General features: G+C 46.6%; 4 protein-coding genes, 1 long non-coding RNA gene and 1 other non-coding gene across 8 annotated transcripts; 3 read left to right on the forward strand and 3 right to left on the reverse strand.

Annotated features, from left to right (window-relative positions):
- Nucleotides 1-11717: 11717 nt before the first annotated feature.
- On the reverse strand, nucleotides 11718-68028 carry LOC141105005 (uncharacterized). The gene is made up of 12 exons (XM_073594813.1): nucleotides 67914-68028; nucleotides 64345-64454; nucleotides 63871-64217; nucleotides 63678-63754; nucleotides 63449-63584; nucleotides 63245-63339; nucleotides 62928-63155; nucleotides 38552-38764; nucleotides 38256-38459; nucleotides 37965-38100; nucleotides 36629-37631; nucleotides 11718-13731 (listed from the first exon to the last, which is right to left on the reverse strand). The coding sequence occupies exons 3-12, from the start codon at nucleotides 63953-63955 to the stop codon at nucleotides 12915-12917; spliced, it is 2994 nt and encodes a 997-aa protein (XP_073450914.1). The 5' UTR covers nucleotides 63956-64217; nucleotides 64345-64454; nucleotides 67914-68028; the 3' UTR covers nucleotides 11718-12914.
- Nucleotides 18955-22884, reverse strand: LOC141105009 (uncharacterized). Its single transcript, XR_012235512.1, has 3 exons — nucleotides 22791-22884; nucleotides 19359-19474; nucleotides 18955-19085 (listed from the first exon to the last, which is right to left on the reverse strand). It is a non-coding gene; the product is annotated as an uncharacterized lncRNA (long non-coding RNA).
- Nucleotides 50110-50200, forward strand: TRNAY-AUA (transfer RNA tyrosine (anticodon AUA)). Its single transcript is given in 2 exon segments — nucleotides 50110-50146; nucleotides 50165-50200. It is a non-coding gene; the product is annotated as a tRNA-Tyr (tRNA).
- Nucleotides 60179-121692, reverse strand: LOC141104884 (uncharacterized). Its single transcript, XM_073594672.1, has 3 exons — nucleotides 121597-121692; nucleotides 62637-62772; nucleotides 60179-61909 (listed from the first exon to the last, which is right to left on the reverse strand). The coding sequence occupies exons 2-3, from the start codon at nucleotides 62683-62685 to the stop codon at nucleotides 60438-60440; spliced, it is 1521 nt and encodes a 506-aa protein (XP_073450773.1). The 5' UTR covers nucleotides 62686-62772; nucleotides 121597-121692; the 3' UTR covers nucleotides 60179-60437.
- LOC141104812 (uncharacterized) lies at nucleotides 88117-93165 on the forward strand. Of its 2 annotated transcripts, none has more exons than XM_073594577.1 (9): nucleotides 88117-88198; nucleotides 88620-88728; nucleotides 89002-89136; nucleotides 89225-89348; nucleotides 89465-89562; nucleotides 89643-89843; nucleotides 89928-90134; nucleotides 90276-90411; nucleotides 90794-93165. In XM_073594577.1, the coding sequence occupies exons 2-9, from the start codon at nucleotides 88645-88647 to the stop codon at nucleotides 91594-91596; spliced, it is 1788 nt and encodes a 595-aa protein (XP_073450678.1). In that variant the 5' UTR covers nucleotides 88117-88198; nucleotides 88620-88644; the 3' UTR covers nucleotides 91597-93165. The 2 variants fall into 2 exon arrangements, with proteins under 2 accessions (XP_073450678.1, XP_073450679.1); XM_073594578.1 differs by lacking the exon at nucleotides 88117-88198 and adding an exon at nucleotides 88230-88438.
- LOC141104864 (uncharacterized) lies at nucleotides 101348-110602 on the forward strand. Of its 2 annotated transcripts, none has more exons than XM_073594648.1 (6): nucleotides 101348-101419; nucleotides 104887-105101; nucleotides 105813-106373; nucleotides 106451-106657; nucleotides 106813-106948; nucleotides 107671-110602. In XM_073594648.1, the coding sequence occupies exons 4-6, from the start codon at nucleotides 106523-106525 to the stop codon at nucleotides 108708-108710; spliced, it is 1311 nt and encodes a 436-aa protein (XP_073450749.1). In that variant the 5' UTR covers nucleotides 101348-101419; nucleotides 104887-105101; nucleotides 105813-106373; nucleotides 106451-106522; the 3' UTR covers nucleotides 108711-110602. The 2 variants fall into 2 exon arrangements, with proteins under 2 accessions (XP_073450749.1, XP_073450750.1); XM_073594649.1 differs by having other exon boundaries at nucleotides 107719-110602.
- Nucleotides 121693-124799: the final 3107 nt, after the last annotated feature.

Genomic DNA, 124799 nt, shown 5'->3' on the forward strand with positions numbered 1-124799 from the left:
TGGGGTGCTGTGTGTACAATATGGGGGGCTGTGTGTACAATATGGGGTGCTGTGTGTACAATATGAGGTGCTGTGTGTATAATATGGGATGCTGTGTGTACAATATGGGGTGCTGTGTGTATAATATGGGATGCTGTGTGTACAATATGGGGTGCTGTGTGTACAATATGGGGGGCTGTGTGTACAATATGGGGTGCTGTGTGTACAATATGGGGGGCTGTGTGTACAATATGGGGTGCTGTGTGTACAATATGAGGTGCTGTGTGTACAATATGGAGTGCTGTGTGTACAATATGGGGGGCTGTGTGTACAATATGGGGTGCTGTGTGTATAATATGGGGTGCTGTGTGTACAATATGAGGTGCTGTGTGTATAATATGGGATGCTGTGTGTACAATATGGGGTGCTGTGTGTACAATATGGAGTGCTGTGTGTACAATATGAGGTGCTGTGTGTACAATATGGGGTGCTGTGTGTACAATATGGGGGGCTGTGTGTACAATATGGGGGGCTGTGTGTACAATATGGGGTGCTGTGTGTACAATATGGGGGGCTGTGTGTACAATATGGAGTGCTGTGTGTACAATATGGGGTGATGTGTGTACAATATGAGGGGCTGTGTGTACAATATGAGGTGCTGTGTGTACAATATGGGGGGCTGTGTGTACAATATGGGGTGCTGTGTGTACAATATGGGGTGCTGTGTATACAATATGGGGGGCTGTGTGTACAATATGGGGTGCTGTGTATACAATATGAGGTGCTGTGTGTACAATATGGGGTGCTGTGTGTACAATATGGGGGGCTGTGTGTACAATATGGGGTGCTGTGTGTACAATATGGGGTGCTGTGTATACAATATGGGGGGCTGTGTGTACAATATGGGATGCTGTGTGTACAATATGGGGTGCTGTGTGTACAATATGAGGTGCTGTGTGTACAATATGGGGTGCTGTGTGTACAATATGGGGTGCTGTGTGTACAATATGAGGTGCTGTGTGTACAATATGGGGGGCTGTGTGTACAATATGGGGGGCTGTGTGTACAATATGGGGTGCTGTGTGTACAATATGGGGTGCTGTGTGTACAATATGGGGGGCTGTGTGTACAATATGGAGTGCTGTGTGTACAATATGGGGGGCTGTGTGTACAATATGGAGTGCTGTGTGTACAATATGGGGTGATGTGTGTACAATATGGGGGGCTGTGTGTACAATATGGAGTGCTGTGTGTACAATATGGAGTGCTGTGTGTACAATATGAGGTGCTGTGTGTACAATATGAGGTGCTGTGTGTACAATATGGGGTGCTGTGTGTACAATATGGGGTGCTGTGTGTACAATATGGGGGCTGTGTGTACAATATGGGGTGCGGTGTGTACAATATGGGGTGCTGTGTGTACAATATGGGGTGCTGTGTGTACAATATGGGGAGCTGTGTGTACAATATGGGGAGCTGTGTGTACAATATGGGGAGCTGTGTGTACAATATGGGGGCTGTGTGTACAATATGGAGTGCTGTGTGTACAATATGAGGTGCTGTGTGTACAATATGGGGAGCTGTGTGTACAATATGGGGAGCTGTGTGTACAATATGGGGAGCTGTGTGTACAATATGGGGAGCTGTGTGTACAATATGGGGGCTGTGTGTACAATATGGGGGTGCTGTGTGTACAATATGAGGTGCTGTGTGTACAATATGGGGGTGCTGTGTGTACAATATGGGGTGCTGTGTGTACAATATGGAGTGCTGTGTGTACAATATGAGGTGCTGTGTGTACAATATGGGGGTGCTGTGTGTACAATATGGGGTGCTGTGTGTACAATATGGAGTGCTGTGTGTACAATATGAGGTGCTGTGTGTACAATATGGGGTGATGTGTGTACAATATGGGGTGCTGTGTGTACAATATGAGGTGCTGTGTGTACAATATGGGGTGATGTGTGTACAATATGGGGTGCTGTGTGTACAATATGGGGTGCTGTGTGTACAATATGGGGTGCTGTGTGTACAATATGAGGTGCTGTGTGTACAATATGGGGTGCTGTGTGTACAATATGGGGGTGCTGTGTGTACAATATGGGGTGCTGTGTGTACAATATGGGGGGCTGTGTGTACAATATGGGGTGCTGTGTGTACAATATGAGGTGCTGTGTGTACAATATGGGGTGCTGTGTGTACAATATGAGGTGATGTGTGTACAATATGGGGAGCTGTGTGTACAATATGAGGTGCTGTGTGTACAATATGGGGTGCTGTGTGTACAATATGAGGTGATGTGTGTACAATATGGAGTGCTGTGTGTACAATATGGGGTGCTGTGTGTACAATATGGGGAGCTGTGTGTACAATATGAGGTGCTGTGTGTACAATATGAGGTGCTGTGTGTACAATATGGGGTGCTGTGTGTACAATATGGGGAGCTGTGTGTACAATATGAGGTGCTGTGTGTACAATATGGGGAGCTGTGTGTACAATATGAGGTGCTGTGTGTACAATATGAGGTGCTGTGCGTACAATACGGGGTGCTGTGTGTACAATATGGGGTGCTGTGTGTACAATATGGGGTGCTGTGTGTACAATATGGGGGGCTGTGTGTACAATATGGGGTTCTGTGTGTACAATATGAGGTGCTGTGTGTACAATATGGGGTGCTGTGTGTACAATATGGGGGGCTGTGTGTACAATATGAGGTGCTGTGTGTACAATATGGGGTGCTGTGTGTACAATATGGGGTGCTGTGTGTACAATATGGGGTGCTGTGTGTACAATATGGGGTGCTGTGTGTACAATATGGGGTGCTGTGTGTACAATATGGGGTGCTGTGTGTACAATATGGGGTTCTGTGTGTACAATATGAGGGGCTGTGTGTACAATATGGGGTGCTGTGTGTACAATATGGGGTGCTGTGTGTACAATATGGGGTGCTGTGTGTACAATATGGGGTGTTGTGTGTACAATATGGGGTGCTGTGTGTACAATATGGGGGGCTGTGTGTACAATATGGGGGTGCTGTGTGTACAATATGGGGGGCTGTGTGTACAACATGGGGGGCTGTGTGTACAATATGGGGGGCTGTGTGTACAATATGGGGTGCTGTGTGTACATTGAGGAAAAAATGAACGTAAATGATTTTAGCAAATGGCTGCACTATAACAAAGAGTGAAAAATGTAAGGAGGTCTGAATACTTTCCGTCCCCACTGTATGTCATATTCATGTCTGACAAAAATGTATAAAACTGTGAAAGAGGAAATAAAGAGTTCAGAAATTTTTTATTCTGAACTGAGTGTCAGAGCTCGATTACTTCATGGCATGCATGCTTTTTAATTTGATAAAGGGGTAGATATAATAATATCAGACTTTGTTCTGAATCCAAAACATCAGCAGCCGAAACCGACCCGTCCATCGACCCTGGGTGCAGGCGCCGACATCCTTACTAAGGGAAACAGGAAGTGAAGCCTTGTGTCTTCATAGCCTGTTTCCTAATGTGCATGCACGAGTCGTGTGCCGCTTTTTGAATGAACCCGTCATATTCTGGGGGACACACAGGTCCCGGGGGGGGGGGGGGTTTTGGCACCAAAAAAACATTGAGGTGACAAACCTCGCTGCCAGGCCATGGGACAAAAGTCCTGAAGAAAACATACCAAAAAGGTATGAAAAAAGATAAATATCCAAAAACGAGGGGGGTGGAGTGTGCTTTTGTTTCAAACAGAGTCCAATTTTTGCCTGGAACTCCGCTTTAATGCAGAAAGGTCCTTTAGCAGGATGGGATCTAGCTGTTTCAACCAGTTCCCATCCCTTTATATGACCTGTATATTAATAATAAGGAAAGGTCATTTAGCGGGATGGGAACTAGCTCCTTCATAGTGAACCGTCTAGTTCCCATCCCTCTATATGACCTGTATGGTAATAATGAAGAAAATAGGATTTTTGACTTACCGTTAAAACCATTTCTCTGAGTTCATTGACAGGACACAGCGGTTCCTTATTCAGAACCATAGGGTTATACTGCCCCCTACAGGAGTAGGACACTAGGCACAAAAAAAGACTTGGCTATCGCCATAGGCAGTTCTAGGTGATATACACCCCTCTCTCTGCTATAGGCCTTCAGTTTTGTCATAAGCTGTGTCAGAAGCATTAAAAGCCCCATAAAGGGGTGGGTGCTCTGTCTGTCAATGAACTCAGAGAAACGGATTTTACGGTAAGTCAAAAATCCTATTTTTCTCATTCGTTCATTGACAGACACAGCGCTTCCTTATTCAAAACCATAGGGATGTCCCAAAGCAGTGCCAAACATGAGGAGCGGGGCAGCCAACAAAAAAACAGGCCAACCAGACAATCTGGAGCTCAACGAGAACAACTGGAGCCCAACCTGAACAGCAAAAATCCCCTTCATGAGGAAAAAACCTCTAGACTCAGCCTGCAGAACCTTGCGGCTAAAAGAGGCGTCCGCAGATGCCAGCTCATCCACTTTGTAAAATTTTGTGAAAGTGTGCACCGACGACCAGGTGGCCGCCTTGCACACTTGCGTCACTGACGCCTGATGACGGAAGGCCCAGGAGGCACTCAGCGCCCGAGTAGAGTGCGCCTTCGCGGGAAGGGAGGAACCCTACCCCTGACAGAATAGGCCTGAGTCACCGTCTGTCTGATCCATCTAGAAATGGTCACCGAGGAAGCAGACAGCCCCTTCTTTGGCCCGTCCGCGATCACGAACAGGGAGTCTGACCTCTGAAAGGACTCAGTGGCCGCCAAATACGCCTAAACCACATCTAAGGTGTGTATGGCAAATTCCCTCGGATGTTGCGGCCTGGGATATAGGGAAGGCAACACAATGTCTTCATTTAAATGAAAATCAGAAAAAACTTATGGAAGGATAAGGACGAAGAAGCACCTTGTCCTTATGAATCACCAGGTAGGGCGTGCGACGGGATAGCGCCGCCAATTCCGATACCCTGTGAGCAAAGGTGATAGCCACTGAGAAGGCCACCTTCTGTGACAGAGTGAGCTGGGGAATTTCCCGAATATTTTCAAATGGAGGCTTCTGTAGAACGGAAAGCACCAGATTCAAGTCCCATGGTGGCAAGGGAGATCGCACCATTGGAATCACATGTCGCACCCCCCGAAAGAAGGTACGCACCAGGGAATGCGAAGCCAGGGGGCGCTGAAAGAAAACCGCCAAAGCCGACACCTGGCCCTTGATGGTACTCAAGGCCAAGTTATTTTCAACGCCCCTCTGAAGAAAAGTCAAAATCCATGCCACCGAAAAGGAACGTGGGTGAAACCCCGCTGACTCACACCATGAAATGTACGCTTTCTACATCCGATGATATACCTTCCTGGAAGTAAACTTCCTAGCTTTGAGTAGTGTCGGAATCACAGATGCAGGTAAGCCTCTATCCTTCAACAGCAGCCAGGCAGTTAAAGCCAGCGATGGTAAAGCAGGGTGGAAGATTGGCCCTTGGGATAGCAGATCCTCCTCGAGAGGCTGCCGCCAGGGGGCGTCTGCGACCAAACGCACCAGGTCGGCATACCAGGACCGACGAGACCAGTCTGGGGACACTAGAATGACCGGAATTCCTTCGGCCTCGATCCTGCGTAATAGCCGAGGCAGATGCTTGAGGGAAGGAAAGGCGTAGAGCAGACGATACTGGCCCCAGTCCACCAGACCTGGCCACAAACCTCTGTACCTTCCCGTTGACTCGGGATGCCATCAGATCTACCTCTGGAGAGCCCCAATGCAGGCATATCTATTGAAATACCTCCAGGTGAAGGGACCACTCCCCTTGGTCCAACACTTGTCGACTGAGGTAATCCGCCTGCCAGTTTTCCACCCCCGGAATGTGGACGGCGGAGATGGCCAGGACGACACGCTCTGCCCACTGGAGAATGCCTGCTACCTCCAGGCCCGCTAACACACTCCTTGTTCCTCCCTGGTGGTAGACATAGGCCACCGTCATGGCATTGTCCAACGATCCGTATCGGAAGCCCCTGAAGTCGATCCGTCCAATGATCCAGACAGAGTCTGATCACCTGGAGTTCCAAGATGTTGATAGGTAGCCTGGATTCCTTCAGCGTCCAGTGACCCTGAGCCGGGCTCAGGCCCAGGACTCCTACCCACCCGGACAGAATGGCATCGGAGGTGACCACCGTCTAGTACAGAGGGAGAAAGGATTTCTCCTGCCGAAGAGCCGGGGAACGAAGCCACCAGATGAGGGACCCTTTGGTTCCTTGGCTCAGCCAAATCTGACTGTCCAGAGACCCTGGACATTTGTCCCATTTTATGATCTGACAAGACAGATGAAGCAGGGAAAGGCGGGGGACGCATCTTGCTAGTCTGCCGCCCAAGAGCCACCTCCACCCGGGACACAAAGGACTCCATCAACGGATGGCTGGGACCCAGAGGGACCTGCAGCCTCTGATAGGGGGTCAGGTGGGGAAACATGTGCCTGAGACTTCATAGGGGGAGAAGAGACCCCCCACACCAAGAGCGACCACTGCAAACGTACACCCCCCACGCTGGTAGTGGTACCAGAACACCAGGACACTCCACAGCCTGCAGCAGAGAGAGGAAGGGACCCCACCAGACTTACCACCCCACCAGCGTAGCGCTTGCTGCCTCAGGTGTAGACCCGCACACACGTGGCGTCCGAGGAAGAGGAAAACACAGGAGCCAGCGCCGGGTTGAAAGGAGGGGCTTCAAAATGCCGCTGGGCTACACAGTAATGGCCCCCGCCTGAGCACAAAAAACACCAAATCATGGCCGCCGAGCTACACAAACATGGCCGCCAGCCATAAAAATTCAGCAGGCACTAGGGGGAAAAGACGCCGGCCACGGAAAAATGGCCGCAGGACGTGCTACACGAGGCTGACACACAGGAAAGCCCCTGAAAGAGAGAAAGAGAGGATCCGGGCATCGGACCCCTGGGAGCACCCAGTGCCTCCCCCTCCCCCCCGGTAAGCACTGCACCTGGCGGCGTGCACCCCCTGCCCACCAGTACTCAACCCCATCCCCCAGGATCCATCATGGCACCACACTACCTCATATAGAGGAGGGAGGGGGAAAGGGGGGCTACCAGGGGACCTCCAGGGACCATCCACCCCAGGAAGAGAGGGTGCAAGGGCGGAGGGAAACCGAGCAACCCGGGGAGGGGCCCGTGTCCACCGCAAACCTACCAAGGGGAGAGGGGGGGCATTTATTCACCATACCAAGACCAGGCGGGCACCGCTCCAGACAGAACCTCCTCGCCACCGAAGTGGGGGGGCTGTCGGCCATGAGGGACGCTGCGACTCAAGCCGAGACCTGGTCGTATGCGACCTCGCGAGACGTTTAACTCGCAGGGACAGCCCCCGTCCAGTAGGGAGATCAGGCGCTCACTAGCCAGACTGGGGAGATCACTGGATCAAATGTCCAGCCCGTCGCCCAGTCTGGCAGTTGATTGCAGATCTCACCGGAAAAAATCCAGAAAAAACAACAAACAAAAAAATTTAATTTGCCAGGACTAGAGATCTCAGCAGGGAACTAGGTCCTTACTCCTGACTAGGCAGAAAAAAACTGAAGGCCTATAGCAGAGGGGGGGGGGGGGGGGGGGGGGTGTATATCACCTAGGACTGTCTATGGGCGTAGCCAAGTCTTTTTTTCTGCTTAGTGTCCTACTCCTGTAGGGGGCGATATAACCCTATGGTTCTGAATAAGGAAGAGCTGTGTCTGTCAATGCACTAATGAGAAAAGTCATTTAGCGGGATGGGAATTAGCTCCTTCATAGTGAACTGCCTAGTTCCCATCCCTCTATATGACCTGTATGGTAAAAATGAAGAAAGGTCCTTTAGCGGGATGGGAACTAGTTCCTTCATAGTGAACTGCCTAGTTCCTATCCCTCTATATGACCTGTATGGTAAAAATGAAGAAAGGTCCTTTAGCGGGATGGGAACTAGCTCCCTCATAATGAATTGTCTAGTTCCCATCCTTATACATGACCTGACCACTAGGGGGCAAAAAGGTTATTCTGTGGGATGGGATCTAGCCAGTTCACATTGAGCAAGCTACTTCCCATCTCCAGAATTGACTAGGTGAATCTGCAGGATAAGAACTAGTCGCAACCCAACCCTATGTCTCCTCTCTACTTCCCCCTGATTCACCTCTCACCCGGAACTTTCTGTCTGTACCTGACATCACTTCCTGTCACTATCTGACATCACTTCCTGTCTGGGTAGAAGTGAGATTGCCATCTTGTGGAGCTCAGAGCAACTGCTTCCCCAAGACAGGTCTCGTAGTGTGAACACGGCCTTGTGCTGTTTTATGTATGTACTGTACACAGATCCGCCGTAGCATTAAGATCACTTTTTGGTAACGTTAATAACATTAATGACATTATCATTACAATGACATCTGAAAGTGGGTGGGATATATAAGTTAGCAAGTAAACATGTTGTCCATGAAATCAATATGTTAAAAGCCAAAAAAACTCGCCTACAATGGGCACATGAGCATCAATTACCTGGGGAGGAGATGGCATCAGGATGACGTATGGGAAGAAGGCAAGCCGGTGGAGGAAGTGTGATGCCTTGGGCAATGTTCTGCTGGGAAACCTTGGCTCCTACAATTCATGTGGATGTTACTTTGACATGTACCACCTACCTAAACATTGTTGGTGATCAAGTACACCCCTACATAGAAATGATACTCCCTGATGGGAGTGGCTTCTTTCAGCAGGATAATGCATCCTGCCACCCTGCAAAATTGGTTCAAGAATGGTTTGAGGAAAAAAAGAGGTAGAAAGGATCCTGCCCCGAGCAGAACTTCAAAGTACCACCTTGTCCGCTGTTTATATACCAGGCTTGGAAAAATTGACAGGCAGACATCCTCAGCTGGCACTGAACCTGGGTAGAGGTCTCCACAAACAATGTTATTCCAGGACCTGTGTCTCAGGTGGTGGATGCCAGATATGAACCTCATGACCTTCAGCTTCAACAAAAAACCTTGGCAGGTTTGTCTCCAGGTCTTATTATGCCTTTTCTCCCCTAAAATTCCTTCCTCGGTTCCTCTGCAGTATCGATATGGAGGGAACTTTAATGGTCCTGATAACTTTCAACCAGCCAATGCAGATGTGGTACTCTAACCTGATCAGACATCCCATCAGCTCTTTCAGGTTGTCCACATCTTTTGTCTCAAGGTCCATTTTGCCACCTTACTTCACAGTTTCTGGCTTGGCTATTGAAGCCTAAGTTGTGAAAGAAAGAGGCATCTCTGAATTAGAGATTTCCGCAATGCTAAAACGAGATAGCCTAGACCTACCATCACATATGAAAGGCATACTTGGCTTGGTATGAAGCAAGGAAGTTTTACCCAAGGAAATTGTTTATGAGATGAATTCTGGCCTTCATCTGTCATGAACGCTCTGTAATTGGGGGTCGTGGCTTCCTGGTAAATGTTTTTTTCTTTCACATGGACAATGGGATCATCTTTCACTGTGAGACATGGCTATTTGAAGGGCCCTTTTGCTTGATTAGTATCTTCACTGGGATTTGTGGACTGCTCTGTCTCCCGATCACTATTTTGCTGTAAGCGCAGTCTTTTTTTTAATCTATTAATACCTAGGCAATGCAAGACTAATACCACCAACACTATTAAAGAATGGGTTACCAAACATACTCATCTACAACTCATGGAGGAACTGACAGTCCAACTTTGCAAGAAATTTCATCATTATGTATCTACCTGGAGCACTTAGAATCACTGCATGAGAACTGACCACTTCAGAAGTCAGCTATAGTATCCCGGGTCGCTAACTTATGAAATGGCTATGAAGGATCCCCCTCTGAGTGGTTATCCAGCACCCTTCCCTTACACCACTATATAGTCTGTGAAGAGAACAGAGCTGTGGGAGGGACCTAGCAGGCTCCACCCAATACCTGCAGAAAACTACTGGATGGGGCTACAGACTTTTTAGACACAAGGCCTGCAGCAAAAATCAGAAAATAGGACTCTACCTACGAGGCAACACTAAGGCTGGGTTCACATCCAAAACGGATGCGGCTCACAGCAGGGGTCCAGTGCGCCCCTGTTCTCCATCTTAGGGACGAATCAGGGCCAAATGTTTACCTGAATTCGTCCCTGAAACTGAGCCAAAGACGCGCAGGACTCCTGTGCAAGCCGCTCCGCAGCCGCAACAGATATGTGAACTGGCTCCATAGACAGCCGGTCACAATCTCCTGTCATGCGAATTGGATGCGGGGAAACCTGCATCCAATTCGCACTAGTGTGAACCCAGCCTGAAGTTCCATTATAAGAGTAAGAGACTGCAAAGATCAAGAATGTGTTATGCTAAGATCATATACTCTTGGGAGTCCTGTTCATTAAGGAAATTGTGGACCAGCTATAACAGAGATTAAGTGACTTTTAGTGTATTTATTGCATAGAGATGATCTGCAAAATACTACTGGATGGGGCTACAGAATTTTTAGACACAAGGCCTGCAACAAAAAGCAGAAAGGAGGACTCTACCTTGAGACGACACTAAAGCTCCATTATAAGAGTTAGAGAGAGACTGCCAAGATTAAGAATGTGTTGTCCTATAAACATATATTCCTGGGAGTCCTGTTCATTAAGGAAATCGTGGACCAGCTATAACAGAGATTAAGTGACTTTTAGTGTATTTCTATTGCATAGAGATGATCTGCAAAATACTACTGATGGGGTTAGAGAAATTTTAGACACAAGGCCAGCAACAAAAAGCAGAAAGGACTCTTCGTTGAGAGAACACTATAGCTCCATTATAAAAGTAACAGAGAGACTACCAAGATCAAGGACTGTCAGGGCTGGGCTCAGCCCTTCCTTGTCATAGCTGGCCGCTCAGCTGTTGGCTTATTGCCAGCTCCTATCTCTCCACAGGTACTCAGCTGTTGATGATATCCTGCTCGTCACTCCTGCCTACTTAAGCTGTTCAGCCCAGTGGATCTCTGCCTTCGCCTTGGTCAACATCACAGAGACGATCTCTTGCATTCCTGTTTAAAGACTTGCTTTGCTGACATCCCTTCTGGCTCCAGATCCTGCTTGCTGTTTCACTACGTTGATCCCTGACTTCTGGCTTGGCTGACTATGCGTTCCAGTTACTGAACTTTGGCTATGTTTTGACTACGTTTGTTCTTTTTACTTTTATTATTAAACAAGTGTGATTTAATTGTACTTCTGTCTCGACCTGATTTCATGGTTTCTGACAAGGATCAGTTTTCCTGTGATTAATTAATGCTGGGAGTCCTGTTCATTAAGGAAATTGTGGACCAGCTATAACAGAGATTAAATTAATATTATTTTATCCCTATTGCATATATATTATTGTAAATTTTCTTCATCTAGAAAAGGATAGCTAGCCTTTGAAAGTGTGTATGTATGCATATTTATAGTACTCTATATGTCTTGTATAGTTTTTCCTGTGAATGTAAATAGTTTGTATACACAGCGATCTTGTTCAGTAAAAGCGTATTAATATAGTAATGGGTTTGTTTCCTTAGGTTACTGCAAGAACCAGAGAGCTAACATATATAAACAGCAAAATATCTTGTGGTTGGAGATTATGATGGTGTGGTGGAATTTCAAGTGTATGGGTCTTTGATCTTATAATTGAAGCACACTACACATGACCTGCGATTAATGAGAAGGGTGAGGTTTGGCTGTTTCAACAAGTACAAGCTGGTAAAACAAAACTACTAAGACACAAGATTCGGGTTGGATTTGCATGTTTATCAGGTAAATATAAATGTTACATCTCAAAATGTAATGTTTTCTACTTTTAGCCAGCAGATAGAACTCTCCAAGCAAATGAAGCTGCCTGTGCAAGCTGAGGACTACTGCACAGAAATTGTTATGCCGCGTACACACGAGCGGAATGTCCGACAGAAAAAGTCAGACGGAAGTTTTTCATCGTCTATTCCGATCGTGTGTATGCCTCATCTGACTATTTTTTTCGAAAATTCTGATGGACCTAGAAATGGAACATGTTCTAAATATTTCAGACGGAACCAATTCCTATCGGGAAAACCACTCGTCTGTAAGCTGTTCCAACGTACCAAAAACGATGCATGTTCTGAAGCAAGTACGAGACGGAAGCTATTGGCTACTGGTTATTGAACTTCCTTTTTCTAGCCCCGTCGTACGTGTTGTACGTCACCGCGTTCTGGACGGTCGGACTTTGTTGTGACCTTGTTTAGGCAAGACCGCTTGAGCGGAATTCCATCGGAGAAACCTTCGTAGTTTATTCCGATGGAAAAACCGGTCGTGTGTACAGGGCATTAGTCTTGTAATGTAGTCTGATCTCCCCTTTTCTCGCATCCATATCTAGAGTCTCTCCCACCAGGATGTCTTCTTGTGAAGCTTCTGCTGAAGAGCAGGGTAGATCAGACTACACTGCTAGAGGGACTCAACCAGCAGAAATATCTCCTCCTCCCAGAGTAAGCCAGATAGAACTTTATGAGGAAAATAATCCTACCAAAGACTTCAAAGTGTTTCTTCCATGATAAAGATCAGAGGAGCACTCAGCCACGTGTCTTCTGGGGTGTCTATCAAGGCGGGCTTCTTCCCAGTGTGAGATCTCTGATGTACAGCAAAATATTATATATTTTCAGTGCTCAGAACACTAATACACCTCGAAGCTTGTGTGGGTTCTCTGATGTTTGACAAGATTAGACTTCTGTGAAAAACATTTCCTGCACTCAGGGCAGGAATACGGCTTTCCCCATGTGTAGCATATCTGATGTTCAGTAAGATTGGACTTTTATGAAGGGCATTTTCTAAACTCTGAAGCTATGCATCGTCTCAAATGTGTGAAACCTACAGTGTTTGTTAAACTTGTACTTGAGTGAAAAGCTTTCACTCAGGGCAGGAATATGGCTCCCCCCCCCCCCCCAGTGTGTGGGGTCGTTATTGTTTACCAAGGTCTGATTTCTGAGACAAACACTTCCCGCCCTCAGGGCAGGAAAATGCCTTCTCACTCGTGTGAGATCTTTGATGATGTACAAGGCTTGTCTTTTGTGTAAAACATTTACCACACTCATGACAGGAATACGGCTTTTCACCCGTGTGAATTCTCCGATGTATTTTAAGATGGGAATTCTGCGAAAAACATTTCCCGCACTCAGGGCAGGAATACGCCTTCTCACCCGTGTGAGTTCTTTGATGAAGTAGAAGGCTTGCTTTTTGTGTAAAACATTTTCCACACTCAGGACAGCAATATGGCTTTTCACCCGTGTGAATCCTCAGATGGTTGTTAAGATGGTTCTTTTTTGAAAAGCATCTCCCGCATTCAGGGCAGGAATACGGCTTCTCGCCTTTGCGGGATCTTTGATGCATAGCAAGGTCTGATTTCCGCGACAAACATTTCCTGCCCTGAGTACAGGAGTATGCTTTCTCACCCGTGGGAGGTCTTTGATGTTTCACAAGGCCAGATTTTTTTGTAAAACATTTTCCACACTCAGGACAGGAATATGGCTTTTCACCTGTGTGAGACATCCTGTGTGAATTAAGATGGACCTTCTGTGAAAAACATTTCCCGCACTCAGGGCAGGAATACGGCTTCTCACCCGTGTGAGTTTTTTGATGTTTTGCAAGGTTCGATTTTATCGCAAAACATTTCCCACACTCAGGACAGGGGTACGGCTTCTCCCCCGTGTGAGATCTTTGATGTAAAACAAAGTCATATCTCCGTGGAAAACTTTTCCCGCATTCGGGGCAGGCGTATCTCTTCTCACCCGCGTGCAATTTCTGGTGTTCAGAAAGATCAGAACTTTTTCCGTCTTCCTCTATGTGATCTTGTGTGATGTCCTCATCTTCCATTTTCCATCCTGGAGATAAAGTGAGATGATCCTTTGAGGGTTTCTCCATGGCGTGTCCTGGAAAAATATAAAAACACCATCAATAGATATGAGAGGGTTAGTTCACTTCCATCAACATTCCATCTGGATCAGGTAGATATGAGTGAGCAGATGTTCTCTGTGGAGGTCCCAACCAGCTGGGACTCTTCTCCTCTTCAGTCAAAGGGCCTTTAGTCCTATTCCCTATCTCCCCCCTCACCGCCGATTCTCTGTCCTGTGTCTACCGCCTCTCCATCCACCTTTGCTGACATCTGATATGCCCTCCGACAGCCCCCTTTTCCATCTGCTTCATCCTCCCCTACACCGATCCCCCCCCCCCCCAGCACCGATCCCCCGCTTTGCAAACCCCGATCCCCTTGTGGCTACCCTGCAGCTGCCAGCTTCCCTCCTCTGTTCTCCTGACGGCTTTGGGTGCTGCAGGGCAACCACTGACTTGTCCAAATAGATCCCCCCTACGCTGCTCCGACCACCCCCCCCCTTTCAGTGCACCCCACCTAACTGATGGCCGAGCACCCCCTCCCAGCAGTTGCTGCCCAGCTTTCCCTGCTCCCCCTCACACCCGCTGTATTTGCTGCTAGGGCGGGAGTTCAGTGTCAGGATGGAGAGCAGGGAGACTGGTAAACATATGTCCTTCCCTCAATGTATGTAGTCAGTGATCGATATCAATCGCTTCTGTATTCATTCATCATTGAAGCATAGTAAACTGTATTTGTTATCGAGGCGTACTAAACTGAGTTTACTATGCTTTGGTTTGTGAATGAATAGGAGTATCTAGTGGTTCTCCAGCACACTGATTGCCTTTCAGCAATCCACACAACACACCGGCAACAACACCGACAGTCTCTCCCATTTCCTTCCGTTAGCAATAGCAACCACTGCGATATCCATAGGGAAAATCCCGGACGAGCCCCCACTCCTATTCTTTCATCTACAGTGCAGATGAGGCTGCAGAGAAAGGGGTTGACTTCAGTCCCTTTCTCTGTCTCAAGAAAGAGACATTGGGAAGTAAATTTAGCTTGTATTCAGTGTGGCTGCAATTGCTGTGCTGGGTACATTTAGTTGCTCACAGTACTCAGTGCAGCTGTGGGTGTGATTCGTTAGGTCTGCTCAGTGTTTCTGCTGCTGCTGGGTTTGATTTGTTTTCTCTGCTATCCAGAAGGTTGGAGAACTCTCTGGAAGATAGGTGTGAAGCAATGCAAATAGCAGCATGAATATTCATACAGCGCTGGCCAATCCCAGGGAGCTGGGCCCCGATGGCATGTTGGGAGACTGTATATATTACTTTGAACACACTGGGCTCCGGGTCTTTCCCTACAGAGGATTAGTCCAGCCTGGGGGGCTTGCTGCCCTCCAGTGCAAAACGCTGCCATGTGCTTGCTGTTTGTGAGGCCTCGGGTGGGCAACCTGAGGGTCTGGATGCTGGAGCTAAGGACTGGAGAGCTGACTGAGGGGCTGTCTGCTGAAGATCTAGCTGGGTATCGCTGGAGAAAGGTGTTGCTTGGAAGTTGGAAGGAGTCAACCAGCTTTCACTAGACATTTTGTGAGTACAGACTGCTGAGAGATCTTAGAGATTTTGGGCTGCTGCCACCCCTCTTTGTGCTAGAGAGTCAACTGCGTGTTTGCTAAATGGGGACATCGGCTGGTGTCCTGAAGAGCTTAGTTTATCTGAATCCTTGTGAAGGGACTATGCTCTCAATGCTCTAAAGTAAGAAGGTTGCATGCCGCTTTTGACTGCTTCTACTGCAAAGCCAAGTCCAAAGTTGTCTATATGCAAGGACTTCTGCTTCAGCTTTATAGAAAGGAGGTCACTGTCCTCAATCTGTACGTAGTTTCTGTTTTTTGGAGTATCCCATTCAGTTCCCTCAACCCTATCCAAGTTCTCCAAAACTAAAAACGACACAAACAACACCCTTAGACTGGGTATTGAGGAATAGTGTGGCTGAGGGGCAAACCACTGGGGAAGAACCTTTGCAAAATTCCAGCGGCTCCTACAAGAGTAAGCGCTACAAAAAGAAAAAAAAACATAGTGAGGGTAGATTTAGAGATGTGTCTTCTCCCATGCCTCTCAAGCCCGAAGAAGAAACACAGCTCAGCCTAGATTTTTTTGCTCCCCCTCCCCCAACCATAAATCTAAACAAGGTGTAAGGCCTCGTTCACGCAGTCCATACTACAGCTAGGTTGTGTTTAGCTGCAAAGGGATGCACAGGGGGAACATAGCAATCTGATAAACATTTGCGCAAATATCACGGGACCTTAAAAATCAGTAGCATCTTCTTGATATTCTGCTAATCACGTGCTTTTAGAAAATGTATGGTTCGAGGGGTCTTTTACAAACTCTGAAAGCTGAAAGGGAAAAACAAAAGAGCAATGGAAAAATTGCAATCCCCATGCAGGTGGTCCCATTGATGTCAATTGGGACACAGTGGCTGCATGGGAATACACAGGTGCTCATGCACCTCTGTGCAGGCAGTCCCAATGATGTCAATTGGGATGCAGCGGCTGCATGGACACAGCCACTGCTCCAAACTTGGCATCCATGTGGGCGCATGTCCCCAAACACACACGGTCTGCATTTAAGGCCAGTAATTGACACCCGCATGGTTGTCAATTGGGACACACACCTGCATGGGAATGCACAGGTGTTCATCCTCTCATGAGCAGGCAGTCCCAATGATGTCAATTGGGACACAACGGCTGCATGGACACAGCCACTGCTCCAAACTTGGCATCCATGTGGGCGCATGTCCCTGAACTCACACTGTCTGCATTTGGGGCCATACACCTACACCCGCATGGATGTCAGATCTGTCCTTGGAGCCGCTGCATCCCAGTTGACATGAATGGGACCTGTGCATCCCCTATGTGGTTAAACATGGCCCTCTAAGGGCGTACGATTTAGCGCACCCCTATTGAATGAGGCCTTGGTAGGAATTTAGCAGGAATTTTCTAAGTTGTGTTGTGTTTAGGTGTGCAAATAAGGATTTTAGTGTTTTTTTTGTGTAAAAATAGCGATTTGATAAACATTTATCACAAGACCTTAAAAATTAGTATTCTACTGGTCACATGCTTTCATAAAATGTACGGGTTTGGGGGGGGGTCTTTTACAAACTCTGAAAGCTGAAAGGGAAAAAATAAAAAAGCAACGGAAAAATTGCAAAAATGGTGCGGCCACCTGAGATAACAAAAGGGGAGCGCCGGGCCTGGCAGTGAAAGGGGTAATACAGTTTTATGGTAACATTTAGGTATAAGTCTGCTGGAAGAAGAGGGACCAACCTAAGAAAGGCTCAATCTGTATTATCATATCTGTGCTACTGTAACTAGGAGTGACACACAACCTAATACTGCCAGCTGAACCCCAGGACGGGTATCAGTACAGGGAGGGGACATTATCAACCTATTATTGGTTGATATCACTCAGCTCCCTCCCTACTCTGGACCAATCAGTGAGCAGTAAGAGAGCAGAGATAAGAGAAGAATATATTATGGGTCACCTGTGCTGATCTCTGTAGGAGTGTCCTCCTCTATGAATGTCCTTGTCATTCCAGCCTCCTCAGTATATTGCTGATCATCCCTCATATAAGTTTCTTCTGCTTCACACTCAACTTTCATAATCAGATCTTCAACCTAAACCAACAGAATGGCAGAAAATAACATCTGTAACATAGAAGTATTTATGATGTGAGATCACATAGAAAACATCATCTTGTAGAGTCCACACATCATCTCCACATGTCAGAGTGTTCAATCATTTTATGTTCCCGACCCTCAACTCCACCTACCTGATGATGGTGAGGGATGGTGTGATCTTCCTGTGTGGAATCCCGGGAATACAGAGGACGGGGACATCTCTCTGGTGGGTTCCTGGTATTTGGTGGCTCCATCATATCCTTGTGTTCTTCAGAAAACTCCTCCATCACTCCATACTCCTCATCCTCCTCTTTATATTCTTCTTTAACAATATTACAATCCCTGAGGTTTCCACTCTAAATATATAAATACATTTATTGTAACAAACAAGCTTCTGTATAAAATATAACTATCAGTGATTGTTCCTCATCTACCTGATGATGGTGAGGGATGGTGTGACCTTCCTGTGTGGAATCCCGGGAATACAGAGGACGGGGACATCTCTCTGGTGGGTTTATGTAGTTGGATGACTCCTCTATGATGTTCAGGTACAGATCTTTGTGTTCTTTTGAAATCTCTGACTCCTTCAACACCCCTTCCTCATCATCCTCCTCTTTTATCTCTTCTTTAACCTCAACTTTAGAATCTCTCAGTTTTACACTCTGAATATATAATACAAATGGCATTAAATGTAACAATGCAGATAATGTACAGATCCTAATGATACTATTCAGTGATTGTTCCTCATCTACCTGATGATGGTGAGGGATGGTGTGATCTTCCTGTGTAGAATCCCGGGAATACAGAGGACGGGGACATCTCTCTGGTGGGTTCCTGGTATTAAGGGGCTTCATCATATCATTGTGCCCTTCTGAAGGGTCCTCCATCTCCCCATACTCCTCTTCTTTATACTCTTTTTGAATAGAAATATTTATATCCTTGATGTCCTTGTTGTCTTCACCCTAAACCAAGAAAATGATAGAAAATATCTCGTAGGATCTATACATTGTCTCCACGAGTCATTTTCATGTAATAGATGCTCAGTCCCACCTACCTGATCTTCCTGTGTGGAATCCCGGGAATACAGAGGACGGGGACATCTCTCTGGTGGGTTCCCATTACTGGATCCATCTGTAGGAAACACACACACTGACTGAATACATTGTTTCTATGTGTTTATCAGATGATGAGGGATCTAGGTGGAGCCTCCGTACTGCTCTCTCCTTTACAATAAAGTCTCCTCTTACCCGGTGATGTGAGGGGCGGCTGATTGTCCATCATGACGTCCTTGTAGAGATCCTTGTGTCCTTCTAAATACTCCCACTCCTCCATGGAGAAATAGACAGTGACATCCTGACACCTTATAGGAACCTGACACACACAATGATACAGTCACCATCCAGACACATCCCTTGTCTGTTACTGGATAATGTCCCAGAATTCCCAGAATCCTCCTCACCTCTCCTGTCAGCAGCTCCATCATCTTCTTGGTGACTTCTAGAATCTTCTCCATGTTGTGACTCTCAGGTTTTAGGGAGTCAGATGGAGGCACTGTGATGGTCATATGATCACCTGACTTCACAAGAGGAAATCTCTGTATGGAGGAACCAATAGGAATATCATGTTAGAATCCCAGAATCCTCCTCACCTCTCCGGTCAGGTCTGTGTTTTATTACTAGAGATAAGAGTGATGTCATGTGACCTCCCAGAATCCTCCTCACCTCTCCGGTCAGGTCTGTGTTTTATTAATAGAGATAAGAGTGATGTCATGTGACCTCCCAGAATCCTCCTCACCTCTCCGGTCAGGTCTGTGTTTTATTAATAGAGATAAGAGTGATGTCATGTGACCTCCCAGAATCCTCCTCACCTCTCCGGTCAGCAGGTAGATGATCTCCAGGGTGAGGTTTAGTATCCTCTCAGTCATGTGACTCCGGTCCTCCTCCATCCTTATTGGTCATGTGATCTATATAGGATTCCTGTAGACTAATAATTGATAACAGAGAATTATCTGGACTGTACTGGTTGTACAATATTAGGATGGGGGTGTTTGGGGGGATAATATGAGGGTTTCTATCATATAAGAACGGTCCCCCGTGGGATTACACAAAGAAGAACATTAAGTTTAGGGTTTGCTATGGTTTTGGGGTCTGGAAGTCTCTTACCCTTTGGCCGGTCTGATTAGAAATTCCATTTTACATGTAAAATCTATTTTGTGTTGAGTAAAGCTGTCAAAGCTCAATAAGACTCTCTTTAAGTCTTTCAGAAAAAATCAGAAATCAGTTTCTAATAGATTAAATTCACAAACCCTCCTCCATCCCATATTGCTATAAAATTTAGAGCAACCTTTGGGGGTTTGGCAATCTTGCAACGTCAAATTTTATCCAAAGTGTGATTTGCACTTTAACCACTTACGGACCAGCCGCCGTCGTTAGACGTCGGTACTTTGACGTAGAATACCAGCATTATGGCAACAGATAGCTGCCATAACCCCAGTATTTTCTTCAACGGCGGTTGGTGCTCTTTCAGATAAAAAGTAACCCAAAATTATTTTTTTTAAAAGGACAGTGTAAAAATTAAGAAATAAAAAGTAAAATAAATATGAAAAAAAAAAAATAAATAAATTTAAAGCGCCCCGTCCCGCCGAGCTCGCGTGCAGAAGCGAACGCATACGTAAATCGCGCCCGCATATGAAAACGGTGTTCAAACCACATGTGAGGTATCGCCGCGATCGTTAGAGCGGGAGCAATAATTCTAGAAAAAGACCTCCTCTGTAACTCGAAACTGGTAACCTGTAGAAATTTTTAAACGTTGGCTATGGAGATTTTTAAAGGTCAAATTTTGACGCCATTCCACGAGCGGGCGCAATTTTGGAACATGACATGTTGGGTATCAATTTACTCTTCATAACATTATCTTTTGCACTATAAAAAAATTGGCTAACTTTACTGTTGTCTTATTTTTTAGTTTTAAAAAATTTTATTTTTTCCAAAAAAAAAAATTGCGCTTGTAAGATCACTGCGCAAATACGGTGTGACATAAAGTATGGCAACGACCGCCATTTAATTCTCTAGGTGCATTTGAAAAAATATATATAATGTTTGGGGCTTCTCAGTAACTTTCTAGCAAAAAAAAATATTTTAACTTGTAAACAACAAGTTTGAAAAATAGGTTTGGTCCTTAAATGGTTGAACACGGAAATTTATGTAAAGCACAAACAAGACAACATCTAAAAACAGAACTCCTGACTGCAGGTGAACCTCTATTTCCCCATCCAGCTTTTTTCCTCCTAGACTGACTACTACTCTGTCCTCCCTGTAATATGTTCCTCTACCACTCCTTCCACAATAGTGTCTTCTCTCCCCAAATACGCCCCTTCTTAACCAATGGCATCCCAAAGCAACCAATTCACTCCCAGCTTATCTCTCGTCTTGACTACTGCAACTCCCTTACATTGGCCGACCTCTACAGAGACTATCCCCCCTTCAGTCTATCATTAATGCTACCAGACTCATCCACCTTACCAACGGCTCAGTGTCCTCCACCCCTCTCTGCCAATCTCTCCACTGGCCTCCATTCAGTGTCCTCCACCCCTCTCTGCCAATCTCTCCACTGGCCTCCATTCAGTGTCCTCCACCCCTCTCTGCTAATCCCTCCACTGGCCTCCATTCAGTGTCCTCCACCCCTCTCTGCCAATCCCTCCACTGGCCTCCATTCAGTGTCCTCCACCCCTCTCTACCAATCCCTCCACTGGCCTCCATTCAGTGTCCTCCACCCCTCTCTGCCAATCCCTCCACTGGCCTCCATTCAGTGTCCTCCACCCCTCTCTACCAATCCCTCCACTGGCCTCCATTCAGTGTCCTCCACCCCTCTCTACCAATCCCTTCACTGGCCTCCATTCAGTGTCCTCCACCCCTCTCTGCCAATCCCTCCACTGGCCTCCATTCAGTGTCCTCCACCCCTCTCTACCAATCCCTCCACTGGCCTCCATTCAGTGTCCTCCACCCCTCTCTGCCAATCCCTTCACTGGCCTCCATTCAGTGTCCTCCACCCCTCTCTGCCAATCCCTCCACTGGCCTCCATTCAGTGTCCTCCACCCCTCTCTGCCAATCCCTCCACTGGCTTCCATTCAGTGTCCTCCACCCCTCTCTGCCAATCCCTCCACTGGCTTCCAGTCAGTGTCCTCCACCCCTCTCTGCCAATCCCTCCACTGGTCTCCATTCAATGTCCTCCACCCCTCTCTGCCAATCCCTCCACTGGCCTCCATTCAGTGTCCTCCACCCCTCTCTGCCAATCCCTCCACTTATCTCCATTCAGTGTCCTCCACCCCTCTCTGCCAATCCCTCCACTGGCTGCCATTCAGTGTCCTCCACCCCTCTCTACCAATCCTTCCACTGATCTCCATTCAGTGTCCTCCACCCCTCTCTGCCAATCCCTCCACTGGTCCCCATTCAGTGTCCTCCACACCTCTCTGCCAATCCCTCCACTGGCCTCCATTCAGTGTCCAATGACACCTCAAAAGCAACAAATTCACACCCAGCCTATTTCTCGTCTTGACTACTGAAACTCCCTTCCATTGGCCGACCTCTACACAGGATATCCCCCCTTCAGTCTATCATTAATGCTGCTACCAGACTCATCCACGTTACCATCGGCTTATGTCGCATACACACGAGCGGACTTTACGGCAGACTTGGTCCGGCGGACTTTCCGAATGAACGGACTTGCCTACACACGATTAACCAAAGTCCGACGGATTCGTACGTGATGCCGGACTAAAACAAGGAAATTCATAGCCAGTAGCCAATAGCTGCCCTAGCGTCCGTTGGACTAGCATACAGGCGAGTGGACTTTTCGACCAGACTGGAGTCCGTCTGAAAGATTTGAAACATGTTTCATTTCTAGGTCCGTCGAACTTTTGGGGAAAAAAAGTCCGCTGGAGCCCACACACGATCGAATTGTCCGACGGAGTCTGCCATAAAGTCCGCTCGTGTGTACACGGCATTAGTGTCCTCCACCCCTCTCTGCCAATCTCTCCACTGGATTCCACTCACCTTATTATTACAATTCAAAATACTAACAACAACATACAAAGCCATCCATAACTCTGCCCCGAGCTACATCACCAACTTCGTCTTAATAGATCGCCCAACCCGTCCTCTCCGCTCCTCCCGAGACCTCCTGCTCTCGATCTCCCTCATCACCTCCTCCCATGCTCACCTCGGGGAATTCTCCAGAGCCTCTCCCCTTCTCTGGATATCCCTACCCCGACCCGTGTAAATAGAAAATAAGATCTTATTACCTCCTCTGCTGCCAGTTCCTGCAATGTCTCCTCTCTACTTCCTCCCGACTCACCTCTCAAACTTCCTATTTATTCCTGAGATCACTTCCTGCCTGGACCTGACATCACTTCCTGTCTGTGTAGAAATGAGATCACCACCTTGTGGAGCTCAGAGGAACTGCAGCCTCGAGAAACGTCTCGTAGTTGTGCTGTTTTACGTACAGTATATACTGTGTACACCAGGGGTGTCCAAACTTTTTTCAAAGAGGGCCAGATTTCATGAAGTGAACATACGTGAGGGCCGACCATTTTGCCTGACTTTTAAAATTAAATGCAAATGAAATATTTTATGCAAAGTTTATTGCAAATGGAATACTATTCATGTCGTAACATTGATGACAATATATGATGATATATAATATATATATCTTCTCTTCTCAGGGTAACAATGAGCTCAGGCGTGTCATGTTTAAAAAAAAAAAATTATATATATATCTCTTCTTTAGTCTCTGACCAATCCCCAAGCACCTCTCGGTGTAAAGGATGAGCTTGAGCGTTTATTATTTTTTTAAATAATAATCTTTTCTTTAGCCAGCCTAATCCACCAGTGCCTCTCACTGACTGAAAGGATGTGGCCCCCACTTGGAATTTACATATATATCCATCTGTGCCCCCCCAAGTATATCCATCTGTGCCCCCCCCAAGTATATCCATCTGTGCCCCCCAAGTATATCCATCTGTGCCCCCCAAGTATATCCATCTGTGCCCCCCTAAGTATATCCATCTGTGCCCCCCCAAGTATATCCATCTGTGGCCCCCCCAAGTATATCCATCTGTGGCCCCCAAGTATATCCATCTGTGGCCCCCCCCAAGTATATCCATCTGTGGCCCCCAAGTATATCCATCTGTGGCCCCCAAGTATATCCATCTGTGGCCCCCCCAAGTATATCCATCTGTGGCCCCCAAGTATATCCATCTGTGCCCCCCCCCCAAGTATATCCATCTGTGGCCCCCAAGCTCAAGCATGTTATTTTTTTTTACTGTGAATATACCTATCTTCTTTAGCTGAACAAATCCCCGAGCGCCGTGCTCATTGTTAAAAGTCGATGTGCCCGAGCCTGCAAGGAAGAAAGCTGACAGCGCACAGCGCCACCGCCAATCACAGGCACTGTGACATTTCCCCGATCTGCGGACTGCAGATGCAGAGATCGGGAATAGTCACAGTGCTTGTGATTGGCTCTGCGCGCTGTCAGCTTCATAGCGGCTCGGGCACATTGACTTCTGAACACGCCCAGCCACACCCCCCCGGCTCATCAACAATTAGCCCGGCGCTCAGGGATTTGTTCAGCTAAAGAAGATATATTCACAGCAAAAAAAACATAACACGCTCGAGCTTGGGGGGGCCACAGATGGATGCATATGTAAATTCCAAGTGGGGGCCACATCAAACCGGAACGCGGGCCGCAAATGGCCCGCGGGCCGGACTTTGGACATGCCTGGTGTACACCGATCAGACATAACATTAAAGTAGAAGTCCATGCTAAAACTAAAATCCCTGCATCTATAGACACCCACGGATCTAACACTAACCTATCTAGCCCTGTAAAGAAAACAATGAGTATACATATGTTTTTTGAAGCCGATCCGACCCGATCTCCAGCAGCGGAAGCTCTGCAGAAGACATGGCCAACAACGACTATGAAATGAATGGGAGGTGACGTCACCCATAGAGTTGCTGTGGGGCTTCCGTTGTCGGACATGTCCTCTGCGCCCGCCTCCACAGCGAAGCCGCGGCTGACAGCTCAGCGTGGGATCGGGTAGGGTTGCCACCTTTTCGTCAAGCCAAACCTGAACACTTTAGTGGCACACAGCAATTTTATTTTTAAGGGGGAACACTGTGTATTCTGGTGTAAAGGGGAACTGTGATGTAAGGGAGTTTCTGCCCTCCAAACCTCTCACTTTCATCAGATTTCCCAGCACTCCCCTTATATTAGGGTTCCCAAAGCCCCCTTTACATCAGAGTCCACAGGGCACTGCTTACCTTAGTGTACTAACTCGCTTGGAGGTAGGAGGGAGAAGGGAGGGAAGGGGGTAGACTTCAGTCACAGATGGCCTTCTGCATACTCTAGCATCTCTCCAGCATCCTACGCAACAGTAATTTTAGTATCAAGTACCAACCATGTATTTTATGTAGTCTGTGATTTTACTGTATCAGATACTATGTTTTTGTATTGAATAAATTGAATTTTAACTTTATTTTTTTGAGTCTGTGCTTACCTTACTATACAGATACAATGGTCTCCTTTAAAAATCCCATCTTTTATGAGGCAGCCTAGGCTCTCTCCTAACAATTGGATGTGAGCAGCCTGCAGACTAGGTTGGTGTTGGTCCTGATTAGCAGAGAGCACTGTTTTACTCCAGGAGGCTGTGGGCAAACTACTGCAAGGGTGTCAAAGGTATTTGGTCTCCCAGTGAGGAATAGGCTGAAGCTCTGATGAACAGGTATGTAGCCATCATATTGGCACTTCTGAGTTCCGATTCCCCAGATTTCTAACTTTTCTAGTTTCTGCAGAGGTATGTGCCTCAAATGTTTATCATAAGTCTCTGTACAGTAGAGTCACCTGTGCTCCTGTGTCCATCAAAGCTTTGGTGTACACTCCCTCCACTTGAATGGAGACTACAGGTGAGGGATCTAGATTGTAAGCTCTAATGAGCAGGGCCCTCTAATCCCTCCTGTATTGATTTGTATTGCAAGTGTACTGTCTGCCCTCATGTTGTAAAGCTCTGCATAAACTGTTGGCGCAATATAAATCCTGTATAATAATAATAATATTACCAGCTCATCTGGAAGTCTATCTGAGATGAGAATTTGAATTTCTTATCCAAGCTTTTTCTGATCAAGTTGTTTGCTTCTTTGAAAGACCTTTTCTAGATTTTACAGAGCGGTGTGTATCAGCTCTCTGTGTCCAAAAGCCAGACACTGAAGTTGGAGGGTAAGTTGGTTCTAAGGAACACTTACTAGGAGAGGTCTGTGTACTAGAGGTCTGCGTATTTTTGGATTCCCAAGTCTGTGTCTCTTGAGAAGTGGAGCTCATGGTTTTCTTTGGGTCTTCAGTTGGCTCCTTCACTAAGGCCCCTTGAAGTTTCCCTCCAGCTCTGGGAAGAACAATTTCTTTATGGCTTGTATTACCTCGGCTGTACGTTTAGCTGCGGAGTCATTTTGTGGGGATTGTGCCTGAAAGTGTCCTGGTTCCCCACACTGGTAACAACGTCGGATAGACCCGGCACCAGACTTTCCCTTGTCCCATTTCCGACATAACCTTCTATATGACAACGTGGGCTTCCATGACTTGCCCTAGCATCTTTTGAACTCACAAAAGGACTGTTGAATCATGGCTTCAGCTTGAGCCAACTGGGACAAAGTCTGTATTATAGCATCTACTGGAACCATAGCCTGGGCTTCAGAGGTCCCTTCTGCGGATGTAGTCTGGGTAAAAAAAGGAGGAGGCTCATGCCATGGTTCCTTTCCGGATTACAGCCTTACAAGCCTGGGCAGCTATCAGGCCCTCTTCCTCTAATATAGTCTTTAGAAGTTTTGAATGCATCACAGGACCGTGAGGATAACTGACCATGAGCTTTGGCACAATAGGGGCAAAGGATTGAGTGCCTTTCTGCACTTGTGCCCAAACAGCATTGGTAGCATCTTCCACTTTTACTCCTCCTTGCACTACAACCTAGTGGAGAATCTGGTCCAGCCTCTTGGCGTAGTTGGAAAACTTTTTATCGTCACGCTGGTACATATGTTCAAACAATTAGGTCAGTTGAGTGCAATTCTTGACCCTACCGAACACTTCTCATAAGGCTTTGAGACATTTGTGGGCTGTGCATCCTGGCTTGTCTCGCTTCAGGTTTCGCACAATGTCAGAGGCAGAAGTCCGCAAACTCTCCACCACGCTCTGCCTCTTCACAGCATCGGCACCTCCCACTCTTCTATGGACTGTATAGTCTGATCAATCCAAGTGTCGAAGTCACCCTCTCCGGGGGGAGTAGGTGTTCTCAGTCTTCGATAGTTATAACTGGTGATTGAAGTAGAGTTTTTCAGCATGGTCTCTATGAACCTCCCTAGTTTAGCCAGGCTGGTGGCAGGTACCCCCCCCAGCGGTAGCAGCCGAAGTAGACACTTTAGGGTCTGGCATACCCCTTCCGGAACTCTCTGGGCTTGCATCCGGGGAATCTGGCCGCAGGAGTTGCCCGACAACTGATTGCATCAGGTAGATATTCTTGCCTTTGTAGTAGGGAAGGAGCCCCTTTCTTCCATTCAGTCAGTACCATAGTATGGGATGACTCTGGACCACCTCTTATGTCCAGGATGCTCATTCTTTGATCAGGAAATCGGGTGGTTAACATCTGCTCGATCTGCCCTTCAGTCCAGTCTCCTCCTGGAAGATTCAGGACCACACATTGTCCTGCAGGACTCAGAATTTAGATGTGGCTCTCCTACTGAGAGAATTTTCCCCAAACGAGCAGAAAGGAGAGAACAAGGAATAATAAGAATATTACTAGCTTGCTTGTGGGCTCCCAGTAACCAGAACCAGAGTTTAACTCTCTGAGGGCTTTGTTATGAAAACTGTCCCATAGAGAACTTATCATACAATGTTGGAGGAACTCTTCTGCCGGCTTGTTGGAGCTCTTTAGGTTGGTGCACAATGGAGGAGTAGTCCCCTTTTTATGAGAACTTTCCCAGAGATGGTAACACAGCAAGCAGAGTTCCCCTTTAACGAATGTAACAAGTTGGGAAATTACTTTAAAAGACGTCAGGAGGTTCTAAAAGATTATACAAACTGAGGAAAGGTAGAAGCAAAATTTAGCAGTAATATGTCCCTTTAAGTGTAGAACTTGGCTTGTGGATCTTGTGACTTCCTTGGATAGAATAGGCCTGAAGTAATATACATTTACAGTTCCTGCCTAATCAGGCAAACAGACAGCATTACGGATGACATCCTGCGTGCAGCACTTCAATGGGTAGCTAGTGTAGATAAGCCGCAGCAATGATTGGTTTGATGTTAACGACAGCTGTCAATCTGTCCTGGCATTCTCTTTTTCTCTGGAATCAAAGGGGTGTTGACACAAGCCATCTGACTAATTAAGCGTCTTGTGATTAAGCCTCACGGACCTGTCAGGGCAGGGCTCAGCCCTTCCTTCTCTGAGCTGGCCGCTCAGCTGTTGGCTAATTGCCAGCTCTCATCTCTTTCCACAGTTACTCAGCTGTTAATGATATCCTGCTCATCAGTCCTACCTAAACCGTCCAGTCCAGAGGAGCTCTGCCTTCACCTTGGTCAACATCACAGAAACGTTCTCCTGCGATCCTGTTCAAGACTTGCTTTGCTGACATCCCTTCTGGCTCCAGATCCTGCTTGCTGTTCCTCTACATTGATCCCTGACTACTGGCTTGGCTGACTAGCCATTCCGGTTACTGAACTTTGGCTATGTTTTGACTACATTTGTTCTTTTTACTTTTATTATTAAACAAGTGTGATTAAACTGTTCTTCTGCCTGATTCATGGTTTCTGACAGGACTTACACACAGTTTTATACTATTAATATCGTACAATATATGCAGGTTTCATTCCAGAAACTGGTAGATTATTGTTCAGAATTCAATTTTATGCCCAGTGATACCAAACACAGAGTATATCAGATGGGCCTGTCACCCTTCTGTATGCTCTAGATTAGTCATCTATGACCTCGATTTGTTAGGTAATATATTCCCCATTCAAATATATACTTAATATTAATGTGTCGTGGTCCTGTCTGGTTTTATGAATTGTGTGTGGATTTTGTTAAATTGTAAATTGGGCAGAGGCCTCGGAGAGGTCGCCTATAGCGTGACTGCTTTTTATGATCCCCATTAGTTCTGGGTAGACTTCTTTTTTGCATTCTATGTATTCCTAATGGATTTGATTGCCCTACAAACCATGGGTGACAGGATTGAAGGATTCTGTTATAGTTTTATGACAGGTCACTTTTAATCCCCTCCAGAAATTGAAAAAGCTGTAGGAGATGATTGCTAGCAGACTCTGCCAGATCTCTGGCCTCAGTGGAGATAACTGGTCCTTTGAAATGTGAACCAAAATTCAAAGGCTATGGGGGTACATTCCTAGGTATTTGCTGCTGCAATGTGTAACTGTTTTACAAAACCATCATGGCTGACCTATGATTCTTGAACAGCATGGCTGCCAGACACAGCTTTTCGTGTGGCCAGTATGTTATATCATAACGGCGTTGATGGCGATGACTGATCTGCCTGCCTGCAGGATCAACTATCCTTCCTCTCAGTATAATTAGCATTCTGGAAATCCCCTTCTCCACTCTTTGGCCTAATCCGTTCCAGCCTGTGGTCTCCTGAATCAGCCTCCGCCCTCCTATGCATCCTGCCTCTCTTTCGGTCTTCTCCTCTCCTCCCTTCAGGTTCCCGGGCTTTCCTTTCCTTCCATGGGATCTTTAGTTCTATTCCAGCTTATCTGAATGAAGAAGTCCTGCCTGTAGCATACAAGTTCCAACATTCTAAAGCCTCATACACACGATCGGACTTCAAACCAACTTTTCCGTGGAATTCTGTCCAAAGGGCGTTGGCCGTGAACTTGGTATGCATACACACGGCAGGACTTTTTCAGCCAACTTTCACCAAATCACGTGGTTTTTCAGCTCTTTACCGCCACCCTTTGGTCAACTTCTGTATTGTTGTCTGATCTTTTGCAATGGTTCTGAGCATGCGTGTTTGTACTTTGGACTTAAGTCCGATGGACTTGTGTACACACGAGGATTTTGCACCATTGGACTTTTGTTGCCAGAAAGTTTGTCTGTTTGTACAGCGAACATTTGTCCGATGAAAACAGAAAAAGTTTGTCCGATGGAGCTTACACATGGTCGGATTTTTCCTTAAAACAAGTAATTTGCATGTTTGCTGTCAAAAAGTCAGATCGTGTGTATGGGCCTTTAGTATAGCTGTACTAGTTCCTGTGCCCACTAAACTGCAGAGCCTGGCCATCTTGTGGCCATTTTATAATCTGCACTGCCATCTTGTGGCCATTTTGAGATGCTGCCCCAGGCATTTCCCACGGACAGAAGCAAAGTAGCTTTCTTGATAATTTTGCTTTCTGAGAGAGCCTTGGCCTGGGCAAACCCTCTACGGGAGACAAAAAAAAAAGGTTGTCTTGGGTTACCCAGAGTTTGTGGCTTCTTTTTAAAGGGTATTTGACGTTTCCGCATGCTCCGCATGTCCATCAGACAGAGTACGAGAACTGTTGCCGATTACGCTATTGAATTCCGTACTCTGGTAGCAGAGGTTGCTTGGAACAATGAGGCCCTCGTGGCTGCTTTTTCTCATGGTCTCTCGGATACCATCAAGGATGAGATAGCAGCCCGAGATATGCCCACTGAGCTGGAAAAGTTGATCATATTTCCAAGTCCCTGGAGAGCCACCACACAGATGTCTGTCGTGTGCTTCAGAAACTAAGAGAGAACAATCTCTATTGTAAACTGGAGAAGTGCGAATTCCATTGAGAACAGGTTAAATTCCTGGGCTAGGTCACTTCCACTGCTGGTTTTTCAATGGACCCTTTCGGCAGTCGTAGAGTGGGCCCGACCCGTGGGTTTACGTCCTCTGCAGCGTTTTCTTGGCTTTGCCAACTATTATCGGAAGTTTAATTGTAACTTCTCATCTCTGGTCAAGCCCCTAACTGATATGACCAGAAAGGACGGTAACCCACAGAGTTGGTCTCCGGAGTCCATTAAGGCCTTTGAGAGTCTCAAGGCTGCCTTTGTTTCTGCTCCTGTGTTGGCACATCCTGATCCTACGTTACCTTTTATCCTTGAGGTTGATGCTTCTGAGACTGGAGTTTGTGCCCCTCTGTCTCAACACCCTACCTCTGAGAGCGCTATGCATCCTTTTGACTACTTTTTCAAGAAATTGTCACCTGCGGAGTGCAATTACAAGATTGGTGACAGAGAGCTGTTAGCGATCATTTTAGCCCTGAAAGAATGGAGACATCTCCTCGAAGTTACCACTGTGCCGGTTCTCATTCTTACTGACCATAAGGATCTCACATTCTTGTCTGAGGCTAAATGCCTCTCTCCCAGAAAGGCACGATGGGCTCTTTTCTTGTCTAGTTTCAATTACATTGTCTCATTCTTACCCGGTAGTAAGAATGTAAGGGCTGACGCTTTGTCATGACAATTTTCCTCCACTTCCAAGATGGTGGTCGGTTCCGGTTCCTGCGATTCCTCCTGATCGTATTCTGGCTGGTTCGCACCAGTCTCACTTCTCCATTGGGTGACAAAATTCCTGCTGCTCAGGTCCATGCTCCTCCTGAGAAACCTTGTCCAAGAGAGTCTCCGTACTGCCGTGCTCCAGACTTACCATTCTCCCAAGGCTGCTGGCCACCTTGGGAAGAATTAACTATTTTGGGACATTTCCCAATAATTCTGGTGGCCTAGTCTATGTGCTGATGTAACCACCTTCGTAGCTGCCTGTTCCGTGTGTGCTCAGAGTAAGACTCCACGACACCTTCCAGTGGGCCTCCTAAAACCCATAACCAATGGAGAGAAGCCCTGGACCCACCTGTCTATGGATTTCATTGTGGAGTTACCAAACTCCCAGGGCAACACAGTTATCCTTATGGTGGTTGACCGGTTCTCGAAAATGCCCCATTTTATTCCACTTAAGAAGTTGCCCACTTCTAAGGAACTGGCTTCCATTTTTGCTCGCGAGATCTTTCGCTTACATGGGCTACCCAAGGTGATTGTCTCGGACAGGGGTAGTCAGTTTGTGTCCCGGTTCTGGCGAGCCTTTTGTGCAAAGTTGGGAATTCAGCTTGCTTTCTCCTCTGCGCTTCACCCGCAGTCTAATGGGGCCACAGAACAAGCCAAACAGTCCTTGGAGCAATTCCTACGTTGCTATATTTCTGACCATCATAACAACTGGTCAGACCTCTTACCATGGGCGGAGTTTGCTCACAATAGTGCCTTGAATTCTGCTTACCGATTGTCCCCGTTTATGGCGAACTCTGGTTTCCAACCTTCCATGTTGTCTGACTCGTTTGTTCCGCAGAGTATTCCTGCGTTAGAGGAGCATCTCCGTGGTCTTCATTCTACTTGGGCACAAGAACCAGGAGGCTTGGGTCATGCTACTGATAGGTACAGATTCCAAGTTGACTGCAGACGCCTGCCTGCACCTTCCTACCAGGTTGGGGACAGGGTCTGGCTGTCGTCTCGCAACCTCCGACTTTGTGTTCCCTCTTCGCACCTTGGTTTATTGGGCCTTTCCGTATTCTTCGCTGGATTTACCCAGTGGCTTAAGCATTAGACCTTCCTTCTAATATGCGTATCTCAAATGTATTTCATGTTATTAAAACCTTTGGTCTGCAACCACTTTACCAGCTCGGTGCCACATCCTCACCCTTTACAGGTTGAGAACCATGAGGAGTATGAAGTACAGTCCATTGTTGACTCCTGTAGGTTCCGTGAGCGCATACAGTACCTGGTGCATTGGAAAGGGTACGGTCCGGAGGAACACTCTTGGGTCTCATCCTCGGACATACATGCCCCTGTCCTCTTCCGTGATTTCCATAGACGTTTTCCCCTCAAGCCTGGTGGTCCTCCGAGGGGGAGGGGTCATTTAGGAGGGGGTACTGTCAGGGCTGGGCTCAGCCCTTCCTTCTCAAAGCTGGCCGCACAGCTGTCGGCTAATTGCCAGCTCCTATCTCACCACAGTGACTCACCTGTTGATGATATCCTGCTCGTCAGTCTTGCCTACTTAAGCCGTCCAGCCCAGATGATCTCTGCCTTTGCCTTGGTCACATCTCTAGAGATGCTCTCCTGTGTTCCTGTTAAAGACTTGCTTGGCTGACATTCCTTCTGGCTCCAGATCCTGCTTGCTGTTCTACTACGCTCATCTCTGGCTCCCTGATGTTTTGGCTTGTCTGACAATCTGTTCCGGTTCCTGAACTCTGGCTATGTTTTGACTACGTTTACTCCGTTTACCTTTTTATTATTATTATTAAACAAGCGTGCATTAACTGTACTTCTGTCTCAGTCTGATTCATGGTTGTTGACAGCTTCCCACACTCAGGACACTAATTCACCTCAAGGGTTGTGGGTTCTCTGATGTTTGAGAAGATAGGACTTCAGTAAAAAAACATTTCCCACACTCAGGTCACTAATACACCTCGAGGGTGGTGTGTGGGTCTCTAATGTTTGAGAAGATGGGACTTCTGTGGAAAAACATTTCCCACACTGAGGGCAGGCCTACTGCTTCTCCTCTGTGTAAGATTATTGATGTTTGACAATTTCTGATTTTTGAGGATAAAGTATTCCCGCAATCAGTGCAGGAATACAACTTTTCCCATCTGTAGCATATCTGATGTTCAGTAAAATTGGACTTTCATGAAGAGCATTTTCTACACTATGAAGCTACGCATTTACTCCTCTGTGTGAGACCTACAGTGTTTGTTTGTGGTTCCCAGGGGTTCACGCAAGGGGGCTAGAGCATCGAGCAGAGTGACTTCTTCTTGGATTGTGAAAGTGATCGTGTGAGACCTACAGTGTTTGTTAAAATTGTACTTGTTCTGACTCAACAAGACCATAAACTTTATCTCTAGCGACATATAGGGCTTATAGGACCTGATGTTCTCTTTATCCCTTGGCATCGATTCAGACAGTTTAACTCGATGAATAAACTCACATGTTGAGGAAGTCAGATGGGGAAAGCCTTTCGAATGTTCAGGACACTAATTCACCTCGAGGGTGGTGTGTGGGTTCTCTGATGTTTGAGAAGATAGGACTTCTGTGAAAAACATCTCCCATACTCGGGGCAGAAATACGGCTTCTCACTTGTGCGAGATTATTGATGTTTGACAAGTTCTGATTTTTGTGGATAAAGTTTTCCCACACTCAGTGCAGAAATGCAGCTTTTTCTCATGTGTAACATGTCTGGTGTTTAGTAAGAATGGACTTTCATGAAGCTATGCATCTCCTCACCCGTGTGAGACCTACAGTGTTTGTTTGTGGTTCCCAGGGGTTCATGCAAGGGGGGCCAGAGCTTCGAGCAGAGTGATTGCTTCTTGGATTGTGAAAGTGATCTCCCTCTCATATAAGGATTGGGGGGGGTTGGCCCTTTGGGAAGGAATAACGGCGCACTCCACAAGAAGTGCCTCAACCTCCCAGGTAGCCGCCTGCAGAGACTCAATGAAGTCAATATGCAAGGTGACAACGTGGTCATCCATACAAACCTTTATTTCTCATTAATTGCAAAGATCCGTCATTTTTGACAACTGTTAATTTTGGGAAAACGGTTATCTCGTTAGCCCGCAGGCCATAATTAACCCTGTTTTGTTTCTGCATTATCCCACCCTGGTTAGCTAGTTAGTTCCCAGTGGTAGGCTGACATGGAGTCTGTCAGGAAAAACAGAAAATTGAATATCAAATACTTACCGCAATTTTTCTTTGCTGACGTCCTCCATGTCAGCACAGACTCTTCATTCCCCAACTTGTTCATTCCCCGACTTAGTTGGGGTAGGTGGAACACTTTGGGTGGGGCGGGTAAGCCACGTCTCTTGACCACTGACCTCTGGGGACCCGCCTGCTGACCTTTGGAGGAAGTCCCTATTCCAATCCCTGAGTCCTAACCTTGTTCTTCAAGGGGAAACCCTAACCCTAAGTTCTAACTCTAACCCTAAGTTCTAACCCTAACCACAACTGACCTTTGAACTTTACCCTAACTCTAAGTGCATCTCCACTTTGTGACTCCCCCCACCCTAAAACTCCTACCTTTCCCAGATCCCGATCGGTTTGTCGCCCCATAGATAATTGAGTTATGGAATGCCGGCCTGAAGGAGGGAGTCAAATTTATGAGTTAGGTCCTGAAGCTGGGGGGGTATGGGCGGAGTATACCCAGTGGTAGGCTGACATGGAGCACGTCAGGAAAGGAAAATTACGGTAAGTATTTGATATTCAATTTTCTGTTGTCCAGTGACATACAGGGATTATACGACCTGGTGTTCTCTTTATCCCTTTGCATCGATTCAGGCAGTTTAACGTGGTGAATAAACTCACATGTTGAGGAATCAGACGAGGGAAGCCTTTTGAATGTTCACGACACTAATTCACCTCAAGGGTTGTGTAAGTTCTCTGATGTTTGAGAAGATAGGACTTTTGTGAAAGACATCTCCCACACTCAAGGCAGAAATACGGCTTCTCACCTGTGTGAGATTATTGACGTTTGACAAGTTCTGATTTTTGTGGATAAAGTTTTCCCGCACTTAGGGCAGGTATACAGCTTTTTCCCCATGTATAACATAACTGGCATAGAGTCTGTCAGGAAAAACGGAAAATGTAATATCAAATACTTACTGAAATTTTCCTTTCCTGACGTCCTTCATGTCAGCACATACTCTTCATTCCCCGACTTGTTCCGCCTACCCCAACTAAGTCGGGGATTGAACATTTTGGTGGGGGTGGGTCAGTCACGCCTCATGACCACTGACCTCTGGGGACCCGCCTGCTGACCTATGGAGGAGGTCCCCGAGTCCTCACCTTGTTCTTCAGCTTGAAACCCTAACACCCCAACCCTAAGTTCTAACCCTAACCCCAACTGACCTTTGAACTTTAACCCTAACTCTAAGTGCATCTCCACTTTGTGACTCCCCCACCCTAAAACCCCTACCTTTCCCAGATCGCGCTCGGTTTGTCGGAAAAAGGGTAAAAAAAAAAAAAAAAAAATTTCTGCTCGCTCGCCCCGTAGATAATCAATTTATGGAACGCCGGCCTGAAGGAGGGAGTCAAATTTATGAGTTAGGTCCTGAAGCTGGGGGGTATGGGCTGAGCATACCCAGTGGTAGGGCTGACATGGAGCACGTCAGGAAAGGAAAATTACGGTAAGTATTTGATATTCAATTTTCCGTTCTCCAGTGACATACAGGGATTATACGACCTGGTGTTCTCTTTATCCCTTTGCATCGATTCAGGCAGTTTAACATGGTGAATAAACTCACATGTTGAGGAGGTCAGACGAGGGAAGCCTTTCGAATGTTCAGTTTAATGGGAGGATACTCATAGGTAGAAAAACTTTAATGTTGGAAGCCACATGGAAAGATGTCTACAAAATGACAGGAAACCAGGGAATGATTCCAGAGAGAAGGAAGAGGGGAAGCGATATACACAAAATACGGTGAGAGGAAGAGCTCAGCTTAGACAGGAGAAAGCACCTTAAAGAATAATGATAACCAAGTTGTGGACACAGAGAAATCATAATAAATCACATAGGTAGAGGGTTCTTTACTGTAAGAGCGGCAAGGATGTGGAATTCCCTTCCACAGGCGGTGGTCTCAGCGGGGAGCATCGATAGTTTCAAGAAACTATTAGATAAGCACCTGAATGACCGCAACATACAGGGATATGTAATGTAATACTGACACATAATCACACACATAGGTTGGACTTGATGGACTTGTGTCTTTTTTCAACCTCACCTACTATGTAACTATGTAACATACGTGTAATACAACAGTACCTGAGTAAAAAACATTTCCCGCACTCAGGGCAGGAATACGGCTTCTCACCTGTGTGAGATCTCTGATGTTTAACAAGGTCTGATTTCTGTAATAAAAAAAAAACATTTTCCGCACTCAGGACAGGAATACGGCTTCTCACGCGTACGAATTCTCCCTATTTTAAGAATGGGAATTCCATTAAAAGACATTTCCCGCACTCAGGAATACGCCTTCTCACCCGTGTGAGTTAATTGATGTTGTAGAAGGCCGGCTTTTTGTGTAAAACATTTTCCACACTCAGGACAGGAGTACGGCTTTTCACCCGTGTGAGTCCTCTGATGCGCATTAAGGTGGTGCTTCTGCGCAAAACATTTCCCGCACTCGGGGCAGGAATAGGTGTTCTCTCCCGTGTGAGTTTTTTTATGTTGGAGAAGGCTTGATTTTTGTGTGAAACATTTTCCGCACTCAGGGCAGGGATACGGCCTTTCACCAGTGTGAATCCTCCGATGTATTTTAAGATGGGAATTCTGCGAGAAACATTTCCCGCACTCGGGGCAGGGATACGCCTTCTCACCCGTGTGAGATCTTTGATGTTGTATAAGGCTTGCTTTCTGCGTAAAACATTTCCCGCACTCGGTGCAGGAATACGGCTTCTCCCCCGTGTGAACTCTCCGGTGTACTTTAAGATGGGAGTTCTGTGAAAAACGTTTCCCGCACTCGGGGCAGGAATAGGCCTTCTCACCCGTGTGAGTTGTCTGGTGTTGAAGAAGGCTTGCTTTTTGCGTGAAACCTTTTCCGCACTCAGGGCAGGAAAATGCCTTCTCACGGGTGTGAGTTATTCGATGTTGTAGGATGGTTGCTTTTTGCGTAAAACATTTTCCACACTCGGGACAGGAATAGGGCTTTTCACCCGTGTGAGTCCTCTGATGTGTATCAAGGTGGTTCTTCTTTGAAAAACATTTCCCGCACTCAGGGCAGGAATACGCCTTCCCACCCGTGTGAGTTCTTTGATGTTTTACAAGGTCTGATTTTTTTATAAAACATTTTCCGCACTCGGGACAGGAATACGGCTTCTCCCCCGTGTGAGTTCTTTGATGTAAAACAAAGTCAGACATTCGCGGAAAACACTTCCCGCACTCGGAGCAGGCGTGTCTCTTGTCACCCCTGTGCAACATCTGATGTTCAGAAGGACAGGACTTTGGGGAAAAAACTTTCCCAGATTCCTCCATGTGATCTCCTGTGATGTCCACATCTTCCATTCTACAACCTGGAGATAAAGTGAGACGATCCTTTGAGGGTTTCTCCATGGCGTGTCCTGGAAAAATATAAAAACATCATCAATAGATATGAGAGGGTTAGTTCACTTCCATCAAGATTCCATCTGGATCAGGTAGATATGAGTGAGGAGATGTTCTCTGTGGATGTCCCAACCAGCTGGGACTCTTCTCCTCTTCAGTCAAAGGACCTTTGATCCCTACCGTAACTAGGATTGAAACACAACCTAAAACTACCAGCTGAACCCAAGAATGAGTATCAGTAAAGGGGTACAACCTATTATTGGCTGATATCACTCAGCTCCCGCCCTACTCTGGACCAATCAGTGAGCAGTAACAGAGCAGAGATAAGAGAAGAATATATTATGGGTCACCTGTGCTGATCCCTGTAGGAGTGTCCTCCTCTATGAATGTCCTCGTCATTCCAGCCTCCTCCGTATATTGCTGATCATCCCTCACATACGTCTCTTCTACTTCACCCTCAACTTTCATGTTCATCAGATCTTCACCCTAAACCAACAGAATGGCAGAAAATAACATCTGTAATATAGAAGTATTTATGATGTGAGATCACATAGAAAATATCATCTTGTAGAGTCCACACATCATCTCCACATGTCAGAGTGTTCAATCACTTTATGTTCCCGACCCTCAACTCCACCTACCTGATGATGATGAGGGATGGTGTGACCTTCCTGTGTGGAATCCCGGGAATACAGAGGACGGGGACATCTCTCTGGTGGGTTTTTACCAGGTGGCTCCATCATATTCTTGTATCCATCAGAAAACTCCTCCATCACTCCATACTCCTCATCCTCCTCTATAAACTCTTCTTTAACAACAATATTATAATACCCAAGTTTTTCACTCTGATTAAAAAAAAAAGAAAAAAAAAAAACATTTATCGTAACATATAGGCTTGTATTTAATTCATAACTACCAATAAATTATAATCATCAACCTGAACTTCTTCACGGATGGTGTGACCTTCTTGTGTGGAATCCCGGGAATACAGAGGACGGGGACATCTCTCTGGTGGGTTTCTGTAGCTGGATGACTCCACCATGGTGTCCTGGTACAGATCTTTGTGTATTTCCTCCATCACCCCATCCTCATCATCCTCCTCTTTTATCTCTTCTTTAACCTCAACTTTAGAATCTCTCAGGTTTTCACTCTGAATATATCATAAAAATGACATCAATGGTAACAATGCAGATAATGTACAGATCCTAATGATACTATCAGTGATTGTTCCTCATCTACCTGATGATGGTGAGGGATGGTGTGACCTTCCTGTGTGGAATCCCGGGAATACAGAGGACGGGGACATCTCTCTGGTGGGTTCCCATTACTGGATCCATCTGTAGGAAACACACACACTGACTGAATACATTGTTTCTATGTGTTTATCAGATGATGGGGGATCTAGGTGGACCCTCCGTACTGCTCTCTCCTTTACAATAAAGTCTCCTCTTACCCGGTGATGTGAGGGGCGGCTGATTGTCCATCATGACGTCCTTGTAGAGATCCTTGTGTCCTTCTAAATATTCCCACTCCTCCATGAAGAATTTCCCAGAATTCGAATTACTGCCCAGCTCTCCAATCAGCAGCTCAGTGATCTTGCTGGTGACTTCTAGAATCTTCTCCATGTTGTGTCTCTCAGGTTTTAGGGAGTCACATGGAGGCACTGTGATGGTCATATGATCACCTGACTTCACCAGAGGAAATCTCTGTATTGGAGAACCAATAGGAATATCATGTTAGACTCCCAGAATCCTCCTCACCTCTCCGGTCAGGTCTGTGTTTTATTAATAGAGATAAGAGTGATGTCATGTGACCTCCCAGAATCCTCCTCACCTCTCCGGTCAGGTCTGTGTTTTATTAATAGAGATAAGAGTGATGTCATGTGACCTCCCAGAATCCTCCTCACCTCTCCGGTCAGGTCTGTGTTTTATTAATAGAGATAAGAGTGATGTCATGTGACCTCCCAGAATCCTCCTCACCTCTCCGGTCAGGTCTGTGTTTTATTAATAGAGATAAGAGTGATGTCATGTGACCTCCCAGAATCCTCCTCACCTCTCCGGTCAGGTCTGTGTTTTATTAATAGAGATAAGAGTGATGTCATGTGACCTCCCAGAATCCTCCTCACCTCTCCGGTCAGGTCTGTGTTTTATTAATAGAGATAAGAGTGATGTCATGTGACCTCCCAGAATCCTCCTCACCTCTCCGGTCAGGTCTGTGTTTTATTAATAGAGATAAGAGTGATGTCATGTGACCTCCCAGAATCCTCCTCACCTCTCCGGTCAGGTCTGTGTTTTATTAACCACTTAAGGACCGAGCCTCTTTCTGAGATTTGTTGTTTACAAGTTAAAAACTGTTTTTTTTTTTTTTTTGCTAGAAAATTACTTAGAAATCCCAAACATTATATATTTTTTTTCCTAACACCCTAGAGAATAAAATGACGGTCGTTGCCATACTTTCTGTAACACCGTATTTGCGCAGCGGTCTTACAAGCGCACTTTTTTTGGAAAAAGTACACTTTTTTGAATTAAAAAATAAGACAACAGTAAAGTTAGCCCAATTTTTTTTTTTTATATTGGGAAAGATAATGTTACGCCAAGTAAATTGATACCCAACATGTCACGCTTCAAAATTGCGCCCGCCCGTGGAATGGCGACAAACTTTTACCCTTAAAAATCTCTATAGGCGACGTTTAAAAAATTCTACAGGTTGTGCGTTTTAAGTTACAGAGGAGGTCTAGTTCTAGAATTATTGCTCTCGCTCTAACGATCGCAGCGATACCTCATATGTGTGGTTTGAACACCGTTTTCATATGCGGGCGCTACTCACGTATGCGTTCTCTTCTGCACGCAAGCTCGGCGGGACGGGGCATGTTTAAATTTTTTTTTTTTATTACTTTTTATTTTATCTTTTATTTTTACACTGTTTTTTTAAAAAAAAAAATTGTCACTTTTATTCCTATTACAAGGAGTGTAAACATCCCTTGTAATAGAAAAGCATGACAGGACCTCTTAAAGTGGAGTTCCACCCACTTTTACAACTCTTCAGCATCCCTCACTAAACTGCGCACTGTAAACAAATTGGATATTTTTTTATTTTTTTTCTCAGCACCTCCTGTATATCTGCTGTATTCATATTTCACTTCCTCCTCCCTGGCCGCGGCCCATCGCATCATTTCCTGTTTGCAATGCCTTCTGGGAAGGGGCGGCAACTTCCTCTGACACTGCCGTTGCTATGGAAACCTGACCTGAAACCTATTACACTGCTTGTGCTGCACTGAGCATGTGCGAGATCTGCAAGGATGAGATCCAGGAAGAAATACAGTCTGGCTTCAGATGCCCACACTTAAGATGGCCGCGGCCTGCTGTAAGTTTATAAAATAACAAACTACTGCTATAAACTAACAAAACAGACCTTAGTTTACAGACTAACTTTACTAGAATACATTAAGCTTGTGTATTATAGGGGTATTTTTATTTAAAAAGTATAATTTCGGCCGGGACACCACTTTAAATATGAGATCTGGGGATCAAAAAGACCTCACATCTCATATTTACACTAAAATGCAATAAAAAAAAAAAAATTGTAATTTAAAAAAATTATTTAAAAAAAATGGTCCTTTAAAGCTATGGGCGGAAGTGACGCGTCACTTCCGCCCAGCAATTGTATGGAGACTGGAGGGGGCCATCTTCCCCTCACTCGTCTCCATACCCGGCTACCGAAAGGATCCGATCACCTCCGCCGCTGCCGACGGCTCCGCTAAGCGTCGGAGGGCACCGGATCGCGGCGGGAGGGGGGGCCCTCTCCCGCCACTGATAAAAGTGATCTTGCGGCGAATCAGTCGCAGAGACCACTTTTATCTTGTAGCGGACCCCCGGCTGAAGACGGGGATACCGAGGTTATGGCAGCTAGCTGCTGCCAAAACAATTATATCCTCCTCCAAACAGCCGCTGTATAACAACGGCGGGCGGTCCGTAAGTGGTTAATAGAGATAAGAGTGATGTCATGTGACCTCCCAGAATCCCCCTCACCTCTCCGGTCAGGTCTGTGTTTTATTAATAGAGATAAGAGTGATGTCATGTGACCTCCCAGAATCCTCCTCACCTCTCCGGTCAGGTCTGTGTTTTATTAATAGAGATAAGAGTGATGTCATGTGACCTCCCAGAATCCTCCTCACCTCTCTGGTCAGGTCTGTGTTTTATTAATAGAGATAAGAGTGATGTCATGTGACCTCCCAGAATCCTCCTCACCTCTCCGGTCAGGTCTGTGTTTTATTAATAGAGATAAGAGTGATGTCATGTGACCTCCCAGAATCCTCCTCACCTCTCCGGTCAGGTCTGTGTTTTATTAATAGGGATAAGAGTGATGTCATGTGACCTCCCAGAATCCTCCTCACCTCTCCGATCAGCAGGTAGATGATCTCCAGGGTGAGGTTTAGTATCTTCTCAGTCATGTGACTCCGGTCCTCCTCCATCCTCATTGATGTGGTCAGGTGATCAATGCGGGGTTCTCTGTAGATGGATAGCGGAGAATTATCTGGACTGTATTGGTTATACAATATTAGGATGGCGATATAAGTAGATAATAGGTGGGCTGCTCCTAGTGGGAATTGGCACATGTAGATTGGGTTACTTTGTGTTTCTTGCACCCTGCAACCCTTTTGTCCTGCCTGTCTTGTACTTGGACTGGAGACATCCAAGAATGTTGGAGAGGATGCGTGGAGTGCATAGGTAGGAGAATATGAGGTTAAGGCAGTTGCCATCAGAGTGAGTAGAAGCGTGTGTCCATTGTTTTAGGTCAAAAGAGGAGGTTAGGCTCAGCAGCTTAGAAGTAGCGGGAGTGTTTAGATTAACAGGGATGTTGAAGTCACCAAGAATGATTGTTGGAATTTCAGAAGAGAGAAAGTAGGCCGACCTCTACAGAGACTATCCCCCTTCAGTCTATCATGAATGCTGCTATCAGACTCATCCACCTTACCAATTGCTTAGTGTCCTCCACCCCTCTCTACCAATCCCTCCACTGGTCTCCATTCAGTGTCCTCCACCCCTCTCTGCTAATCCCTCCACTGGTCTCCATTCAGTGTCCTCCACCCCTCTCTGCTAATCCCTCCACTGGTCTCCATTCAGTGTCCTCCACCCCTCTCTACCAATCCCTCCACTGGTCTCCATTCAGTGTCCTCCACCCCCCTCTGCCAATCCCTCCACTGGCCTCCATTCAGTGTCCTCCACCTCCCTCTGCCAATCCCTCCACTGGCCTCCATTCAGTGTCCTCCACCCCTCTCTGCCAATCCCTCCACTGGTCTCCATTCAGTGTCCTCCACCCCCCTCTGCCAATCCCTCCACTGGCCTCCATTCAGTGTCCTCCACCCCCCTCTGCCAATCCCTCCACTGGCCTCCATTCAGTGTCCTCCACCGCTCTACCAATCCCTTCACTGGCTTCCATTCAGTGTCCTCCACCCCTCTCTGCCAATCCCTCCACTGGCCTCCATTCAGTGTCCTCCACCGCTCTACCAATCCCTTCACTGGCTTCCATTCAGTGTCCTCCACCCCCCTCTGCCAATCCCTCCACTGGCCTCCATTCAGTGTCCTCCACCGCTCTACCAATCCCTCCACTGGCCTCCATTCAGTGTCCTCCACCCCCCTCTGCCAATCCCTCCACTGGCCTCCATTCAGTGTCCTCCACCGCTCTACCAATCCCTTCACTGGCTTCCATTCAGTGTCCTCCACCCCTCTCTGCCAATCCCTCCACTGGCCTCCATTCAGTGTCCTCCACCGCTCTACCAATCCCTCCACTGGTCTCCATTCAGTGTCCTCCACCCCTCTCTGCTAATCCCTCCACTGGTCTCCATTCAGTGTCCTCCACCCCTCTCTGCCAATCCCTCCACTTCACTCCATTCAGTGTCCTCCACCCCTCTCTACCAATCCCTCCACTGGTCTCCATTCAGTGTCCTCCACCCCTCTACCAATCCCTTCACTGGCTTCCATTCAGTGTCCTCCAGCCCTCTCTACCAATCCCTTCACTGGTCTCCATTCAGTGTCCTCCACCCCTCTCTACCAATCCCTCCACTGGTCTCCATTCAGTGTCCTCCACCCCTCTCTGTCAATCCTTCCACTGGTCTCCATTCAGTGTCCTCCACCCCTCTCTGTCAATCCCTCCACTGGTCTCCATTCAGTGTCCTCCACCCCTCTCTGCCAATCCCTCCACTGGTCTCCATTCAGTGTCCTCCACCCCTCTCTACCAATCCCTCCACTGGTCTCCATTCAGTGTCCTCCACCTAGGGTCAACGCTGTATCCTGGCCTAGGCCAACAAGGCCCAGGCCTAGGGCAGCACTTTGCAGGGGGGCAGCACGGAAAGAGTCCCCGCCGGCTTGCGCTGTTAGCGCCAGTCTTATGGGGCGGACTGGGCTGAGAGGCACATTAGTCTAGCGCCCCCATAAAGCAGCCGCACTGCTTCCGGTATGCGGGCTGCCAACATTCCGCAACTGTGGGGGGGCTTCTAATTTTGACTGTCCCGTCATCCTGGACCACAAGCCTTCCTCACTGTGCTCTATGTTTTCTGCTGCACCATATTGGCATGGTTATATCTTCTTAGTGCTCTCCATAAACTTATCAGAAATTTGTGCTTAAAGTAGAACTACGGGCAACACTTTTTTTTTTTCATTTTGGATAGAATAAGGGAGGGTTATAGCCCCTGTCAGTTTATTTTTTACCATCCCCGTCCCATTGCAGAGATTTCCCTTCACTTCCTGCCCCATAGCCAAACAGGAAGTGAGAGGAAACCTATACACATTAAGGCAATCCATTGCCCCCCCCCAGGCCCTCAGAACTTGGGTCCCCAATCGAAAGTTTTCTGGGCGGGTCTTAAACGGCAAGGGGTGTGGCCTTGACAGGAAGGGGTGGGTCACAGAGGCGTTGCTAGGGGGTGGCTTTTGGGGCTATAGCCCCGAATCTGGGGCCCATAGCCCCGAGTCTCTGCAGGGGTCACCAAGGGGAGGGGAGGTTCTCTGGGGACCCTGATATAAGTGGGGGCTCTCTGGGGACCCTGATATAAGTGGGGGCTCTCTGGGGACCCTGATTTTAAGGGGGAGGCTCTCTGGGGACTCTGATTTAAGAGGGAGGCTCTCTGTGGACCCTGATGTAAGTGGGGGGCTCTCTGGGAACCCTGATGTAAGTGAGGGGCTCTCTGGGGACCCTGATGTAAGAGGGAGGCTCTCTGGGGACTCTGATATAAGGAGGAGGCTCTCTGGAGACCCTGATGTAAGGGGAGGCTCTCTGGGGACCCTGATGTAAGGAGGAGGCTCTCTGGGGACCCTGATGTAAGGAGGAGGCTCTCTGGGGACCCTGATGTAAGTGAGGGGCTCTCTGGGGACCCTGATGTAAGAGGGCGGCTCTCTGGGGACCCTGATGTAAGAGGGAGGCTCTCTGGGGACCCTGATGTAAGAGGGAGGCTCTCTGGGGACCCTGATGTAAGAGGGAGGCTCTCTGGGGACCCTGATGTAAGAGGGAGGCTCTCTGGGGACTCTGATATAAGGAGGAGGCTCTCTGGGGACCCTGATGTAAGGGGGGCTCTCTGGGAACCCTGATGTAAGAGGGAGGCTCTCTGGGGACTCTGATATAAGGAGGAGGCTCTCTGGGGACCCTGATGTAAGTGAGGGGCTCTCTGGGAACCCTGATGTAAGTGAGGGGCTCTCTGGGAACCCTGATGTAAGTGAGGGGCTCTCTGGGGACCCTGATGTAAGAGGGAGGCTCTCTGGGGACTCTGATATAAGGAGGAGGCTCTCTGGGGACCCTGATGTAAGAGGGAGGCTCTCTGGGGACTCTGATGTAAGTGAGGGGCTCTCTGGGAACCCTGATGTAAGTGAGGGGCTCTCTGGGAACCCTGATGTAAGTGAGGGGCTCTCTGGGGACCCTGATGTAAGAGGGAGGCTCTCTGGGGACTCTGATATAAGGAGGAGGCTCTCTGGGGACCCTGATGTAAGAGGGAGGCTCTCTGGGGACCCTGATGTAAGAGGGCGGCTCTCTGGGGACCCTGATATAAGGAGGAGGCTCTCTGGGGACTCTGATATAAGGAGGAGGCTCTCTGGGGACCCTGATGTAAGTGGGGGGCTCTCTGGGGACCTTGATATAAGTGGGGGCTCTCTGGGGACCCTGATGTAAGAGGGTGGCTCTCTGGGGACCCTGATGTAAGAGGGCGGCTCTCTGGGGACCCTGATGTAAGAGGGAGGCTCTCTGGGGACCCTGATGTAAGAGGGCGGCTCTCTGGGGACCCTGATGTAAGAGGGAGGTTCTCTGGGGACCCTGATATAAGTGGGGGCTCTCTGGGGACCCTGATATAAGTGGGGGCTCTCTGGGGACCCTGATGCAAGGAGGAGGATCTCTGGGGACCCTGATTTTAAGAGGGAGGCTCTCTGGGGACTCTGATATAAGGAGGAGGCTCTCTAGAGACCCTGATGTAAGGGGAGGCTCTCTGGGGACCCTGATGTAAGGGAGGCTCTCTGGGGACCCTGATGTAAGGGAGGCTCTCTGGGGACCCTGATGTAAGTGGGGAGCTCTCTGGGGACCCTGATGTAAGGGAGGCTCTCTGGGGACCCGGATGTAAGGGAGGCTCTCTGGGAACCCTGATGTAAGTGAGGGGCTCTCTGGGGACCCTGATGTAAGGGGGGCTCTCTGGGGACTCTGATATAAGGAGGAGGCTCTCTGGGGACCCTGATGTAAGGGGGCTCTCTGGGGACCCTGATGTAAGGGGGCTCTCTGGGGATATACACACACACGTATATTACTGTATATACATGTGTACTCCTGCCCAAGCATATGACTTTCTTTACTACGCTGCTATGGGCTCTAGCCCCAGATCTTTTGTAGACCTAGCAACGCCCCTGGTGGGTCATATTTAAATTAGGGGGTGCGTGAGTTTAGTTAGGCCTAGGGCAGCACAAAACCTAAATACACCACTGCCTAGGGTTGCCACCTCATCCCTTTAAACCTGAACACATATGAATTACACGGGTTCTGTGGCTGATTAAGGTGATAATTAAACTCACTCGGTGCCTTATCTGCATTAAATTAGCCTCAGAACCCGTGTAATTCATATGTGTTCAGGTTTAAAGGGATGAGGTGGCAACTCTACCTCCACCCCTCTCTGCCAATCTCTCCACTGGCTTCCATTCTGCGTCCTCACTCCTCTCTGCCAACCCCTCCCCCCTCCCCCCCCCAAAAAAAATCAAAATATTAACATATAGAGAGATCCATAACTCTGCCCTGAGCTACATCACCAACTTTGTCTCTATAGATCACAAAACCGTCCTCTCCACTCCTCCTATAACCTCCTGCTCTCTCCCTCATCACCTCCTTCCATGCTCACCTCCGGGACTTCTCCAGAGCCTCACCGATCCTCCAGAACTCCCAAACCCCAATCTGTGTAAATAGAAAATAAGATCTTATTACCTCCTCTCTACTTCCTCCCGACTCACCTCTCACCCGGAACTTCCTGTCTGTACCTGACATCACTTCCTGTTTTCCATAGAGACTTCCTGTCTGGGGAGAAGTGAGATCACCACCTTGTGGAGCTCAGAGGAACTGCAACCCCAAGAAACACCTCGTAGTGTGAACACGGCCTTTTTTTTTTTGCTGTTTTATGTATGTATTGTACACCGATCAGCCATAACATTGAGATCACTGATAGGTTAAATGAAGATCATTGATTATCTCATTACAATGGCATCTGAAAGTGTGTTGAATATATATGGCAGAAAGTGAACATGTTGTCCATGAAGGTGATATGTTGAAAGCAGCAAAATGATCGCTAGAGATATGCACGATGGAAAAATGTATTTTGTTTCATTTCAGATTTGTTTCTGCAGTTTTGTTTCATCATAGGACGATTCGTTTTCGAAATTTGTTTCGTATATTCCTTATTTTCAAAAAGATTTGAAAATTCTTATTATTATTACAGACATCCCAAGTCTCCCGCATTTCGGGGGGTAGCTCCCGGACACCCGCAAGTGCTGCCCGAGCCACTGTCTCCTGTCCATTCATCTTCAGTGCTGAGAAAGGGACTGGGGAATCCGTGTCCTCAGTCCCTTTCCCTGTCTCAAACAGGAGATGTCAGGGGTCTGTTTAGACCTCTGATATCTCACAAAAGTCCTCCCCAACAGGGTTGATTAAAAAAAAAAAATATATATATATATATATATATTTATTTATTTATTTTTAATGAAATTGTAAGCAAAAATTATAAAAAATGAAAGTATAAAAAAAAAAATAATAATAATAATTATAAAAAATATAAAATAAAAAACTACTGACACCACCCCCCTACCCTACCAACACTGTCCACTGCCCCAACCCCCTCCCCCCAAAAAGCATTGTGAGCAAAAAATAATAATAAAAAATTAAATTGTAAAAAAAACAATATGTAAAAATAAAAACTACTGACACCATCCACTGACCTGGATGGTGAAGAGAAGGGTTAAGATGGCGAAGGTTTCTACGGGTAATTGTTCGGTAGTTGGAAGGCAAGGAGGAGGAAGACAAGGAGAGAGTGAAACTAATAAGGTGGTGATCAGAGAGAGGAGAAGGAATGTTGGAGAGGATGCGTGGAGTGCATAGGTAGGAGAATTTGAGGCCAAGGCAGTTGCCATCAGAGTGAGTAGAAGCGTGTGTCCATTGTTTTAGGTCAAAAGAGGAGGTTAGGCTCAGAAATTTAGAAGTAGCGGGAGTGTTTAGATTAACAGGGATGTTGAAGTCACCAAGAATGATTGTTGGAATTTCAGAAGAGAGAAAGTAGGGTAGCCAGGCACAGAAGTCGTCAAGGAAACTTAATACCGGTCCAGGAGGCCGATAGATCACAGCGATTCTCACTGCAACTGGAGAAAATAGACGAATACAGTGAGCTTCAAATGAGAAGAGGGACAGAGAGGGGGATGGATGAAGAACCCAAAAAGTGCTTTGAGGGGATAGGAGGATTCCAACACCACCTCCCTTCCATCCATTAGGCCTGGGAGAGCGAGTCCACAGGAGGCCACCATAGGAGAGGGCAGCAGGAGAAGGAAAGTCAGATTCTTGAAGCCAGGTCTCCGTAATTGCAAGCAGGTTGAAGTTTGTGAGAATAAGGTCATGGACAGTGGTGAGTTTGTTACAAACAAAGCGGGCATTCCAAAGGGCACAGGAGAAGGGGAGGCTGGTTCTAGGCAGAATAGGCATAGAAATGAGATTGTGTTGATTGCGGCTGCTGTCAGAGGATAGGGGGTGCTGTGTATGTTGGCCGAAGGTAAATGGTGGTCCAGGATTTAGGAAATATCTCCAGAAGTTAGGTGAAGGGTGAGAGAGGTGAATTCCCAGTGTCCTGGAGGATTTATTGGAATGTGGGTTCAGAATTAGCAGGAGCTGATACATGCAGTAATAAGGTGAAGACAGGAGTGAGGGTGATATATATAAGCCGTGGGGTGGAGAAGAGGGGTGAAGGAAGGAGAGTTTAAGGAGAGAGGATGCAACTGTGAGAAGCAAAAGTAGGAAGTGCATGATACAGAGTGAGGAGATTGAGAAGCAGCCTGGATGAGCGATGGAAAACGTTGTATGGGGAATCAGGTCACCTGTAGCCTGGTGTGGATTTTCGCTTTGTGTATTCGCTAAAGTGCTGAGCCGAAGTGTAATACTTAATCCAAATATGAATACTTTATCCAAGATGATAGATGCCAATGCAATCCCTGCCTGTGCAAACCCCTGGCTGAAATGAATTTGGATTTGGAAATGAAACATATTGCATTAACTACAGTAAGGTGTAAAAGTGAAATAAGGTATAGAATGGAATAGAAAAAAAGGATAGAATAGAACAGAAAAGAATAAAACAGAATAGAACAGAAAGGAATGGAATAGAAAATAAAGGGATAGAATGGAAAAGAATTGAATAAAACAGAACAGAATTTAAAATAAAAGACTAGGTTAGAATACAATATAAAATGGATAGAATATTAAAGAATAGAATAAAATAGAAAATAAAGGAATAAAAAAGAATAGAATAGAAAATAAAGAATAGAAAAGGAAAGAATATAATAAAGTAGAATGAAGATAGTCATCCTCCGAAATACAAATTTTGTAAAACAGCTACATTCATTCTATTTCGATCCTTTTTTTTATTTTACTTTCAATTCTTTTATATTTTTTTCTTTTCCAAATTTTGTAAAATGGCTACATTCATTCTATTTAGATCCATTTTTTATTTTATTTTCAATTCTTTTATATTTTTTTCTATTCTGTTTTATTATATTCCTTTATTTTCTCTTCTATTCTGTTTTATTCATTCTATTATGTTTTATTATATTATTTTCTATTCCATTATTTTCTATTCTGTTTTATTCCATTCTTTTCTATATTATTCTATGCTATCCTTTACTGTTCATTTTATTTCATTATTTTCTATTATATTCTTTAAAGCAGCCTAAGTAGGAATCATCATCTTATTTCAGTTTTATACCTTACAGTATTTCTTGCTATATGATCCTTTCGGTAGCACAGTTGGTAGAGTGGAGGACTATAGTGGAATTACCAAGCTATAATCCTTAGGTCACTGGTTCGATTCCGGTCCGAAGGACGTTTTTTCATCCCCCACTGTTATTACCTCTTGTATCTCTTGACCTTCCCTCTTAGATTGTAAGCTCTAAGGAGCAGGACCCTCTGATTCCTACTGTATCAAATTGTATTGTATTTGTACTGTCTACCCTCAAGTTGTAAAACGCTACGTAAACTGTTGGTGCTATATAAATCCTGTATAGTAATAATAATTTTAAATTGAAATTCGATTTTGAATCCGAATACTTACTTTACTATAGTTTATTTCGAAATCATAGAAACTCGTTACTTATGTGATTTGGATACATCCGAATCATGAAAAATCCGAATTTCGATTTATAATGAAATTAATTGCACGTGTCTAATCATAGCAGGTTGTTGTGTACGGGGCTGTGTAGCCGCAGACCGGGTCAGGGTGCCCATGCTGACCCGTGTCCACAGCCAAAAGTGCCTACAATGGGCATGTGGGCATCAGAACTAGACCATGGAGCAATGGAAGAAGGTGGCCTGGTCTGATGAATCGTGTTCTCTTTACATCATGTGGATGGCCAGGTGTGTTTGAGTCACTTACCTGGGGAAGAGATGGCACCAGGATGTAGTATAGGAAGAAGGCAAACTGGCAAAATGTGATGCTTAGGGCAAAGTTCTACTGAAAACCTTGGGTCCTGCACTTCAAGTTGATGTTACTTGACATTTACCACCTACCCAAACTCATGGAAGCGGTATTCCCCAATAATAGCAGTGGCCTCCTTTAAGCAGGATAATGCACCCTGCCACACTGCAAAAATGATTCCAGAATAACAAGTTTGAGCTGTTAACCTCTAAAATCTCCAGATTCCCATCCATCAAACATCTTTAGGATGTGCTGGAAAAACAATTACGATCCATGAAGGCACCACTTTGCAACTTACAGGACTTAAGGGATCTGCTACTAATGGCTAGTAGCAAGCTGAAAAAAAGAAAATGCAAAATATCTTGTGGTTGGAGGTGGTGATGGTGCAGAGGAAGAATTACGGGTGGAATGATATATGGGTCTAAGAACCGATGGACTTATAACTGGAGTCTACTACAGATGCCCAGAGATTTATAAAATAGGGGAGAGTCAGTGTCACGCTTACCCCTAACGCAGGTGGTCAGACATTATAGCTAGTTTCTGTGTTCTTCACCTATAGCAGCGCCCTTTCCCACAAGGCAAGCAGGCCTACTGGTCGATACACAGGAAACTCACCCAAGTTCTACCGCAATGTTGCAAAATATATGAGCTGAGTGTCAGTGCTCAGGCTGTCATGTCCAGTGCAAATCCATAAAGTCAACAAGCCGGCAACACAAAGACTTCTCGAAGCCTTTGTGTTGCCGACTTTTTGACTTTATGGACATGTCTACCTTTGCTCGGTTGCCCCCAGGTCTTATACACAATGCTATAGTGCCTGGCCACAATGACGGGGCAGGTGCGAACTGAGCAAAGCAAATAGATACTTGAGGTTGGCAGACAGGCAGAGTGGTACAAAAACAGTCCAGGTACAAGGCGGGCAAGGTTCAGAGTTGTCTGGGTCAAATCTGTAGTCAAAAGGCAGACAGAGTTCAGAGAGTATTCAATATCCGATGTGAGGTCATAAACAGGGAAATCCAATCACCAGAGCGGACAAACAGGGCGCTTGGAGCATGTGTTACAATATCACAAGCATGAGACTGCAGGCTTGGCTGGCTTATATCAGGTTTTCTCTCCACCCATAGACTGACCACATCAATCCCCTTGCAGGTTGGACAGAGAGGGATGCATCATAGCCAAAAGCAGGATGCTGGAATGAGACCAGCAGCTGCCAAACAACAGGAGCATTTAAATGCTCCTGACATTATCCCCCCCCCCCATGGAGGGACATCTGGACCCCTAGAGAGAAGCAGGACAAGACCATCAGGCTGGGCATCCGGCACAAGACCATCAGCCTGGGCATCCAGCACAGGACCATCAGGCTGGGCATGGGCCACAGGACCATCAGGCTGGGCAAAGGTCAGGGGATCAGGGAGGTCAGGCTGGTTTGCAGGCAGAGAGTCTATGGCACCAAACTGGACTGCAGAGAACCAGTAATGTCAGGCTGGATAGCAGGTAACGTGTCAATGGAGTTAAGCTGGGTAGCTGGAGCACCGGCCAGACTTACCAGTGACAGTATTTTTAAGAGCCTTTCAGGACAACCTTGGAGAGAGCGCAGCTCTTTCCCATTTTTCAGGAAACACATGCAGCTTTTAAATCCCTCCTCTTCCACCATGGCTTCAGTTATGTGGTCCCTGACAAATTGGAAAACAAAGCACAGAAAACCACAAACAACCATGATAGACACTTAAAACCATTTCTAAGATAAAAGGGAGAGAAGTAGCGGTTGTCCTGAAAGGCTCTTAGAAATACAGTCACCGGTAAGTCTAACTAAGTCTTACTCAAATCGCTTTTCAGGACAACCTTGGAGAGGATAACCAAGAAACTTACCCTAGGGTGGGACTACTGCCTGCAGTACCTTCCTGCTGAAGGCTTGATCTGCAGCGGACAGTAAGTCCAAACTATAATGTCAGAGAAATCTTGAGTAGTGTTGACCAAGTGGCAGCCTTGCAAATTTGTTCAGGCGTAGCACTGGCTCTTTTAGCCCAGGAAACTGCCGTTGATCTCGTAGAATGAGCAGCAATACCTGAGGGGGGTATTTCTCCCTTCGCTTTGTAGGCCTCTGTGATTGCCCATCTAAGCCATCTGCCCAGTGTGCTTTTGGAAGCTTTCTCCTCTTTACGGGAGCCTGAGAAGATCACGAAGAGAGCGTTTGATTTTCTGAATTCCTTGGTGACTGTTAGAAAGTGTAGTAGGCACCTCCTCACATCCAATGTGTGGAAAGCTTCTTCTCCTGGGTTGGCAGAAGATGAGGAGAAAGTGGGCAAGACTATTTCGTGTGAACAGTGAAAAGCCGAAGAAACCTTAGGTAGGAAAGCTGGATTTGTTTGAAGGATCACACAGTCTGAAAAAAACTTTAGAAAGGGTTCTGTGACTGCCAAGGCCTGAAGCTCGCTGACTCTTCTTGCCGATGTGATGGCTACCAGAAAAATTGTTTTAAGCACTACGTTTCTTAAGGATGCTTCCTGTAAGGGTTTTCAGGGTGCTGGCTGCCAGTCCCTTCTCCATTCCGTAATGGAGAAATCCTAAGACTGACACTAAACTTTTGACCCGGAGGCCTTTAGAAGTGCACCAGGAATGGAACTTTATCCAAACCTTCAGGTATATGGCCCCAGTTACCTCCTTTCTACTAGAGAGTATGGTTCACAGACTATTGCTGAGATGTTTCCTCTTCCACCAAGTCCTTAATACAGGACCTGCTCGTTGCCTTCTGCCATGAATCTCTAATCTCTGGGTTCTTGCAGGAAGGACATTTCCTCTGACTTGGTGGGTTTGAATGTTTGGATTTTCCTAAAGCTTTTTCCTGTAATGAGAAAAAATGAAACTCACCTAAGGGCCCTGTGACACAACTTTCCAACCCTTAGTGCACAACTAGACCACCACCAGACAGAAGAAAACAATGCCCCGAGCAGTGCAATCTCCCCAGCAACCACCAAGTCCAAACTGCAGGGTCCGAGCGGAGTAACCTCTGACCTTGCAGCCACAGACTCCCAGCAGGGAGGATCCCAAAACGAACACAACATAAGTCCATATGGACAAGAATAAAGGCACCCCCGTACCCCTCTTACCTGGGCCTGACCGGTGCCTGGGGTGCCTGCTTCCTCTGTAGCTGTCGGTCTCTCCTCCAGCAGAGGAGGAGAGAGCAGAGAACGCAGGGGGTAACTGAGAAAACCATCTGGCTGTTAAATTACCCGATCCCAGCGTCATCAACGAGGGCCGGAACTGGAAGCGCCGGTCGACAGACCCATCCCCTAGTCTCTGCGTTCCCGGCGCTTGGAACCACTTGTGCCATGCCCCCCGCAGGAAGCCGCTTCACCGGATATGACATCACCCGCCAGCCGAGACCCGGAACCGTCATGCGAGACACGTCGCTGACCAGCAGCGGCACCAGCCCGGCCGCCAGGGCCATGCCAGCGGACCCTGGGCACATAGATGCCGATGCCTCCTGCGGGCCCTTGCATCCCCTGAGCTGGAGAGACCAGGGACTCCGGAACACCCCCCCGTCCGTACTAATTGGTGTAGTGCTGGGATGGTCACTGCACAACAAAAACACAAAGGTAAGCCTTCTCCCTCCACCTTGGAGAGAACGCAGCTCCCTGGTTCCAGCATGCACTTCCACCATGGCAGAGGAAACACAATAACTGAAGCCATTGTGGAAGAGGAGGGATTTAAAAGCTGCATGTGTTTCCTGGAAAATGGGCAGAGCTGCGCTCTCTCCAAGCTTGTACTGAAATGGCGATTTGAGAAAGTTAAGGATCCCACCTGGCCGAATAAGGCAGTCTATGCAAAGGATGGATGGAACTTCTCTGACAAGTTTGAGCAGATGTAGAGCCAGCAGAACTAGAGGACGAGTTAGCCTTGACGTGCATCCAAGGGCGTTTAGGGACAGGTAAAGATAGGGGTAATCCAGAGGGTTTGAATTTTGAGGACTTAGAACGAGCACAGGTTTTGCAAGCTTTTACATAGGAACAGGAGTCCTTATGGAGAGAGGACCACCAAAGCCTGTGAGAAACCAGAGAAAATGTTCTAGTAATCCCTGGGTGCCTGGCCATCTTAGTGTCATGTGCTTCTGAAAACACTTTAAGCCTAAGGTGGAGGAGAACAAACAGCTTTCCAGGGGGTAGATTGGGTGGAGCACTAGACTTAGCCTTTAAAATAGATCCAAAACGGTCGGTGGACATGGCCCCCATTACTTGTGCTGGAGGTAAGATATTGTGAAACTTAGAGGAAGTTTCCAAACAAGGGTCAAAGCTGCGAGACAGTGGGTAAGTTTGGCCTCTAGAAGGAAAAGATTCAGACTGTGACAATTGGCTGGAGAGGTGGCCTGTAGAGGAGTCAATAAACTTGTCAGTGTCTTCTGCTACAACAGAGTCATATAAAGGCACATAATTATGCAAACTGGAGTCACATTTGAAAAAGTTGTCACGATCAGGATCCGAATAGGACTGTAATACAGGCACATGACTGGTACTGGCCACAAAAGAGTTACAAATGGGCAACTGGTCAGCAGTTTTAATGCAGTTCTGGAGGCAGGTCTGGGACCAGGTTCTATTCTCTCTTTTAGGCCAATCTATGCGTGAGTTATGAAGTTTAAGCCAAGGATAACCTAAGATAAGAGGACAGGCAGGAGATGTTATCAAGTAGAATCTGATTGTTTCCCTATGAAATTCCCCAATGGTCAGAGTAATAGGTTATTAGGTACAGTGCATAAGGTCACCCGTACTAGACTCTTGGCGTTTCTCAGCTTATTAAGGCAGCTGGCGACAAAGTGGCCGTGGTTGCCGCAGTATAAGCAGAGTCCCTGAGATCTTCCTCTAGGCTTTTGCCCAAAGAATAAGTGAGTAGCGCCAATTTGCATGGGCTGCTCTCCCTGGAGAGGTTGAGAGGGCTCAGGAAGGTCTGATGGAGAAGAACTGAGCAGCGTACAAGAAACAAACCTCTCTGTACGCCTATTCTGTAAATGTCTGTCTATATGGATGGCATCTTGGATGGCTTCAACTACTTTGGTTCAGGGTTATGTACCAAAGAGTACATGATGAAGTCTGATAAGCCTAACCTGAACTGGCTTTTTAGAGCTGGGTCATTCCACCCTGAGTTAGGTGCCAAGCGGCGGAAATCAGAACCGTGCTGTTCAGTGGTGCGTTTACCCTGACGTAGTGACCTAACGTTAGTTTTTGCTGAATGGGCACAGTCAGGATCATCAGAGTAAATCCAGGGCCTTGAAAAATGCTTCGACTGACCCTCTGGCTGGGTCATCTGCGGGGGGAAACTAAAAGCCCAAGACTGGGGATCCCCCTGCAACCATGTAATAATTAGGTCAACCCGCTGTTCTTCAGAACCAGAGGAGAGTGGCCTAAGCTTGCAGTATAGCACACAACTGTTTTTAAAGTTGAAAAACATATGGGGGGTCACCAGAAAAATTGTCAGGTGGGTTAACCTTGGGCTCCGGTTCCTGCTGGAGGTGTGTTTACATGCAGACAGTTCCTGGACTTTCTGTGTCAGTTTGCAAAGCTCCTCAGCAAATAAAAGAGCCTGAGTACAATCCATCTTCACAGAAAAATTTTCTTGTTAAAGGCTTGTGATATGTCACGCTTCCCCTAACACAGGTGGTCAGAGACTATAGCTGGCTTCTGTGTTCTTCACCTATAGCAACCCCCTTTCCCATAAGGCAAGCAGATCAACTGGTACTCGATTGCCCCCAGGACTTATACACAATGCTATAGTGCCTGGCTACCACGCCAGGGCATGTGTAAACTGAGCAAAACAAACAGGTACTTGCAGTTAGCAGACAGGCAGGGAGGTTCAAAGACAGTCCAGGTACAAGGCAGGCAAGGTTCAGCCTAGTCAGGTTCCAATCCGTAGTCAAAAAGGCAGGCAGAGTTCAGAGAGGAGTCGATATCCGATCCAAGGTCATAAACAGGGAAATTCAATCAGCAGAGCAGGACAGACAAACAGGGAGCTTGGAGCACGTGTTACAAATGCAATATCACAAGCATGAGACTGCGGGCTTGGCTGGCTTAAATCAGGTTTGGTCTCCACCTAGAGACTGACCACATCAATCACTTTGCAGGTAGACAGACAGACAGAGAAGTTGGAGCACACGTTACAAACACAATATCACAAGCACAAGACTGTAGGCTTGGCTGGCTTAAATCAGGTTTGGTCCCCACCCACAGACTGATCACATCAATCACCAGGTGGACAGACAGACAGACAGGGAACTTGGAGCACATGTTACAAACACAATGGGGTTTATTTACTGACGTTGGAGAGCAAAATCAGGCTTACTTCTGCACAGAAACCATTCAGCTTCCAGGTTTTATTGCTAAAGCTTAATTGAACAAGCTGAGGTTAGAAGCTGATCCCATGCACAGCTGCACCAGATTCTAAGTGCACCAGTTTTAGTAAATCTGTGTAAATATCACAAGCATGAGACTGCAGGCTTGGCTGGCTTAAATCAGATTTGGTCTCCACCCAGAGACTGACCACATCAATCACCTTGCAGGTAGCCAGACAGACAGACAGGGAACTTGGAGCACATGTTACAAAGAAAATATCACAAGCACGAGACTGTAGGCTTGGCTGGCTTAAATCAGGTTTGGTCACCACCTAGAAATTGGCCACATCAATCACCTTGCAGGTGGATAGACGGACATGGAACTTGGAGCACATTTTACAAACATAATATTACAAGCATGAGACTAAAGCACATGTTACAAACACAATGGGGTTTATTTGCTGACCTTGGAGAGAGCAAAATCAGGCTCACTTCTGCATAGAAACCAATCAGGTTCCTGGGTTTTATTGCTAACGTTTAATTGAACAAGCTAAGGTTAGAAGCTGATTGTCTACCATGCACAACTGCACCAGATTCTGAGTGCACCAGTGTTAGTAAATCTGTGTAAATATCACAAGCATGAGCCTGCAGGCTTGGCTGGCTTAAATCAGGTTTGGTCTCCACCTAGAAACTGGCCACATCAATCACCTTGCAGGTGGACAGACAGACAGGGAACTTGGAGCACATGTTACAAACACAATATTACAAGCATGAGACTGCAGGCTTGGCTGGCTTGAATCAGGTTTGGACTCCACCCACAGACTGATCACATCAATCACCTCTCAGGTAGACAGACAGGGAATTTGGAGCACATGTTACGAACACAATGGGGTTTATTTACTATAGTTGGAGAGAGCAAAATCAGGCTCACTTCTGCACAGAAACCAATCAGCTTCCAGGTTTTATTGCTAAAGCTTAATTGAACAAGCTGAGGTTAGAAGCTGATTGGCTCCCATGCACAGCTGCACCAGATTCTGCACCAGTTTTAGTAAATCTGTGTAAATATCACAAGCATGAGACTGCAGGCTTGGCTGGCTTAAATCAGGTTTGATCTCCACCTAGAAACTGGCCACATCAATCGCCTTGCAGGTGGACAGACAGACAGGGAAATTGGAGCACATGTTACAAACACAATATTACAAGCATGAGACTGCAGTCTTGGCTGGTTTAATCAGGTTTGGTCTCCACCCAGAGATTGACCACATCAATCACCCTGAAGGTAAACAGACAGGCAGGGAACTTGGAGCACATGTTACAAACACAATATCACAAGCACGAGACTGTAGGCTTGACTGGCTTAAACCAGGTTTGGTCGCCACCTAGAAACTGGCCACATCAATCAGCTTGCAGGTGGACAGACAGCGTGGGATGCATCATAGCCAAAAGCAGGATGCTGAAATGAGACCAGCAGCTGTCAAAGAACAGGACCATTTACATGCTCGGCTGTTTCAAGTACAAGTACAAGTACAAGCTGGTAAAACAAAACTACTAAGACACAAGATTAGGATTATATTTGCATTTTTATCAGCTACATATGAAATGTTACAGCTATAAATGTCATATTTTCCACTTTCAGCCAGCAGGTGGCAGTCTCCAGGCAAATGAAGCTGCCTGTGCTGGCTGACGACTACTACACAGAAATTTTCAGTCTTGTAATGTAGTCTGATCTCCCTTTCTCTCTCATCCATGTCTAGATTCTTCTCCCACCAGAATGTCTTTCTATAAAGCTTCTGCTGAAGATCAGGAGAGATCAGACTACACTGCTAGAGGGACTCAACAGGCAGTAATATTTCCTCCTTTAACAGTAAGCCAGACAGAACTTTATAAGGGAAAAATAATCTTACTGAAGGCTTCAAAGAGTTTCTTCCATGATAAAGATCAGAGGAGCGCTCAGCCACGTGTTTTCTGAGGTGTATATCAAGGTGTGCTTCTTCCCAGTGTGAGATCTCTAATGTACGGCAAAGTATGATCCATATAGAAGACATTTCTCACACACAGGACACTAATACACCTCAAGGGTTGTGTGGGTTCTCTGATGTTTGGGAGGATATGACTTCTGTGAAAAACATTTCTCGCACTCAGGGCCGAAATACGGCTTCTCACCCATGTGTAGCATATCTGATGTTCAGTAAGATTGAAGGCCTTCAAGTAAGATTGAAGACCTTCATGAAGGCCATTTTCTTCACTAAGACACTAATACACCTCGAGGGTTGTGTGGGTTATCTGATGTTTGAGAAGATAGGACTTCTGTGAAAATTATTTCTCGCACTCAAGGGAAAAATATGGCTTCTCATTCGTGTGTAGCAAATCTGATGTTCAGTAAGATTGAAGGCCTTCATGAAGGCCATTTTCTACACTAAGACACTAATACACCTTGAGGGTTGTGTGGGTTATCTGATGTTTGAGAAGATAGGACTTCTGCGAAAAACATTTCTCGCACTCAGGGCAAAAATATGGCTTCTCACCCGTGTGTAGCATATCTGATGTACAGTAAGATTGAAGGCCTTCAAGTAAGATTGAAGGCCATTTTCTACACTAATACACCTCAAGGGTTGTGTGGGTTCTCCGATGTTTGAGAAGATGTGACTTCTGTGAAAAACATTTCTCGCACTCAGGGCAGAAATACGGCTTCTCACCCGTGTGTAGCATATCTGATGTTCAGAAGGATTGAAGGCCTTCATGAAGGCCTTCAAGCAAGATTGAAGACTGAAGGTCATTTTCTACACTAAGACACTAATACACCTCAAGGGTTGTGTGGGTTCTCTGATGTTTGAGAAGATAGGACTTCTGTGAAAATGATTTCTCGCACTCAAGGGAAAAATATGGCTTCTCATTCGTGTGTAGCACATCTGATGTTCAGTAAGATTGAAGGCCTTCATGAAGGCCATTTTCTACACTAAGACACTAATACACCTTGAGGGTTGTGTGGGTTATCCGATGTTTGAGAAGATGGGACTTCTGTGAAAAACATTTCTCGCACTCAGGGCAAAAATATGGCTTCTCACCCGTGTGTGGCATATCTGATGTCCAGTAAGACTGAAGGCCTTCAAGTAAGATTGAAGATTGAAGGCCATTTTCTACACTAAGACACTAATACACCACAAGGGTTGTGTGGGTTATCTGATGTTTGAGAAGATAGGACTTCTGTGAAAAACATTTCCCACACTCAGGGTAAAAATACGGCTTCTCACCCGTGTGAGAAGTATTGATGTTTGATGTTCGGTAGGACTGGACTTCCATGAAGGGCATTTTCTACACCAAGAAGCTACGCATCTACTCACCCGTGTGAGACTTACAGTGTCTGTTAAAATCGTACTTGAGTGAAAAACATTTCCCGCACTCAGGGCAGGAATACGGCTTCTCCCCTGTGTGAGATCTTTGATGTTTAACAAGGTCAGATTTCTGTAAAAAACCTTTTCCGCACTCAGCACAGGAATACGGCTTCTCCCCCGTGTGAATTCTCCGATGTATCTTAAGATGGGAATTCTGAGAAAAACATTTCCTGCACTCAGGGCAGGAATACGCCTTCTCACCAGTGTGGGTTGTTCGATGTTGTAGAAGGCCGGCTTTTTGTGAAAAACATTTTCCACACTCGAGACAGGAATACGGCTTTTCACCCGTGTGAGTCCTCTGATGCGTATTAAGATGGTGCTTCTGTGCAAAACATTTCCCGCACTCAGGGCAGGCGTATGCCTTCTCACCCGTGTGAGTTCTTTGATGTTTTACAAGGCCTTTTCTTTCTCTAAAACATTTTCCACACTCGGGACAGGAATGTGGTTTCTCACCCGTGTGAGACCTCAGATGTTTGTTAAGATGGGTCTTGAGAGAAAAACATTTCCCGCACACAAGGCAAGAATACGGCTTCTCCCCCGTGTGAGATCTTTGATGTGTGAGAAGATATGAGTTCCGTGAAAAATATTTCCCGCACTCGGAACAGAAATGTGCCTTCTCACCCGTGTGAGTTCTTTGATGTTTTACAAGATCTGATTTTTCTGTAAAACATTTTCCGCACTCAGGACAGGAATGTGGCTTTTCACCCGTGTGAGACTTCTGATGTGAAATAAGATGGGCCTTCTGTGAAAAACATTTCCCGCACTCAGGGCAGGAAAATGCCTTCTCACCTGTGTGAGTTCTTTGATGTTTGGCAAGGTTTGATTTTATTGAAAAATATTTTCCACACTCGGGACAGGGAAACGGCTTCTCCCCCGTGTGAGATCTTAGATGTGTATTAAGATGGGACTTGAGTGGAAAACATTTCCCGCACTCAAGACAGAAATATGGCTTCTCACCTGTGTGAAACCTATAATGTGTATTTAGGTGGGACTTGAGAGAAAAACATTTCCCACACTCAAGGCAAGAATACGGCTTCTCACCCGTGTGAGATCTTTGATGTACAATAAGGGCTGATTTCTGTGAAAAACATTTCCCACACTTTGTACAGGAATGGAACTTCTCAGCCCTGTGAGATCTCTGATGTACAGTAAGACTTAATTCAGAGCAAAAATGTTCCTCATATTCAGGATAGGAATTATACTTCTTCCCCTGAATCCCGGCACCACCCCTCACAGTACGAGGTTGCTCAGAGTCAGAGGGAGTCCATGGTCTATCCACACCATGAAGTCCACCATCCATAGTGGAGATCATTGTCTTTTCTCCTCCACAATCTCCTGTGATGTCCTCATCTTCCATTTTACAACCTGGAGATAAAGTGAGAGGATCCTTTGAGGGTTTCTCCATGGCGTGTCCTGGAAAAATATAAAAACATCATCAATAGATATGAGAGGGTTAGTTCACTTCCATCAAGATTCCATCTGGATCAGGTAGATATGAGTGAGCAGATGTTCTCTGTGGAGGTCCCAACCAGCTGAGACTCTCCCCCCTCTTCTGTGAAAAGGCCTTTGGTCCTCCTCCCAGATCACTTCTACATTTACACAGCCTTGTCAGAAGAGCAGAAACCAATGGGGACTGGGAAGTCCATGCTCTTTACACAACCACAAGGCTAGGCACTGGGTCATGTGATCTCTGATAGACAAGAGGGTCAAAGTCCTGACTTGAAGACCCTTTACCATAGAACAAGTGACCATAGGCCTAGGCTTCTGGTGATATGCAACACTGGAGGGAGCTTGCTGCATTTTTTTTCTCCTGGAAAGATAAGCGTTTTAGTATTTATATTACTCCTTATACCAACGAGACTTTTAACAGAATTTTATGGTAACATTTAGCTATAAGTCTGCTGGAAGAAGAGGGACCAACCTAAGAAAGTCTCAATCTGTGTTATCATATCTGTGCTACTGTAACTAGGAGTGACACACAACCTAATACTGCCAGCTGAACACCAGGATGGGTATCAATACAGGGAGGGGACCATTATCAACCTGTTATTGGCTGATATCACTCAGATCCCGCCCTTCTCTGGACCAATCAGTGTGACCTAACAGAGCAGAGATAAGAGAAGAATATATTATGGGTCACCTGTGCTGATCTCTGTAGGAGTGTCCTCCTCTATGAATGTCCTCGTCATTCCAGTCTCCTCCGTATATTGTTGATCATCCCTCACATACTCCTCTTCTTCCTCATCCTCAACTTTTATGATAATCAGATCTTCACCCTAAACCAACAGAATGGCAGAAAATAACATCTGTAACATAGAAGTATTTATGATGTGAGATCACATAGAAAATATCATCTTGTAGAGTCCACACATCATCTCCACATGTCAGAGTGTTCAATCACTTTATGTTCCCGACCCTCAACTCCACCTACCTGATGATGGTGAGGGATGGTGTGATCTTCCTGTGTGGAATCCCGGGAATATAGAGGACGGGGACATCTCTCTGGTGGGTTCCTGTAGCTGGATGACTCCACCATGGTGTCCTCGTACAGATCTTTGTGTTCTTCTGAAAATTCTGACTCCTCCATCACCCCATCCTCATCATCCTCCTCTTTTATCTCTTCTTTAACATCAACTTTAAACTCAATCAGGTTTTCACTCTGAATATATAATAAAAATGACATCAATTGTAACAATGCAGATAATGTACAGATCCTAATGATACTATCAGTGATTGTTAATCATTTACCTCAGGTTTTGAATAGTTGTGATCTTCTGGTGTGGAATCCCGGGAATACAGAGGACGGGGACATCTCTCTGGTGGGTTCCCATTACTGGATCCATCTGTAGGAAACACACACACTGACTGAATACATTGTTTCTATGTGTTTATCAGATGATGGGGGATCTAGGTGGACCCTCCGTACTGCTCTCTGAATATATTACGGCTCACCTGTGCTGATCTTTTTTGGAATTTCCTCCTTTATGAATGTCCTCATCATTCCAGCCTCCTCCATATATTGCTGATCATTCCTCACATACGTCTCTTCTACTTCACCCTCAACTTTTATAATAATCAGATCTTCACCCTAAACCAAGTAAATTATAGAAAATATCTTGTAGGAACCATACATCACCTCCACAAGTCACTTTCATATCCTAAATGCTCAGTCCCCACCAACCTGATCTTCCTGTGTGGAATCCCGGGAATACAGAGGACGGGGACATCTCTCTGGTGGGTTCCCATTACTGGATCCATCTGTAGGAAACACACACACTGACTGAATACATTGTTTCTATGTGTTTATCAGATGATGGGGGATCTAGGTGGAGCCTCCGTACTGCTCTCTCCTTTACAATAAAGTCTCCTCTTACCCGGTGATGTGAGGGGCGGCTGATTGTCCATCATGATGTCCTTGTAGAGATCCTTGTGTCCTTCTAAATACTCCCACTCCTCCATGGAGAAATAGACAGTGACATCCTGACACCTTATAGGAACCTGACACACACAATGATACAGTCACCATCCAGACACATCCCTTGTCTGTTACTGGATAATGTCCCAGAATTCCCAGAATCCTCCTCACCTCTCCTGTCAGCAGCTCCATCATCTTCTTGGTGACTTCTAGAATCTTCTCCATGTTGTGTCTCTCAGGTTTTAGGGAGTCACATGGAGGCACTGTGATGGTCATATGATCACCTGACTTCACAAGAGGAAATCTCTGTATTGGAGAACCAATAGGAATATCATGTTAGAATCCCAGAATCCTCCTCACCTCTCCGGTCAGGTCTGTGTTTTATTAATAGAGATAAGAGTGATGTCATGTGACCTCCCAGAATCCTCCTCACCTCTCCGGTCAGCAGGTAGATGATCTCCAGGGTGAGGTTTAGTATCTTCTCAGTCATGTGACTCCAGTCCTCCTCCATCCTCATTCCTGCAGTCATCTATGAAGGTTTCCCTGCAGACAGATAACATTGATAACAGAGAATTATCTGAATTGGTATTGGTTGTAATATGAAGATCAATATGAATTTAAGAAATGTGCCCCCCCCCCAATGGGACAATATTTATTATGGACTGTTTGGTGTTTTCTATAATTCTTGGGGTCTGGGAGCCTCTTACCCTTTGCCTGCCTGGATCACACATTTTCTGTTAGAAGTGTTTTGGTTCTGGATTTTTTTATTATTATTTTTAACATTAGAATTGTAGACACGGAAGGAAAGCTAGGTTCCTTCTTCTGTCTTATTAAATGGTACTATTTACCATTTTACTCATTCACAGGCATTGGGGTATCTGTCCCCCCCCCCCCCTTTCTAAAGGGAGCTTCCAAATTTCCGACAAGTCCCTGCACAAAGACCACCAGGACCACCAGGTTATAGACAGAATGTCCTTGTCCTTTTGAAAATGGGGATAAGTTGCTTTCCCAGGCATGTCCCCTTTGGCAATGTACTCTTCCTATGTTGACACCATGTGGTCTGGTATGTTCCAGGAAAGGGGGGAGCATGATTTTCTCCTCCGTTTCTTGGCCAGTGAAGCGGAATGCTCAGATAAGGCTCTGGTATGAATTTTGGAGGGAACCACAAGTTTTCTTGTTTTTTTTGCATTGCATTTAAAATCCATAGCAAGCCCAAAGGGTCTGATATAGAAATTGGGGTTGAACCCAATTTTTTTTTTCTCGGCCAGTATTCCCCAACCGATAGCTGGAAGATGCTGGTGGTGATACGCCACTGGCTTGTTAGGAAGCTGGCCCTGAACAGGAAGTTGTCACGTTTAGACTTGAACACAGTAGGCCAACTGCTCCTTCTAAAAAACGTGACTAACATCTTTACTCTCGCTCTACTAGCATCTTCTCCACCCTGATAAAATCTGCTCCTCTTATAAAACATGCTCTATAAAGAGAGGTCCCCCAAAAAGGGGGTTGGGACTTTGAAGGCAACTAAGTATAAGTACAAAAACCAAGCCTATAGTAACATAATTTATTACGTATTATAAAAAGTCAATATGTATATAAACAATGCAATTGACTAGTTAAGAACAATATCAAAACATGAACCAGAAATGACAATGATGTAGTCTCCTAGGTAGAGATCTACTGCCTTTTGGCAGTCAACACTTGAACCCAGTTTTATCAATCAATACTTGACCCCCAAGGGACTGCCTTAACGTGATGCTTTGGACTTGATTTCCTCTCACATTCGGTTGACTTCCAGCAGCGAATTTACTCCTTTTTGACACCAGGTTGCATTTGTTTGTTGTCTTTTAATTTATTTTATTTGGTGGTTGTGGTGTGTCTGCGTGGGTGTTCGTTTGACTGATGCTTGCTTCCCTGCCCTCAACGATGCTCACTACATGCCCCTTGTCTCTATGTTTCTCAACTTGAATGTATGTTTTTATCATAGATGTACACTGTTCTCCATAAGGGACTGCCCCTGAGGAAAGGACAAGATCCTGAAACGCGTCGGGACTGATCTCTATTGAGGAGACTACATCATTGTCCTTTCTTGTTCATGTTTTGATATTGTTCTTAACTAGTCAACTGCATTGTTTATATACCTATTGACTTTTTATAATACTTAATAAATTATGTTACTATAGACTTGGTTTTTGTACTTATACTTAGTTGCCTTCAAAGTCCCAACCCTCTTTTTGGGGGACCTCTCTTTATACATTTATGTATGGGATGGTGGCAACGCCTCAGTCCACTTTTGCTGAAACCTCTTTTTGAGTTATAAAACATGCTCTGGTCACCCCAACCTTAAAATAACCCTCAATGGATCCCACCAGTTTGAAAAAATTGAGATCCATCTCTTTACTCTTGCTTACCTCCAAAGTTCTTGAAGACCTTGTCCACAACTGTCTGAGCTGCTACCTCACCTTAAACAACCTTCTCAACCCCTTACACCCCCACTCCACTGACACTATTCTAAAACTGGCTTACTAACTTCTGATATCAATGACCACTTCTCTGTACTCATACTCAGACCTTTCTGTTGCTTTTGATACAGAACACAACCCGCTTCTCTACTGACATGGCCTTCAAGACTTTGCTCTTCAGTGGTTCTCGTTGCCTACAACTCTATCTTCTCCTCTTTCTGTCGCCCCCCCCCCCCCCCCCCCCCGGGCTTTTGAGATCCCCAGCTGTCAGCAAAATGCAAACAAATGGGCCACTCTGTAAAAATAAAAACAAAGAGACGTGGAGCTCCCCACACAATCCATACCAGGGCCTCTTGGGTCTGGTATGGATTTTAAGAAAGACCCCATGCCGAAAACATAAAAAAAATGGCACGAGGTCCCCCCCCAAAATCCATATCAGACCCTTATATGAGCATGCAGCTAGGAAAGAGGGAAACGAGCATGAGGCCCGATGGCCAGGAAAGAGGGAAACGAGCATGCAGTCCAATGGCCAGAAAAGAGGAAGGCGAGCATGCAGCCTCGATGGCCAGGAAAGAGAAGAAGAGTATGCACCTCGGTGGCCAGGAAAGAGGGAGAGGAGCATGCAGCCCGAGGGTCAAGAAAGAGGGAGACAAGCATGCAGCTCGATAGCCAGGAAAGAGGAAGACAAGCATGCAGCCTGATGGCCAGGAAAGAAGAAGAGGAGCATAAAATCCGATGGCCAGGAAAGAGGAAAAAGAGTATGCAAATCGGTGGCCAGGAAAGAGAAGACGAGTATGCATCTTGGTGGCCAGGAAAGAGGAAGAAGAGTATGCATCTTGGTGGCCAGGAACGAGGGAGAGGAGCATGTAGCCCAATTGCCAGGAAAGAGGGAGAGGAGAATACAGTTCAGTAGCCAAGAAAGAGGGAAACGAGCACCAGGCTTGGTGGCCAGATCGAGAGGAGCATGCAGCCCGGTGGCCAGGAAAGAGGTAGATGAGCATAAAGTCCGATGGCCAGGAAAGAGAAGATGAGTATGCAGTCTGATGGCTAGGAAAGAGAAGATGAGTATGCAGTCCGATGGCCAGGAAAGAAAAGAAGAGTATGCAGTCCGATGGCCAGGAAAGAGAAGACGAATTTGCAACTTGGTGGCCAGGAAAGAGAAGATGAGTATGCATCTCGGGGGCCAGGAAAGAGGGAGAGGAGAATGTAGCCCAATTGCCAGGAAAGAGGGAGTGGAGAATGTGGTTCAGTAGCCAAGAAAGAGGGAAACGAGTATCAGGTTTGGTGGCCAGATCGAGACGAGCATGCAGCCCGGTGGCCAGGAAAGAGGTAGATGAGCATGCAGCCTGATGGGGCAGGAAAGAGAGAGACAAGCATGCCCCCTCCCAAGCCATACCAGGCCACATGCACTCAACATAGGAGGGTACTTTGCCGGGGGACCCCCCTGGCAAAGCACCTTGTCCCCATGTTGATAAGGAAAAGGGGCTCTTCCCCACAACCCTTAACCGGTGTTGGGCGATAAGATAAAATAATATCCTGTTACCTCCTCTGCTGCCAGTTCCAGCAATGTCTCCGAGCTACTCCCAATTTATACCCTACATCACTTCCTGTTTGTGCCTGACATCACTTCCTTTCCATCTTCCATAGAGACTTCCTGTCTGGGTAGAAGTGAGAAGATCCCCACCTTGTGGAGCTCAGAGGAACTGCGGCCCCGAGAAACTTCTCGTAATGTGAACACGGCCTTGTGCTGTGTGTGTATGTACTGTATATCCTTATAGATTGGGTCATCTCCACTCCCACCAAGAGGAGAGAGAAATATAATAATCAAACAACAATAATATCTACAGCGATCTACCGCTAAACCATATCCCTTCAACAGAATCAATCTATAATAGTATGAAACTCCTGCGCTGCTACTTATATATAGAGTACAGGACTGTACAGTGAAAAAACACCTAATTTATACCCAGCAGCTGAACACTTATAGATCCCTTCACATCAATCAGGTTAAAAAATACCAAAACCCCAAATGTGCTTAATTTCCACCCAGAAGAAATTAATGGGTTAACAACAGTCCGAAAAGCAATGACTATATGATGTAAAGTCCAATAATTGTTCACTGTGCTCCGTAGTGATGAACATAAACACTTGTGAATCCCAGCAACACTCTTCAATTGATTACACCTTAACGTAAACAAGTAAATGCGCTCGCTCCTCAATAGCCCTCCACACTATAAGAAGTCTAAAAAAACAGATGTCTGCCCCTTTCTTCAGCTTTTCCAGGGACTCCCCACCCACCAAGGTCTCCGGATCTTTCCCTTCTTGGCTTTGAGAACCACACTCTTCCTCCTCTCCTCCTCAGGGAAATCCTTCCAGCCTCTTGGAAGGTCCTCATGGCAGACACCAGTCTGTCAGTACAAGAACATGGACAATAAGTCCTGGGCAGAACTTTAGATTACATCCTGACTGCTGTTCATATACAGGTATGGACATTGGCAGGTGGACGTCCTTGGCACTGGACTGTGGGACATTGTTTCTACACCCAGGGGTCTTCCAGGACTTGTGTTACAGGTGGTGGATGCCAGATGTGGAGTGAAGTTTCTTAAGTTGGTGGTCAACTTTATGAAAGGTCAACTTGGTCAAACTCAGTAGCGTAGCGTGGGTTGTCAGCGCCCGGGACAAGGCAAGTCATTTGCACACCCCAAACCATGGACTTTTAGCACTCCTTGAGTCCTTTCTACTAATACAGTATTAAACCCTTTTCCCCCGTAAACCAGAGTCTCTGATTGGCTGTAATGTACATAGACATTATTGGCTGACTGCTCTGCTGCGACAGATTATTAAGGGTTCCTCGTTATTCACAACCTTAGCCTCTGATTGGCTGCCCACACCCCACGGCCTTTTATTATTTGTTGAGTATGAGAAAACTCTTTGACTACGTACGGTAGTCAAAGAGCTATCTCAGATCATTCAACCAATAATAAAAGGCTGCAGGCTACGGGCAGCCAATCAGAGACTCCAGCTGTGAATAACGAGGAGCTCTTACTAATCCGTCGCAGCAGAGTGGCCAGCCTATAACCCTGACATAACCCTTGCATTACATCAAGGTTATTGGCTGGCCACTCTGCTGTAAGCACATGGTTGGCTGGGGCATCGGACCCAGCACACTAGAGATGGCACAGGACTCGTTTCTGTGCCCCTCTAAATGTTGCGCTCAGGGTGGCTTCCCGTCTGACCTCCCCCCTCCCAGCGCTACGCAAATGGTCAAACTTTATTTGTGGTTGGAGAGATGGGGGTAAAAACAAGGAGAATGTGAAACTTGGGAAAAAATGATGTTGGAGATGTAGCAAGGAGTGGAGAGGTGAGAGAATAAAAGGTCAAGGGTGTTGCCATCAATGTGAGTCTTATGCCCTGTACACACGACCGGTTTTGCTGTCAGAATAAACTCTGAAGGTTTTTCCGATGGAATTCCGGCGGAATTCCGCTCAAGCTGTCTTGCATACACACGGTCACACCAAATTCCAACCGTCAAGAACGTGGTGACGTAGAACACGTACGACGAGACAACACGTACGATGTCTCGTACTTGCTTCAGAGCATGCGTCATTTTTGGTACGTCGGAACAGCATACAGATGAGCAGTTTTCCCGATAGGAATTTGTTCAGTCGGAAAACTATAGAACATGTTCTCTATCTAAGTCCGTCTGAATTTTCGACGAAAAAAGTCCAATGGGGCATACACACAATCGGAATATACGATGAGGAAAGCTCCCATTGGACTTTTTCTTTTGGAATGCTCGACCATGTGTACGCGGCATTGGTGTGTGTCCTTCGTCTTAGGCCAAAATATGAGGTTAGTTAGGAGATGCAGACAGTACCTGATCTGTGTAAATGTTTTGAAGGACTGACGATAACAGAGCAGAATCCAAGGGCAGGAACACCATGGGACACTGGGTCTCACTGACACCTAGGGCTATAGTTATGGGGGCTCAGCAGATCTTTTGCTACTGAGATTTTTATGTCCCTTCTGGCTACCTCTAGTGGTCTTCCTACAGTGGTGCATGCTGGAGGAGCTTAGGGAGTGGCTTGGTGGCTTGGCGAGCTCTCTCTCCCCCAGGCCTCATGGATGTGTTTGGAGTTTGTAATGTGTGGGCCTGAACCCTATGGGCCCAACACAGGTTTAGGTTTAGCTGAGCAGTCCTGCCTTGTCAAGAAGGGCGCCCGTTGGTACAGGAGAGTTGGATGGATGGTTGCTGGGGGGGACGCAGTGTCTGCTCTCAGAGAATCCTGTTCCTGTCTTGAAGTAATGGAGTTAGAGTTGCCACTTCATCCCTTCAAACTAGAGATGCCACCTCATCCCTTTAAACCCGAACACCTTTGAATTACACAGGTTCTGTGGCTAATTAAATGCAGATAAGGCACCAAGTGAGTTTAATTACCACTTTAATCAGCCACAGAACCTGTGTAATTAATATGTGTTCGGGTTTAAAGGGATGAGGTGGCAACCATACTTCAAACCCAAACACATATGAATTACACAGGTTCTGAAGGCTAATTTAATGCAGATAAGGCAACAAGTGAGTTTAATTACCACCTTAATCAGCCTCAGAACCCGTGTAATTAATATGTTTTTGGGTTTAAAGGGATGAGGTGGCAACCCTAAATGGAGTCTGGAAGCTTGGTTGCTACTGAAGACCTAACCCTAAATCTCTTACTTCCTGTGAACCAGAGTAATAAAACTTAAAAAAATCCTGAAGTGACTGGCTCCCTTCCTTGTCATATAACGCTCTCTACTGTGGCCATAGACTCTTTACTGTGGCCATGGATGCACCATGAGGAAATGCTAGGCTTTTCCTTGCTGGAGGTCAGTCCACTCTCCCTCTCCCATGCTGGAAGGGTGCTACATAGCAAATCAAGTAGCAAAAATAGAGTCCAGCAAACTTGCTGAGGTAAGTAAGAGGCGGGCAAAGTACAAGATAGAAGGCAGTGAGCAGAGTCAAGAAGACTGAGGTCATAAATGGCACAACAGTAGGCAAACCAGGTCAAAACACAGAGAGGCAGAATAGGTAGACCATATAGTTAGATAGTTGGTAAGGTTGAATAAAGACAACAGTCCATCCAGTTCGACCTGTGTGTGTGTGTAGACAATCATTTCCCATATCCCCTATATTGTTTTCGCTACGATGCAAGTCCAAGAGTCTTTTAAATGTATCCATTTGCCAACACCACCGATTGTGGAAGAGACTTCCACATCCTTGCCGCCCTGCCAGTGAAAAAGCACTTCTCTTCCAGTCTAATCGTGTGGCCCCCGTGTCTTCTTACACTCCCTGGGACTGAAAAGTTTCATATTTACGCTGGGATCACCGCTGAGATATTTGTATATCGCTATCATATCTCCTTTCAAGCGTCTCTTCTCCAAGGAGAATAAATGTAGCGCTTGTAGTCCTTCCTCATAATTAAAGTCCTCCAGTCCCCTTGGTAATTTAGTTGCCCTTCTTTGGACTCTCTCCAGCACATCCTTCCTGAGGATTGGTGACCAGAACTGGACGGAAGACCCCAGATGAGGCCGAACCAGAGTTTTATAAAGTGGGAGAATTATCGTTTTAATATCGAGTAAATTCCCTTTTTATTGCATGCTAATATTCTGCTGGCTTTGACATCTTGAAACTGCATGCTATTGCTCAGTCTGTCTTCTACTAGGACATCTAGATCCTTCTCCATCTTGGAATCCCCTAGAGGATCTCCTCCTAATGAGTAACTTGCATATATATATATATATATATATATATATATATATATATATTTTTTTTTTTTTTTTCAAATATTTTATTTAAATCTCAACAGGCGATTTCAGGTTATCACATTAACAGTTTGTATTCCGCAACACAACAGATACATCAAGATGTTAGATCATGCATATCATATCCAGTATACAATCTGTGTGGATATAATGCCTGTAGTGTGGCAACTAAGGGATAACCTCGTAAAGACTTGTCTCTGGACCGCCTATTTCTTTTTCCATTTTCTAAATTTCAAAGGTGAGAATATAGTAAAGGACCCCAGCATACAATAGCTAGGGAGAAAGAAAGAGTGAGAGGGAAAAAGGGGAGGGGGGGTACCCTGGGAGAGATGAGGGAGCCCAGTCTGTGGGCAACTAGGCTGGATACATCTGCTCAATGATTATGTCCTAAGTAGGTTTAGGCCTTCTTCAGAGAAGATAAATATATTCCATAATCTCCACAATTCAGAGTATTTATCGTGTTTATTTTAGGCTGAAAGTGTGAGATCTTCCAATTTGTTGATTTCTTCCACTTCATGGAGCCAGCAGCCAACTGTTGGTGGTGAAGCGTTTTTCCACTTAAGGGGAGTACATGCCTTAGCGGTGTTTATCAAATTTCATAGAATTGATCCCTTATATTTTTTAGCCTGGAATGGTCGAAACGTGCAGTAAGAATAAGGCCGGGTCATCGGGTATCTTATAGAATTTTTGGATAATGTTCCGATCTTCCCGCCAATATGGTGTTATCTTCGGACAAGACCAAAAAATGTGTAGCATCGTACCTCCCTCCTCCTGGCATCTCCGGCAGGGATCAGGCATCTCGGGATAAAATTTATGTAGCATCTGCGGGGTGTGGAACCATCTTTGTCAGTATTTTGTAATTGGTTTCTTGATTTTTGGTGCACTTGGATGACTTCAATGAGAACCTAATCATATTTTGTCTTTGATTTATCGTAAATTTATGGTTCATCTCTTTCTCCCATTTCTCTATCCAATGTAGGTGCAGTTGTTCCGGGGGGGGGCTATCAGTAGACCATACATTTTCGAGAGTACTTGCTTCAGAGTCCCGTTGTCTGAACAGTACACTTCAAATGTGCAGAGTTGCCGACTGTATCTTCCTGAGGTCTTTAGAGAGTGGAGGAAGTGGTGAAGCTGTAGGGCATTCCAAAATGGCAGACGAAAGGAGCCCGAGAGTTCCATTAACGCCGAGATGGAAGGCCAGTTTTCTGACCGTAAAAAGTGTGATGCTCTAAAACAGTTATTCTGTCGCAGGGTGGAGAATTGACTGTCTCTCAGGCCTGGGGGGGAATTGCGGATTTGCATTTATATTTTTACCCCCAAGTGCATTGCACACATTTTTCAATGTTAAACTTCATTTACCATGCAGTAGCCCACTCCAATCATTTATTCAGGTCCTCTTGTAAGGTTTCTATATCCTGCTGTGTTGTTATTGCCCTACATATTTTTGTGTCATCAGCAAACACTGAGATCGTATTCCACCCTCTATATCATTTATAATTAAATTAAACAGGATTGGTTCCAGAACAGAGCCTTGGGGTACCCCACTAAACACTCTAGACCATTCTGAGCTTACGTTATTTAGCACCATGGACACCCCAGTTTTCTATCCAAGAGCAAACCCTATGGTCCACAGACCTCAACTTGTAGATTAAGCGTTTATGGGGGACTGTATAGAATGCTTTTGCAAAATCCAAATACACCACAACCACCAACCTAACCCTGTTCAGATGGCAGCTCACTTCTTCGTAGAATGTTAAAAGGTTGGTTTGGCAAGAGCGGCCTTTCGTAAACCCGTGCTGATTACTGCTAATGATACTGTTTTCATCAGCAAATTCTTGGATATAGTCCGTTATCATCCCCTCTAATAGTGTACATACTATCGATGTTAGACTGACAGGCTTATGCCCTGTACACACGATAGGACTTTCTGAAGGAAAATGTTCGATGGGAGCTTGTTGTCGGAAATTCCGACCGTGTGTGGGCTCCATCGGACATTTTCCATCGGATTTTCCGACATACAAAATTTGAGAGCTGGATCTCAAATTTTCCTTCAAAATCCGTTGTCGTAAATTCTGATAGTTTGTACACAATTCCAATGCACAAAGTTCCACGCATGCTCGGAATCAAGCAGAAGAGCCGCACTGGCTATTGAACTTCATTTTTCTCGGCTCCTTGTACGTGTTGTACGTCACCGCGTTCTTGACGTTCGGAATTTCCGACAAGATTTGTGTGACCGTGTGTATGCAAGACAAGTTTGAGCCAACATTCGTTGAAAAAAAAAAACATGGATTTTGTTGTCGGAAAATCCTATCGTGTGTACAGGGCATCATAGTTTCCAGGGATTTGTCTCTGCCCTTTTTTGAATATACCATGTGGGCTTTTCACCAATCAGCGAAGATTAGGAATAGCGGTCTGGCTATAACCTGATTGAGTTCTGTATGGACCTCGGGTGTAAGCCATCTGGTCCTGGTGATTTATTTATGTTAAGTTTCTCTAATCCTTTCCGGACTCTGGCCTCTGTTAGCCACAAGGGTAGAGCCTGTGACGTGTTACCAACCATACAGTCGTGGTCAGTATACCCCTCCTTTTCCTGTGTGAAGACTGAGGAGAGGAAAGCATTTATTACTGGTGCCTTCTCCTTGTCATCTGTAACCACCTTCCTCTATGGGGCCTATGTGTTCCGACCTTGCCTTTTTACTGTTATTATATTTAAAACATTTCTTGGGATTATTTTTACTCTGAGTGTATTTTGGATTGTTGAATCCAAAAATTCTTCAATTAGCTTTGGTTTCAGGCGCCAGTAAGGGAAGTAAGGGAACCAGGAAGTGAAGCCTTGCAGCTTTACAGCCGGTTTCCTACTGCACATGCGCGACCCGCGCTGCGCATTGTGAATGGTCCAGTAGTCCTCTGGAACTTGTGATGTGTCCCAGAAGGCGGCGGGGGAAGGAGGGGGCGATCTTCCGACTCAGTTTGCCACGGTGACCAGAGCCGGAAATGGGAGTGGGTTCCTGTCAAATCCAGGTGCCTGCCCCCCCCCCCCCAAAAAAAAGTACCAATGTGGTAGTGGAGGTTGCAAAAAAGCGGAACTTACCCCTTTGGATGGGGCTCTGCTTCCAGTTTATATAGGCTGCTGGGTACAAATACCAATCCTGAGCAAGGGCACTAAATTTGTGGAATCTACTTGCTAGTGCATGTCTAGCAGGTACCCGGAAGGGAATCCATCCTTCCTGACACTGTGGATCTTGTTGAGTCAGCAAGTGACTTACTGTATATAGCGACATTCACATCAGTCCCTGCCCTCAGGGTGCTTCCAATCTAAGGTCCCTAACTCACATTCTAGTAGACCTAAATAGACTGGAACCAGTTAACCTACCAACATGTCTTTTGTGGTGTGTGAGGAAACCTGCACAAAGAGGGCATGCAAACTCCATGAAAGTAGTCTTGTGGTTGATATTTGGACCAACAACTCTAGGCAGGGGTGACAAAGGGGCAAATGCCCCCTGGGCTGCTCTGATGCTGCTGCAGACACGCCTAAAGGCTTCCTGGTTAAGAGGAGTAAAAGATCACCGCCGATGTCCTACCAAGTGCAGGATTAGGACTAGGACAGAGCGCAGACCGCCCCCACTGCACGGATGGTATACACCGTGTCCAAGCTCTTTGCCCCACGGGAGGCTCTCCCCTGGCTAGCCCCAACTGAGCCACCCTGGCTCCTTCCTGCAGCCCTCGGCTGCCCCCTGCCAGCCAGTTCAGGAACCCAGAGTTAGAGCAACAGGGGCTGTCCATCCCAGTGAGCAGAGAGTACCTGGAGTGGAGCTTCTGCCTGAGATGGGGATCAGGAAGAGGCAAGGAAGAGGGGGAGGGGGAGAGGGGCCGAGTCGCTGCACCATGGGACTCTGGGTTGTACTTGCCCCCTGGGCCAAAAGCTGGCAGTCAGCCCCTGACTTTAGGGTCGCAAGGCAGAAGGGCCAACCGCTAAGCCACTGTATATTCAAACCCCTCATGGAGATAGTAAAAAGTATACCATCTACTGTGTATTGCCTGAGCATTAATTTTTGAGGATAAGCTTTAAGCGATCTATCCTCTTCTTTTGATCCAAGCCAGAAGTATCTCAAACAGTACACTACACTACACTACAAACAGTGCAAGTGCACTAACACGGCTACAGTCACCTTTATTAATTATAGGGGGTATACTGTACATAGACAAAGCAGGGCTGCAGTTCCTCCAAGCTCCACCCTGGCTAAGAAAGGCTGGACTAAGCAGTAATATATTTCTCTCCCCCTTGATGGTAGTGGGGATGACCCCATCTATAAGGATATACAGACACGGCACAAGGCCACGTTCACGCTACGAGACATTTCTTGGGGCTGCAGTTCCTCTGAGCTCCACAAGGTGGTGATCTCACCTCTACCCAGACAGGAAGTCTCTATGGAAGACAGGAAGTGATGTCAGGTACAGACAGGAAGTTCCGGGTGAGAGGTGAGTCGGGAGGAAGTAGAAAGGAGACATTGCTGGAGCTGGCAGTAGAGGAGGTAATAAGATCTTATTTTCTATTTACACCCAGTAACCCCCCGTCATGTCCGTCCTCTTCCTCCATAGTCAGTGTGATGTCTTTTATCTCCTTGAAAGTGACATATTCAAAGCTCTGTTGATGCATTAAGGAGACGGTAATGTATAAACGTATTGCAAGACAATTTTATAGTTCAGTTCATAGAAAACCCAACGAGAAATGTTGATGGGCCTGTTAATCTCAAATATCGATGAGCTGAACGTACCTGGGTGAGGTTCGAGGTGGGTCGAGTGAACTTTACTGACGTTCAACTGCTGAATCCGAACCCCTTTGAAGTCAATAGGAGCCGAATGTTAAAAATCTGTTCTGCCCATCTCCAAAGAACACCATGTGTTAAAATTCCCAGTAAAGGACCATTCATCTATATCTGATCCTTATCCCAGATGAGGGTCAGGCATAGCTGTTAATGGGGGACCTCACTCTAAGATGCCATGTTCACCCTTAAAATACATACTTGACCATTATTCTTAACGAGGGTCTGGTATAGATGTCAAGGTGGACCCAAAGCAAAAAAAAAAAAAAAATGGGGTCCCCTAAACTCTATAACCTCCCCTCATGTGAATGAGTACAGTGTACATTCAGAAATAATAAGCACTTAAGGGGATGTATCTGGGGGTTCCCTAACTTTCAAAGGGGGTTTCTACATCTGATAAGCCCCCTGCATGAAGATCCCCACAACCACTGTGCCTCCAAGACTGGAAGGAAATATTGTCATCAGAAAACACAAGTTCAGTATTGTTAGTGGTGTACTCCGAGGTTCATTGTTGTTAGTGGTGTACTCCAAGGTTCAGTGTTATTAGTGGTGTACCCCAAGGTTCAGTGTTATTAGTGGTGTACCCCAAGGTTCAGTGTTATTAGTGGTGTACCCCAAGGTTCAGTGTTATTAGTGGTGTACCCCAAGGTTCAGTGTTATTAGTGGTGTACCCCAAGGTTCAGTGTTATTAGTGGTGTACTCCAAGGTTCAGTGTTTTTAGTGGTGTACCCCAAGGTTCAGTGTTATTAGTGGTGCACTCCAAGGTTCAGTGTTATTAGTGGTGTACCCCAAGGTTCAGTGTTATTAGTGGTGCACTCCAAGGTTCAGTGTTATTAGTGGTGTACTCCAAGGTTCAGTGTTTTTAGTGGTGTATCTAGGATTGACACCTCATCCCTTTAAACCCAAACACATATGAATTACACGGGTTCTGAAGCTAATTTAATGCAGATAAGGCGTAAATGAGATTCATTACCACCTTAATCAGCCACAGAACCTGTGTAATTTATTATGTGTTCAGTTTTAAAGGGATGAGGTGGCAACCCTAGGTGGACCCCAAGGTTCAATGTTATTAGTGTTATATGCCAAGGCTCACTGTTATTAGTGGTGTACCCCAAGTATCAGTGTTAATGGTGGACCCTAAGGTCCAGTGTTATTAGTGATGAACCCCATGGTTCAGTGCTGTTAGAGATTGACCCCAAGTTTAGTGTCATTAGAGATGGGCCTAAGGTCTAGTGGTGTACCTCAAGGTTCAATGTTTTCAGAGTTGGATCCCAAGGTTCAGTCTTGGAACTTATACATTTTAACCTATTTTTACAGGACTTAGAGTTTGGAATTAAAATAACTATTTTAGTATTTGCAGATGACACCAAAGTCCTTTGAGTTGCTGATGGGGAGGTGGGTGGTGCTGGGAATTCTGGGACATTATCCAGTAACAGACAAGGGATGTGTCTGGATGGTGACTGTATCATTGTGTGTGTCAGGTTCCTATAAGGTGTCAGGATGTCACTGTCTATTTCTCCATGGAGGAGTGGGAGTATTTAGAAGGACACAAGGATCTCTACAAGGACGTCATGATGGACAATCAGCCGCCCCTCACATCACCGGGTAAGAGGAGACTTTATTGTAAAGGAGAGAGCAGTACGGAGGGTCCACCTAGATCCCCCATCATCTGATAAACACATAGAAACAATGTATTCAGTCAGTGTGTGTGTTTCCTACAGATGGATCCAGTAATGAGAACCCACCAGAGAGATGTCCCCGTCCTCTGTATTCCCGGGATTCCACACAGGAAGATCACACCATCCCTCACCATCATCAGGTAGATGAGGAACAATTATTGGTAGTTATGATTTATACATGTGTTTGAATCTATAATAAAACATTTATGGTGACAGAGTGGAAACCTCGAAGATTTTAATATTATTGTTAAAGAAGAGTATAAAGAGGAGGATGAGAAGTATGGATTGATGAAGGAATTTTCGGAAGGACACATGGACGTCACAATGGAGCCACCTAATACCAGGAACCCACCAGAGAGATGTCCCCGTCCTCTGTATTCCCGGGATTCCACACAGGAAGATCACACTATCCCTCACCATCATCAGGTAGATGAGGAACAATCACTGATAGTATCATTAGGATCTGTAAATTATCTGCATTGTTACAATTGATGTAATTTCTATTCTATCCTCAGAGTGGAAACCCCAGAGATTTTAAAATTATTATTAAAGAAGAGATAAAAGAAGAGGATGATGAGGATGGGGTGATGGAGGAGTCAGAGTTTCTAAAAGAACACAAAGATCTATACAAGGACACCATGGTGGAGTCATCCAGCTACAGAAACCCACCAGAGAGATGTCCCCGTCCTCTGTATTCCGGGGATTCCACAAAGAAAGATGACAACTATGGACACCATGATCAGGTTGGTGGGATAGAGAATCAAGAACATAAATTTGGCTTGGTGAGACGATCCATGGACCCTACAAGATGATATTTTTTGTCCTTCTCTTGGTTTAGGGTGACGATCTGATAGATATAAAAGTTGAGGTTAAATCAGAAGAAGAAGAGACTTATGAGAGGGATGATGAGCAATCTATGGAGGAAGATGAAATAACGAGGGTAGTTATAGAAGAGGACTCTTCTACAGAGATCAGCACAGGTGGGTCATGAACGCCAATTACATTCCTTCACTCATACTGCTCACTGATTGATCCAGAGTAGGTCAGGGACTTCCAAATAGGGATGTTATCAGAGGCACAAGTAAGACTATGCTGCCCAGTGCCACCCATTGCGAATAAGACATCCAGCCTTCCCTTCCCTAGAACACCGTTGCCAACATTCCCAGTTGATATTGCAAGTAGTCAATGCCAGTGATGCCACAAAGAGATTCACTAAACCCAATAGACCTTGGACCATCATGCCTCACAGCCCCCTCCAACTCTTAGCTTATTCCCCAGTCACAGCGTATTCTTTCCCAGTAAATTCACCCCCCGCAGTCACAACACCTCCCTCCCTCCTTGTACCCCAGTCACAGTGAACCTCTTCCCAGTTAATTCAGCCCCCCCCCCCCAAGATTATAGCATCTCCTTCCCACCTACCTGGCTTATAGCAACTACCTTCCACTTGGCCTCCTTGGCTCAATCTGATTCTGGTCCACCATTTCACAGTGCTCCTGTACCACTGACCTCACCTCCTGGTCACAGCTACTCCCTCATCCCTGCTTACAATGCATCCCTTCCCAGGCCAGTTCACCCTTCACAACATCCTCCAATCATAACGCCTCCCTTTCACCCAACCATCTTGCCAATTGGCCTCAGCACCTCCCTCCCAATTCCCCCCCCCCCCCCCCCCCGAGCCTGATGAGCACTGATCGGGCTGCACTGATAATCAGGGCACTAAATATCTGTGTACATGTCCCCCTGCGACACTGGCCGGTTACCGGTTCTGCTTTCCTCGCGCTAGTATGTGAGGAAAGTACTGCCGGTAACGGGCAATTCTGTTTACATTGTGATCAGCTGTGATTGGACACAGCTGATCACATGGTAAAGTGCCGCTGTGATTGACCCTTTACCCTGATCTGTGTCAGAAGTTGGAGTACTCGGAATGGTCGGGGGTGGGTAGTGGGGTCCCCCAGAGTTCTGTGCTGGGACCAATCCTATTTAATTTGTTCATAAACGACCTGGAGGATGGGATAAACAGTTCAATCTCTGTATTTGTGGACGATACTAAGCTAAGCAGGGTAATAACTTCTCCGCAGGATGTGGAAACCTTGCAAGAAGATCTGAACAAATGAATGGGGGAGGGGCAATTACATGGCAAATGAGGTTCAATGTAGAAAAATGTAAAATAATGCATTTGGGTGGCAAAAATCTGAATGCAATCTATAGACTGGGGGGAGAACCTCTGGGGGAATCTAGGATGGAAAAGGACCTGGGGGTCCTAGTAGATGATAGGCTCAGCAATGGCAGGCAATGCCAAGCTGCTGCTAACAAAGCAAACAGAATATTGGCATTAAAAAGGGAATCAACTCCAGAGATAAAATGATAATTCTCCCACTCTACAAGACTCTGGTCCGGCCGCACCTGGAGTATGCTGTCCAGTTCTGGGCACCAGTCCTCAGGAAGGATGTACTGGAAATGGAGAGAGTACAAAGAAGGGCAACAAAGCTAATAAAGGGTCTGGAGGATCTTAGTTATGAGGAAAGGTTGTGAGCTCTGAACTTATTCTCTCTGGAGAAGAGACACTTGAGAGGGGATATGATTTCAATATACAAATACCGTACTGGTGACTCCACAGTAGGGAGAAAACTTTTTTGCGGAAGGGGGTTTAACAAGACTCGTGGCCACTCATTACAATTAGAAGAAAAGAGGTTTAACCTTAAACTACGTAGAGGATTCTTTACTGTAAGAGCGGCAAGGATGTGGAATTCCCTTCCACAGGCGGTGGTCTCATCGGGGGGCATCGATAGTTTCAAAAAACTATTAGATAAGCACCTGAATGACCACAACATACAGGGATATACAATGTAATAGTGACATATAATCACACACATAGGTTGGACTTGATGGACTCACCTACTATGTAATTATGTAATCGCAGCATGCGTTGGATTCGTGCCTCAGGGGGGCGCAGTTTTGGGAGGATGTCCATGGACGCCCGCCCCGGGACAACAGAGCCACGCTGTAGCCACATTTCTGCTATAGCATGGTAAGGAAGTGGCTGAAGACCGCTCTTATAGGTTCCTTCACTCTCTGAGCTTTTGGTGGGGCTCGGAACCCGTTTTTATTTTGTAATCACTGACCAAATAAGGAAGTGTAATACATCGTATCAAGACAGCATTGGATAATAGAGTGAGGTTGGGACATATAACCCCCCCCCATATGACTACAGAAATGAAACAAGACAATCCTGAGGACAAAGTAGCAAGAGAAAAAACTCACCCAAGCTCTACCACTATATAGTATAGTTGGTGTGTAGAGTAGTCAGTGCTCTGGCTAATTAGGGTTAAAAAAGATCTATAGGAAGTACAGGCCAGCAACTCGACAGCTTCTCCATAGAAAATATTAATTTAAGCATTACGGCAGTAACATGATCCAAAAAGCCTGACGCGTTTCGGCCTGAGGACTTCCTCAGAAGACCTCAGGCCGAAACGCGTCAGTATTTTTGGATGATATACAGAAACAAAGGAGAGTGGGAACAAGGGGACAGTGGCTGATGTTGGCCCCATAGCATTCCCACCCTAAAAGTGGCTGGACTATATCGGTACAGATAGACAACAATAAACATTTTTGGATGATGTTATTGCTGTAATGCCTAAATAAATATTTTCTATGGAGAAGCTGTCGAGTTGCCGGCCTGTACAATCCCGAGGACCCATGTTACCAGCTCACTTGAGGGGGGAAGCATAAGATCATCATTTGGTTATTGACCGACCAAAACTGACTTAGTCCTGGATTAGGGGAACCAATCTGCTCATGTCTAGTAATAATCTTTGTATTTCTATTTTAGTAGATGGACGGGAGATGAGGAAAACCTCAGAGGATTGTCTCACTTTGTCTCCAGACTGTAAAGTAGAAGATGAGGACATCACACAGTATAGTCCAGGAGAAACCAGAAATGTCCACCTGGTGGCCCACAGTGTGGAAGGACCATCGTACTTCTCCTGTCCTGAGGAACCTCAGACTGTGAAAGATGGTGCCGACCTTCAGACAGATAAGCGTTTTTCCTGTACTCAGTGCGGGAAACGTTTTCGTTACGAGTCCCGCCTTCGCAAACATTTAAGATGCCACTCGGGCGAGCGCCCCTTTTCCTGTCCTGAATGCGGGAAACGTTTTAGCCTCAAGTCCGGCCTTGAAGTGCATATGAGATCCCACACGGGTCAGCTTCCGTATTCCTGCACCGAGTGCGGACGGTGTTACCCTACGAAATCGCAGCTCGTCATCCACCACAGGTCTCACACGGGGGAGAAGCCGTATCCCTGCCCCGAGTGCGGGAAAAGTTTTTCAGACAAGTCCTATCTTTCCAAACATCAGAGGCTGCACACGGGCGAGAGACCGTACGGCTGCCCCGAGTGCGGGAAATGCTTCCCGCGGAAATCGGGGCTGGTCATGCATCTGAGGTGTCACACGGGGGAGAAGCCGTATTCCTGCCCTCTGTGCAGGAAATGTTATTTTCGGAAGTCTGAACTCGTCAAGCACCAAAGAACGCACACGGGGGAGAAGCCGTTTATCTGCTCGGAGTGCGGGAAGTGTTTTTCGCAGAAGGGGCATCTTACCAGACATCAGAAGTTGCACACGGGCGAGAAGCCGTATGTCTGCTCTGAGTGCGGGAAATGTTGTCTGCTGGAATCGGAACTTATCATACATCAGAGGTCTCACACTGGGGAGAAGCCGTATTCCTGTCCTGAGTGCGGGAAATGTTATACACAGAAGTCTTGTCTTAACAAACATCTGAGAACCCACACCACCCTCAAGGAGTATTAGTGTCCCGAGGGCAGGAAATCTGTGGGAACTGTGTTTGCCATACACCGGAGCTCCACAAAAGATAAAAGCAAAGGGTGCAAAGGCCTAGAGCATTTTCATTAGTAGACATGTGCATGACGAAAAAATGAGTTTCGTTTCGATTCGTTCATCTAGTTATTTTGTTTCGTTAAATTCGGTTGATTCGTTCAATTCGTATTCGGAATTCATTTTATGTCTTTTTCAAATTTTCTTTGAATTTACAGATTATTTTCGATTTAAAATGTTCTAATCAATACATTTTGAATCGGCCGAATCGAAAACCTTCGAATTTTTTTTTTTTTTTTTGATTCGAATTCGGCAGTCAACAAAAAAAAAAAGAAAATTCTTCATTAACTACTTAGGGACCGGGCCTATTTTTTCAGACTCTGTGTTTACAAGTTAAAATCAGTTTTTATGTTTTGCTAGAAAATTACTTGGAACCCCCAAACATTATATATATATGTGTGTGTGTGTTTGGGGGTTCCAAGTAATTTTCTAGCAAAAAATAAAAACTCCATAGGCGACGTTTAAAAATTTCTACAGGTTACCAGTTTTGAGTTACAGAAGAGGTCCAGGGCTAGAATTATTGCTCTCGCTCTAACGATTGCAGCGATATCTCACATGTGTGATTTGAACACCATATGCAGGCAAGACTTACGTATGCGTTCGCTTCTGCGCGCGAGCTCGGTGGGACGGGGCACTTTAAATTTTTTAATTTTTTTTTTTTTCTCATTTATTTTTTATTTTATTTTAATTTTATTATTTTTACACTGTCCTTTAAAAAAGAATTGTGTCACGTTTATTCCTATTACTAGGAATGTGAACATCTCTTGTAATAGAAAGCACGACAGGACCTCTTAAATGTGAAATCGGGGGTCAAAAAGACCTCACATCTCACATGTATACTAAAATGCAATAAAATAAAAAATGTGTTTTTATTTAAAAAAAAAAGAGAAAAAAAGCTTTCCTCTTTTAAGACCATTTGGCGGAAGCGATGTTTGATGTCGCTTCCGCCATCCATTGTTAAGGAGCCTAGTGGGGGCCATCTTTCCCTCACTTGGCATCCAGCCTGTCAGGGGGAAGGACCCGATCGTCTCAATATCAGACTAACATCGTAAACCAGCTGACGTGTTTCGGGGGGGCTGTACCCTCTTTTTTTAGTGCAAAATTGCAAAAGAAGGGAGTGTAGCCCCCGAAACACGTCAGCTGACACGTCCAGTATCAGATGAACATCATAAACCAGCTGACGTGTTTCGGGGGGCTGTACCCTCTTTTTTTAGAGCACAACTGCAAAAGAAAGGGAGTGTAGCCCCCGAAACACGTCAGCTGACATGTCCAGTATCAGATGAACATCATAAACCAGCTGATGTGTTTCGGGGGGCTATGCCCTCTTTTTTTTAGAGTAAAACTACAAAATAACAGAATGTAGCCCCCAAAACACATCAGCTGGTTTATGATGTTCATCTGATACTAGATTTTGTGCTAATGATAATGCACTAGGCCTTTCAACTCTTTGGTTTATCTTTTGTGCGATTTGCAAGATTCCCCGATTTCCAGAGAGCAGTATGGGCTCTATGCACTGGTCCAGTTTGGTAATCGATGGTTACCACCTATGGTTAGCAGTTGGTGTGGTCTTTATGGAATCCCTTAGCGCTGTGGTGTCAAGTCATTATCTTGATGAGTAGATATATCGGAGCTCTTCCGATTTTCAGGTTCAAACCATTTTTGTTCCATATCGATTATATCTTGTTGAAAGCTCAACAGTAGTACCATGAAAACCCTAATTATTTTTTCCCTAAATAAACTGATACAACATTTAGCTCCATGAAGTCCAACGGCCTTTCTTGAGTTTCACGTAGCTCAGATAGTATTTCAGAAGATACAGACTTCCCAATCATTTCGGACTGTTGAAAGGTTACCACTAATAAAGCTAGAGTTTATTCTGTTGAAATGCCTTCCCTGTTTCCTCTTTCATCATGAAATTATTCAATAAATCCTTTCTGCTTTTATTACGTGACTTACGTTTAACCCAATGATGTTATCACTTGGTCTTTGTGCTACTCTATGCAATGCTGGCAGATCATGACTGGTGGGAGGGGCTGTACATAACTGGAAACATCACCTCAGTGCTCCTCAAGGGTCTTCAGCCCTGGTGCAAGCATTGGGTTAGCTTTTGGAAGAAGTTGTCTGAATGTCAAAATGTCATGATGGGTTGGTATCAGTCTGGAGGAATAGGTGTTCCTAGACAGACTGTATTTGCATGCAGACCACCCTAGGAACCACACACACACACATGCTGAGCCTCCATGATTGAAAGAACTGAAGTTCAATGGATGAAAGGGGCAGGCCAGGGACAGTAAGGTTGTGGAGAAAGAGCTAGCTGCTGGATGTCCTCCAGCCAGAAATGGCTGCTGCAGCTTCTAATGCACATTGTGAGAAGCCCACAGTGTGCAGTGAAATCAGAGTTAGCCATTTCACTCCAGGAGAGGAGTCCATGCAACTGTGGCAAGACTAAAGGGAAGGCTAGAGAGCTACCTTAAGATTTAACTGGATTGCTTGAAGCTGAGATTTGAAACGGTCTCAGAGCTCAACTCGGAGGATGAAACATGTGCGTGAGAATTTTGTCACCTATGTGAAAGGTATGAAGCGCTGTGCAATGTCTATTTTTTTGAGCTTCCTTCAAGGATTTCTCCCAGTTCTCCTGTAAGACTTTGTAATATGTTGGCTATAGCAGGAACTTTGATGGTTCAGCAGGAAAAGCCACAGAAGAACCCATGAGTTTGTATAATGACAAACCTTGTAGCTAATAATGGAGCCACTTTCCTGATGGCTTGGTGTACAGAAAATATTTCAAAGACAACCACTGAAAGAAGCCATTTAAGGTTCATACTCACAACCTTTTGTCTGTGTGTCTCTACTGAAACCAAGTCCCTCCAACCCATGAGAAGCCAAGTCCCACCAACCCATGAGAAGCCAAGTCCCTCCAACCCATGAGAAGCCAAGTCCCTCCAACCCATGAGAAGCCAAGTCCGTCCAACCCATGAGAAGCCAAGTCAGTCCAACCCATGAGAAGCCAAGTCAGTCCAACCCATGAGAAGCCAAGTCCCTCCAACCCATGAGAAGCCAAGTCCCTCCAACTCATGAGAAGCCAAGTTCATCCAACCCATGAGAAGCCAGGTCTTTGCAACCTATGAGAAGCCAACTCCCATGACAATAATTCAACCTATATGTTGATAATACTGAGAAGAATTAATAAAATTAGATCAGGTTCATACTCGCAACCATTTGTCAATGTGTCCCCACTGAGGGCATGTCCCAAACATCAAGCAAGCACCATGACCATGATTCACCCAAAATGTTGGGATTAATATAATAAGGTCAGTTTTATAGTTCATATTGTGAGACAGGGGACTTTAGTCACTATGAAAATCCATGTAAGGTTCATGCTCACAACCATCTGTCCACCTGTCTCCACTGAGGCCATTTCCCCAACATCAAGCAAACTCCATCACCATAATTCACCCAAAATGTTGGGATTAATATATTAAGGTCAGATCATGGTGAGACAAGGGACTTTAGTCACTATGAGAAACTGTGTAAGGTTTGTATTCACACTCCTTTGCCCAAGGGTCTCCATTGGGGCCAAGACCCAAACAGTAAACAAGGTCCATGACAATAATTCACCCGAAGTGTTGATAATACCGAGAGGGATGAATATAATACGGTTATAGATTAGATTATAGTTCATATCATGGTAAGAGACATGAGTCACTATGAGGAGCTGTGTAAAGGCTCGTACTTACAGCCCTTTGTCTCAGTACATTTGTTAGGTAAACCTTTTTTGTATGTTCGCTGGCCTATGCCAAACAAGCTATTCACTCCACCCAAACATTTTGCAGTTGAGGAGGAGTTTCAGAAGAAGTGGTCTATTCCCATTGTGGACCTTGCCATCTCCTGTTTTAAGAAGACTCAGTTATTTTTTGCTACTTCCATTTCGTAGACTCCCAAGACCTCCTAACCTGAGAATCGAGGGGACGCCCCCAATTCTCCAAGGAGTGGGACATCATAAATACCAATCTGAACAACAGTAGTGTGTAAAGCCGAGGGTACTAAACTAGTAGCAACAAGAAGGGGTGGGAATGACTTTTGTTTAATATCTCTCCTAATAAAAAAATAAAAAAGCTGTTCCTCTATGGGGTTTTCTCAAAGGGTGGCTAAGCAATCGCTGTCAGGTGTTCAAGAAACAATCCTACAACCTTCTAAATGTGGTTGATCAACCACAAGGCAAGCATGGACCCGACCCATTGACTTGAATGGGTGAGTTTGACAGGTAGTGCTGCATGTCTACTCATCAAGGCCCTGTTAAACATCAGAGCCTAGAAAGGCGAACAGCCCCCTCCGGCTGTATGGTAAACTTTAGGTTGGTGGGAGTGGAGATGACCCCATCTATAAGGATATACAGTACATACACACACAGCACAAGGCCACGTTCACACTACGAGACGTTTCTTGGGGCTGCAGTTCCTCAGAGCTCTACAAGGTGGTGATCTTCTCATTTCTACCCAGACAGGAAGTCTCTATGGAAGACAGGAAGTGATGTCAGGTACAGACAGGAAGTGATGCCAGGTACAGACAGGAAATTCCGGGTAAGAGGTGTGTTGGGAGGAAGTAGAGAGGAGACATTTCTGGAAGTGGCAGCAGAGGAGGTAATAAGATAATATTTTCTATTTACACCCAGTAACTCCCCCCGTCATGTTCCGTCCTCTTCCTCCATAGTCACTGTGATGTCTTTTATCTCCAGCAGATGATGATACACACATATATAGTGTGGAAACCTAGATTAACCCCTTCAGGGTCAGAACATTCCCCCATTTTTGGGGCCGGAACATTTTCTTCATTTTAGAGATGTTAGGAGGATAGGGGATTTTAGACATAAAGACCAAAGGGTAAGGGACTCCCGGACCCCAAAAACAGGAAACACTAAACTGAATGTCCCTCTGTATAATCCCACTGGGGATCGCTCTTACATGATAGAAACCCTCATATTGTCCTTCATACATCCCCATCCTAATATTGTACAACCAGTACAGTCCAGATCATTCTCCATTATGAATTATTTGTCTACAGGAAATCTGTATAGATCACATGACTAATGAAGATGAAGGAGGACCGGAGTCACATGACTGAGAAGATACTAAAGCTCACCCTGGAGATCATCTACCTGCTGACCGGAGAGGTGAGGAGGATTCTGGGAGGTCACATGACATCACTCTTATCTCTATTAATAAAACACAGACCTGACCGGAGAGGTGAGGAGGATTCTGGGAGGTCACATGACATCACTCTTATCTCTATTAATAAAACACAGACCTGACCGGAGAGGTGAGGAGGATTCTGGGAGGTCACATAACATCACTCTTATCTCTATTAATAAAACACAGACCTGACCGGAGAGGTGAGGAGGATTCTGGGATTCTAACATGATATTCCTATTGGTTCTCCAATACAGAGATTTCCTCTTGTGAAGTCAGGTGATCATATGACCATCACAGTGCCTCCATGTGACTCCTTAAAACCTGAGAGACACAACATGCAGAAGATTCTAGAAGTCACCAAGAAGATGATGGAGCTGCTGACAGGAGAGGTGAGGAGGATTCTGGGAATTCTGGGACATTATCTAGTAACAGACAAGGGATGTGTCTGGATGGTGACTGTATCATTGTGTGTGTCAGGTTCCTATAAGGTGTCAGGATGTCACTGTCTATTTCTCCATGGAGGAGTGGGAGTATTTAGAAGGTCACAAGGATCTCTACAAGGACGTCATGATGGACAATCAGCCGCCCCTCACATCACCGGGTGAGAGGAGACTTTATTGTAAAGGAGAGAGCAGTACGGAGGGTCCACCTAGATCCCCCCTCATCTGATAAACACATAGAAACAATGTATTCAGTCAGTGTGTGTGTTTCCTACAGATGGATCCAGTAATGGGAACCCACCAGAGAGATGTCCCCGTCCTCTGTATTCCCGGGATTCCACACAGGAAGGTCAAACCATCCCTCACCATCATCAGGTAGATGAGGAACAATTTCATGTAGTTATGACTTACACACAAGATAATGTCTTACAAATAATGTTTTATTTTATATTCAGAGTGGAAACCTGAAGAATAATAATATTAAAGAAGAGTATATAGAGGAGGATAAGCAGTATGGTGTGATGGAGAAACTTTCAGATCTACACAAGGATATGATGGAGCCACCTAATAACATAAACCCACCAGAGAGACGTTCTCGTCCTCTGTATTCCTGGGATTATACACTGGAAGATCACAACTATGCACAGCATGATCAGGTATATAATGATCAATTATTGGTAGTTATGTGTTATTATTAACAAGCTTGTTTGTTTCGATAACTGTATTATTATACATTTTAGAGTGCAAACCTTGGGAATTATAATATTAGTATTAAAGAAGAGTTTAAAGAGGAGGATGAGAAATATGGTGCGATGGAGGAACATTCAGATGGGCCCAAGGATTTTATAGAGCCACCTAATAATGGAAACCCCCCAGAGAGATGCCCCTGTCCTCTGTATTCCTGGGATTGTACACAGGAAGGTCACATCATCCCTCACCATCATCAGGTAGGTGGAGTTGAGGGTCGGGAACATAAAGTGATTGAACACTATGATATGTGGAGACGATGTGTGGACTCTACAAGATGATATTTCTTTATAAATACTTCTATGTTACAGATGTTATCTTCTGTCATTCTGTTGGTTTAGGGTGAAGATCTGATTAATCTAAAAATTGAGTGTGAAGTGGAGGAGGAGTATGTATGGGATGATCAGCAATATACGGAGGAGGCTGGAATGACGAGGACATTCATAGAGGAGGACACTCCTACAGAGATCAACACAGGTGACCCATAATATATTCTTCTCTTATCTCTGCTCTGTTACTGCTCACTGATTGGTCCAGAGTAGGGTGGGAGCTAGGTGATATCAGCCAATAACCTGTACCGTTTCTGGATTAGCGATGTTTAAAATGAAAGGTTACCCCCATAAATATAAAAAAAAAACCTTGATCCCAGCTTTGGACATTTTCAGGAGCCAACATTGGGGTAGAATTGATCAGGGAGGAGGACCAAAGGCCCTTTGACTGAAGAGGGGGGAGAGCCCCAGCTGGTTGGGACCTCCACAGAGAACATCTGCTCACTCATATCTACCTGATCCAGATGGAATCTTGATGGAAGTGAACTAACCCTCTCATATCTATTGATGATGTTTTTATATTTTTCCAGGACACGCCATGGAGAAACCCTCAAAGGATCGTCTCACTTTATCTCCAGGTTGTAAAATGGAAGATGAGGACATCACAGGAGATTGTGGAGGAGAAAAGACAATGAGCTCCACTATGGATGGTGGACTTCACAGTGTGGATAGACCATGGAATCCCTCTGACTCTGAGCAACCTCGTACTGTGAGGGATGGTGCCGGAATTCAGGGGGAGAAGAAGATTTCCTGTCCTGATTGCGGAAAAAGTTTTAACTCCGAATCAAGTCTTTCTGTAAATAAGAGACCTCACAAAGGGGAGGGGACACATTCCTGTTCTGAGTGCGGAAAATGCTTTTTTACTCAATCAGACCTCAAAACACATTACAGAACCCACACGGGGGAGAAGCCGTTTACCTGCCCCGAGTGCGGGAAAGGCTTTTCACAGAAGTCCTGCCTTACCAGACATCAGAAACTGCACAGAGGCGAGAAGCCGCATGCCTGCCCGGAGTGCGGGAAATGTTTTGCGCGGAAATCGGACGTTGTCCTACATCGAAGAACTCACACGGGGGAGAGGCCTTATTCCTGTACCGAGTGCAGGAAACGTTTTTCATGCAAGTCCAGTCTTATCCTACATCGGAGGACTCACACGGGCGAGAAGCCGTATTCCTGTTCTGAGTGTGGAAAATGCTTTGCGCAGAGACCAGAACTTGTAAGGCATCAGAAATCTCACACAATGGAGAAGCCGTTTTCCTGCCCCCAGTGTGGGGAATGTTTTTCATGGAAGGCTTGTCTTACCAAACATCAGAAAACCCACACAGGAGGGTATTAATGTCCCAAGTGTGGGAAATGTTTCTCATAGAGGTCCTATCTTACCCAATATCAGAGAACCCACACAACCCTTGAGGTGTATTAGTGTCCCAAGTGCAATAAATGTCTTCTATATGGAACATATTTTTCTGTACATCAGAAATGTCACACTGGTGAGAAGCCATATTCCTGCCCTGAGTGTGGGAAATGTTTCTCATAGAAGTCCTATCTTACCCAATATCAGAGGACTCACACAACCCTTGAGGTGGAACATGTTTTGCAATAAATCAGAGTTCTCACACTGGTGAGAAGCCGTATTCCTGCCCTGAGTACGGGACATGTTTTTCATGGAAGTCTTGTCTCCTCAAACATCAGAGAACCCACTGAATCCTTAAGGTTTATTGTTGTCCTGAGTGCAGGAAATGTCTTCTATATGGATCATACTTTGCCGTACATCAGAGATCTCACACTGGGAAGAAGCACACCTTGATATACACCTCAGAAAACACGTGGCTGAGCGCTCCTCTGATCTTTATAAGGAAATCAGTTATCCAAAGTCATTGAGCTCCACAAAATTCTGTGTGGTTTACTAGAAAAAAGAGAGGCGGTGTGTTGAGTCCCTCCTGTCTTGTAATCTGATCTCCCCTGCTCTCCAGTAGAGGCTTCAAAGGAAAGAATTGTGATGAGAGGAGCTTGTGGATGAAGAACAGAAAAGACGAGTCTAGATGACAATTTTGGAGCAGTAGTTGTCAACCTAGACGGCTGCATTTGCTTGAAGAGAGCCACCTACTGGCTGTATGTAATTAAGATTATATGTTTTTGGTAACATTTCATATAAGCATTGTATATATAAAAACATTTTTGTATGAAACAAATGAAGATATACAGTATTTATTTTTTAAAAATGTTTTTTTTTTTTTTTTAAAGGAACAGTTAAATGTCTTCCTTCAGATCTGTATACCCTAGGAAAAGTGAAACGCGTCGCTCCGAGCACCAGCACCTCGGTGCTGAGATCCAGCAGGGTTGCCCAGCTCATTGAAACTGACTGCTGGAATAAGTAGGGAGTCACACACCAGCAATCAACCCACTCATCTTGTTGTCTCCCAAATCATACCCCGCTGACGCATTTGACCCTCCCACGGGCTTAGTCATACATTATATTTCCAAAAGTATTGGGACGCCTGCCTTCACATGAACTTTAATGCCATCCCAGTCTTAGTCCGTAGGGTTCAATATTGCGTTGGCCCACCCTTTGCAGATATAACAGCTTCAACTCTTCTAGGAAGGCTGTTCACAAGGTTTAGGAGTGTGTCTATGGGAATGTTTGACCATTCTTCCAGAAGAGCATTTGTGAGGTCAGGCCCTGATGTTGGACGAGAAAGCTTGGCTTGCATTCTCCACTCTTAATTCATCCCAAAGTTGTTCTACTGGGTTGAGGTCAGGACTCTATGCAGGCCAGTCAAGTTCTGCCACCCCAAACTCGCTCATCCATGTCTTTATGGACCTTGCTTTGTGCACTGGTCAGGCACTTATGTTGGACGAGAAGGCCTAGCTCGCAGTCTCCACTCTAATTCATCCCAAAGGTGTTCTATCGGGTTGAGGTCAGGACTCTTCAGTGCACAGTCCCAATACTTTTGGTAATATAGTGTGGATCTCTATGACTAAACCTGTGGGAGGGTGAAACTCATCAGAGGGTCCTTCTCCCTGAAAAATATGCATACCAGACACCTATCTGAGCATGCAGCCGGGCTGGGAAAGTGGGGGCGTTCACCCTCCTGAACGGGAAGGGGCCATCCCCAAACTGTTCCCACAAAGTTGGGAGCATGAACATGTCCAAAATGTCTTGGTATGCTGACACCTTAAGAGTTCCCTTTAGTGGAACTAAGGGGCCAAGCCCATACCAGGCCACATGCCCTCAACATGTGGTGGGGGTACCTTGCTAGGAGGACTCCCCTGGCAAAGTAACTTTTTACCATGTTGATGAGGACAAGGGCCTCTTCCCTATAACCCTGGCCCAGTGGATGTGGGGGTTTGGGGGGATTAATGGGAATCTAGAAGCACCTTTAACAATGAGTGGCCTTCAGAAGCCCCCCCCCCCATGTGAATGAGTAAAGGGTACATAGTAAAAATACATAACACTGTTTCTGATAAGTGCTTTAATAAGAAAATATACATCTGCCATCAAAGACATCGTCCAGCAATGTTGAGCCACATTAATCACGATGCCCCCGACCCACAGAAAGAAAAAAGTCACCTGCCATTGTTTGATGTTCCCCCTGATGTCTGCTTCTCCACTTATGACGGCTCCAGTGGATAATAGATAATATATACAAAAGCAAGCTTAGATAAGGGTCTAATATGAAATTTGGAGGCCCTCATGCTTTTTTTTCCATTTACCTATCCCTATCTCCTTTGCTTACATGGCTGAGGAATCCCCTCATCTATTCCAGACCCTTATCCCAGATGAGGGTCTGATATACACTATACTACCAAAAGTATTGGTACGCCTGCCTTTACACGCACATGAACTTTAATTACATCCCAGTCTTAGTCTGTAGGGTTCAATATTGAGTTGGCCCAACCTTTACAGCTATAACAGCTTCAACTCTTCTGGGAAGGCTGTCCACAAGGTTTAGGAGTGTGTCTATGGGAATGTTTGACCATTCTTTCAGAAGCACATTTGTGAGGTTAGGCACGTTGACACGAAGGCCCAGCTCGCAGTCTCCACTCAAATTCATCCCAAAGGTGTTCTATCGGGTTGAGGTCTGGACTCTGTGCAGGCCAGTCAAGTTCCTCCACCTCAAACTTGCTCTTCCCTGTCTTTATGGACCTTACTTTGTGCACTGGTGCGCAGTCATGTTGGAACATGAAGGGGCCGTCCCCAAACTGTTCCCACAAAGTTGGGAGCATGAAATTGTCCAAAAAGTCTTGGTATGCTGACGCCTTAAGCGTTCCCTTCAGTGGAACTAAGGGGCCAAACCCAACCCCTGAAAAACAACCCCACACCATAACCCCCCCTCCACCAAATGATTTGGACCAGTGCACAAAGCAAGGTCCATAAAGACATGGATGAGCGAGTTTGAGGTGGAGGAACTAGACTGACCTTCACAAAATCCTGAACTTTAATGGCATGAATGTGCGGCACCATCCTCTCCTGAACCATACCAGTATCAACATGTGGGGGTTCCTTGCCAGGGGATGTTGATGAGGACAAAGGCCCCATCCCCACAACCCTGACCTGGTGGTTGTGAAAAAAACAAGATAGAAACTCCCATAAGTTTAACAAGTTCTGTATAAAAAAAAAAGAATTCTCCAAAAAAAGTCTCTCATTGCAACTCCATCTTCAAGCATGATGGCAACCAATGTGCTAAAAGCAAAAACCTCTGACAGCACTCAATGGTGAATGACAACGCCATGCGCTGTCATCAAGATATAAGGGAAAAGGGTGGGGATATTGGTGACATCATGGACCAATCTCTCCCTAAATACGGCCAGTGGGCATATTTGGGCAGTAATGTCAACGCTATCCTCACCCCTTTACTTATGCAGCTGGGTACTCCCAGCCATGTAAGCCAATGTGCCACCAGTTGCTAGGGACGCAGCAGGTGCCAGCACCTGCTGCTTCCTTAGGAACCATGCCTGAAAGCTTCAATGTATGATTTTTGGCTCCTGTTGAACAGGATGGGAAAGTTTGTGTTGGAAGGCAACATGGTTTAATATCATATTTCTGGTATTTAATTCCCTGGTTAATACAGGCAGATGGCCCCAAGTTGGAACCAGTTACACATCAGAGCTTTGTAGCATATCAGAATCTGCATCTGAAAGCTAGCAAAGCTTGTAACAAGGGCTTCCCTCCAAGCCGACTGGTATGATGATACACTGCAAGCAATCTTCAAAGAGAGCCATGGCTGCCAGGATGATTGATTGACGGTAGGTGACAAAGATCAAAGGATCAACAGGCACCTAGAGATGATTCATGGACAATGCTGCCCCTAGAGGCCAATACAGCAGGACGGACAATAATATAGGGTATTAAAAGGACTACCTCTTGACAATATCTCATTGAACAGAAGGCTAGTGGGGGTGGTTACGAATGAATGTGTAAAAAGGTTACACAGGAGGGAATTCGTCCCTTTTCGCTCTTGGTTCAAGCCTGGTGGCCCTCTGAGCTGCATGGCTATCTCTCTACCCTTTTGAGCCTAGCCGAGGAGACCATGCGATAAGTATCTTTGATGTTCTTATATTATATGTTCTGTTGTTATTTGCTTGGTAATATCTTTCTCTAGTATTTTCATGTTAGCGTTTTCCTATTTTCTTGGGAAATAAATAAGACTTTATTTTATTAAGCAGTGTGCTCGGTTTCATAGCTAACCTTGTATTATAGTGATATCAACTATAGGAATAGACAAGTTAATACATAGGTGCAATAGATAGAGGGAATCCATTTCCACCCTTGAATAATATTTATTGTACCAATTACTTCAGCTTGAATGGGGAGGGGGATCTTGTAATTCATCCAAATCTCCTTCCCCCAGTTCAGAGATCATGGTACATGCAGCGTGAACAATGAGGAAACGGTGCCCATCTATTTGATTAAAAAAAGGTAAAAATGACACAGGGTTCTCAAGGACGCAGACTGAAGGTCTTTTCAGGTTTCCCCAGGTTTTGTAACCCCCGGATTGAGGTCTGGAGCCCAGAGATTTCAAAGAGCTGTGGGAGGGAAGAAACCTCCAACCCGGTGTCCTGGATTTACTAGAGACCGGAAGTCTTTATAATTGAGATCCCGGCCATAGGCTCAGGGCTCCAACCAGAGGAACAGGAGGTCCTCTCTAGGTCAGGGCGTGAGCCCCGTGCAGCAGGGAGCCGCAAGAGTGAAGTGAAATCAGCAAGTTGCTTCGAGAGGTACAGAGTTAAATGTGAGCACAGTGGTCCTGTGAACTAGTCTGAGGAACCAGCCATAAAAAACGACGGTTCGCGCGGCTGGTCATAGATGTGAACAGAGACCAGATTGCCTCTGATCACCTATATCAGTGATGGCGAACCTTGGCACTCCAGATGTTTTGGAACTACATTTCCCGTGATGCTCCACTACACTGCCATAGCTGCCAACTGTCCCGAATTTCCCGGGACATTCCCGGGACTTGGACTTCATTCCCGGATTTGTGGCGTCCCGGGAAATGTCCCGAAAAATTCGGTTCCGGTTTTTGAAACCGCCGCCGCTGCCGCCGCCGCCGCCGCTAGAGGTCGGCGGCCGGCGGAGACATTGTCTCCGCCGGCCGCCATTTTGTTGGAGTTCAGGAAGACGGCTGGGGGGGGGGGGCTAGACGAAGCTTCTGCGTCGCCGCCCACCCCCTGCCCCGCTCCGCCTCGGCCTGCCTCGGCCTGCCCCGCCTCGGCCCGCTCCGCTCCGCCTCGCCCCGCCTCGGCCCGCCCCGCCTCGGCCCGCCCCGCTCCGCCTCGCCCCGCCTACCCCCCGCCCCGCTGCCAGTCTGATATGGAAAGGGGCGGGGGTTCTAGGTGGGGGGTGAGCGCGCGCACCGCTGTGGGACACGATGTGAGTGGGGGGGGGCACAGGGGACACCTGATGTGAGTGGGGGGGGGCACTGGGGACACCTGATGTGAGGGGGGGGGCACTGGGGACACCTGATGTGAGGGGGGACACCTGATGTGAGGGGGGGGGGCACTGGGGACACCTGATGTGAGGGGGGGACACCTGATGTGAGGGGGGGGGCACTGGGGACACCTGATGTGAGGGGGGGACACCTGATGTGAGGGGGGGGCACTGGGGACACCTGATGTGAGGGGGGGGCACTGGGGACACCTGATGTGAGGGGGGGACACCTGATGTGAGGGGGGGACACCTGATGTGAGGGGGGGAGGGCACTGGGGACACCTGATGTGAGGGGGGACACCTGATGTGAGTGGGGGGGGCACTGGGGACACCTGATGTGAGTGGGGGGGGGCACTGGGGACACCTGATGTGAGTGGGGGACACCTGATGTGAGTGGGGGACACCTGATGTGAGTGGGGGACACCTGATGTGAGTGGGGGGGGCACTGGGGACACCTGATGTGAGTGGGGGGGGCACTGGGGACACCTGATGTGAGTGGGGGACACCTGATGTGAGTGGGGGGGGCACTGGGGACACCTGATGTGAGTGGGGGGGGCACTGGGGACACCTGATGTGAGTGGGGGGGCACTGGGGACACCTGATGTGAGTGGGGGGGCACTGGGGACACCTGATGTGAGTGGGGGGGCACTGGGGACACCTGATGTGAGGGGGGGGGCACTGGGGACACCTGATGTGAGGGGGAGCTCCGCCGGGGACTCCTGATGTGAGGGGGGGCTCCGCCGGGGACTCCTGATGTGAGGGGGGGCTCCGCCGGGGACTCCTGGTGTGAGGGGGGGCTCCGCCGGGGACTCCTGGTGTGAGGGGGGCTCCGCTGGGGACTTCTGATGTGAGGGGGGCTCCGCTGGGGACTTCTGATGTGAGGGGGGCTCCGCCGGGGACTCCTGGTGTGAGGGGGGGCTCCGCCGGGGACTCCTGATGTGAGGGGGGGCTCCGCCGGGGACTCCTGGTGTGAGGGGGGGCTCCGCCGGGGACTCCTGGTGTGAGGGGGGCTCCGCCGGGGACTTCTGATGTGAGGGGGGCTCCGCTGGGGACTTCTGATGTGAGGGGGGCTCCGCCGGGGACTCCTGGTGTGAGGGGGGGCTCCGCCGGGGACACCTGATGTGAGGGGGGCTCCGCCGGGGACTCCTGATGTGAGGGGGTGCTCCGCTGGGGACTTCTGATGTGAGGGGGGCTCCGCCGGGGACTCCTGGTGCGAGGGGGGCTCCGCTGGGGGCACCTGATGCAAGGACGGACTCTGCTCGGACATCTGAAGCAAGGACGGACGGCTGGTGGCAGGCGACGTGGCTGGTGACACGCTCAGGGATCCCACTGATTCTGCATTATGGTGAGTTGAATGATTTCATTTTATATTACAATGTAATAATAGAAATAATGCGCTTCAATCATCCTGACACCATAACAACCATGGTGCCGGGATGATTGAAGCATTAACACCAGGTGTTTGGAGTATCTTTATCTGCTGATTGTTAAACTTTCTAGAATACACATATTTTTATTGTGTAGGATCTGGGGCTGCTGTCCCATCATTTCCCTCTCTCTCCCCCTCTCCCCCCCTCTCCATCCCTCATTCATTTCAGACTCTAACCACACCCTCTAGAGCCACGCCCATTTAAGCCACGCCCACAATTTCGCGTAAACCACGCCCATTTTTCGGCGCGGCGCGCTTCGCGCGCCGCACTTGTATGTTTTTGATAGGCCACGCCTGCTGGTGAATGCCCCGCCCCCTAATTATTGGACAGCTCCGCCTACAGCCACAAAAGTGTCACACATTTTTTTTTTACAATGTTGGCAACTATGCACTGCATAGTGCATAAGCATCAGAGGTTTTTTTCAGCGGGAACGCGGGGGGGGAACGCAGTTCCGGCACCTCCACCACTGAACGTATGTAATGGCAAGGAGTGCTGGGTTGTGCTACAGTGTCTATTGATGCTGGCTGCTGATGGATCTATTGTTGCTGGAGGGGATCTATTTCTGCAGAAGGGTTAATTGCTGCTGGGGAGGTCTGCTGTTGCTGGCGGGGGATCTATTCTTGATGGGGTGGGTCTTATGTTGCTGGGGGGGTCAGTTGTTTCTGGGAGGGATCTACTGTTGAGGGAGCAGTCTATTATAGCTGGCTGCTAGGTGGTCCATTGTTGCAGGGGTGGATCTATTGTTGCTGGTGGGTCTATTGTTGTTGGCTGTGGGGGGGGGGGGGTTTATTTTACTGCTTTTCTTGTTATCAATAACAAATTCCATACAGATTACTTAGTACCTCAAATGTTACTTGGTTCTGTATTCTCTAAAAGGGGCAGTGCTGGGAGGTGGGTAGGGGGTGGAACCAAGGACTGGTGCTCAGAGGTGGGTAGGGGCAAAGACAATGGGTAACTCCCAAAAAGGGGGAGTTCCTGCACCTTATCTCCGAGAAAAAAAGCCCTGACAAGCATCATGGGAAATGTAGTTCCAAAACATCTGGGGTGCCAAGGTTTGCCCTCACTGACCTATATGAGGACCGGAGTGACATCATGACGTCACTTCCAGTCTTCGTCAGAAGTAAACAATTTTTTTTTTAAAGCAAAAGATCACATTTTTTTTTTTTTTTTTTTTAAATCTTTTGGTTTCAAAGGTAAATGAGAGATTTGGGGGCTTAATGACCCCAGATCTCTCCATAAAGAGGACCTGTCATCCCTTATTTCTATTACATTTACATTCTTTATATCAATCTAAGTGAGACGGTCAAATGGAAAATAAAAACCTAAATGAGCCGCAGCAAGTAAATGTATAGGATAACATACAAGAAAATGAATCAATAAACTATTAATGATGTTTACATTCCTTGTAATAGGAATAAAGGTGATTACTAAAAATAATTAAAGGGGCAGTATAAAAATAAAATATAAAATAAATAATAAAAATTGAAAGCAAAATTTAAATAATTTGTATTCAGCCTCCTTTACTCTGATACCCCTAACTAAAATCTAGTGGAGCCAATTGCCCTCGGAAGTCACCTAATTTGTAAACAGAGTCCACCTGTGTGTAATGTACTCTCAGTATAAATACAGCTGTTCTGTGAAGCCCTCAGAGGTTTGTTAGACAACCTTAGTGAACAAACAGCATCATGGAGGCCAAGGAACACTTTTACCCATCTATGGCCAGCTTAAAGATTTGAAAAGACTTTCATGTCACAAGAGCCACTAAGCGCTTTCCCTGACTTGTTCATTCCCCGACTTAGTTGGGGTAGCCGGAACACTTTGGTGGGGGTGGGTCAGCCTTTCCTCTTGACTTCTAGGGACACACCTTCTGACCTTTGGAGCAGGTCCCTATTCCAATCCCTGAGTCCTAACCTTGTTCTTCAAGGGAAAACCCTAACCCCTAACCCTAACTCCAACCCTAACCCTAAGTTCTAACCTTAACCCCTAACCTCAACCCTAACCCTAAGTTCTAACCTTAACCCCTAACCCCAACCCTAACCCTAAGTTCTAACCTTAACCCCTAACCCCAACCCTAACCCTAAGTTCTAACCTTAACCCCTAACCCCAACCCTAACCCTAAGTTCTAACCTTAACCCCTAACCCCAACCCTAACCCTAAGTTCTAACCTTAACCCCTAACCCCAACCCTAACCCTAAGTTCTAACCTTAACCCCTAACCCCAACCCTAACCCTAAGTTCTAACCCTAACCCTCATCAATGATCAATACATGTCCCTGATCTCTCCAACACCCCGATCACAGCCACGAATGATAACGCAAAGAGGATAAAGGGCAGAAAAGCCTGTCTTATAAAGAAGGGGATGGACAATCATCAAAGATTGGTTACTAGAGGTGGCTGGAAGGGGTGTCACACGGATTGCAAAGCCACATGGGAAGGGCTTTTATCACGGTAGAGAGTTTTTCTCCAACAACTTTTGCCTAAACGTCTCTGCGTGACTAGTTACAAGAGGCATGTGGCAAAATCAATCATTTAAGAGCAAAATCAATGTCACAAAAATCCCTCCGCTCGTCCCTAGCAAGGAGAGCTGTTCGCCACTTCAAGACTTTTGTCAGGGGGCTGCAGTTCCTCTGAGGTCCACAAGGTGGTGATCAGCACTTCTACTCAGACTGGAAGACTCTATGGTAGACAGGAAGTGATGTCAGGTACAGACAGGAAGTGACGTCGAGTACAGACAGGAAGTTCCGGGTGAGAGGTGAATTTGGAGGAAATGCAGAGAAGACATTGCTGGAACTGGAAGAAGAGGAGGTAATAAGATCTTATTTTATCATAGCTCTCATCACTGTACAGTATTAGGAACCATATTGTTCTGTGCCGCTTTCTCCTCTAATTGTCCCTCTTTTCAGTCTGATGTACACACACAGACCAATCAATATACTCTTTATCTGCCCAAATTGTTTCTATCGCTCTCAGTATTTCATCAGATTATTTCATGTACTGAAGTGAAAACACCGGTATAAAAGAAAAGTAATGATGAAATGAAACATAAGTGGGTGTAACTGATCACATTGTCACCAAATGTCCAACCCAAATCGAAGGTTTCCCCTCTAAAGATAAATTTCCACCTCTCAGAACGGAGCTCCGATGCCGGCTGAAGTCTTCTTCAGGAGCCGACACGACCGGGGAGTGCCGATCTCCTGGTCCTCCACAGAGCTCTGTGCTTCGTCCCACCGATCCTGTCCCCTCACTACAGGACAATGTATGGGGCAATGGTCTCCAAACTGCGGCCAGATGTGGCCCTTTGCTTGCCTTTATCTGGCCCTTGAGGTGCTATTCCTCCCACTGACACCAACAGCAGGGCACTATTCTTTCTCCCACTGACACCTACGATGGGGTGCTTTTTCTCCCACTGACACCTATGATAGGGCATGATTCCTCCCCCCTAATACCAATGATGGGGCACTATTCCTCCCACTGATACCAATGATGGGGCAATATTCCTCCCACTGACACCAATGATGGGGCACTATTCCTCCCACTGATACCAATGATGGGGCACTATTCCTCCCACTGATACCAATGATGGGGCACTATTCCTCCTACTGATACCAATGATGGGGCACTATTCCTCCCACTGATACCAATGATGGGGCACTATTCCTCCCACTGATACCAATGATTGGACACTATTCCTCCCACTGATACCAATGATTGGACACTATTCCTACCACTGACACCAATGATGGGGCCTTATTCCTCCCAATGACACCAATGATTGGACACTATTTCTCCCACTGATACCAATGATGGGGCACTATTCCTCCCACTGACACCAATGATTGGACACTATTCCTCCCACTGACACCAATGATGGGGCACTATTCCTCCCACCAATACCAATGATGGGGCACTATTCCTCCCTCTGATACCAATGATAGGGCACTATTCCTCCCACTGACACCAATGATTGGACACTATTCCTCCCACTGACACCAATGATGGGACACTATTCCTCCCACCAATACCAATGATGGGGCACTATTCCTCCCACTGACACCAATGATTGGACACTATTCCTCCCACTGACACCAATGATGGGACACTATTCCTCCCACCAATACCAATGATGGGGCACTATTCCTCCCACTGACACCAATGATTGGACACTATTCCTCCCACTGACACCAATGATGGGGCACTATTCCTCCCACTGATACCAATGATTGGACACTATTCCTCCCACTGACACCAATGATGGGACACTATTCCTTCCACTGATACCAATGATAGGGCACTATTCCTCCCACTGACACCAATGATTGGACACTATTCCTTCCACTGATACCAATGATAGGGCACTATTCCTCCCACTGACACCAATGATGGGGCACTATTCCTCCCACCAATACCAATGATGGGGCACTATTCCTCCCACTGACACCAATGATTGGACACTATTCCTCCCACTGACACCAATGATGGGGCACTATTCCTCCCACCAATACCAATGATGGGACACTATTCCTCCCACTGATACCAATGATAGGGCACTATTCCTCCCACTGACACCAATGATGGGGCACTATTCCTCCCACTGACACCAATGATGGGGCACTATTCCTCCCACTGACACCAATGATGGGGCACTATTCCTCCCACCAATACCAACAATGGGGCACTATTAGGTCTGGGGAAAAAATCGATTTAAATCTTAAATCGAGTTGAGAGGTCAAATCGATTCAAAATTTAAGCAAATCAATTTTTTTTAGATTCTTTTTTTTTTTTTTTTCACCAGGACTGGCGCTGACACTGCGCCGGTCCTGAAGAGCTGCGGGCAGGAGTTTTTAGGCGAGGCCGTGGCTTCGGCCTAGTCTGGCCTAAAAACTCCTGCCCGCAGCTCCTCGGGACCGGCGCGGTGTCCAAAAGAAAAAAAACTCCATTCGAATCGTGAATCGAGTTTTTTTTTTTTTTTTGAGAAAATTGCCCAGCTCTAGGCACTATTCCTCCCACCAATACCAACAATGGGGCACTATTGCTTCCACCAATACCAACAATGGGGCACTATTCCTCCCACCAATACAAATGATGGGGCACTATTCCTCCCACCAATACCAATGATGGGGCACTATTCCTCCTACCGATACCTATGATGGGGCACTATTCCTCCCACTAACACCAACGATGGAGCACTATTTCTCCCACTGATACCAATGATGGGGCACTATTCCTCCCACTGATACCAATGATGGGGCACTATTCCTCACACCGATACCAACAATGGGGCATAATTCCTCCAGCCAATACCAACAATGGGGCACTATTCCTCCCACCAATACAAACGATGGGGCACTATTCCTCCTACCGATTCCTTAAGATGGGACACTATTCCCCCCACTGACACCAATGATGGGGCACTATTCTTCCCACTAATACCAATGATGGGGAATTGTTTACTTGCCTTGATTTTGGGGCATTTTTTTTTTTTACTTCAACTGGCCACAGTCTGTCCCCCTCAAACTCTGAAGAACAGTAGACTGGCCCTTTGTTTAGAAGGTTTGGAGACCCCTGGTATAGGGTGTAGTACAAGGACACGTTACAGAACACGGAAGGGACATTGAGGTGAGTGGAGAATACCACCGGGGGGGGGACCCGGAGCTGGACACTCCAGGAAGAGTTGGTTTCTAAAGACTTCATCTGGTGTTTTGTCTGCATCAGAGCCGCGTTTGGTGTTCATATGGAAGGAGAGGAAAGAATTGACCTTCTTCTGTAAAGGTAATACTTAGATTTGGGATTGTAGTTTGGATTTAGGTTTGGATATAAGGGGTGTGGCCTCTGAGTTACAGTAATATTTAGTACTATAATATGTCTTTCTATTCCATCTCAGTAAGTTGGGCAGAATGTGTTGTATGTATACCCATTAATCCCCCCCCCCCCCGTCATGTCCGTCCTCTTCTTCCATAGTCACTGTGACATCATTTGCAGATGTGTCACCTTTCCCACCAATCACCTTCTTACCTTATCAGTCTATACCAGGAATCTTCAAACTACGGCCCTCCAGCTGTTGCGGAACTACACATCCCATGAGGCATTGTAATACTCTGACACTCACAGACATGACTGGGCATGATGGGAATTGTAGTTCCTGAAGAACTGAAGGGCCGTAGTTTGAAGACCCCTGGTCTATACTAACAGATTATCCCACTTTTATTGGGTGCGGGGGATGGAGGGTTTGTTGAGACATAGAGAGAATCTCATTCAGCTTCCTTTGCCGGCAGATCAAAAACGAACCAGTATTCAAGACCTCAAAACAAAACAGACTTTACATTATTGAATGAAAATTTTGCTCTGGCAGGACAAAGGTTAGGAGGCTCCCAGACCGAAAAAACCTGTATAAATCACGTGACCAACGAGGATGGAGGAGGACCGGAGTCACATGACTGAGAAGATACTAAACCTCACCCTGGAGATCATCTACCTGCTGACCGGAGAGGTGAGGAGGATTCTGGGAGGTCACATGACATCACTCTTATCTCTATTAATATAACACAGACCTGACCGGAGAGGTGAGGAGGATTCTGGGAGGTCACATGACATCACTCTTATCTCTATTAATAAAACACAGACCTGACCGGAGAGGTGAGGAGGATTCTGGGAGGTCACATGACATCACTCTTATCTCTATTAATAAAACACAGACCTGACCGGAGAGGTGAGGAGGATTCTGGGAGGTCACATGACATCACTCTTATCTCTATTAATAAAACACAGACCTGACCGGAGAGGTGAGGAGGATTCTGGGAGGTCACATGACATCACTCTTATCTCTATTAATAAAACACAGACCTGACCGGAGAGGTGAGGAGGATTCTGGGAAGTCACATGACATCACTCTTATCTCTATTAATAAAACACAGACCTGACCGGAGAGGGGAGGAGGATTCTGGGAGGTCACATGACATCACTCTTATCTCTATTAATAAAACACAGACCTGACCGGAGAGGTGAGGAGGATTCTGGGAGATCACATGACATCACTCTTATCTCTATTAATAAAACACAGACCTGACCGGAGAGGTGAGGAGGATTCTGGGAGGTCACATGACATCACTCTTATCTCTATTAATAAAACACAGACCTGACCGGAGAGGTGAGGAGGATTCTGGGATTCTAACATGATATTCCTATTGGTTCCTCAATACAGAGATTTCCTCTTGTGAAGTCAGGTGATCATATGATCATCACAGTGCCTCCATGTGACTCCCTAAAACCTGAGAGACACAACATGGAGAAGATTCTAGAAGTCACCAAGAAGATGATGGAGCTGCTGACAGGAGAGGTGAGGAGGATTCTGGGAATTCTGGGACATTATCCAGTAACAGACAAGGGATGTGTCTGGATGGTGACTGTATCATTGTGTGTGTCAGGTTCCTATAAGGTGTCAGGATGTCACTGTCTATTTCTCCAAGGAGGAGTGGGAGTATTTAGAAGGACACAAGGATCTCTACAAGGACGTCATGATGGACAATCAGCCGCCCCTCACATCACCGGGTAAGAGGAGACTTTATTGTAAAGGAGAGAGCAGTACGGAGGGTCCACCTAGATCCCCCATCATCTGATAAACACATAGAAACAATGTATTCAGTCAGTGTGTGTGTTTCCTACAGATGGATCCAGTAATGGGAACCCACCAGAGAGATGTCCCCGTCCTCTGTATTCCCGGGTTTCCACACAGGAAGGTCACACCATCCCCCACCATCATCAGGTAGATGAGGAACAATTATTGGCAGTGATCTATGCACAATCTTGTTTGTTACAATGAATTTCTTATTTTATATTTAGAGTGGAACCCTTGAGGAATATAACATTGTTGTTAAAGAAGAATATAAAGAGGAGGATGAGTCATATGGTGTAATGGAGGAGTTTTCAGGAGATATGGATTTCCCAATTGAGACACCCAATAACAGAAACCCACCAGAGAGATGTCCCCGTCCTCTGTATTCCCGGGATTCCACACAGGAAGATCACACCATCCCCCACCATCATCAGGTAGGTGGAGTTGAGGGTCGGGAACATAAAGTGATTGAACACTCTGACATGTGGAGATGATGTGTGGACTCTACAAGATGATATTTTCTATGTGATCTCACATCATAAATACTTCTATGTTACAGATGTTCTTTTCTGCCATTCTGTTGGTTTAGGGTGAAGATCTGATGAACATGAAAGTTGAGGATGAAGTAGAAGAGACGTATGTGAGGGATGATCAGCAATATACAGAGGAGGCTGGAATGACGAGGACATTCATAGAGGAGGACACTCCTACAGAGATCAGCACAGGTGAGCCGTAAGATATTCTTCTCTTATCTCTGCTCTGTTACTGCTCAGTGATTGGTCCAGAGTAGGGCGGGAGCTGAGTGATATCAGACAATAATTGGTTGATAATGGTCCCCTCCCTGTACTGATACCCGTCCTGGGGTTCAGCTGGCAGTATTAGGTTGTGTGTCACTCCTAGTTACAGTAGCACAGATATGATAACACAGATTGAGCCTTTCTTGGGTTGGTTCCTCTTCTTCCAGCAGACTTATACCTAAATGTTACCATAAAACTTTATTACCAGTCTTGGGATGAAAAGTAAGGAATGACATAAAGAAAGAAACACCTTTCAGGAGAAAATCCTGCTCCAAGCTCTCCAGTGCTACCTATCACCAGAAGCCTAGGCCTATGGTCACTTGTTCTATGGTAAAGGGTCTGCAAGTCTGAATTTGACCTTCTTGTTTATCAGAGATCACATGACCCAGTGCCTAGGCTTGTGGTTGTGTGAAGAGCATGGACCTCCCAGTCCCCATTGGTTCCTGCTCTTCTGTCAAGGCTGTGTAAATGTAGAAGTGATCTGGGAGGAGGACCAAAGGCCCTTTGACTGAAGAGGGGGGAGAGTCCCAGCTGGTTGGGACATCCACAGAGAACATCTGCTCACTCATATCTACCTGATCCAGATGGAATCTTGATGGAAGTGAACTAACCCTCTCATATCTATTGATGATGTTTTTATATTTTTCCAGGACACGCCATGGAGAAACCCTCAAAGGATCGTCTCACTTTATCTCCAGGTTGTAAAATGGAAGATGAGGACATCACAGGAGATTGTGGAGGAGAAAAGACAATGAGCTCCACTATGGATGGTGGACTTCACAGTGTGGATAGACCATGGAATCCCTCTGACTCTGAGCAACCTCGTACTGTGAGGGATGGTGCCGGGATTCAGGGGGAGGAGACATTTTCCTGTTCGGAATGTGGGGGGAGTTTTAGCTCTGAATTAAGTCTTTTTGTACATCAGAGATCTCACACGGGTGAAAGCCTTCATTCTGGTTCTGAGTGCGGGAAATGTTTTCTTCATAAATCAAAACTTGACCTACTTTCTCACATGGGGGAAAAACCATATTCGTGCCTTGAGTGTGGAAAATATATGCAAAAATCAGATCAAACATCTCACACAGGGGAGAAGCCGTACTCCTGCCCTGAATGTGGCAAATTATTTTCAGAGAAGTCCAACTTTACCAGACATCAGAGATTACACACTGGAAAGAAGATGCATGCTTGCTTCAAGTGCGGGAAATGTTTTCCACAGAGATCAGACCTTGTTATACATCAAAGATCTCACGCAAGCGAAAGGCCATATTGTTGCCCTGAGTGCGGGAAAGGTTTTTCAAAGAAGTCCTCTCTTAACACGCATCGTAGATATCACACCGGAGAGAGGCTCTGTTCCTGCCCTGAGTGCGGGAAATGTTTTTCGCAGAAGTCCAAGCTTTATATACATCAGAGGACTCACACGGGTGAGAAGCCGTATTCCTGTTCAGAGTGCGGGAAATGTTTTTCACAGAAGTCCCACCTTAATAAACATCAAATAAGCCACAGGGGAGATAAGTCATTTTCATGCCTTGAGTGCGGGAAACGTTATTCAAGGGAATCAGCCCTCGTTATACATCGAAGATCCCACACAGGGGAGAAGCCGTTTTCCTGTCCTGAGTGCGGCAAATGTTTCCCACGAAAGTCTTGTCTTACCAGACATCTGAGAAACCACACCACCCTCAAGGTGTATTAGTGTCCTGAGTGCGGGAAATGTCTTCTATATGGATCATATTATGTCGTACATCAGAGATCTCACACACCTTGATATACACCTCAGAAGACACGTGGCTGAGCGCTCCTCCGTACAAAATATTTTACAGCGCACACATACAAGAATGACATTTCCTGCAGGGCTAGTTGAAAACACCTGAACATATTCAAAAAATCCGGGGGGTTTGGTCACACTATATGGTCGTATAGTGCTAAGCCCACTTACTGCGACAAAGTCCCCCGAATTAGTGGGTCCTACTCTAGTAATAGAATGGAAGATCCTTTGTCTCAACCATGGGAGCTGAACTCCTCTATGTGGGAGAACTGAAGGGGATACATCCTAAACACTGGTGGCCACTAAATAAGAGGTAATGAGGAGGGGGGAGGGGTGCTCCAGCCCAAAAGACCTGGTCAGGGTCTACTACAATATTCAAAAACATATTTGGGGGGCACACCCTACAATGCGTTTAAATTCAAGATGGCGCTGCTATAAGACCTACAAACAGTACAAAATATTTTACAGCGCACACATACAAGAATGACATTTCATGAGCGCTCCTCTGATCTTTATCATGGAAGAAACACTTTATAAGGAGATCAGAGATCACTAAAGACTTCAAAGTTCTGTCTGGCTTCCTCTGCAAGGAGAGAGAAGGAGGGGGTGTCACTGCTGGTTGGGTCCCTCTAGGAGAGAGAAGGAGGGGGTGTCACTGCTGGTTGGGTCCCTCTAGGAGAGAGAAGGAGGGGGTGTCACTGCTGGTTGGGTCCCTTTAGGAGAGAGAAGGAGGAGGTGTCACTGCTGGTTGGGTCCCTCTAGGAGAGAGAAGGAGGGGGTGTCACTTCTGGTTGGGTCCCTCTAGGAGAGAGAAGGAGGGGGTGTCACTTCTGGTTGGGTCCCTCTAGGAGAGAGAAGGAGGGGGTGTCACTGCTGGTTGGGTCCCTCTAGGAGAGAGAAGGAGGGGGTGTCACTGCTGGTTGGGTCCCTCTAGGAGAGAGAAGGAGGAGGTGTCACTGCTGGTTGGGTCCATCTAGGAGAGAGAAGGAGGGGGTGTCACTGCTGGTTGGGTCCCTCTAGGAGAGAGAAGGAGGGGGTGTCACTGCTGGTTGGGTCCCTCTAGGAGAGAGAAGGAGGGGGTGTCACTGCTGGTTGGGTCCCTCTAGGAGAGAGAAGGAGGGGGTGTCACTGCTGGTTGGGTCCCTTTAGGAGAGAGAAGGAGGGGGTGTCACTGCTGGTTGGGTCCCTCTAGGAGAGAGAAGGAGGGGGTGTCACTGCTGGTTGGCTCCCTCTAGGAGAGAGAAGGAGGGGGCGTCACTGCTGGTTGGGTCCCTTTAGGAGAGAGAAGGAGGGGGTGTCACTGCTGGTTGGGTCCCTTTAGGAGAGAGAAGGAGGGGGTGTCACTGCTGGTTGGGTCCCTTTAGGAGAGAGAAGGAGGGGGTGTCACTGTTGGTTGGGTCCCTCTAGGAGAGAGAAGGAGGGGGTGTCACTGCTGGTTGGTCCCTCTAGGAGAGAGAAGGAGGGGGTGTCACTGCTGGTTGGGTCCCTCTAGGAGAGAGAAGGAGGGGGTGTCACTGCTGGTTGGGTCTCTCTAGCAGTGTAGTCTGATCTCCCCTGATCTTCAGCAGAAACTTCAAAAGGAAGACAACATGGTGAGAGAGGAACTAGATATTGCTTGTGGATGTCCATTTTAGTATCGGAGTAGTTATCAGCCTGCACAGGCAGATTTTGCTTGGAGAGTGCCACCTGCTGCTTGAAACTGGAATATATGACATTTTTAGATGTAACATTTCATATTTATCTGATAAACATGGAAATATAATAATACATATCTTTTGTATGAAACAATCGAAGAATAAATGTTTATATTCTTAAACTGATGACGTTCTTTGTAAGCTGATTGATAAAAGTCTTCCTTCAGATCTGTATGATGAAATGTTCTTTTCTTTTCCTTTATTCCTTTTTCTAACACTACAGGTAAGGTCCATCCTGTAGGTTTTAGTTTTAATCTTGTGTCTTAGTAGTTTGGTTTTACCGGCTTGAAGTTGTTGGAACAGCCGACTCTCCCCCATTCTCATAAATCTCAGGACGTCTGTAGTAGACTCCAATGATAAGTCCATCAGTTCATAGACCCATCTATCATTCCTCCCGTAATTCCTCCTCCGCACCATCACCACCTCCAACCACAAGATCATCTTTCTTCCTCACTTTCACATCACATCTAACATAGAGAAACCCCCCTCCATCTTTTCTATGTCACTCTAAATAGGAGGAGCAGCATGAATACAAACTGCCCAGTCTTGTGAGGAGTAAAGCTGAGTTTCTGGAACACCAACTAAGTTCTCAGATCTGTATGATGAACTATTCTTATCTTTTCTTTTACTCCTTTCTCTAACACTACAAGTAAGGTCCATCCTGTAGGTTTTAGTCTTAACCACGGAAGATTTACCCCCCCCCCTTCCTGACCAGGCCATTTTTTTTGCAATACAACACTGCGTTAATTTAACTGACAATTGCGTGGTCGTGCGACGTTGTACCTAAATAAAATTTATGCCCTTTTTTTTTCCCACAAACAGAGCTTTCTTTTGGTGGTATTTGTTCACCTCTGCGTTTTTTTTTTCTTTTTGCGCTATAAACAAAAAAAGAGACACAATTTTGAAAAAAAAAGAAATATTTTTTACTTTCTGCTATGAAACATCCAATAAAAAAATGAAGAAAAAAAAAATCAAATTTCTTCATCAATTTAGGCCAATATGTATTCTGCTACATGTTTTTGGTAAAAAAGAAAAATCCCAAAAAGCGTCTATTGATTTGGTTTGTGCAAAAGTTATTGCGTCTACAAACTGTGGGATATATTTATGGAATATGTATTCATTTTTTTAATAGTAATAGTGGCGATCAACGACTTATAGCGTTACTGCGATATTGTGGCAGACAAATCAGACACTTATGCCACGTACACGCGAGCGGACTTTCTGACTAGGTCCGATGGACTTTCCGAACCAACGGACTTGGCCACACACGATAGGACTAAGTCCGTTCGGTTTGAACGTGATGACGTAAAAGGGACTAAAAAAGGAGGTTCAATAGCCACTAGCCAATAGCTTCCCTTGCATCGTATTTGGTCCGTCGGACCAGCGCACAGATGAACAGTTTTCCCAATTTTAGTCCGTCGGACAGATTTGAAACATGTTCTATTTCTAGGTCCGTTGGATTTTTATCCCGAAAAGCTATTGGACTAGCCCAAACACTATTTGATTGTCCGCCAGACTAATCCCGTTGGACCTAGTCCTCCGGAAAGTCTGCTCATGTGTACGCGGTATAAGTGACACTTTTTAGGGACCAGTGACACTAATACAGTGATCAGTGCTAAAAATATGCACTGTCACTGTACTAATGACATTGGCAGGGAAGGGATTAACATCAGGGGCCATCAAAGGGTTAAATGTGTTCCTAGGGAGTGCTTGCTAACTGTGTGGGGGAGGGGCTTGTACTGTGGGAAGGCAGAGATCCGTGTTTCTGCTTTGTAGGAACACAGGATCACAACCTTCCCTTCTCACAGAACGGCAGACCGTTTACATAGGCAGACCGCCATTCTGTCTGTGTCCCAAACGATTGGCGGGTCTTGGTGAACATTGCATCCGCCAGACCCACTGCTTGGCTCCCGCTGCGTCCAATTACAGCGGGAGCGGGTCGCCGGCAGTGCGTGGGCGCGCCCCAGACCCGGAAGTGCAGGAACACTTACAGGTACGTGATCCTGCCCAGGAGAGCCGCCTTGTCGTCGTGTATATACAGTATATGGTAGGCAAGCGGTAATCTTGTGTTTTAGTAGTTTGGTTTTACCGGCTTGTATTTGTTAGAACAGCCGACTCTCCCCCTTCTCATAAATCTCAGGACGTCTGTAGTAAACTCCAATGGTAAGGAAACTCATGAGACACTCAGTTTTTGGTTACTCTATTGGGTAGAGCCAAGCTATCATTCAACTCCATCTGCCCCAAATAGACACGTCAGCTACATGACAATGTGTGCTCAGAGAGAAGCCCCCATTATGTGTACGGATCTGCCTCTAGTCTGCTTCCCCACCGGAGATCAGCCTCGGCAGTGCCGGTACAGTTGTTGCACCCTGGACCTTTCCTGAAGGGCAGTTGCATATTAGCAGTGGGGCAGAAGAAGGCTGGGGGTCCCATCTACTAGCTCCCCTTTAGGGATGAGCTTTCTGTTCGGGTCGAACTTTGCCTGTTCTCCCGTTCGTCGAAAACAACATTATGGGCCGTTCGAGCCAAATTCGAGTGGCGCCTAACGGCCTGTAATGCACTGCGGGAACGCAGTGCATTGCTGTATGGTGATTGGCCAGAGCATGCATCATGACCTGCATGCTTTGGCCAATCCCAGCGCCCTCAGCTAAGAGAGCCATAATTGGCCAAAGGCAGGGTGCCTTTTGCCAATCATGGTTCAGGGGGACTAAGTCCACGGCCCACACTATATAAGGCCACCTGCACGTCGGCCCCGTATAGTGTGTTGTTGACGTGGACGGAGAGAGAGTGTAATTTAGATTGAGCAAGCAGGCAGGTTATTCAGTTAGCTGCAGTGTATTTAATATATATATATATATATATATATATATATATATATATATATATATACAGACAGTCTTGTCTGTATATATATATATATATATATCTATCCACTGCATACAGTTTAGCTATATCTGACTGCAGGCCATTCCTGGTGTACTCTTTCTAATATACTTCAGGCAGGCAGGTTATTCAGTTAGCTGCAGTGTATTTAACCGGTTCAATACCGGGCATTTTCACCCCCTTCCTTCCCAGGCCAATTTTTAGTTTTCAGCGCTGTCGCACTTTAAACAATTGCGCGGTCATGCGACGTTGTACCCCCAAAAAATTGACGTCCCTTTTTCCCCACAAATAGAGCTTTCTTTTGGTGGTATTTGATCACCTCTGCGATTTTTATTTTTTGCGCTATAAACAAAAGAAGAGCAACAATTTTGAAAAAACACAATATTTTTTACTTTTTGCTATAATAAATATCCCAATTTTTTTTTTAAAAAACAAATTTTTTCCTGTTTCGGCCGATACGTATTCTTCTACATATTTTTGGTAAAAAAAAAATCGCAATAAGCGTATATTGATTGGTTTGCGCAAAAGTTATAGCGTCTACAAAATACGGGATAGATTTATGGCATTTTTTAAAAAAAATTATTATTTATTTTTTTTTTTTACTAGTAATAGCGGCGATCGCGATTTTTTTTCGTGACTGCGACATTATGGCGGACACATCGGACTCTTTTGACACATTTTTGGGACCGTTCACATTTATACAGCGATCAATGCTATAAAATTGCATTGATTACTGTGTAAATGTGACTGGCAGGGAAGGGGTTAACCACTAGGGGGCGGGGAGGGGTTAAGTATGTTTCCTAGGGAGTGATTCTAACTGTAGGGGGAGGGGACGTACAAGGGGAGGAGACCGATCAGTGTTCCGCTGTTCTGGGAACACAGATCACTCTCCTCTGAACTGACAGGACGTGGATCTGTGTGTTTACACACACAGATCCACGGTCCGGCCCGGTTAACGGGCAATCGCGGGTGCCCGGCGGACATCGCGGCCGCCGGGCACACGCAACGCGGCGCGCGCGCGCCCCCAAGATGGCCGGGAATCCCAGGCCGTCATATGATGTCCACCCAGGATGGGAGATCCCATCTGTGGACGTCATTTGTCTATGGCCCGGTGCTGAAGTGGTTAATATATATATAGGCGGTGTTGTTTGTATGTATATATATATATATATATATATATATATATATATATATATAAAACTCCACTCTATCCAGTTTAGCTATATCTATATCTGACTGCAGGCCATTCCTGCTGTACTTTTTCTAATATACTTCAGGCGGTGTACACAGTACCGTGCACCCATAGTGCAGTTGCTACTACTTTCCTGATGGTGTACACAATACATACAGTGCACCCATAGTTGTTATTACACTTCTGTTGGTGTACACAGTACTGTGCACCCATAGTGCAGTTGCTACTACTTTTCTGGTGGTGTACACAGTGCACAATACAGCATATTGTGGTTTTGCTAAACAAAATTTACAGCATGTCTGGAAGGCCACCAAGGAGAGGCAGACGCTCACAGGCCACTAAAAGAGGGCAAGCAGGCTCTGCGTCTACAGTGGACAGTGCTGGTCGTGGACATGGTGCATCCTCAGCACGTGGCCCTGGGGCACGCTTGTCCTTTTTTTCTGCAGCTGGACGTGTTATTGAGCCACAACATGCAGAAGATTTGGTGGAATGGATAACAAAGCCCTCCTCAACCTCTGTCACCCAGGCTCAGAGTAGTTTTTGCAGGAGAGGTGATGTTAGCATTAACCACTTCAGCCCCCGGACCATTTGGCTGCCCAAAGACCAGAGCACTTTTTGCGATTTGGCACTGCGTTGCTTTAACTGTAAAAAAATGTTTACACACACAGATCCCGGTTCTCTGTGTGCCCCGAGCGAACGCGGGAACCCGGCGGTGATCGCGACCGCCGGGCACTCGCATCGGCTCCATGGGCGAGCGCCCCCTTCCGGCGGCGTGCACGCACCCCCCCTAGTGGCCGTCTATGTTACCAACGTAACATGACGGCGATTCACGCAGCCGAGCCATGCTGGCTGGTCGGCATGCGGTTAAACAAAAAATGAGCTGTCTAACTTTATTTGGATTTAGCCTGCTCCTTCTTTCTGAAATGATCTGGCCAGCTTTTTTTTGAAAAATCTTCTTTCTGCAGGCACAGAGGTGGCTACTATGCACAGCCTTGTCTTCATAACGGTTGTCAGGTTTTCATAGATCGCCTGCCTTGCTTCCCACCAGGCCAATGGATCATCAAGTCCTTGGAATGAGGGATTCTGCAAGATATCCTCTCATTTCTGCAATTGCAGTAGATGTAGGGGTTGCAGATGGTAACTGTATCAGCTCGTCAAAGTCTGCCCAGAAAGACGTTTGCTGTTCAGACCGAGGAGGAGCTTGGGGGGGGGGGGGCCCCCAAGGCCAGTTTGAGGATGATCCCCCATGGGTAATGGACCCAATTATTGCAGCAGCTGCAGTGACACGTTTGGAGGCTTCATCTGCTGCATCATGAAATGCCCCTTGTTTAAACCTAGGGGCCCAGAAGGGTTGCCTCAGCCAACTGGCGAAAGTGTTCACTTTGGTGGAATCGTTTTTTTGCATCTCTTCTGCAAGTGCGTTCATCAGGGCCATGATTGGATACAGCACCACGGAATTTCTGGGCGACTTTTTGCAGCCCCCCCACCCCTTGCCATCAAAATGACCTTTGATGCTGTCACATATCTGTTATAATGAGAAAGAAAAGGACACAAATTACTAAATGCATGCAATCATACCTAGTGTAGGCCAAATGCATACATTATTGTTTATGGCAAAGTAGTTACCCCCATGTGGTTCCAACTATTGCAAAATGATCGTTTAGAATGATGCATCTGTTTAAATGGTTAGATAATATATCAATACACACCCGTCTGCGCTGATTTCCATAGTGACCTCTTCAAAGGGCTTCAGTAGGTCACATGCATTTTTTTTATTACGTCCCGCTCATCAAGTGTCAGGGTTGGAAGGTTGGTGGTTGACCACAGAAAGTGGTGACAATAATAGCTTCTTTCAGATCCAAAAAATCTTCTAAGCATATAATATGTGGAATTCCACTACTGTTGGTACATCTCGCTTCAGCCTCAGTTCTTCAAGGCCCACTTGCCTTCGGGTTGCTTTTAACCTTTCAGTAGCGACATCGGACAGTGATCCTCTTGACAAAATTCAACAATATTTTTCACTTTGGTCGCCGTCTCTTGAATGCTTTTTAAACTTTCCCTCACGATCAGGTTGAGCGTGTGAGCAAAGCATGCCAAGTCCTTCCGTCCAACTTTCCGGATCGCTGCTTTTATGTTGCTGGCATTGTCAGAGATACGAAGCAAACAACTCTGTTTGTGATGCCCCCGCTCTTCACAGATTTGTGACAGATTGTCAGCTGTGTGCCTTTCTGTAAATGAGAAGCAGTCCAGCAAAGATGATGAAAGTTTAAAATGATCATCAATATAATGACAGGAGTCAGCGGGGCAGAGGAGAGGGGTCAGCAGAGCAGAGGAGAGGGGTCAGCAGAGCAGAGGAGAGGGGTCAGCAGGGCAGATGAGAGGGGTCAGCAGAGCAGAGGAGAGGGGTCAGCGGGGCAGAGGAGAGGGGTCAGCGGGCAGAGGAGAGGGGTCAGCGGGGCAGAGGAGAGGGGTCAGCGGGCAGAGGAGAGGGGTCAGCGGGGCAGAGGAGAGGGGTCAGCGGGGCAGAGGAGAGGGGTCAGCGGGGCAGAGGAGAGGGGTCAGCAGAGCAGAGGAGAGGGATCAGCAGAGCAGAGGAGAGGGGTCAGCAGGGCGGAGGAGAGGAGTCAGCAGGGTAGAGGAGAGGGGTCAGCAGGGCAGAGGAGAGGGGTCAGCAGGGTAGAGGAGAGGGGTCAGCAGAGCAGAGGAGAGGGGTCAGCAGGGCGGTGGAGAGGAGTCAGCAGGGCAGAGGAGAGGGGTCAGCGGGGCAGAGGAGAGGAGTCAGCGGGGCAGAGGAGAGGAGTCAGCGGGGCAGAGGAGAGGGGTCAGCGGGGCAGAGGAGAGGGGTCAGGAGGGTAGAGGAGAGGGGTCAGGAGGGTAGAGGAGAGGGGTCAGCGGGGCAGAGGAGAGGAGTCAGCAGGGCAGAGAAGCGGGGTCAGGGGGGCAGAGGAGAGGGGTCAGCAGAGGAGAGGATTCAGCAGGGCAGTGTACAGGGGTCAACAGGGCAGATGAGAGGGGTCAGCGGAGTAGAGGAGAGGGATCAGCGGGGTAGAGGAGAGGGGTCAGCGGGGTAAAGGAGAGGGGTCAGCGGGGTAGAGGAGAGGAGTCAGCAGGGTAGAGGAGAGGGGTCAGCAGGGCAGAGGAGAGGGGTCAGCAGGGCAGAGGAGAGGAGTCAGCAGGGCAGACGAGAGGGGTCAGCGGGGCAGAGGAGAGGGGTCAGCGGGGCAGAGGAGAGGGGTCAGCAGGGCAGAGGAGAGGGGTCAGGGGGGTAGAGGAGAGTGGTCAGCGGGGCAGAGGAGAGGGGTCAGCGGGGCAGAGGAGAGGGGTCAGCAGGGCAGAGGAGAGGGGTCAGCAGGGCAGAGGAGAGGGGTCAGGGGGGTAGAGGAGAGTGGTCAGCGGGGCAGAGGAGAGGAGTCAGCAGGGCAGAGGAGCGGGGTCAGTGGGGCAGAGGAGAGGGGCAGCAGAGGAGAGGAGTCAGCAGGGCAGTGTACAGGGGTCAACAGGGCAGACGAGATGGGTCCTCAGGGTAGAGGAGAGGAGTCAGCAGGGCAGTGTACAGGGGTCAACAGGGCAGACGAGAGGGGTCATCAAGGTAGAGGAGAGGGGTCAGCGGAGTAGAGGTGGGGTCAGCGGGGTAAAGGAGAGGAGTCAGCAGGGCAGTGTATAGGGGTCAACAGGGCAGACGAGAGGGGTCAATGGGGTAGAGGAGAGGGGTCAGCGGGGTAGAGGAGAGGAGTCAGCAAGGCAGTGTATAGGGGTCAACAGGGCAGACGAGAGGGGTCATCAGGGTAGAGGAGAGGGGTCATCAGGATAGAGGAGAGGAGTCAGCAGGGCAGTGTATAAGGGGTAAACAGGGCAGACAAGAGGGGTCAGCGGGGTAAAGGAGAGGAGTCAGCAGGGAAATGTATAGGGGTCAACAGGGAGGACGAGAGGGGTCATCAGGGCAGAGAAGGGTCAGCGGGGCAGATGAGAGGGGTCAGCACAGCAGAGGAGTCAGCAGGGCGGTGTACAGGGGGGTCAGCGGGGCAGAGGAGAGGGGTCAGCGGGGCAGAGGAGAGGGGTCAGCGGGGCAGAGGAGAGGTGTCAGCAGGGCAGAGGAGAGGGGTCAGCAGGGCAGAGGAGAGGGGTCAGCGGGAAAGAGGAGAGGGGTCAGCGGAGCAGAGGAGAGGAGTCAGCAGGGCAGTGTATAGGGGTCAACAGGGCAGACGAGAGGGATCATCAGGGTAGAGGAGAGGGGTCAGCAGAGCAGAGGAGAGGGGTCAGCAGGGCAGACGAGAGGGGTCAGCGGGGCAGAGGAGAGGAGTCAGCAGGGCAGAGAAGCAGGGTCAGGGGGGCAGAGGAGAGGGGTCAGCAGAGGAGAGGATTCAGCAGGGCAGTGTACAGGGGTCAACAGGGCAGATGAGAGGGGTCAGCGGAGTAGAGGAGAGGGATCAGCGGGGTAGAGGAGAGGGATCAGCGGGGTAGAGGAGAGGGGTCAGCGGGGTAGAGGAGAGGGGTCAGCGGGGTAAAGGAGAGGGGTCAGCGGGGTAGAGGAGAGGAGTCAGCAGGGTAGAGGAGAGGGGTCAGCAGGGCAGATGAGAGGGGTCAGCAGGGCAGAGGAGAGGAGTCAGCAGGGCAGACGAGAGGGGTCAGCGGGGCAGAGGAGAGGGGTCAGCGGGGCAGAGGAGAGGGGTCAGCAGGGCAGAGGAGAGGGGTCAGGGGGGTAGAGGAGAGTGGTCAGCGGGGCAGAGGAGAGGGGTCAGCGGGGCAGAGGAGAGGGGTCAGCAGGGCAGAGGAGAGGGGTCAGCAGGGCAGAGGAGAGGGGTCAGGAGGGTAGAGGAGAGTGGTCAGCGGGGCAGAGGAGAGGAGTCAGCAGGGCAGAGGAGCGGGGTCAGTGGGGCAGAGAAGAGGGGCAGCAGAGGAGAGGAGTCAGCAGGGCAGTGTACAGGGGTCAACAGGGCAGACGAGAGGGGTCATCAAGGTAGAGGAGAGGGGTCAGCGGAGTAGAGGTGGGGTCAGCGGGGTAAAGGAGAGGAGTCAGCAGGGCAGTGTATAGGGGTCAACAGGGCAGACGAGAGGGGTCAGCGGGGTAGAGGAGAGGGGTCAGCGGGGTAGAGGAGAGGAGTCAGCAAGGCAGTGTATAGGGGTCAACAGGGCAGACGAGAGGGGTCATCAGGGTAGAGGAGAGGGGTCATCAGGATAGAGGAGAGGAGTCAGCAGGGCAGTGTATAAGGGGTAAACAGGGCAGACAAGAGGGGTCAGCGGGGTAAAGGAGAGGAGTCAGCAGGGAAGTGTATAGGGGTCAACAGGGAGGACGAGAGGGGTCATCAGGGCAGAGAAGGGTCAGCGGGGCAGATGAGAGGGGTCAGCACAGCAGAGGAGTCAGCAGGGCGGTGTACAGGGGGGTCAGCGGGGCAGAGGAGAGGGGTCAGCGGGGCAGAGGAGAGGGGTCAGCAGGGCAGAGGAGAGGGGTCAGCGGGAAAGAGGAGAGGGGTCAGCGGAGCAGAGGAGAGGAGTCAGCAGGGCAGTGTATAGGGGTCAACAGGGCAGACGAGAGGGATCATCAGGGTAGAGGAGAGGGGTCAGCAGAGCAGAGGAGAGGGGTCAGCAGGGCAGTGTACAGGGGGTCAGTAGGGCAGACGAGAGGGGTCACAGTCACTTACACCAATGTTGGGGGTTATTATTGCAGTCAAAGACACCAATGTTGGGGGTTATTATTGCAGTCAAAGACACCAATGTTGGGGGTTATTATTGCAGTCAAAGACACCAATGTTGGGGGTTATTATTGCAGTCAAAGACACCAATGTTGGGGGTTATTATTGCAGTCACTGACACCAATGTTGGGTGTTATTATTACAGTCACTGACACCAATGCTGGGGGTTATACTTGATTCTTTTATCTGTCTGTCAAGGAGCATTGGTTGAATTGGATTACTAAACCTTGGCACCTCTACCACAAAGTAGAAAATCGGAGCCTTTAGTGCTACTTTAAATACACCTTTGAATGTGCCATAAATCTAGATCTGTCCTGTATCATCTTAGGGAGAGTAATTATCCCTCCTAGTCCTTATACTGGGACTACGCAATCATTATCCTTTATGTTGTGGAGATTGGGTGGGTCTGAGTAACTTGGCAAAAGAAAACTGGACAGTGCTGACACCTCTCAGTCTACAAAAAACTTGCGGTCAGCCCACAACAGAACTTGAGGGCATTTCTAGCAAATCAGAGGGTATTTCTTTGTACTTAAAGGGATACAACTTGGGGACATGTGCATGTATTACTGTATATGTTTTACTGTTCCTTGATGTATACGCTTTATGTCTCACCTGTGCTGATCTCTGTAGGAGTGTCCTCCTCTATAAATGTCCTCGTCATTCCAGCCTCCTCCGTATATTGCTGATCATCCCTCACATACCTCTCCTCTTCTTCTTTAACCTCAGCTTTATATCTATGAGATCTTCACCCTAAACCAAGAGAAGGGTAGGGTTCATACATCATCTCCATAAATCACTTCATGTTTTGGATGCAACCTGATGATGGTGTCCATAGTTGTGACCTACCTGTGTGGAATCCCGGGAACACAGAGGACGGGAACATCTCTCTGGTGGGTTTCTTTAGCTGGATGACTCCACCTGGTACAGATCTTTGTGGCTTTTTGGAAACTCCTCCATCACCCCATCATCCTCCTCTTTTATCTCTTCTTTAACCTCAACTTTGGAATCTCTCAGGTTTCCACTCTGAATATATAATAAAAATGACATCAATTGTAACAATGCAGATAATGTACAGATCCTAATGATACTATCAGTGATTGTTCCTCATCTACCTGATGATGGTGAGGGATGGTGTGACCTTCCTGTGTGGAATCAAAAGAATGCAGGGGACCACCCTCTTCCATAAACTGAAGATATCCTCTCACAAATGTCTCTTCTTCTTTTTTAACTTCAACTTTGATGTCCTTCACTTCTTCATCCTAAACCCCAAAAATGATAAAATACATTTGTAAAAGTGGAGTAAGGGATTACTTGCCTAGAAGGCTTTTAAGGTGGACATGCTTAGGCCTATCTACCTGATGATGGTGAGGGATGGTGTGATCTTCCTGTGTGGAATCCCGGGAATACAGAGGACGGGGACATCTCTCTGGTGGGTTCCCATTACTGGATCCATCTGTAGGAAACACACACACTGACTGAATACATTGTTTCTATGTGTTTATCAGATGATGGGGGATCTAGGTGGACCCTCCGTACTGCTCTCTCCTTTACAATAAAGTCTCCTCTTACCCGGTGATGTGAGGGGCGGCTGATTGTCCATCATGACGTCCTTGTAGAGATCCTTGTGTCCTTCCGAAAGCTCCTCCATCACACCATGCTCCTCATGCTTCCCTTTATCTCTTCTTTAGCAACAATTTTAACATCCCCGAGGTGTCCACTCTGGATATACAATGAAAACGTTTGTTTTAGCAAACATGCTTGAAGATAAATGAATTAGGTATGAAAATTAGTCACTTGCACTTAAATAACCCGACGCACGCTCATACTGAACATTTCCCCAGTTACGGGGTTGAAACATTTTGTTCATTACCTTTTCCCCCTATCAATATAACCTAAAATATTATACAACTTTTAATGGGTGTGGGGGATGGGGGTTTTATTCTATAGAAGAGCTGAATACCTCTTCATTAACCACTTGAACACTGGGCACTTAAACCTCCTTCCTAACCAGACCAATTTTTAGCTTTCGGTGCTCTCACATTTTGAACGACAATTACTCAGTCATGCAACACTGTACCCATATGAAATTTTTGGCCTTTTTTCCCCACAAATAGAGCTTTCTTTTGGTGGTATTTAATGGGTTTTTTATTTTTTGCGCTATAAAAGAAAAAAAGGACTGAAAATTCTGTTAAAAAAATGCACTTTTCTTCGTTTCTGTTATAACATTTTGCAAATTAGTAATTTTTCTTCATAAATTTTGGCAAAAATTTATACTGCTAGATATCTTTGGTAAAAATAACCCAAATCGGTGTATATTATTTGGTCTTTGTGAAAGTTATAGAGTCCACGAGCTATGGTGCCAATCTCTGAAAATTGATCACACCTGCAGTACTGACGGCCTATCTCATTTCTTGAGACCCTAACAAGCCAGGAAAGTACAAATACCCCCAAATGACCCCTTTTTGGAAAATAGACATTCCAAGGTATTTAGTAGGAGGCACGGTGAGTTTTTTGAAGTTGTAATTTTTTCCCACAATTCTTTGCAAAATCAAGATTTTTTTTCACAAAATTGTCATATTATCAGGTTATTTCTCACACACAGCATATGCATACCACAAATTACACCCCAAAACACATTCTACTAATCCTCCTGAGCATGGCGATACCACATGTGAGACTTTTACACAGCCTGGCCACATACAGAGGCCCAACATTGAGGGAGCACCTTCAGGTGTTCTAGAGACATAAATTACAGATCTAATTTCCTGACTACCTCTTGCACTTATGAAGGCCATGGAGCACCAGGACAATGGAAACGGCTGAGTATGGCTGGATACTGCTGAGTATGGCTGGGTACGGCTGAGTATGGCTGGATACTGCCGAGTATGGCTGGGTATGGCTGAGTATGGCTGGGTACGGCTGAGTATGGCTGGGTACTGCTAAGTATGGCTGGGTACTGCTGAATATGGCTGGATACTGCTGAGTATGGCTGGGTACGGCTGAGTATGGCTGGGTATGGCTGAGTACAGCTGGGTACGGCTGAGTATGGCTGGGTACGGCTGAGTATGGCTGGGTACGGCTGAGTATGGCTGGATACTGCTGAGTATGGCTGGATACTGCTGAGTATGGCTGGATACTGCTGAGTATGGCTGGATACTGCTGAGTATGGCTGAGTATGGCTGGATAAGGCTGGGTACGGCTGAGTATGGCTGGATACTGCTGAGTATGGCTGGATACTGCTGAGTATGGCTGGATACGGCTGAGTATGGCTGGATACGGCTGAGTATGGCTGGATAAGGCTGGGTACGGCTGAGTATGGCTGGATACTGCTGAGTATGGCTGGGTACAGCTGAGTATGGCTGGATAAGGCTGGGTACGGCTGAGTATGGCTGGATACTGCAGAGTATGGCTGGGTACGGCTGAGTATGGCTGGATACGGCTGAGTATGGCTGGATACAGCTGGATACTGCTGAGTATCACCGAGTATGGCTGAGTATTGCTGGGTATCACAGAGTATGGCTGAGCTGGATGGATGGCAGTGTATGCAGGGATGGATGGATGGATGGCAGAGTATGCAGGGATGGATGGATGGCAGAGTATGCAGGGATGGATGGATGGCAGAGTATGCAATGTGGCTCTGTGTCACAGAGCAGTGCTGTGGGCACTACACATGCAGCCCACAGTGCTGCTGCCACTGATCTCTCCCCTCCCCTCTCACACTGTACCGATGGCGCCGGTTTGTTTACATGTGATCGCTCTGTCATTTGACGGAGCGATCACATGCTAAACGGCCGCTGTCAGTGGCCATTTACCGTGATGCGGACCCGGCGGTCATGGATATTCCCTTGTGAGCGCCCTGCCGCACCAGGGGTGCGCGCGGGACCTCGGTTCTGGGAGGACGCCATAGTACGCCCTCCCAGAGTTATGGAACCACCCTGTAGCCGTCATTCGGCTATGGGCCAGTTGTAAAGTGGTTAAATAAGCTTTAATTTGAAAGAAAGAAAACAAAAATTACCTTGGCTAGTTTCAGGTCGGTAGTGGCTAGTTCCCATCCTGCAGATTAACCTTGTGATGTCACAGGAAACATGTGACCAGGAAGCAGGAAATCGAGGGCGGGAACATGAAATTAATAGGAGGCTGCAAGCAGAGCAGAGAGAGAACACGTTTTCACCCTGAAGGTCTCTCCCTTCCTATCCATCTTCTTTTATATTATATCTTCTCTGTTCATTTCTCCCTGTATACCTCTCCACCCCTCTCTGTATACCTCTCCACCTCTCTCTGTATACCTCTCCACCTCTCTCTGTATACCTCTCCACCTCTCTCTGTATACCTCTCCACCTCTCTCTGTATACCTCTCTGTATACCTCTCCACCTCTCTCTGTATACCTCTCTGTATACCTCTCTCTGTATACCTCTCCACCTCTCTCTGTATACCTCTCTCTGTATACCTCTCCACCTCTCTCTGTATACCTCTCTCTGTATACCTCTCCACCTCTCTCTGTATATCTCTCTGTATACCTCTCCACCTCTCTCTGTATACCTCTCTCTGTATACCTCT

The sequence above is a fragment of the Aquarana catesbeiana genome, linkage group LG08 (assembly GCF_042186555.1).
Source record: "Aquarana catesbeiana isolate 2022-GZ linkage group LG08, ASM4218655v1, whole genome shotgun sequence".
In the NCBI taxonomy this organism is placed as follows: domain Eukaryota; kingdom Metazoa; phylum Chordata; class Amphibia; order Anura; family Ranidae; genus Aquarana; species Aquarana catesbeiana.

Excerpts from the sequence above, each read along its gene's own strand:
- LOC141104864 (XM_073594648.1), top strand. The coding sequence starts at position 106,523 with ATGGAGGAGTTTTCAGGAGATATGGATTTCCCAATTGAGACACCCAAT. Across the intron at positions 106,658-106,812 it reads CCATCCCCCACCATCATCAG|GGTGAAGATCTGATGAACAT; the intron begins GTAGGTGGAGTT and ends CTGTTGGTTTAG. Across the intron at positions 106,949-107,670 it reads TCCTACAGAGATCAGCACAG|GACACGCCATGGAGAAACCC; the intron begins GTGAGCCGTAAG and ends ATATTTTTCCAG.
- LOC141105005 (XM_073594813.1), bottom strand. The coding sequence starts at position 63,955 with ATGGAGGAGTGGGAGTATTTAGAAGGACACAAGGATCTCTACAAGGAC. Across the intron at positions 63,156-63,244 it reads ACAACTATTCAAAACCTGAG|AGTGAAAACCTGATTGAGTT; the intron begins GTAAATGATTAA and ends TTATATATTCAG. Across the intron at positions 38,460-38,551 it reads CCATCCGTGAAGAAGTTCAG|AGTGAAAAACTTGGGTATTA; the intron begins GTTGATGATTAT and ends TTTTTTAATCAG.
- LOC141104812 (XM_073594577.1), top strand. The coding sequence starts at position 88,645 with ATGAAGATGAAGGAGGACCGGAGTCACATGACTGAGAAGATACTAAAG. Across the intron at positions 89,137-89,224 it reads TGGAGCTGCTGACAGGAGAG|GTTCCTATAAGGTGTCAGGA; the intron begins GTGAGGAGGATT and ends TGTGTGTGTCAG. Across the intron at positions 89,563-89,642 it reads CCATCCCTCACCATCATCAG|AGTGGAAACCTGAAGAATAA; the intron begins GTAGATGAGGAA and ends TTTTATATTCAG.
- LOC141104884 (XM_073594672.1), bottom strand. The coding sequence starts at position 62,685 with ATGACGAGGACATTCATAGAGGAGGACACTCCTACAGAGATCAGCACA. Across the intron at positions 61,910-62,636 it reads TCCTACAGAGATCAGCACAG|GACACGCCATGGAGAAACCC; the intron begins GTGACCCATAAT and ends ATATTTTTCCAG.